This window comes from Anolis sagrei, chromosome 2, assembly GCF_037176765.1.
Source record: "Anolis sagrei isolate rAnoSag1 chromosome 2, rAnoSag1.mat, whole genome shotgun sequence".
Lineage (NCBI taxonomy): Eukaryota > Metazoa > Chordata > Lepidosauria > Squamata > Dactyloidae > Anolis > Anolis sagrei.
The window spans coordinates 90,440,325-90,584,503 of NC_090022.1; the positions used below are offsets into that span (position 1 = coordinate 90,440,325).

Here is a 144,179-nt window from a genome sequence, read left to right on the forward strand (position 1 = left end):
TTTATATATGTGTACCCATTGTAACTCAATGAGGTCTCCATTGTAAAGTAAAAGAGATCCCAAACAGTAAAAACTGTCATTTAAAACCTACAATATATAAATATTAAAATAGAATTAAGTATACTGTCATTAGAACAAGTAAATTGAAACCACATTACACAAGTAAAAACTGTTAAAATGATTAAAACATTATATAGCTTGTTCTTTAAAAAGTTCTACGTTTGAAATAGAGTAACTGGCTGAAAAAAGAAAAGTGAATATTTGTAGTAGGAAGAAAATGAAACTCAAATCCCAAGAAATCAAAAGCAGGCCCAGCTTGATTTCCATATGATTTTTCAAATGATACCACACAGACCACATTCTACTGATATATTTGAATAAGCTTAATACATTTTAGTAGGTTGTAGTGTTTAATCCTATTTTATTGTTTGTATGTTTTTAGGTTTTAAATTGTTCATTGTATTGTTTGGAGTGTTAGCCACTTCGGACTCTTTTAAGAGAGATAAAGTGGGATGTAAATAATAGTGATGCAGGGTAAAGAAGGCAACACAGTCAATATTAAGTGTACAATATTAGGTGTTGTTTTCTTTAAATCTATTGGCTTTTTTGCCTCTTCATTTCTTGAAAAATATTGGTGTAGACAATGTCTTTTCTACCAATTCCTCCAGCTTCAAGGACTTCATTCTCACCCCAATTTCTTAAAGGTGCCATTTTAGAACACAGCAGGCAACAACCAGAGAGAAAGCTTTAGGCAAAACAGTGCAAAGACGCCATTTTGAGGTGTTACTACATAAGTGTCCAGACCAATTGGTCAAATGCCCTAAGATGATTCTACATTATAGCTCATGCCTTACTCTCCCATGCCTTCTGTGTGCCCAGTTCTAATTAACTGACACTTTGCAATATTTTCCAACATAAACTTGTCTCCTTGCATTTCTTTCTTTGGTATTGCCTTTGCTTTGGGAACTGGCAGTTCAAATAGGTCATCCTCTTAGTTCATTGAGGCTAGTATCAATTAACTCCCCAAGATTCATATCCTTAAGCCATTCCCCATTCACACTCCTCCCAGACTCCACAATGTCTTTCATAATACAGTGCTACCTTGAGTCAAGAATTTAATTTGAGACCAAGGTCTTCTCAAATTGCTCTTATAAATACTGTAAATAAATGAATAAATTATCTCAAAGTGAATTGATCCCTTTGTTTGAAACCTTATGTTTGTGGCTGTGTATATGAGACTGTGCTTAAAGGGGGGGGGGGTAGATTTGGTTCTGTGCTCAAGAGGAGGAGCAACTGTCATGCCTTCAAGGGGTGGAGCTTCAGCTAGGTCATCTGACCTTTCTGGAGACAGAGCTAGCTCCAGTAACCAAAAAAGAAGGAAGCAAGGAGCCATCTTAACCACTATGTTTCCTTGGGAAAATACAGTGAAGAAGAGAACTGAGGGATTTTGAGAGGGAGGACCACAGTTCAGTAAAAATATTTTTTTGGTAACCTGAGTCACCTGGATATGGAGTGGGGGCAAGCTGTTCCAGTCACATGCAGGGATTGTGGGTGTTCATCTTGACAGAACATCTAGTGAGCTACATATGCAGCAAATGCAAACAGCTGACTTGAATGGAAGAGAAGATCCAACAACTAGAGACCTGTATCAAGACACTTCAGGGCATTAAGGAACTTGAATTTTTCTTAGACACAGCCCAGGAGACCATTCTAGATACACAACTCACATCAGTTCTACATTCAGGGCAGGGGTATGGGGATGTCACATCAAATGTGGAGAACACTTATGCTTGGAAAAAAATGTACATTTTGAAAGAGAAAGAAGACCAGGCAACGTCCTGTGGATCCTTCTATTAATCTGGAGTTACACAATCGATTTCAATTTCTCTCACCAGTAACAGATGGTGAGGAAATACGACACCTTGGGGAGGATGAGAGGTTCATAGCTACAACTGAGTGGACCGTCTTTGATCAGTGCATGGGAGATGTATCTGGGGAGGAGGACAGTTCACAATTTGCAGTCACAGAATGAAGCAGGTGCTCTTTCCCCAATCATAGATGAGGCAGAGCAAGAACACACTAAGAGAATGAGGGGGTCTTGGACATATCAGACTGTATTATCCTTGATGAATGCAGGGGGGGGGGGGTGCCTCTGAGGAGGAGGCCAGTTTAGAGCTACACAATTCAGTTCAGCAACAGGGTCAGTTTTCAGGAGATCTGCAGAACACCTTACGGGAAAGGAATCCTGACAATTCTCAATGGAGATGGGTGTTGTTCATAGGTGACTCCCTCCTGAAAGGAACAGAAGCAGTGATTTGCAAACCTGATAGGATGTTTAGAGAAATAGGCTGCCTCCCTGAGGCAAAAATCCACCTCATAACTCAGTGGCTGACAAGACTCATCAAGCCCACTGACCCTCCCCCCTTCATGTCGGTTCATGTAGGAACCAATGATACTGCAAGACATAGTCTTTAAATGATCAGAAAGGATTTTGAAGCTCTCGAAAGAAAGCTAAAAGATCTTAATGTCCAGGTAGTCTTTTAATCTCTCCTCCCCATTGTATGATGGGGCCCAGGAAGAGCAAGAAAAACAGTAGAGGTGACTAGCTAGCTCCACAGATGGTGTCAGGAAGAACACTTTGGCTTCCTGAACCATGGCCTCCTTTTCCAGGAAGATGGCCTAATGGCATGGGATGGGTGGCACCTCAATAAGTAGGAAGTTTTTTCTCAGTGACTGGCAATCCTGATCAGGCGGATTTCAAACTAGGTAGTGTGGGGGAGTGTGACATAATCAGTGGGAACAGTAGTTTATCAAAGCCTGGAGTTAACGGACAAAAGACTAAAGAGAGAGTTGGAAAAACACAAGTACCAAGCAATGAGGGGACAATAATTTCAAGCAATCAACTAAGGGGAATGTCCCACGGGCAATTAAGGATTTCAGGGAAATTTCAGGGCTCACAATTAATTTTGGAAAATCAGAAATCCTCCACAAGAATCGAATATGGAAAGAACTAAAAACCACCCCAAACATAGGCATGTGATTGGGAAAAAGGAAGCTAAACTATCTAGGGAGTAGAAATTCCAAAAAAATTAAACATTATTCAAACAAACTTCAATTGCTCATGAAAAAACACAAGCAAATTACTTAACACCTGGGGGAAGAAATTTCGGGACATCACTACAAAATTAAAAATGTATGAGTTGGAAGATCCTATCCAGATTTTTATACTTAGTTCAGACTCTGCTGGTAAATAACCCCATCAAACTATTCAGGAAGTGGGACAACTCCATTAAAAAAAGTAGCAAGTGAAAATAAAATTAGAATCTCTAACTTTATATTTTATGGCATCCAAGAAATGGGTGGATAGGGAGCCCCCTCCCTAGAATTGTACTACAAGACATATCAATTTGCTAGACTGATAGAACTGGAAATGGAAAGGACAAAAATGGGTGTAAATAGAGGAAGAACTAAACGACTGGATCGTTATGGAGAAAAATTTGATAATTTTTCTCCATAAAATTTTTTTTATGGATAAAGAACTTTGCTGGCCCCCTACTCCCAGCATTGTACATCTGGAAGTAATGGCAAAATTAATTACAAATAAATAAAATAGGTCCCTTTCCATTAGAACCCTAAAAAACAAAGACAAAACATTTAGAAACTTAATAAAGACCCTGAAAGATAACAGTGTAAATATGGTTGGAGACATATTAGAACCCACTGAAAAACTAAAAAAAAAAATGGGATAAGATAAAGGACAAATGTGGAGTAAAGAACTAGATACAGATTTTGCACTTGATGTAGAGTCTTCATAGCTAATAGTGTAGCTTCATGAATTTAGGTTTCTTTTTGATGCCATAATAGCAGGCCTATACAGCAGCTGAATTCATCCATTTCTTACAAGGTATTTGCTTCTTTTTTTGCCTCTTTGGGAGCACTTTCAGAAGCATTAGGAACTATGCTTTAGACCTACATCCACAAGTTTTGCATTTCTATGGCTATTAACCCACCCAGTCTATATAAATGGTCTGTTTCTAGGCACTTCACTTTATATATCTGAAGAATGGATCCACTTTCAATCCACTTTCAATCTGCTTGCTGCCTCATGTAGAATTCTGGGGTTTGTAGTTTAGGGAGGAACCTTTAACAGCTTCACTAAACTACAAGCCCCAGAATTCTGCAAGAGGCAGAAACTGGATTTAAAATGGATTCATTCTCTAGTGTGATGAAGTAGTTAGTGTCAAAAGCTTATTCCACCAGCATTGTTCTTTCAGTTAGTCTCTAAGGTGCTACTTTGTAGACAGAGTCACAAAAATCACCAAACGTACATTTCCATATTATCATAGTGTAAAAATATGTACTTGTAGCATGGATAATATCCATAGATCAAGATGCTTATTGCAAAATATTTACTCCAAACCCAGCACTTTATCAGGTATAACATTGGTAGCAAAAGACAACTACAATAACCATGGATCCTATATATTACTCTACCACCATGGCACAAAAAATGGATTCAAGTACTGGGTTATCACAGATCCATGCGAATGTTATCCACATGTGATTCACAACCTACATAATTTAACATATATTTGAAGCCACAAATAGAAACAAAAGTATCATGGATCCTCTACATCCACTATGTGATTGTGACAGAAAGCATGAGCCCAAAGTGTGAATTAGGTCTCTTTTTCAGACAAAAAATGTATGAAAAATCAGACTTCTAGTAATACTGAGGACTAAAAAATTATTCACAATATTGTCCATCTGAATCTCCATATAAAATATGCTAGCCAGAAAGTAGAAGACGAAAGGTGATATCTTCTGCAAACTTTATGAACTAATGAGATGAAACTGGCACAAAAACACTTAACAAAACACCAGTAGATATATGTTTACAACAAGAAAGGACATTAGCTTTGAAAAGATGGTAATTTCAAGCTGGAAACTGATCTCAGATAGATAACTAATCAAACTAGGACTGAAGCAGTAATTTGAGACAGGAGTTTCACATTCTGGATATATCACACTCCAGTGTTTCACAGATGAAAATCGGCAACATGAAGCTGAACAGCATCCAAGTGTGTGGCTTAAAAAGGGTAAACAAATTCCAAGTTGCTTTTTAAAAATTATCCATATAATCATGAGTATTGGTTCAGTAAATTATTTGTTTTAATTCCCCAATTAATATAATCCTGAAATATTTAAAACCAGAGAAACTGCTTTCTATTTTAGTACTGTTTTGGTGGTTAATTTGATATATATGTAAGTACATAATTTTGGCTTTTTAGTGCTCATTTTAAACTGTATAAATCTGAATATTAATTCAGATTTGTTAGAGGGCTAGGACTGATTTTTTGGGGTCAAATTATAATAGTTTATATGAATTTAATCTAAATTGTTTTTAATACTAATGTATTTAATATTTGTATATATTAAATTGTATTGTAATGCTTTTATCTTTAGCCACTTTGAGACTCCTTATGGAGTAAAAAAGCTGGATATAAATAATAATAATAATAATAATAATAATAACAACAATAACAACAACAACAATAATAACAATAATAATAATAATAAATACCATCACCAAAAAAGTTGATATTATGATTTTGCTTTCCAGACTCCACACTTAGATCCTTTCTTCTTGGCTCTATTGCAAAATCAAAGAGCCGAGGAAATATATTTTTAGGTTTTAAATTATATTGTATTTCCTTTATTGTAAGCTGTTCTGAGTATCTTTTTTAGAGGAAAAAAGAATGCAAACAACAACAATATATCGTTGAAGGCTTTCATGGCTGTAATCACTGGGTTGTTGTTGGTTCTTTGGGCTGTAACAACAATAGGTTCTGAGATCTTTTCTATTAAAATGGGGGTGGAAATGTTGGGAAGCCATGATTAGCTCGTCTAACAGAATAAAGGCCAGGTCTTCTGTAGGCTATATTTCAGAGTAAGGACTGGCAAAACAACATCTGCCTAAGGGCCCTTCTACACATGCTGTGAAATCTAGAAATAACCAGTTTAAATGTGTGGGTGTGTGGAAGAGATTGGGTTAAGAGGAAAACGCATGTGTTAAAAAGGTGCGCCTAGAACCCTATTCTGGCTGAAAAGTGTGCACTTTTGCATGACTATTTCCCTGCAGACATGCAATTGTGCTTTTCTTCCTTCTCCCCTGTGTAGACTGCTCCAGTGCAGGCGCACTCCTGAAACAACTGATCAGGCTGTCAAATGGACACACAGATGGTTCAAAGAAAGCAAAAATGGAGAGCAAATAGAAATCTATGAAACTCTTTCTTTTACACTTTTTATTTTAAACAGAGGTTGAATTAACAACTGGGGGAAGAGAGAGATCTGACAGAGCTTTTTTTTTTTAAATCCCTCTGTTATTCACTGGACCTCATACGTCTGCATGTGAATCTACTTATATTTATATTAAGGTATTCACATGTGTGTATATGTAGTCCAGCACATAACAGAGTAATTTTTTAAAAAAGCAAAACAAACTTCCGCTTGATGTCCTCTGTCTGCCCTCCATCTTGATTCATTTCCAAAGAAGACTGTGAATACAGCAGGGGACGAAATCCCAGGACTGACAAGTCTGTGCCTGTCAATCCTGCTGCCAGGTCCCGGGATTTTTAAACCCACTTTTAAAACGCAGATTTTAGTGCTGACTGGAAGCACTCTAAGAAAACTATGAAGTTTATAGAGTCACCCTATGTTGACTGGTTAGAAGACCCAGATGTGATAAACAAATAGTGTTTCCTTTAGATTTTCTGCTGTCTCCTTTATACTACAGGTGGATTGCCACACTCAAGGAAGCCACAACCTTGAGTTGCAGGGTGATTGTTGACCAAAACTTTGGCTGGTTGGAAAACCATTCTGTTGCTTTTGTTTCTACTTATTGAGTAGCCTGATGTAATTGTTAACATCAGTACTACTTGGTATAGTTCTGTCTGTCATCAAATCTCATTTCATTTCAAATGACATATGGTTTTATAGTTGTTATTGCAGTGTTTTATATGTTTTAATGCTCTTAATCTCATTTAAATTTTTAATTAAAATGTTTATTTAATTGTATATTGGATGTATATTGTTTTAAAGGCATTGAATTATTGCCTATGCTGTAAGCTGCCTTGAGTCCCCGTCGGGGTCGAGAAAAGCGGGATATAAATATAGTAAATAAATACTTAGACACTATGTCTGGATACAGCTGTGTGTGAAATTTCCTTTGCTCCAATTACCTGTTGCCGCTGCTGAGTCCATCAAAGAGAGAGGAAACAGTAGCTTTGTGTTATGCATGGATCAGTCTCCCATGACCTGCTGAACCTTGTAACTGAGAAACTGGTTCCTGGGTTTCCTTCCTTCCCTCACATTCTGCTCCCTATCTGTTGCTCTTGCTTCTGTGTTATAGTTTTCAGATTGCAATCCCAAAAGGGTGTTGCTTTGTCTTTAATCTTTATTAACTGCTCTGGGAGGTTTTTGGCAGAGGAATGGCCTCGAATGGTTTACACAAATGATCAGCACTTGTATCCGTCTTGACATAAGATCATCTATTGAATAACTTGGGGATAGTGGTAAGATATGGAATTCCTCCCCAAAGGTCAGGTTGGCACCAATGCCAATCAAAGCAGGGGTTTTTAATCAATGCTTTTCAGGCCTAATTATCTCTTTTGCACTCATGCTATAGTTTGTATTATTTTAAATTGTTTTCACTGGTTTTGCATTGTCTTTTTAAAAGTCTGCTTATAGACTTCAGAGTTATTGTTCTAAATTAATTTTATTGCACACTGACTTGTGATCCTTGAACATAGATTGGGATATACATATATAGAGAACCAAGAGGGTTTTATGGTTTGATGGTTTGAGCATTGAACCATGATTCTGGGAGTCTCTGTGAAGCCGAGCAGCCCCCCCCCCCAACAAGGGATGGTGACTTATAGTTCTGCAAAGGACAAAGGTACCAGACTGCACAATAGGGGTTAAGTCTTGGTCAATTTGTCAAGGCCTTAACAACAATGAGGACCCCATGAAACTTTGGGAATAGCTAGATCTTGGGGTCTCTGCCTCTCTCTCTCTCTCTCTCTCTCTCGAGAGAGAGAGCTGTAGTTTTCCAAGGACCATGGGACCGGCCTCCATCCCAGCGCTGCAGGGCTTTGCGTCTTGACCCAGTGGAATTCCATAGACTCCCTTTGGTGGCTTTTTGAATTCTGCTACATTCCTGGACTTCACTCTCTTCAAGGACTCGCTCTCTACCCATGAACTTTCTTCACGACCACTTATGAATTCATGCTGTGTCCTGATATCGTCTGCTTTTTATAATTGGTATTATTAATCTCTCTCTGGGGTTCTGGATGGGAAAATAGCTGCATATGATTTCCCTGTGTATAATTTCTATATGGTTTTTATGTTTCCTTGTATTCCCGACCCTTTTGCCCCTTCTCCCTTCAAAGAAATATGTAAGGGAACCACCTGGCCTAAACAATTGTTTGACAAAGGTTTCTGTAAGATAAGGGGAACCTTCCCCTCTGCTTTTTGTTTACTTCCCATTGATAGCATAAACCCCAGGCATTGTTCCTCTGTCTCACAGCCAGGAAGGACACATGTTGATTCACAACACTCAAAGCAGCCCTGTATGGGCTCTTTGTCTCACAAAGCACATGGCATTCCTTTGTTTAAAGATTCCTTCCCAGATTCCTTCCATCATCCCGCCTCCATCTCTCCTGATTGGCTGTCGCCACCAGGTGGCAGAGGTCTCCCCATTGGATCCTACGGACCACTGGAGCTTCCTGATTGGTCCAGAGGTGCCGGGGGCGGGAGGGCCGCCTCCCAGGTGTCCGTCCATCACCCAATCACAGCAGGGAACAACAGGGAAGCCGTGGCGGGGAGTTTGAACTCTGCAAATTTGAATTTACTATAAATATGACTGCATTGGTGTAATCTCCTCATGCTTAGCTTGGTGAATGATTGCAGCTTTGCATCCGGTTTCAGCTGAATTGCATTAAACTTCGATGGCTCTTCTTCAACTGGTGAGACTTTTCTTTGGGAAATCAGGGAAAAATATGGGATGCTTCTCTGTCTCGCCAGGGAAAAAAGAACTCTTTGATGAGTCTAATTGGTCTCTGCCTCCTGGCAAAGACCCCTAAATTTTAGCTCTATAACATCTACTCAATCATGGAAAATCACTGATTCACCTTGAGCAAACCATATTCATTCAGTTTCAGACAACCGTTCACTGAACAGTATTTTTCCCAGAAAACCTTAGGATAGTTTGCCTTAAGGCCACTATAACTTGGAAATGAATTGAAGTTGCACAGCAATACATGAATAAATAATCTGGAAATGCTAAAATAGAAACATTATAATCCGTGGTTAAAGGAATTTTGGCATCTATTTGGCAAATTCATCCTATGCCCATTATTAATCATTTGGGATTAGAGTTGTTTTAAACATTGTTTATTTCTACACTGATTAAACTAATGCCCATACTCAGAAGCCTTTTTACACACACCCTTGCATCCTTTCCCTTTCTTCAATGAGAATCCATACAGCCCCTTCAAGTTGCCTGTTGACTTATAGTGGCCCCATCAATTTCATAGAGGTTTCTTAGGTAAGGAAGTGGTTTTGCCAGTTCCTTCTTCTAAAATCTAACCTACAGTTCCTACTTTTTATTAGTGGTCTCACGTTCAAATACTTTGCTAACCAGGGCATAACCTGCTTACCTTCCAAGATTAGCCTTCATTCAGGCTAGGCTATAGCAATCAATAGACAAAATTACATGATATTATGCTAACCCACAAAGACGTTTTAGGCTGGTATTCATTTCTTTAAACATTGAAATGTTTTTTTTAATGGTTATGACTTTTAGCTTATAATGAGATGGAATTATCAAGGAGGTAGAAGTCATGAGAGCATTAATACCTCCAAAGTAGGTTAGTATGTCAAGATTCAAGAAGGATACCTAGTAGCTTGATTAGTCATAAATAGATTTCAAGGTCATGTGTAAGCAGTGGTTTTTAGAGCAGGAGTGATTTTGTCAATCTAGTTTTATCTTATTTTTAGAAAGACAATTTGTTTCTTTTAAAATTGAATCTGCAAACTCAAAAATTGGATACAGTTTAGATTTAGATTTCCCAACCAGTAATGCCATGGTCTAACCTTTAAATGCAATCAATTTTCTATTTGATTCGACTCAAATAGACAAATAGTGTGTGTGTGTGTGTGTGTGTGTGTGTTTTAATATCAGTTGAATAAATAAAACACTTGCTTAATCATGCAGTCTGTTCTTTCCTTTGCTTAAAATAAACAGAGTGGACAACCTGACACTTAATACAGAGAAGACAATAGAAGACAGATCAGGAATAGGGATTCAGCCTGTATTGGGTGGCAAAATAGATAGGATTATAGCTTGGGTGCTCTCCTCAACTCAGACCTGAACCTGGAGGCTCATGTGTTTGCTGTGATCAGGAGTGTGTTTGCACAGTTAGAACTAGCCTGCCAGCTGCAGGTATCCCTTGGGAATTCAAATCTGGTTACAGTGTCTCTTACATCCCTTTTGGATTGTTGCAATACATTCTATCTACATTTAATAGATAGAATGTATTGCAACATCTACACTACTCATTTAATGCAAGGAGGGCTTTACTTTGCCATCATTTGAGTCTCAGACTGTGTGACTTTGGATTTCCATGGCTGAGGGGAGAATTGAACTTTGATTTTTAGAGTAATAAATGTTCAAACCACTATACTATGTTCAAACCACTATACTATGCTGGCTACTCACCCCAATCCCCCCCCCCCCGGTGGTGTCTCAAATGTTCATTTCTTCTATTGAAAAAGTTAAGATATGCATGTCTTGCCCCAAAATTAAGATGGATTCCTCTGGCCAAAAGTTTGCAGAGGAAAGTTAATCTTTGAATATGATTCCCTGCTTCTTGGAAGGGGCTTGGACTGGATGGCCCATGAGGTCTCTTCATAGAATCATAGAATCAAAGAGTTGGAAGAGACCTCATGGGCCATCCAGTCCAACCCCCTGCAAAGAAGCAGGAAGATTGCATTCAAATCACCCCTGACAGCTGGCCATCCAGCCTCTGTTTAAAAGCCTCCAAAGAAGGAGCCTCCACCACACTCCGGGGCAGAGAGTTGTTCAGATAGAATCTCCTTTCTTGTAGTTTGAAGCCATTGTTCCTTGTCCTAATCTCCATGGAAGCAGAAAACAAGCTTGCTCCCTCCTCCCTGTGGCTTCCTCTCACATATTTATACATGGCTATCATATCTCCTCTCAGCCTTCTCTTCTTCAGGCTAAACATGCCCAGCTCCTTAAGCAGCTCCTCATAGGGTTTGTTCTCCAGACCCTTGATCATTTTAGTTGCCCTCCTCTGGACACATTCCAGCTTGTCAATATCTCTCTTGAATTGTGGTGCCCAGAATTGGACACAATATTCCAGGTGTGGTCTAACCAAAGCAGAATAGAGGGGTAGCATTACTTCCCTAGATCTAGACACTATGCTCCTATTGATGCAGGCCAAAATCCCATTGGCTTTTTTTGCCGCCACATCACATTGTTGGCTCATGTTTAACTTGTTGTCCACGAGAACTCCAAAATCTTTTTCACACGTATTGCTCTCGAGCCAGGCATTGTCTGTATCTTTGCATTTCACATTTCATTTTTCCATTTTGGGGTTTCATGCATACAGTGAGAACATCAAGTGGAGTATCTTGCATTTGTCACTGTTGAACTTCATTTTGTTAGTTTTGGCCCATCTCTCTAATCTGTCAAGATCGTTTTGAATTCTGCTCCTGTCCTCTGGAGTATTGGCTATCCCTCCCAATTGGAGTATTGGCTATCCCTCCCTTCCAACTCTATGATTCTGTGATTATCCTACTCTTGGACATCATATGCTTGTGCTTGAGTGATGTAGAGTTGGTGTATATTACAATTGAAATATTTCATCCAAAATGATCTTTCAGTATTTAAGGATCAGCAATTCTGCTATAAGCCAGAAGAGGGCACTATCACATTATTGATGTATATGAGTCTTTCGGAGCTAGTAAGAAAACATGTAGTAAAACATATATATAGAGAGAGAGAGTGCACCTCTGAAACATGACTGCAAAAATGTGCTTACTTAAGCATAAGTTTCTTTTTCAATTCTGACATTATTCATTAGTCTGACAACGAGTGAAATCAATTCTTCTTTGATTGTTCATTTATTAACGTAAAACCATTTTTCAGAGAAAGAGGGGAGTTAAATAAAATATGTAGAACGGCTGTTGAATTGTAATTACTTTGTCCAAGATGAAGATGTTGTGCCATTTGATATACAGGAGATGTTGGTGTGTCTAGTAGGATGCATCTTTGGTTGGACTAGGAAATGAGGTCTCTCATAATTCATCAGCTCTTTCTTCACCAAAAAGCACACATTACCTCTTAGTCTTACAAAGCCAGAAGAAATTCTTCTGCTAATGAATGTCAGGAACGAAGTAGGATAGTTATGGCATTTTTCAGTAATGTCTGATGCTATTTTTTCTCATTTCATTTTTCAATTCATTAACTTCCTTCACTCTGTTTCAAACTATGTCTCGTATTCTGTGATGGGATCTATACTCATATCTTATGGCATCTCTGCCCCACTCCAGGTGTTTTGGTCTACAACTCTCAGAAATCCCAGCCAGTTTACCAGCTGTTAGGATTTCTGGGAGTTGAAGGCCAAAAACATCTGGGGACCCCAGGTTGAGAACCACTGACCTAAAGCTTCAGAGAGCTTCTGTTAAACCACTCCCTGCTTGAGTGGTGATGGCATGATCGTCAGCATAGATGAAGCTCTCTGTCCCTTCTGGCAGTGGCTGTTCATTTGTGTAAATGTTAAACATTGATGGAGCAAATCCCAGGGCTCTGTAGCTTTGAGTTATGGCAGAAGGGGGGGGGGGGGAGGGTTTTAGACAGCGGTAAAGTTCGTGCCAACCTGCGTTTAAAAAACCCGGGTCAGGGTGGACTGTAGTCCACACAGCAGTCTGGAAGATGTGAGCTTGGCTGCCATTAGAGTGGTTCTGGAGCCCTCCTGGTGCGTAGGAATGACACACCAGGAGAAGGGGAGCAGGAACAATTTTCCTCCCCCCCCCCCTTCTCCTGGCACGTTATTCCTACACACCAGGAGAGGAGCACTGTAATGGCGGCCAGGAAAATTCTTTCATTTTTTAAATGTTTGGGGGGGGGGTTAGGGAGGGGGTTAGAGCCGAGACTGCTGTGTGGGCGGCCCTCTCAGAAGTCCCAGGATTTCTGAGGGGCCATTTCAGACTCCACCCACAGCAGGAAAGGCGCGGGTATTTCAAGAAGACCCACCTCTTTCCCTCTAACAAAAAATCTGACACAAAGCAGAGTTTTCCTGCTTTGTGCTGAATGCACTTGCTTTTCTGTATGCTGTCATCTGGATGCCCTGCTTGAAGAAGCTGGAGGGCGTTCGTTTTAGGACCTGTCTGGATGGGCCCTCAATGGTGTCGAACAGCATTGATTCTACAGTGTAGATGCACCCTAAGTTGGAGAATTTCTTTTTCTTAATTTTTATTTTTTTATTAAATTTACAGCCGTCAGTTAAAATTTCACCACACTAAAACAGTGGATGTGGCTCTTAATGAGACATGCCGCATTATCACGGGGTGTCTGCGCCCTCCACCACTGGAGAAATTACACTGCTTAGCCGGTATTGCACCACCTGACATCCGCCGGGAAGTTGCAGCCAATAGTGAAAGGACCAAGGCAGAGACATCTCCAGCTCATCCCCCGTTTGGGTATCAGCCAGCACGTCAACGACTTAAATCTAGAAATAGTTTTCTAAGATCTACAGAGACACTCGCTGGAACACCTCAGCAAGCGAGAGTCCAAAAGTGGCAGGCTCAATCCCAGAACCTCAACCAATGGCTGATACCAAATGAGAGACTCCCCCCTGGGCACACAGAGGACTGGGCGACTTGGAAGGCACTGAACAGATTGTGCTCTGGCACCACGAGATGCAGAGCCAACCTTCAGAAATGGGGCTACCAAGTGGAATCCCCGACATGTGAGTGTGGAGAGGAGCAAACCACTGACCACCTGTTGCAATGCAACCTGAGCCCTGCCACATGCACAATGGAGGACCTTCTTGCAGCAACACCAGAAGCACTCCAAGTGGCCAGATACTGGTCAAAGGACATTTAATCAACTACCAAATTTTGTATTCTGTATTTTGTATTTTGTCTGTTTGTTTGCTTTGTTCTGTTAGAAATGTAATATAATTGACTGGTTGCTGATGACTCTATAAATAAAAAAATAAATAAAAGTTAAAATTTCATCATGAAGCTAATTACAGAATTAAATTACTAATAGGAATCCTCTCAAATGATATCACACTACTTCTGCTGGCATTCTGGCACAGAAACAGAAGGGACCCATCACACTGTAGTAGGTAGTGGGAATATAGCAGGAGAGGGAGCGATTGTTAGATGCTCTATTTAAACTCTTCCATGGTTTAGGTCCAGGTTTCTTTCAAGATCACCTGTCCTGTATAATCTGCCCCATATACTCACTTCCTCTGGAGGACATTTACTTCAGTGACCTAGGACTAGGCAGACAACTGTCATTCAAAATATTTTTTATCAGATTCCTTCAAATTGTGGAATGACCTACCAGAAAAAAAATTGACAGCAGAATATGCTGCCTGAGCTGAAAACAGCTTTAAAAACTAACCTATATATTCATACATAAGTCTAGAAAATTTAATTAAAAAATCAATCCCAAAAACTGGGGAGAATGGCTCAATGTGACTACTGTCTCATTGAATCGTAATTGCACAGAACAGAGTGGTGAAAAGCAAGAGTTTGGTCCATCCTGGGAGAACCTAATAGAAGCACTGACTCTCTCTGTTCTCTTTGCCATTGTGCTGCTTCTGGCCTTTTACTAATATTATGTTCTTTTAAGTGGTTATGTATATTAATTGGCCATCTGTGTTTTAGCTGATATCTATCTTTTACTTTATTTTAATTGGTTGTTCCTCATCTTGAATAATAGAAAGAGACAGCTAAGAAGGAAAACCTTGTTAAACTATAACTCCCACAATTCTATAATATTGAGCGATGGTAGTTAAAATGTTCTCAAACTGCATCAATTATACCCTTAATGATAACTTTACTGATATAGTTAGGTCTTATTCTCCCTTTAATTGCTATTATGCTGACAAAAGATCCAGTTTGACTTGATTCTCTGATGTTTTATGTCTGGGTTATGCTTCCACATGAATACCTGCTCCTGCTGCTCCCCTTAAACTCACAATTGGCACTGTTTCTGTAAATGCTGAGCACATAAAGCACCTACGCCTTGGATGCATTCCAAATTATCCCTAGAAATTTGCCAAATTGCATATTGTTTTGAAAGCACAGTGCTTGATCAGAAGAAAGATATATTCCCTTCTGTAAGAGACGAAAACACCTCCAGGGGACTCACAGAAGTCAAGCTAACAGTCCACTTGTAAAAATGAAATATGAATTTTCCTCCTCTCTCATTTTGCTCACAGCAAAAGAATGCATAAATAATTCAGTGTCATAGAAAATTTTGGTAACAGAAAGAAACTTTCCATTCACCAAAAAGGTCTTTATTCCAAATAGTTCTAGTTCAATTGAAGTCATTCATTTAAAAAATTCACCCACTAGGAGAGGGAGTACAAAAGAGGGAGAAATGCAGATCAGTTATGCCATATAATAATTGCTTAAGACTCCAGCAAAATCTTACTCTAAACAAATTCTAAAACAAGAAAGAACATTCCATCTCCCCACTGATTTAATACCCGGCCTTTCTTCTCAATGTACATCCAATCATCCATCCCCGCCATGTCCCGACCCCTGTTATACCATTTAAGTGTCCTGGGTAAACTAGATAACAAGATATATTCAAACAATCCCTCCCTGTAAATTTGATGTACAGTGTTCATGGAGATTTAAATCTGGAGATCTTGCATGAAGTGCCTAACTAAAGACAACCAGCACTGAAAATACTTGAAAGGATGGACATGGAGCCAATCTGTTTTCTGCTGCTCTAGAGACTAGAACATGAAACAATGAATTCACGCTCAGGGGCGGCTCAAGCCATTACGCAAAGTAAGCACTTGCAGTATAGTTTATTTTGCCCAGGGGCGCTCTTGAGGCACTCTTGGGGGAAAATAGACCTTGACATATGCAAGTTGTAGTTACTGGGATGTATAGTTCACCTACAATCAAAGAGCATTCTGCACTCCACCAATGATGGAATTGAATCAGATATGGCACATAGAACTCCCACAACGAACAAAAAATATATATCAGTGATTGGTTGGGGGGGGGGGGGCAAAATACTGTTTGCTTACCGTTGAAAACTACCTAGGTCCGCCTCTGTTCACGCTACAGGAAAGGAAATGCCACCTAAACATCTGGAAGAACATTTTTATGGTAAGAGTTGTTTAAAAGTGGAATTACCACCTCAGAACATGGTAGAGTCTCCACTGGAGGTTTTTAAACAGAAGCTGAATGACCATCTGTTGGGAGTGCTATGATTTGTGTACTTGCATAGTGGAATGGGGTTGGATTGGATGATACTTACAGTCTCTTCCAACTATATGCTTCTATGATTCTGTAGGATTGTTGAAAGGGAATGAAGCAGGCATAGATTATTATTTGAAACACCACACCACAGCCGGCAGATGGTAATCTTGTCAGTGCCAATTGTGTTAAGTGCAGGCCAAGGTCTTTAGGCACTGCAACCAGTGTGCCAATCACCACTGGAGCCACCTTTACTGGTTTGTGCCAGAGTCTTTGCTGTTCAATCTTTAAATCCTCATATCGTGTTATCTTTTCCAGTTGTTTCTCTTCAATCCTGCTGTCACCTGGGATTGCAACATTGACAATCCATACTTTGTTTTTTAACATAATTGTGAGGTCAGGAGTATTGTGCCCAAAACTCTGTCTGTCTGAATCTGGAAGTCCCAGAGTATCTTGACGTGTTCATTTTTTGTAACTTTTTCCAGCTTGTGATCCCACCAGTTCTTTGTCACAGGCAGATGGTATTTGTGGCACAAGTTTCAATGAATCATCTGAGCAACGGTGTTATGCCTCTGCTTGTAGTCTGTCTGTGCGATCTTCTTGCAGCAGTTGAGAATGTGATTTATTGTTTCATTTGCTTCCTTGCAGAGTCTACACTCTGCTTCCAGAATCAGGCCCTCTGTCTCCTTTTTCAAAGTTCCATTTATGAGCCACAGCCATGTTTTTTCTTTGTCAATTTGGATTATTATTATTATTATTATTACTATTATTATTTTATGACACAAAAACACAGTATGACACAGTATGACACAGCAAACAAGATATATATGCTGGATTTCGTATCACAAAATCACAAGCCAGACACTTCCCAAGCATTTGGGATTGTGTGATTTATTATTATTATTATTATTATTATTATTATTATTATTGCTTATCTAGTTAAAAGTTTTCTCTATTGCTTTTTTGTGTATGTATGTATGTATGTATGTATGTATGTGTGAGGATACCAAGCACCAATATTTTGTTTCCAGAAATATGTTGTTCTATAGTACTCATCTTTTTGTTGCCAGCTGTTGCACATTTGGTCTGGGTGGAGTTCTGTAGATTTAAAGTCTTAATTATTATATCCACTTTTGAGTGCAAAAATTATCAGGTGATTTTGTAAAGTTGGTTTCTCATGATGTGTGTGTGTGTCTGTATAAATGCCATCATGTTATAGAACATTTAATGAATCCACTGCATCCAGGCCCCAGGGCTTCTCTTTCTGAGTGTGGGAAAAGCCCCTCCAGAATCCTGCAGGCAGCCGCGAGATTGTAAGCAGACACAGACTCTAAATATTATTTTGGGGGGGGGGGGGGGGTCCTTTCAATTTCTGGAAGATTTGTTGTCCTAATACTTTGGTTCTTAAAGAAGCAATTCTAAGCAGATAAGCTTTGGAGAATTTAGTCCGCATAATTTCTTCCACCCACCATGACATTAGGTGTAGATCACATTGCTTCAAGAGAGCACTCTGAACACCACCGATGACAGATCTGTACCACACTTGGCACACAGAACCCCCATGACCAACAAAAAATACTGCAGGGGTTTGAGGGGAGTGACCCACTGTGGCGGGAGTTGTAATTTACCCCAAATCTAAACTGCACCAATGACAGAGAGCAGTGTGAACCCAAATGGTGATGGATCTGGACCAAACCTGGAACACATACTTCACATGCACTTCTTCGAAAACTGGTGGGGTTTGGAGGGAACTGACCTTTAATTTAGGGAGTTATAGTTCACTCCCATCCAAAGAAAGCTGTGAACTCCAATGATAATAGATCTGGACCAAATTTGGCACACAGCTCAACATGACCAGCTTTGAATATGGACAAGGTTGAAACAATGACAGATGACGATGAGAGTTGTAGTTTACCCATATTCATTTGAATTTTCTAATGGGTCCATTCTTAAATTCCAAAATCCAACAGAGAATATTTTGTATGTTTAGTGTTATAAAAGGCCTAACCCGGGCATCAGTAGTTTCCTGAGCTAGTAATTGAATAAAACACATTTTTAAAAGTCACAGGAAAGTCTGATTTCAACCAAAAATGTGCTGTAGCAAGTGCCGATTTAGTCCAGATCCATGCTGAAATCAGCTCTACAAAATTCAGAGCTCCTTGTAGGCACCCATGCCTGCTGAAGTGCAATAAAGAGTCTCATATGGGGGAGCTGCTGAAAAATGCCCCAAGGGAATGGATGGACAGCAGCGAGGGATAACTGACCCCCTGGGAGGGGTAATTGATTCTCTCCACTCCACCTGCCTCTATCCTTTTTTGGAGCCCTGTATATCTCCAGTGTGCTGATGCACATCTTGCCCAGAAATTTGCCCGGGGGGTGGGGGAACTGGATGGGGACTTGAAGCCAGGTTCTGTGTTCAATATAATAAGCTTTCCAAACTCGAATTAGTTCCAGATCTGTCAATCTGATTCCCCGGGGCAGCAAAACCAGGAGCTCCCAAATCAGTCCCAAACTGGATTATAGTGTGATGCAAGAATTTTTAGAAATAACCTAAACCAGAAACTATTTATTTTAGGATTACTGAACAAATAAATTAAAGACTTGAACAAATTAAAGACTTGAGTAGTAATCTTTGCAGTTGTAACTGCGATATTACTTTATGCACAATAATGGAAGAATGTAGATTTACTTACAAGGGAAAATTCGATTTTGCAGATATTTGAAATCAACAAACTATCTAATTTAAACAACTTCTCAAGAGATTGGCAGACCTTTAATATATAAAAAGGAAAACATGAAGATGCTTGAAGGATTTGAGGATTGTCAAACAATAAAATTATAAGGTAAAAATTAAGGTTATAAATATATTACACAATAGCAAGAAGATGACTTTTTCACATAGATGTTTTTGGACTGAAGAATGAGAAATCCATTTTTTCTTTTTTATATGTAGGAGAAATGAGAGATAGAGTTGTGTAGTGTAGTTTGAGAGTTTAGTTTTGAGAATATTAAGAGGATATTAAATTAGTTTAAAATATTTCTAATTGACTATTTCTGTTTCACTGTATTATTGCATTCATTTTGTAACTTTTTTAAAAAAAAGTCCATATCAGTGTTTTAGAAAACTTTCAATTGGCTTATTTTTTTTAGAATGCACATTAATTCAGTAACTTGGATCAACTCAGCATCCTTAACAATCCTTTCTTCTACTGTTGGTGCATCACTTCATTTCCAAATTTGAGCAAAAAATATACTTGCCATTATCATGTTTCAAACAAATAATCCTTATTTACTATCCAATTCTTCATCCATAATGTCCAATAGAAACGCCTCTGGTTACATTACAAAATTCACCTTTAAGATTTTTTTTATTAACATAAATTTTAGATCAGTCATTTTTCACAGAAATATAATAAATAACATCAGTTTAGCACTGATTATGTAAGTGGTTCCTTTCCAGATATGAAAGGTAGTTTTGTGCTTCTTGTAAAAATTCTGCCATGTTCCCAAATGCGGCATTTTCACACACTGCATTACTGGTATTATTCTGTGGAAGAAAAAAAATTATAAACCAAACTCATATGAAGTCTCATATGATTTCAAATAAAAATTCAAATTTCCTTGTAGATTAGTGAATTTGACATAAATAGTGCATAAATAGTGATGAAGAAGATATCATTTTCTCCTTACCTTTGACTCTTTATCAGTGAGCATAGTCATAAATAGTGACAGTGCAAAACCCGGATCAAAAGCTAGGAGGAAATATGTGTCAATAATTCAGCTCCCTCATCATCTACAGCAAATTCAGGCCTCTTAGGGTTCACTTAATATTTCATAGGTATCCTGCCATAGATGTAACTCCACTACACTGTGCTTTATAGTGTTCTCTTGTGGGAAATTTTCTAAAATGTGTTGGATATTTTTAATTTTTTTGTGCACTTAGAACTGTTTTTTTCTTCTAGGTTTCTTAAATTCCAATAGTTTAATCAATTATAAAACTGCATTGTATAAAGATGTGAGCAGACAACCAGCTACAAGACTAACTTTGCCTTATCCTAGCTCAGTGGTTCACAACCTGGGCTCCCCAGATGTTTTTGGCCTACAACTCCCAGAAATCCCAGTCAGTTTACCAGCTTTTAGGATTTCTGGGGAGCCCAGGTTGAGAACCATTGTCCTAGCTGAATAAGAGAAACAATCTCTTCAATGAAACAAACAATGAAAAGATATTGAAAGATAATTAGTAGTTATTTGCCATTGTGATACAAATATATCGGAAGGGAGAAACATGCCAAGAGGAAGGCATGTCAGGTCAACCCTGTCCAAGACTGTCTTCCACCTGGAAACTGATGTTCTCACTGTGGAAGAACCTGAGGATCAAGAACTGGGCTCCACAGCCACCTATGGACCCACTGCCAAGAGGACCATCATACTCGGGCTACAAGGAATCGCCTAAGTAAATAAATATATCCCCTTTAATTCAAGCAGATGAACCCCTGATTAATATGAATTTAATTCAATTTATATACCCTTCCCCTACAATCTCTGATTAGAGTTTTGCACTGTCACTATTTATGACTATGCTCACTGATACAGGGTCAAAGGTAAGGAGGAAATGATAACTTCCTCCTTTGGTTTGACTACTCATCACACTTTAATGCTTTTAATCATAAAGAATCAGTGAGTGACATTATTTGTAATCCTGAAAGGTTCTGTGGTTCAAAACATGCATTACATTCATTAAATGTTTACCTGAAAACTTACCAGGCATTTGTTTAATCCTTTAATCCTGACATTGATTGACTTGATTGTCTTAGCACAGCTGATGTCTGGCTGATTTCCGATATCTTCAAATCCTTTCCGGAGGCATGGCCATTTACAAGTAGGCTGAGGAATAATAAATGCTTTATTAATCCACTTGTAGATATGGTTGCAGTGGTAGTTATAAAGCACGCAAAACATAACCATCCTAATAGCAGAATCCTGCCTCCCAAGAAAGATGTCTTGCATTTTTTAAACATTAGAAATTGACTTCATCCTATTGGTTATTTTTATTTTTACACTGTTCTAAATGGATTCGGCTAATTTTATTGTATTGTATGCCACCCTGAACTCTTGAATTAGAGGGCGGCATGGGATACAAATGTCTTAACAAATAAAATAAATAATCCTTGGTTTAAATATTTTGAAATTGTTTGCATATAGGATTAAACCTATCCATTCTTTTGAATGTTCTATGTTATATCAACTCTTGAATTTTCAGTGTATGTCTGCATAAGCCTGGATGATCTTGGCCTGGGATTGTTCCTCTACACCAGAGCTTTTCAAACATTTCAGGTTGGTGACACACTTTTTAGACATACATCATTTTGTGGCACGCTAATTCAGTTTTACTTGCAAACTGGAAGTTAAAGCAACCCCTTTAAAGAGATACGGACATTCATAAATTTGAATAATGAAATGTATATTTCATGAAAAGCATATTTCATGAAAAGCTTTAATTTATATTTTAAAAAATACATGATTTATTAACATTGCTGGATAATTTATATTGAATATTAACTTTCAGGTTTGTGATTATAGATGCAAATCATCCCAGAGCAGGGTTTATAGGGTAGTGTAGAGAGTTAACTCTTTTGGTCCTATTTTGTATATGGTTCTGGTTGCTAGATGTTGGTTCTATTTAAAAATAAGGACCCTGATTAGCTTGATCAGTGTAAAACAAAATACCTCTTTAACTGCATCATGAACAATATATGAAAACAGAATTGAGTTTTATTTTTAAAAGTTGGAACCCTGCACATGCTCAGTTGGTAGTAAATTATCCTGAATGCAGTGAAACACACTTCCAGATACCTACATACAGGATAATGCTGAGTATCTAATGAATGAAACTGCCAAGGCATAAGGAAATATGCCTAAAGATCAGTTCTGTTTTTGGAAATTTAACACAGACAGAAAACCTAGGCTAATTAAAAAGGGGCCTTCTCTATTCCCATTGTTTAACAATTTCATTTCAGAAATATATCCAAATGGAGAAATATGTTAGTTTACTTTAACATAAGATATAGAGGAATCCAGTAGTACTTTTGAGATTACAGTGTTCCCTCGCTACGTCATGGTTCATGTTTAACGGACTGGCTGTTTCACAGATTTCAAAAAATATTAATGTATATATATAGGTATTTTCACTGTTTTCTGGGTTTTTGCTGCCACCGCTCTCCGAGGTGCTTTACCTCCTCCCTCCAGCCTCCTCCCTCCTCCCTCCAGAGATAGTAAAAGTGTCTTTCCTTCCTTTCCTCCACTTTATTTTAAGTGTATAAAGACTTACAATAGTGTATACCTACTAAAATAATGTATACATATTAAAATAAATAGAGCATCCCTACTTTGTGGTTTTTCACTTATTGCAGGAGGTCCTGGAACGTAACTCCTGCAATAAGTGAGGGCACACTGTATCAAGAAAAAAGAAATCCACTTGTAGACTCCGAAAGCTTATCTTTCCTGGTTAGTCGATGTCTCTAGTCTGCTTTGTCTTTGTTTCAATTTAGCATTAATTTTAATGAGAGAAAATTTTGAGAGATAGTAAAATCCAAAATTTTGAGAGATAGTAAAATCTTCACTGAAATGAAATATGGCAGTTTATATTGGATTTGAAGTAGCCAAATAAAAGCCAAAATATTCTTCTAATGTTTATTTTGAGAGCCAGCATGGTCTAGTGGTTTGATTATTTGACTATAACTTTGGGGACCAGGTCTCAAATCCTCATTCGGCCATGGAAACCCAGTGGATCACCTTGATCAGATCACACTGTTTCAGCCTCAAAGGGAGGCAAAAATAACCCCTCTCTGGACAAAACTTGTCAAGAAAACTCCATGGTAGGTTCACTTTAGGAAATGACTTGAAGGCTCCAAATAACAACAAACAGCAATTTCATTTGAAAATGCTGCTCTAATCCATTTTCATAGAGTTCCAATAAAATATGTTACTTATAGATATATATAATCAGCACTGTTTTAATACTTTCAGTAATTTGCTAAATCCTTAAATTGTACTAATATGCCTCAAAAAGCACCCAGAGTTAAACTTTTAAATGTTTCAGTAAAAGAGTATTGCCTCTGAAGATGCCAGCCACAGATGCAGGTAAAAAGACAGGAGAAAATACTGCTAGTGCATGGCCAAACAGTCCAGAAACCATACAACACTCCAGTGATTCCAGCCGTGAAAGCCTTTGACAATAGTATTGCCTTTAATTTCAACCAAATTTTAAAAGTTTAGGGTTTTTTCCCCTCTAAACTATTTCTTATATACTCACTTTTATATATATTCCATAGTTTAGTAGTGTTAAGTTTTTATGCTGAGACCACAATACCATTAGCCCACATGTGGCTTTCAAGCACTTTTTAATGTCACCCTTGAGTTTATGGTAATATCCAGATAAATCAGTATTTGTGATATGAGTAGATTTCATGATTTTTTAAAATCCCTTCTTACAATTTTAATTTAACAGTCCCAAAATCTATTTTAACCCTACCCAATTCAATTGCTAATTCCAACTTGTCTGATAAATACATTGTTATGTGACATACCAACACTTGGATAGATCCCATTGATTCAATGGGTGTATTGTGGTGACTGACGAATACCATAATCCATTCTCCTCCCTCCCTGAAAGCAGCTGGAATATTTGCTTACCCATTCAGTAGGTAATCTCAAATTTGCCTGAAAAGAAACAAAACAAAAATAAAACACATGTAAACTCAGTATAACTATTTAAGTTGTTTGTATGTAGAAACACATGTTAAAAGAGAGTAGTTCACTTACTGTGTCTCCAATAATGCATCTGGTGTTCTTACGCTAAAATGATAACATTGGAAGAATTGTATAACAATGATCAGTTAGTTTAAAAACAGTTTTAAAAATAAAAACAAAATCTAAACATGTTTATACTTACAAGATTATTTACTTTTATATTGAGTTCTCTGGTAAGGCATTGTCCTTTGACCTGTGCTAAGATGAAACAGCAGAAGGTGAGGTAACCCAGCATCATGGTGTTCGAGAGCTACTTACTTTGATACTGAAAAAAATTGCTCGGCGGACTCCTTTAAATTGAGAAATCTACAGAATTATCTTGATCATGGGAAGGGGAAAAAGCTAGTCACAGTATCAATACTAAGTGCCCACTATTTTTCTCTCTTCCAAAGTTGGAGTTCATTTTAGTGCTAGGAAATGCAGAGGTGCCCCATCTATGTTGTGGTTTTCCTCGAGATTAAAATTCATAAATGTTTTACCAAGGCAATTAATTTAACCATTACTGAGTGAAACCACAATAGGAAACGGATCAGTGTATACTTTTCTATGAGGGCACGGCTGTTTTTGCAATCTTGGTTAATTCTTTCAGATAAAACTTTCCCTACATTCAGAGAATTCAGTGTATTTGTACAGTCACATCCTGAAGATACAGATTTCCCCTTGATTCCCATATGTACACCAAACATCATGGGATTTTCTTTGGAACACAAGTTTGGAAAATATGTCTATGTTGATGATTCCACTTGGCAGAAGTGCACTTTGAGAATTAATGTATCTGAAACTTGCAAGTGCTGTCTTGAAAAAGGTGGAACAGATATTTTGTTCCTCTTATCTCTTCATTTATACCAATGTGAATATCTAGGTGAAATCAATGTACATTATGAGCCTGAAGGCAGGGAATTGTTTGTTGTTCTTTGGCTTGTATGGCGCCATGTGCAGTGATGATGGTATATAAACCAACAGTGAGGATGATGAGCTATCAGGTTCACATTATAAGAGTTTTATTCAGACAGTCCACCTCCTTTAGTAATAAAGTAGGGAAGTAAACATGAGCCGGTGGTAGATTCATAAGAATGTAGTGGTTCTCCCTGCCTTTCAACCAACATGTCTGAGCTATCCAAATTATTCTTTTCAGTTATAAACATAAATTGAACTTATCAAGTTTACAGGATTATACAAATATTGAGTGAAAAATCAATTAATCAAATTTAAAATCATTTTTTTCCACAGGAGGAAGACAATTGCTCAGACTATTCACTAATTCCTTTAAGAATAAAATTAGTGAAGATTTATAGCCTTTTGGAGTGGTGCCAGTTAAATTGAGAATACGGCAATTCAGATTGTGCTGAATCTAAATTCCTCTCAGATTAGAGGTGTTGAAAATGACTTCAGGACAAATCCATTGTTGTTTGCATACTGGTGCATTATACATTCACACAGATCACACAGATCAGAGTCACTAAGGCCATTTCAGTGTCAAATTTTGACTTGAAACCAGGCTCAGTCTGTCAAAATGATCTATTTCCTCGAAGACATGATTTTTTTTCAAGTTCTATGCCATTTTGACATCAATTCTAATAATCACTGTCCTGAACAATTTCAGACCTAGGACCTTATCACACTTGGGGCTTTTGCCCCCTTACTACTCTTCAGAGATGGGGCTTGCCGAGAACAATCACACAACGCTGGCTTGCCCCCACTCCACCCCATAACTCCCCAAAGTGGCAAGGAAATGTTGCAAGATGCTTCCTCACCAACGACACAAGGTAAATCGTGTTTTGGGTATTTCTGAGTGAGCTACCCGCACTTTTCTCCCCCTTTCCCCATCTGATGAGGACAGGGCGCCAACGTGCATTGTCCAGTTCTCCCCATGTGATAGGGAAGGAGGAGGGTGCACGGGACATTGCGATTGTCAGCAAAACAGGGGAGGACTCATATGAATTATGACATCCTAAAAGAAGAGCACTGAAGCATGCAATAAATAACACCAAGTTACTTTTTCAACAGCAGTGGGTTATTCATACACTGTAACAAGTAACATACATTAATTACTTCCAAAAAGTTACTAACCAGCTAACTCAGAACCGAGGTATGTTACTATGGGATTCTGAGCCTCGATGTCTCTAAAATGTATATTTTCCAAGACTAAATCCACATGAGGGCTGCATCCTAGCTCCAGTGCAGAGTGTCCTGCCCTGGTTAATATCATGCAGAAATCAGAATTGGAACTCAAATTAGTCTCGAAAGGCATAGAGTTCCCACATTCTGAAGTCATGTTGGCACATAAGACCATTTCTACCATTATCATGTGTTCACTGTATTGTGCTGACATGACTGCACTGGCTGTGTTTTTAAATTCCCAGCATACTTGGAAATATACATATATACACAATTTTTCCTATTCATATAAGCCAATAGTCTTTCATGTTTTCTTGTAATTCTTATTACCCACCAACACACTCGTTAGTTAGTTTTGACAGTTTGCTGCTCTCTACAATCTGCTGTCCCCAAAGCCTGCAGCCCAAAGTGACAGTATGCTGCCCCATTTTTCTTTGCTGGGGTACTTTATCCAACACATGTAGAAACCATTCCTCTGTACATGCATGGAGGTACAAACGGGTGAGGCCAGCCCCAGCCATTTTAGTGCCCAAGATCAAGGAGAAAGTAATGGTTATACTTCCATGAATAGAAAGCCACTGGAGTGACAAACGATGCCTGCTTCAACACTAATGGTGGAATGATATCCAGTCCTGCACCTGAGAGCAGAAGGCTAGCTTAAGGGGCATAGGGAAACTGGCTACATGGCAAACTGAGCCTTATCGTTTAACCCCACACTGCCACTCTCTGCACCACAACATCACTGGCTTTTCCTTGCTCTCCCAACAATAAGCCTTGCCTTGCTTCTGTGAATCAAATTTCAAACAATTCTAAGAAAAAAGGAAGGAATTTTGAAAGATTATTGATGTAATAATGCACAACAGTTTACAAAATCACACTACTTCTTTATTCAAATTTGAAGGGTAGTATTATCCTGACATCTTTTGGGTTTTTGGGTTTGGGTTTGCTGGCTGAAGGAGGGGACTTGCCTAATGGATGAGAAACACCGAGGCCAACAGCATAAGGTCTTTGCTTACATTCATCATGGAAGAGATGAGATTTCAAAAAGAAAACCATGTTGAGGGGAAAATCTCTGCAGAGTAAAGCTATGAAAATTTTTGCATGCTTTTATCATACATCATTATCAAGATAATGTGGAGAAGTAACCACAAGGAAGAGATGATTATGCTGGAGATGTAGCAGAAAATAACCACAAAACGTAGAGAATTGAGCTGTTTAGTTTTTTTTATGACTTGATAGTTTTTCATTTTCTAGAGATAAAGCTTTCTGGCTCACAAGAAGAAAACTTAAGTCACACATTTTGTTGTAGGAATAAAAGAAAAACAGCTAAAGGAAACCATTTGATCCTCCACATCTGCACCATCACTGCTGAAGTGCATAGAGTTTAGCTTTATTTAGTTGCACAGCCAGCCCTCCAAATTTACAGGTTTCACTTTTGGATGTGATAAATATATTTTCTATAGGAAGTTGGTCTATAGAGGACCTAAAAATTCCAAGAGAGAACATTTTTCTAGGCATTTGTAAGTCATCCAGTACAATTCTTTGGTCAGCCTCTAGAATTGTGTTGAGGGGTCTAGGAATTCCAAGAAAAGTGTTTTCTCAGATAAAAATAGCCCCCCCCCATTTTGCAGTAATCTAGTGAGTCTAATCCTAGTAAATGTGGAGGACTGACAGTATTTCATAGATCTGTGAATATAAATACTTGACTGCGTTGATCAGTGCAGGGGCAGCAATGAATATAAAAGCACAATTATTAAGGTGTCACTGAAATCTGCATATTATTTCTTTTTTATTTCTTCACATCTCTGTATCCCGATAGCTTATGCTCACAAAATATTACAAAGTTTGAAATGTTATCCTATACCACTCTGTATATCAGGCTTTCTCAACCTGGCGCCCTGTGGATTATAGAATATACCAGGTATGGAAGGTATTTTGGCAAGGATCCAAAGTGTCATATACATTAGGTTCTTGTGGGTTTTTTCGGGCTATAGGGCCATGTTCTAGAGGCATTTCTCCTGACGTTTCGCCTGCATCTATGGCAAGCATCCTCAGAGGTAGTGAGGTCATCCAGTACAATTCTTTGGTCAGCCTCTAGAATTGTGTTGAGGGTGCTTGCCATAGATGCAGGCGAAACGTCAGGAGAAATGCCTCTAGAACATGGCCCTATAGCCCGAAAAAACCCACAAGAACATAGTGATTCCAGCCATGAAAGCCTTCGACAATACATTGTCATATACATTCCTCCTTCCTTGCATAAAAGCATTTCAGTTTCTTACCACTGAGAAAAATGTTTGAGAAAAGAAGCCTAATGAAACATTAAAGGTGCCAGAAAAAATGGCTATCAGATAAAAGCTACTCCGAATACTTCACACTTGCTGCACCATTCAGAAGCAGCACAAATGGTCATCAGTTTACAGCACGGGTTGGCAACATGTGGTATTTCAGATTTTGTTAGACTTAAACTTCCATCAGTCTTATCTACCATAACAATTGGTGAGAAGTGAGGGCAATTACAATTCAAATGTATTCAGAGGGCCATGATGTACTCAGCCCGAGTTTAAGAAGAAAGCTTTTAGACACACATACTGATGGCACAAGCCGTATTGAAGAGACCATTCTACTAAATGTGCCATAAACTTCAGGGACTTTCTAAGTCAGGATTTGACAAAATGCAGCTTACACGTTGGATGTGGCACCACAAGGCTGGGTTTGTTTTGGGTCTTTTTTCTCAAATATATATGCAAATATAAATAAATAAATAAATATCTGTGTTTATCTTGTAATTAAGGTGTGTAGATAGCTTTTTTTGCCACGTTTTAGTCCTCTTCGGCCCTGCAGGGATCAAAAAAGAGGGGGGGGGGGTTTGGGGGGGGAATTACATTATTTGCCCTAAAATACTCCAAATAATTCACAAGTTATTGTCGAAGGCTTTCATGGCCTGAATCACTGGGTTATTGTAGGTTTTTTTGGGCTATGTGGCCATGTTCTAGAGGCATTCTCTCCTGACATTTCGCCTGCTTCTATGACAAGCATCCTCACTACCTCTGAGGATGCTTGCCATAGATGCAGGCAAAACATCAGGAGAGAATGCCTCTAGAACATGGCCGTATAGCCTGAAAAAACCTACAAAAACCCAATTCACAAATTACATTTCCCTCCACAGGGCCCCTGGAGCATTTTGGCACAGAGGAGGCTGGGGGGGGGGGGGGGGGGAAGAGAGAATCTCAAAGCACAGTGGAAATGCTCCAATATCTACTGGAGCACTGCTTCTTAAAATGAGGATCCGGAACCCAAATTAAGTCCCCTTGGCTTAATGTTGGGGTTTTGAAAAATTTGGCCACCTATTTACACAAATCTGTTAGCAGCAACATGCTGTGTTTACAGTGGACTCTGCAGAAAATGCTTCAGCTATGCTCCACAGTAAATGTTTGATTTGTGTACTGATTTTATATACCCTGAGTTGTGCAAAATTTTCTTAGGCAGGTGGAAAAGGATCACATAAGTTTTCTTGTGCAGAAAGGGGTTGTAAGTGAAAAAGATTTAAGAAGCCCTGCACTAGAGGTGTCTGAAGGCAATATTTTTGTAGGTTCTTGTGGGTTTTTTCAGGCTATAGGGCCATGTTCTAGAGGCATGGCCCTATAGCCCGAAAAAACCCACAAGAACCTAGTGATTCCAGCCATGAAAGCCTTCGACAATACAATATTTTTTGTCTTTATTTCTGTGGAGGCTGGCATGACCCCTCATGATTTGCTATAGGCTAATGCAGTGGTTCTCAAAGTGATCTGTGGAGCCCTTGGGGGTCCATGAAGCACACTGAGGGGTTCTGTGCTTTTCTCCTCCTCCAAACTTTCCCTCTTTCCTGCCCCTTCCCCTGCCTCCCTCACCAAAAAGCCTTTTCAACCTGTAACTGGACATAGAATAACAGCTTAATTGGGATTTTTAGATCAGTAGCCTCATCTCCACCTACAGATCTGACCAGTTAAAGCAAAGTAAGCCATCCATGAGATTGTTAACATCTCTTTAAGAAATTTCTGCTTTCTAGAAATGTGTGATTTCTCTATATGCCCACACCCCCCCCCCCACCCACTTGTTCTCCCTTGAAAGTTCAGTAATGCCAAAAAGAACAGAAGGATTACAGTAGAGCAATCACTCGCTTTTTAAAAAGATAAACTTAAGCAACTTACAAGATGGAAATACCAGTTGCTAGGGAGAGTACATATTTGTAAGAGAGAGAAAATTCCACCTGGCTGCATCACAGAATCATAGAGCTGGAAGACACCACAAGAGTTATCCAATCCATCTCAGTTTTGCCATGCAGGAATACAGAATCAAAGCACTTCACTGTGTGTGTGTGAAGCGATCAGGCAGCTTCATAACTGGAAGTGCAGTCTGATTGGCTGATAAAATTTGAGGGAGTTGCAACTGGAGATGGGTGGAGCCAAAGAGAAAGGAAGGAGCTAAGGCAGCCATCATTGTCAGTTTGGAGTTGGTGTGTAAAGAGTTAGTTAGGAGTCTTGAAGGGGAAGGAAGGAAACGTTTTGGGAACTGTTGTTAAAAGATACCTCTTTAAGGAAAATAGTTAATGCCTTCAGGAAAAAGGAGTAAGAAATATAGTTAGGCCTCTATAGTGTTAGAGTGCTGGTGTGGAAAGAGGATTCAAAAGGTTTATCTCTACGTGGGGTTGCCTTTGAAGACGGCTCGGAAGCTCCAACTAGTCCAACGGGCGGCAGCCATGGTACTAACAGGAGCAGGGCGCAGGGAGCATACAACTCCTCTGCTGTACCAGCTCCACTGGCTGCCGATTAGCTACCGGGCCCAATTCAAAGTGCTGGCATTGGCCTTTAAAGCCCTAAACGGTTCTGGCCCAACATATCTATCCGAAGGTATCTCGGCCTATCAGCCCACCAGGACCCTAAGATCTTCGGGAGAGGCCCTTCTCTCCATCCCGCCTGCTTCACAGGTGCGGCTGGCGGGAACGAGAGACAGGGCCTTTTCTGTGGTGGCCCCGCGGCTTTGGAATGCCCTCCCTATAGAGATAAGATCAGCCTCCTCGCTGATAGTATTTCAGAAAAAACTCAAGACATGGATGTTTGAGCAAGCATTCGGCTAATCCGATGCGATGAAATCTCTGATCAAGGACTGGCAATCACAGACAACGAAATTGGATTATGATTTTAATTTAAGAGATGCATTGGTCTGTATTGGTGGCCCAATACTGTGTATTGTATATGTATGTGTTTTATATTTTTAATTGGAATATTGTTGTTTTTAAATGTTGTAAACCGCAATGAGTCGCCGTTTTAGGCTGAGATATTAGCGGTATACAAGTGTACTAAAATAAATAATAAACAGTGTTTCCCTATCTTCCTAATGCCACGACCCCTTAATACAGTTCCTCATGTTGTGGTGATCCCCAACTACAAAATTATTTTCGCTACTTCATAACTAATTTTGTTACTGTTATGAATCGTCATAACAGTATCTGATATGCAGGATGTATTTTCATTCACTGGACCAAATTTGACACAAATACACCCAAATTTGAATACTGGTGGGGTTGGGGGGGGGATTGATTTTGTTATTTGGGAGTTGTAGTTGCTGGGATTTATAGTTCATCTACAATCAAAGAGCATTCTGAATCCCAACAATGATAGAATTGGCCCAAACTTCCCACACAGCACTCTCATGACCAACAGAAAATACTGAGTTTTCTAATGGTCTTTGAGACTCTTCTGACACACCCTCAGGGGTCCAACCCCCAGGTTGAGAAACACTGGTTTAGAATAACCTGTTTGTATTTCTGTGTGTTGAACTTTGAAACTCAAGTTATAGAACCTTTTTCTGTAAAAGTAAAGCCTGACAATTTAGTGAAACCCCTACACGTCTTCACTGTTTAAAAACAAAATAAACAACATATTCTTGTTTTATTTCACCTGAGGAGTTTGTGTGTCTTCTTAAACATTCTGGCAAGGAGGTGGCCTATGAAACAATGGAAGGGGGCAGCAAAAAAAAAAAAACCCCTTTATTAAGTATTTGGTGGCAGCAAAGAAAAATATAGAGTGATAGCATCCCACTGTCCTGCCTGGTGTGTGAAGGTGTGTATATCTCTTGTTCCTCACGGCCTCGTCTACTAATACTACTAGTAGTAAGCCGCTTTATTGCAGTTGCCCTTCTCTGGATGCATTCCAGCTTGTCAATATCCTTATTGAATTGTGGTACCTTGAACTGCACATAGTTAAAGCAATGGTATTTCCCATAGTAACCTATGGATGCGAGAGCTGGACCATAGGGAAGGCTGAGCGAAGGAAGATTGACGCTTTTGAACTGTGGTACTGGAGGAAAATTTTGAGAGTGCCTTGGACAGCGAAAAGATCCAACCAGTCCATACTTCATGAAATAAAGCCCGACTGCTCATTGGAGGGAAGGGTATTAGAGGCAAAGATGAAATACTTTGGCCACATAATGAGAAAACAGGAAAACTTAGAGAAGACAATGATGCTGGGTAAAATGGAAGGGAAAAGGAATAGAGGCCAACCATGGACAAGATAGATGGATGTTTCCTTGAAGTGACTGGCTTGACTCTGAAGGAGCTGGGGTAACGACAGCCAATAGGGAGCTCTGGCATGATATTGTGCAAAAAGTCAAGCAGCTGATATTGCTATGATTGATGGACACTTAAGGGCTTCATTGAAGGATTACTGTTGATCAACAAGAACCAGTTTGGTATCCATTTCACCCAACTCAAAATGGTTCTTTAGATTTCTTGCTGTGCTTGCACTGTTGGACTAAACCATAAAAATAGTGGCCTAAGCTGATTCTTATAAAACTAAGGTTGCAGAATTAATGCAGTTCAACTTCACTTAAAGTGAAGTGCCATGGCTCAGTGCTGTGGAAGCTTGAGAGATGCACAAAGTCCTTAGCCTTCTCTGCCAAGGAGTGCTGGTGCCTACAAATCCCAGGATGCCATAGCATTGAGCCATGGGAATTAAATTGGTATCAAATTGCATTCACTCTACAGTATATATAAACCCTATTTGCTATTTTCTGAGAAGAGCCAAATAAGTGTTGGGAATATCTGGAGACCTGTGACCACATAGATTGCTTATAAATAATTATTTTCCTTTATTAATTTACAGATATCTTCTTACATTTTGTTTATCATTCAGTGTAACAAGCCATTCTCCATTAAAAACATGCATACATTGAATTAGGAAATAGCAACTGTGTGGGGGAAAAACAATGATACATTGGGATACACTTGTGATATGCAAAAATCAATAGATTAAACTGCCATTTAAGCACTTGATGCCTTGAAGACATTATACAGTTCGTTCTTGTATTCCAATTCACAAGACATCTAATCATAAAAACAAGGGACGAGAAGATGGTTGCAATGTATTAGAAGCTATTTCCTTGTGTTGTTCTAGGTACAGGACCCCAATTAACAACTTATAGATGATGATAGAAAGTGAGTGTCTCGTCCTCAGGTTGTACAGTTGAAAAGTTTGGAGGAATTTTTTGATTGCAGCCTTTACCTCAGAATTGAATTGATTTGCCAACACTTCAGTCTTTCATATGTTGGATCAGCCATTACTGTTCACAAATAGAAAATTCTCTGGCATGATGGGGTTTTTTCAAGGCAGTTTCCACATTCTGCATTGATTGGGAAATTGGCTCAGGAAGTAGTAATGATAAGGAGCAGACGACTCCTTAGGAAGAAAACAGAAATACCTAAGAAATGCAATGTTACAAACTGCATACAGACAAAAGGATTTTAGCAATTGCTGTACTATAAAATGTTTCATATCTATGGCACACAGTATCTTTTCGGCACCTTAGCACCAGTCAGAGGTTTTGCGATATTATTAAGGCTATTCCTATGAATACTCAAAACTTTATTCCAGAATTGTAGCTATTAATAAACAGCAGCCCCCTGCTGAGCCAGCTTCTCCCAGCACTAAATGACCAGAATAGTTTTAGAAAATATGTAACTTTTTCAAATATACACAATTAACAATGTCATGTACCTCTTTAAAAAGAACATTGCGCAAAGTTAGTTATTTTCACCATACAAGTTCATAGATTTTGTCATCTACGAGTGGGCACTCAAGTATGATCAAGAGAGGAACAAATGAGCACCACCATTTCCCATGGAAATTAGTAGCAATGTTCATTTTTCTTCCAGTGGGAACAGTCAAATGCAGATAATGAATGCAATCCCTGTATCAGGACACTGATACTCATGGTTTCACTTACAAAAGTCTGAAAAAAATATGTTTTCTCCAGGCATTTTCTAGGCCCCCAACACGACTCTATGGCATCATTTTTGCTGGAAGCTGAACTGGAGGATCTATAAATGATGGAGAAATGTTCTCTCTATTCGTATTCTAGGTCCTCCGGTGAAATTCCATAGTATGCATCCACTGGAAGTCATTTATTTCAATAGGGGTTGTTATTTTCCATGGCTTCATGTTTCCTTAACAAATCACAACCTTGATTGATTTCAATGAGCATATGAGCACCTCTGTGCTGAGCTGGCCCATTATGCTAAATAATGTTCTGCTACTTTCGGTGTAAGTTTTCTTTAGGTGAATGTTTTTGAGATCACTGTCTGTTTTGATGTTATGATAATTGCCTAGATTTATAGAGGGAGACATTACGGAATCACTCAACATAGTTATGAAACTGACCTGGCAGTCAAGGATTTGCCTCTGCTTGCTCTCGGAGGGCTCTGAGTGAAAGTTCATATCCAAGAAACATGGCCGCACTCATTGGGAATCCACGCACAGCATTCACTGTAAAGCCTCTGAAAAAGACCTGGTCAGAACAAGAGAGAAAAGGTGAGCCTGAAAGAACTTAGCAAATATTTCATTACAGTTGCAGGAAATAATGAATGAGACCTCAGGCTTTTCACATCCCTTTTCTATGAGGGCCTTAAGTGAACTCAGTTCAGTAATTTCCCTCAGCTCACTGCAAGTTGTGAAAGATAATAAAGTACTTAACAAAATGTCACCATTTTGCTCAAGGCACCTGGTCACTAAGGAAAACAGCTGTAAAGAATCTTGGAAAACTTGAGTAGGAGCAATATAATAAGTCAAAGAAGGGAAGAAATGTAAAAACAGTAGGTCCATGCTATATCCTATAGAATTTATTGTTATGGCTTGGATAATGAAGTTCTATTTATCGATTTTTATTTGTCCACAGGATAACATCTTGGGATATAAAAGTAAATACAGACTATTCTTTATCCCAAATACTTGGGATCAGAAGGGTTTTGGATTTTAACCTTACAACCTCTGAGGGTGCTTGCCATAAATGCAAGTGAAACGTCAGGAGAGAATGTTGCTAGAACATGGCCATATAACCCGAAAAACCTACAACAACCCAATGATTCCAGCCTTGGAAGCCTTCGACAATACACTGTTTTGGATTTTGATTTTTGAATTCTTTTTGAATACTTGCATATATATAAAATGAGATATCTTGAAGATACAAAAATACGAAATGAAGCAATATTTCATATATTCCCAGCCTAAATGTAAATTTTAATGATTTTGTGCTTGTCTGCATTGTACCACCAGGGAGCAAAGATGTCACACAGCATCCATGTGGATAGTTTTGGATTTTGATGTATATCTGACTTCAAAATCCCATACAATGGATATTTAACCTGCAGTGTCCATATCAATACCTTGTAGTACACATAATATGAATCAAAATAAACTAAGAGAGCAGGGTTTGCTGAAGGCTGCCCAGGATTTTTTTTACAGTATGTTCTGGTATTTATAACTGTAGTTTTTAGGATTGCAACAAGATGATATTTTTGTTGTCCCAGACTATTGTTGCCAGTTCCTGGTGCCAGCAAAAACATTTCATTCCAACCAAGCTATATCACAGGTCATAGATGGTTTCTGGGCTATGTTTCCTCCTAAAAGCTGTGGCAAAGGTGGTGGTTGTGACAGGGAGCAGGAAAGGTTTTGGTAGCAGATAGTCACCATTCCCCTGTTCTAACAAACTGTAGGTGGGAAAGAGGCAATTACAAGCCCCTCTGTCTTCTTCTCCATGCTGGCGTCCTAGCTAGAGCAAAGCCTTGCAGAACTGGATTGTTCTGGCTGTAGGTGGGTGAGGAATCAGTAATAGACAGACATGCAAGCAGCTCTGTTGTGGGTGATTACTCCTTATTTGAAAATATGTATACTTCTATATATGTACATCATGAGGTATCTTGAAGATGGGACCCAAGTCTAAACATGAAATACATGTATTTTACATGTGCACATAGCTCAAGGGTAATTTTAAACAATATTTTAATACTTTTGTGTATGAAGCAAAGTTTATGTGCATTGAATCATTGGGGGAAAAGATGTCACTGTCTCAGTCACCCCAGTGAACAGTTTTGGATTTCAGAATTCTAGATATGAGATGCTCAATCTTTGTCCTTTTCTTTCCTGTCTATCAAGGGGCTTTTTGCTCGTGTGTGATTCACTGTATGAATACTTAAACATTAAGTCAGTGTTGAATGTTTTCCACCCTCTCCAGTGAGCTGGGTTTTCAATGTTGCAGATGAATGCGGGGAGGTGCTCAATTAAATGCTAAAGCTGTATTATTTTAGACAAATAACCCATCATGTACTGAACTGGGATTTAGCTTGGGGGCCAATGGCAATTTTCCATTAAGACCTGGAATGAAATGCATTGACACAGCTGTCAGTGGCTGTAGGCAAATAGAAGTTGGAAACATTTGTAGTTGCTTGATAAGATCAAGGCAACTGAGATAAAAGGGTGATCATTTAGATAAATGTGACTTAAAACATACAACTGAAATTGCCTTTAAGTAAGGGATGTTGTACATCAAATCTCAAAATGTATACTTGGCACACACAAAGTTAGGGTATAATAAATCCAATTCAGGACAAAGGTGTAGGGAACAAATGTAGGAACTCTGCAGATTTCAAGAGACAGCTTTAAATTGAAGAAGTTGGAATGGCAGAGAAAAACAAGCTGAATAAATTTCTCCCATTTCTAATTTTGAAGCTAGACTTCAAGCTAGTATTTTCCATGGGAACAACACAAAAACATCTTCTGAATGAAATTTCAACTCAGAATTCTATAGTTGGTTTTCAAGTAAAGAGGAGCAGTTCTTTACTTGATAAAATTCATCTGAGTAACATGTACTACACTGCTGAAATGCTTCCATGGCCTGTTAATTCCAATTAGTTATCCTGGATCATAGGTAATTATAAAATTACCTACCTGGTTTCAGTAATCATCATTCTTTAAGACATACCACCCCAGTGGCAAAATCTGTGTTATAATACTAAATTATTCTGTTGAAATTATCCATCTACATTTGCAACTGTGACATTTGACAACTATATTATTCTATTGTTTAAGGAAAACTAAGAAAGTCCTGTGGCATCTTTGAAGACTAACAAGTTTCTTGTGGCCCATATTTTTGTGGACTACTGCTTCTTCCTTCAGATACATGAACTGTTATTCAGAATTTCAGGAGTTTACACATACGCATGCACACATAACACACCAAACATATGTTGGAGTCGGTTGTAGGCAACAAAGTAGAAAGGAAATCATACTAGTTCATGTTTATTAAGTGAATTAGTTATTTGTATTGAGAAGATAGTATTTTGGTAGTGCTTACTTTTAGACCCTCATTGTGGTAGCTTTGAGAGATACAGTCAATGACTCCTCTATATTTGTTTAAATAAACCCCATCTGCTTGAAGTCGACTCTTCACAACATCCATAGGAGTAGCAGTTCCCCAAGATATTGCTCCTAGGAAATAAAAGGAACATAGTTTTGGTGCATGTGTGGATGGGTGGATGTGTAAGAAGATAGAAGGGTGCAAAACAATCTTCTGAATTCATGCATTAAAGAGAACAAGAGAAGGCTTAAGGTATCAAGTAGGCCTGGGTAACAACGGAAAAATTTGTTTCTAAAATCGATTTGTTTTTTGGGGGTTTTTGCATTTCGTTATTTAAAATAATTACAAAATTTTCCTTTTAAAAAGTTCGATATTTACGAAATTTCATAAATGTGAAAAAAATTACAAAACATTAACGAATCGATTTCCGAAACAATAACGAATCGATTCGTTAATGGCGGACGCGACCGCGAAATACGCTAAAAAACCTCCAAAAACTTCTGAAGCTTCCCTCTCCCTCTGTTGTTGACTGTTGGTGTGATATTATAATTTTTTTCACTAATTAAACAAAAAACAACCATAAAACTTGCCCCAGACATGTGGAAATAATAACAAAACGACCTCAAAACAATAACGAAACGAATACAATAACGAAATACAAAGCATTTACAAAACTATTTAAAAATTCATTTTTAAAAAAAATTGCTCCAGAATGGTTCGTTATCGTTTTGTAATTAAAAAAATTAACGAATTATTAACGAATTACGAATTAACGAAACGAAACCGCCCAGCCCTAGTATCAAGCTATTAAAGGTTAACAGAAGCTAAAGAACAAATAGGCAATGTTTTAATATTCGGTTCAATGGAATTTAGTCACTAGCTACTTGGATTGTTTGCAGAGCAACACATTGTTTAGATTTTCCAGTTTAACCTACAGCACCTTATAACATTCAAAGGATGAATGATAAGCTGGAGTAATAAATCACAAACAAATCCCTTCTGAAACAGCTCCAACTTGCCATTTGATGTCACCTCATCTGCTTGAGGCAAGCTTGTTGAAAGCTAAAGTGGGGCAAGCATAACAATATAGTAGCTATATATTAGACTTTTCTTTGAACAGTAGTTTCTCCATCTCCTCCTCTGCACTGAAAGTACATTTGAAATTCAAATGCTTAAAAGTGAGTGATACCCCAGTTAACAAAGTGCCTACTAGAGATACTTCTTTTTACAAAGTACTTTTATGTCCATAAAGAAGGATGCTTTAAGATGGGGCAGCTGAGAGGTGGACAACAAACCAGGGAAAAAATGATAGGAGGAAGGAGGGAGGGAGGATATAGAAGCTAGAACACAAGAAAGAAAACTGGGAAGAGAAAGGGGGTAGAAAAAGCAAAGGTATACTAATGAACAGAAGAAAGAAAAAGGAGGCAGCAGGGTCAGGGAGAGTGAGTGTTCCACAAAAAGAAGGTTGACTACAGAAAAGAGTTTTATAGGAAAGATATTAGTGAATTAACCAAAATATAATATAAAACCAACTCTAAAACAAAGCAAGAAGTAAAGCATGCACCATTCATGAGACTTCTTCCTGTATGTGCCCTGGAGGCAGCAGCATCAGGCCTTAAAAATTCTCCCTGACATGTGTGCTGTAGGCAAGACCACACAATTGTGACACCACGTGGAAATGGTAGAAACCACTTTGAATACAGGCTGCATTTTGCTGCCTGACCAGTCATTAAAATAGTTTCCTGCCCTTTACTCTTGGTTGTCATGCTTCCTGTTTTTCTTCTTCTTTAAGTTTTATTCATATTCTGGGCCCATTTATCCTGATCCATCATGTCCATTTCCATAGTTAGATGATCCAGGAAATGGTCTGACATGCCACATTTTGGTGATATTACCCCTGGTTGACACACACCTTGATTCCAGATGTTGACATCTCAGGGAATGGGATGCTGTAGTAATGGCAGCTGTAATTTCCAAGTAATTAAGTAATAGCATTCATATTTCATTGAATATGTACTTACTTCTATTCAACAAAAATACAAGTTAACATTTAAGGCGTTGGATCTTAGATATTTTTATTTATTTTTTTGCTGCTGTTGCTGTTATTGTTATTATTGTTCCAGAGCATCATCAGATCTTTTGCCATGGGCTCTGTTCAGTTTACAGAAAGGGGGAAGAAATCTTGTAGAGAGAACGGCCTTGAAAAGCTTCTGTATGCATATTGCCCATTTGTTGCATGTGGTGTTATTGATTTGAGTGGCACAATCTGAACAACTGTGGTTGATACTTAATATATCACCCTTATCAAGGGCTTCTTTTTGTAAAACCCACTCTGTAACATCACCTGGTCAGTCCTCTGTGACATCACAAGGCTTTTATTATCAGGTTTGGATCATGAAATATCAGGGCCAGGAATAGTTCTGATATGGCAACATTACATAAGTATGGTTTGTTCGTTACACTTGAATTTCTGACATTTCTCATTAGTCTTTGTGTTTACTTAGCTTAGAGGAATACATTAAGGATGATCCCAGTGATACGAAATTCTAGAGGACCTATTCATGCTAAATAGTAACTACTGTATTTTGTTTTCAAGAGCATCTGTGCAAACTTGCCAAAATCATTGCTCGATTAAGCTGTCTGTCTTAACAGGACTTTTGCCCTTCATTAATAGTAAACCAACAGTGAGAAAGGTTAAGAGAAAATACCTTTGTTTTATGAACTTAGGTACCATTCAACTGATTTCCAGAAAAAGATACACACTTTCAGCTCCAGAAAACTCCACTATAGGTTTGCCTTAGGGTTGCTATAAGTCAAAAATTATTTAAAGGTACATAACATGTAGCTGTCACATGGCAGCACTATCCAAAGAATTCTAGGGGCATACAAGCATTCATGAATAAGGCAAATAAAATATACATCACTCTTCTGTAATCGAAGGACACCAGCAAGAATCACAGAATGAATTGAAGCTGGAGTCCAAGGTAAATAGATCTAGGGATTAGGACAGCAACTGTCTTTCCTTGCCCAATGCAGAGTGGCTGGTGGATCCACCACTGTCTTTCTGGGACCCTGAGTGGCTTACAATATTAATTAAAACAGATATATGAACTAAAACGTAATCATGCAAAGTTTTAAAAACACAGAAAGTACCATACTAAAACAGCAATACTTTTAAGACATTATGAAATCATTTTCAGTGTCTGACAAAACATTGCATATTCACCACACATACCCCATTGAAGATTTTTCTGCATAGTTCCTAAATTTGACCTGGATGCCAGATGCATACTCACTTTACCTATCAGTAACTGGAGAACAGGGAAGGGGCGGATTTTTGTGTGACAAAGAGCTTTACAACCTCGGAACAGCTAAGGGTCTCTTTTGTGTCCTCACCAACCATATCTGGTGGACTGGGACCAAGAGAAATCCCCCTTTCCAAAATCTTGAGCAGGCTCACATAGTGAGAAAGGGACTCTTGATTTTTACCACAGCTGGTCTGAGATCCTATTCCTTCAGAGGTTTGCCTCTGGAATCATTTGGATGGGTTGTTGTAGGTTTTTTCGGGCTATATGGCCATGGTCTAGAGCAGGGGTCCTCAAACTAAGGCCCGGGGGCCAAATGCGGCCCTCCAAGGTCATTTACCTGGCCCTCGCTCAGGGTCAACCTAAGTCTGAAACAACTTGAAAGCACACAATAACAACAACAATCCTATGTCATCAGCCAAAAGTAGGCCCACATTTCCCAATGAAATACTAATAAGTTTGTATGTGTTAAAATTGTTCTTCATTTTAATTATAGTATTGTTTTTAAGTGTCTTTTGCACTACAAATAAAATATGTGCAGTGTGCATAGGAATACATTCATGCTTTTTTTCAAATTATAATCCGGCCCTCCAACAGCTTGAGGGACTGTGGTCTGGCCCTCTGTTCAAAAAGCTTGAGGACCCCTGGTCTAGAGGCATTCTCCTGACATTTCACCTGCATCTATGACAAGCATCCTCAGAAGTAGTGAGGTCTGTTGGAACTAGGCAAAAGGATTTATATATCTGTGGAATAACCAGGGTGAGACAAAGGACTCTTGTCTGCTGGAGCTAGGTGTGAATGTTTCAATTGACCATCTTGATTAGCATACAATGGCCTGACTGTGCCTGGGGCAAACTTTTGTTGAGAGGTAATTAGATGTCCCTGCCTGCTTCCTCTCTGTTGTTGTGCTGTTGTAATTTTAGAGTTTTTTTTAATACTGGTAGCCAGATTTTGTTCATTTTAATGGTTTCCTCCTTTCTGTTGAAATTGTCCACATGCTTGTGTATTTCAATGGCTTCTCTGTGTAGTCTGACATGGTGGTTGTGAGAGTGATCCAGCATTTCTGTGTTCTCAGATAAAATGCTGTGTCCAGGTTGGTTCATCAGGTGCTCTGTCCCAGGCACAGTCAGGTCGTTGTATGCTAATTAAGGTAGTCAGTTGAAACATTCACACCTAGCTCCAGCAGACAAGAGTCCTTTGTCTCACCCTGGTCATTCCACAGATATATAAACCCATTTTCCTAGTTCCAACAGACCTCACTACCTCTGAGGATGCTTGCCATAGATGCAGGCGAAACGTCAGGAGAGAATGCCTCTAGACTATGGCCATATAGCCCGAAAAAAACCTAGAACAACCCAGTGATTCCAGCCATGAAAGCCTTCGACAATATCATTTGGATGGGATACAGAAGGAGAAGTAGTAAAATCAAGCATGGATTTTACAGGCACATCAAATCACCTCTCAACAAAAGATTCCCCCAGGCACTTCCAAGCTATTAAATGCTAATCAAGGTGGTCAGTTGAAACATTCACACCTAGCTCCAGCAGACAAAAGTCCTTGGTCCCACCCTGGTCTTTCAACAGATATATAAACCCATTTTCCTACTTCCAACAGACCTCACTACCTCTGAGGATGATTGCCATAGATGCAAGTGAAACGTCAGGAGAAAATGCCTTTAGAACATGGCCCTATAGCCTGGAAAACCTACAACAACCCAGTGATTCCAGCCATGAAAGCCTTCGACAATACATCAAGCATAGATTTGCCATCCCCGCACCAATGGACCCGTTAACTGTCCCTGGTATGAGAGAGCCATAATATGGTGTGCTAAGGTTAAATTTGCCTGCTGTGGACCCCTGCCAATTACTATTAAAATTTATGGGAAGACATCTAGAAAGTTCTGCCATTATTTTCTTGCAAAAAAAAAGCTGTTCCTGAGATTAGACTGAAACTCAATAATTTGTTAAAGAAATCCATGAAACTAAAATACTGTTTTGGAACTAGTGAGATGTTCTATGTTGTCAATAGATTGCCTTTTTATTCCCTTTCAGTGATGTAAAATACAGTCAGTTTTTTTCCTTTTGGAGCGGAATCATTCATACACACACATAAATACAGGTGCAATGGAATTCACGTTAATGGAGCCTTGTAAGCATGTGCAGCTTGGCAACATTGATATGTGACTTGAACTCCACCTACTGATTAACCTGATCAACCCATTTAGGAATAAAATAAAAATCTGAACATAATGCCATTGCTGTGATTTGTGATTTCTCTTGCAGCCATTTCATTCAATGCCTCATGAAGATGTTACAAGTGGTACGGGGTATGTTGTTAAAATAATCTGATTTTGTTTCACAACTTGAACAATTAAAATGAACACCCTCCTGTCCATTTAAGCTTTACATATAACCCAGGAATATATGGGGTATTTTTAAATTTCTTTCCAAGTAAAGAATATGATAAAAGTAGGGGTCTCCAGCAAAGTATCGCCGCCTTGTTGTGGCGCTGGAGCTTGAGCACCTCAATGATGTCATGAGCGAAACCGTGAAGGGCCACCCAAGACGGGACGGTCGTGGCAGAGAGGTCAGACCAAGCGTGATCCCTGGGGAAGGCATTGGCAAACCACCCCAGTATCCTTGCCAAGAAAACTAAATGGATCAGTACAACCAGAGATATGTCGGTATGCCATTGGAAGATGGGACTCCCAGGTCGGAAGATGGCCAAAATGCTACTGGGGAGGAGCAGAGGATAAGTTCAACTAGCCCCAGATGTGATGATGCAGCTAGCTCAAAGCCGAAAGGAAGGCTAGCGGCCGACGGTACTGGAGGTGAACGACGAATCCGATGCTCTAAAGATCAACACACCATAGGAACCTGGAATGTAAGATCTATGAGCCAGGGCAAATTGGATGTTGTTATCAGTGAGATGTCAAGACTAAAGATAGACATTCTGGGGGTCAGCGAACTGAAATGGACTGGAATGGGCCACTTCACATCAGATGACCACCAGATCTACTACTGCAGACAAGAGGAACATCGAAGAAATGGAGTAGCCTTCATAATTAATAAGAAATTCGCTAAAGCAGTGCTAGGATACAACCCAAAAATGACAGAATGATCTCAATTCGAGTGCAAGGCAAGCCTTTCAACATCACAGTGATCCAAATATACGCCCCAACCACAGCTGCTGAAGAAGCAGAAGTAGATCAGTTCTATGAGGATCTGCAGGACCTACTGGATAATACACCAAAAAGAGACATTATTTTCATTACAGGAGACTGGAATGCCAAGGTGGGAAGTCAAATGACAACTGGGATCACAGGCAAGCATGGTCTGGGAGAACAAAATGAAGCGGGACACAGGCTGATAGAATTTTGCCAGGAAAACTTGCTGTGTATAACAAATACTCTCTTCCAACAACCTAAAAGACGGCTTTATACATGGACCTCACCAGATGGTCAACACCGAAATCAAATTGACTACATCCTTTGCAGCCAAAGGTGGCGGACATCCATCCAGTCGGTGAAAACAAGACCTGGGGCTGACTGTAGCTCAGATCACGAACTTCTTATTGCCCAATTTAGAATAAAACTAAAGAGATCAGGGAAAATACACAGACCAGTTAGATATGATCTCACTAACATTCCTAGCGAATACGCAGTGGAAGTGAAGAACAGATTTAAAGGACTAGATTTAGTAAATAGAGTCCCAGAAGAACTATGGACAGAAGTCCGAGACATTGTTCAGGAGGCGGCAACAAAGTACGTCCCAAAGAAAAAGAAAACCAAGAAGGCAAAATGGTTGTCTGCTGAGACACTGGAAGTAGCCCAAGAAAGGAGGAAAGCAAAAGGAAACAGGGATAAGGGGAGATATGCCCAGTTAAATGCGCAATTCCAGAGGTTAGCCAGGAGAGATAAGGAACTATTTTTAAATAAGCAATGCATGGAAGTGGAAGAAGACAACAGAGTAGGAAGGACAAGAGACCTCTTCCAGAAAATTAGAAACATTGGAGGTAAATTTCAGGCAAAAATTGGTATGATAAGAAACAAAGATGGCAGGGACCTAACAGAAGCTGAAGAGATCAAGAGAAGGTGGCGAGACTATACAGAAGATCTGTATAGGAAGGATAATAATATTGAGGATAGCTTTGACGGTGTGGTGAATGAATTAGAACCAGACATCCTGAGGAGTGAGGTTGAATGGGCCTTAAGAAGCATTGCTAACAACAAGGCAGCAGGAGACGACGAGATCCCAGCTGAACTGTTTAAAATCTTAAAAGATGATGCTGTCAAGGTGATGCATGCCATATGCCAGCAAATATGGAAAACACAAGAATGGCCATCAGACTGGAAAAAATCAACTTATATCCCCATACCAAAAAAGGGAAATGCGAAGGACTGCTCCAACTTCCGTACAGTGGCCCTTATTTCTCATGCCAGTAAGGTAATGCTCAAGATCCTGCAAGGAAGACTCCAGCAATACATGGAGCGAGAGTTGCCAGATGTTCAAGCTGGGTTTAGAAAAGGCAGAGGAACGAGAGACCAGATTGCCAATATCCGCTGGATAATGGAGAAAGGCAGGGAGTTTCAGAAAAACATCTATTTCTGCTTCATTGACTACTCTAAAGCCTTTGACTGTGTGGATCATAATAAACTGTGGCAAGTCCTTGGTGGGATGGGCATCCCAAGCCACCTTGTCTCTCTTCTGAGGAATCTGTACAAGGAGCAAGTAGCAACAGTCAGAACTGACCATGGAACAACAGACTGGTTCAAGATTGGGAAAGGCGTACGACAAGGCTGCATCCTCTCACCCAACCTTTTTAACTTGTATGCAGAATACATCATGCGATGTGCGGGGCTTGATGAATGCAAAGCTGGGGTGAAAATTGCTGGAAGAAACATTAACAACCTCAGATATGCAGATGACACCACTCTGATGGCCGAAAGCGAGGAGGAGCTGAGGAGCCTTCTAATCAAGGTGAAAGAAGAAAGCGCAAAAGCTGGGTTGCAGCTAAACATAAAAAAAAACCAAGATTATGGCAACAAGAATGATTGACAACTGGGAAATAGAGGGAGAAAACGTGGAGGCCGTGACAGACTTTGTATTTCTAGGCACAAAGATTACTGCAGATGCAGACTGTGGCCAGGAAATCAGAAGACGCTTACTTCTTGGGAGGAGAGCAATGTCCAGTCTCTATAAAATAATAAAGAGTAGAGACATCAGACTAGCAACAAAGATCCGCCTAGTCAAAGCCATGGTATTCCCTGTAGTAACCTACGGATGTGAGAGCTGGACCTTAGGGAAGGCTGAGCGAAGGAAGATCGATGCTTTTGAGCTGTGGTGCTGGAGGAAAGTGCTGAGAGTGCCTTGGACTGCGAGAAGATCCAACCAGTCCATCCTCCAGGAAATAAAGCCCGGCTGCTCACTGGAGGGAAGGATACTAGAGACAAAGTTGAAGTACTTTGGCCACATCATGAGGAGACAGGAAAGCCTCATGACTTTCCCCAGAATTATGCTGGGGAAAGTAGAAGGAAAAAGGAAGAGGGGCCGACCAAGGGCAAGATGGATGGATGGCATCCTTGAAGTGACTGGACTGACCTTGAAGGAGCTGGGGGTGGTGACGGCCGACAGGGAGCTCTGGCGTGGACTGGTCCATGAGGTCACGAAGAGTCGGAGACGACTGAACGAATGAACAACAGGGGTCCTTACCCATTAGTGCAGACTAAAACAACTTTTGAAAGGTTACAAGCTAAATGCCTTAATACGCTTTGACTACAATCAAATTGCTGGTCAACTTGGTTGGAGTTTATAGAAATTGGGGGTTCCATTTGGGGTGAAGACTCTGAATTTATAAAGGTCCATACAATGAGACTCATTAAAGAGAAAAATACAATCAACTGAGAACGTCTTTATACTCTATGTTATCTTTGGAAGTACAGTATGGGGAAAATTCTCAGCTGAAGAAAAGCAAAACTGGTTTGCACTTTTTAAAGTATAATTTAGCTACATTAAGCAATTGCAAAATTATATTGTAGGAAATTTTCCAGTCACTTCAAAGAACATTTTCAGGCTGGTTCACACATGCTACTAGAAGATAAAAGTAAGGGAAGGGTAGATGCCAAATATGTAAATCAGAGTCAGGTCAAAGCAACCATTTGTGGTATTCTGTGTGCATTATTGCCAAAACTGAACTCTGCTTTTGAAATTTTGCCTATTTTTGCCTCAAGCATGTAGGATGCCCTTTAAAAGTGGAGAAAACCCCAGCTCCTGAGCTACCCAACCGGTATAGCTCAAGAAAGCCCTCGGGACTTTGAATAAAGAGCAGAATGTATGCAATCCCAGTGTTTGCTTGACCAAACCTGAACTGAGTTGAGCTAAAGTTAGGCAACCTTTCCTAAGATTCCTGTATATTCTGAAACGTGCCTTAAGGAATTGTTTATGAACTTATTTACTGATGCTTTGTTCTGATCTATGCAGCTCACATTCCAGAGGTGAACAGCTTCTGACCTCCCAGTATTCTACAGTTTATTTCCCTTTCCTTTCTTCTTGGCTTACAGGCAAAAACTGAGAAGAGTTAAAAGATATATTTGTACGAAAGTTAAAAACCAACTAAATAGTTAGGTTAAGAACACAAAATTATAAAACTATCTAAGCCACAATTGAAACATAGCAAAGCTCCGCTGAAAGTCCTATCTGCCACATAAATTATAAGCCCAAGGGCTGCCTGAATAAAAAGAGGAACATGGAGGGGGCCAGTTGAACCTACTGGGAGAAATATTTCTACAACCTGAGACAGCCACTGGAAAGGCTCTCTCCTTTGTCCTTGCTTAAAATGCCTGGGGTGGTGGTAGGACTGAGAAAAAGTCTTCTCTCAAATATCTTAAATTTTGAGCAGGCTCATACAGGGAGGTATGACCTTTCAGATAGTTTGGATTCAAGCTTTGCAGATCTTTATGGGTCACTTTGAATTGTGCCCAGAAATGGACCAGGATGTGAGGGGTTTATATGATCCCTGTAACCAGTCCCAGTCAGTAGCCTGAGCAATGTTTTGAATGAGGTTTTCAATTAAAATCATAACTGTTTTGTTCAGTTTCCTTTCTTTCATATATTTTCAAAGATCAGACAAAAGGATGCTTTGAGATGGGGCAGTTGAGAGTTGGACAACAAGAAATGATAGGTGGGAGGGAGGATATGGAAATGAAAAAAGAGAAAGAAAACTGGGATGAGTAGAGGGATAAAAAAATCAAAGAAAAGCTAATGAACAGAAGAAAGTAAAAGGAGGCAGCAGAGTCAGGGAGAGTATATATATAAAAAAGAAGGCTGACTACAAAAAAAAAAAAGAGCTTTACAGGCCAATGGATACTCCACCTCAGACATCAGAAGAGCTGCAAGACTGAGAACAAGCCACGAGAGTCAAGACAAAGATCCACCCAGAGAAAAAGTGTTCTTGCCATACATCAAGGAACCACTGACCACATAGGGAAGCTGATGAGGAAACACAACATACAAACTATCTACAGACCCACCAAGAAAATCCAACAAATGCTACATTCAGCAAAGGACAAGAGGGAACCTCTCACTTCTGCAGGAGTCTACCGTGTACCATGCAGCTGTGGACAAGCCTACATTGGGATCACCAAACGCAGCATTGCCCAAACACGAATCAAGGAACATGAAAGGCACTGCAGACTACTTCAACCAGAGAAGACAGCCATAGCAGAGCACCTGATGAACCAACCTGGACACAGCATATTATTTGAGAACACAGAAATGCTGGACCACTCTAACAACCACCATGTCAGACTACACAGAGAAGCCACTGAAATCCACAAGCATGTGGACAATTTCAACAGAAAGGAGGAAACCATGAAAATGAACAAAATCTGGCTACCAGTATTTAAAAACTCTAAAATTACATCAGCAAAACAACAGAAGGCAAACAATGAGGGACATCTAATCACCTCTCAACAAAAGATTGCCCCAGGCACTACCAGGCCATCAAATGCTAATAAAGGTGGTCAGTTGAAACATTCACACCTAGCTGCAACAGAGAAGAGTTCTTTGTCCCACCCTGGTCATGCCACAGATATATAAACCCATTTTCCTAGTTCCAACAGACCTCACTACCTCTGAGAATGCTTGCGATAGATGCAGGCAAAACGTCAGGAGAGAATGCCTCTAGAACATGGCCATATAGCCCAAAAAACCTACAACAACCCAGTGATTGTGGCCATGAAAGCCTTCGACAATACAGAAAAAAGCGAGTTTTATAGGAAGAATATGGTTGAAGTAGCTGAAATGTAATATAAAAGCAGCTCTTTCTAGTGAAGGAGAGCTGTGACCTCATTACATTACCTTAATTCCTCTTCATAGGACACTTCTTCTATACAGCTAGCACAGAGCCCACCCCTATTTCATCCCTATTTCCAGCGGGGCTCCACGCTGGCTGCATTGAAGAAGCATGGTAAGAGAGGGAAACCTGAACATGAGAGACTCCACATATTCAGATTAGGAATCATTGGGACAAGGTGGGATCATGCAGGAAAGCATAGTGATTGGCAAGCAGGTGGTACGGCCAATGTGGGGTGCCAGGTGAAGATTCGCCCCACTGACCTACCCCCTCCCCTGCTGCCCCTTGTGTCAAGGACCCTAATGTGATTAGGTCCTTGGTCATACCTGCAATGCCTCCAGCCATCCATACAGAAAAGGGACTAGGAGAATGGCATCCCTCTGGCGTGATCCATCCACAAAGAAATGTGTAAGGGATGAAGTAAAGGCAATATCCAGGAATGTCACGCAGAATCATTGCAGAAGAACCTCGGTATAATCCCGCTAAACCCTCTTGTCGGAGGATAGAGCCAACACAGTGAACTGGACCTCTGTAGGCAGTCTGTACTGAGAATCCCGTTGTCCTCTGCTTCAACCCTAGGTTGGCTGTAGAATAATAATAAAAAAACAAGCTCAAAATTCAGATTCCAAGAATAATTTAAAATCCTTTAAAATGTTACTGTCTCTGTGTTTTTCATTTGTGGGTACTGAGTAATATGAAATGGAAAACATGTCTAGTCATGTTCACTGAAATCCTTCTTTTTTCCTTTCATCATCTCTGTTTTATCACAACTTTGGAAAGTGGTTGACATGGGTCCTGGATTATGAATATTAGATGCAAGTGCCCCCTATAAGCATCAGCAAGTATGGAGATTTCCTTAAACTACTCAGGGGTGTTTGCCAAAGAAGAATCTGGCTTGGCTTGGGGGATGTACAACACTTGGTTCCCTCTGATGATGGTGGATGAGTATGGAGGGACATCTGCCCACATGGTTTTTCTCCTGCCATCTCAAAGGTGGGCCTGAATATTGGTTCATTATGGATATCACATGGAGGCCCTTGGTGCAGGGGACAGCGGGGGAATCCGTAGGCCAGTGAGGCAAATTGTGGAGCCCATCACCTTTCTGGCTTGCTCCTGTGCCGTCCCCAGCATTTTTTATCTCAAGATCAGTAGTCTCCCATGTTCAGAGTTCTCTGCCACAGAACATTTCACTTACACAGCCATTATGGAGCCCCACTAGAAGTAGCTGTGTGTCATGTAATGAGATCCAGCAGGTTCCATGCTGACTGCATCAGCAATGTGTTCTATGACGGGGAAATTTGCTATCGTGATGAGGTCATACGTTGAACAGATTCACCCATAACCAATAATTTAGGGGGGGGGGGGTATACCAAGAACTGCTGGAAATGTATTGCATTTTAAATTAATTGGTATGATTTTGGCTATAAGGTTCTATATTACCCAATTAAAACACTTATTTTTGTTTTTACAGTAGCATACTATTTGGTCAATATGAAGAAAAAGTGGCAGAATTACATGAATATAGACAAGCACAGTTCTATTTATGTTCTTATGTGGTATCACCGTGGGCTCAAAATTTGTTGGCTTAAATATTGTTTAACATTGTCATTAAATATTGTTAAATATTGTTTTGATTAAAAGGCTGAATGTTTATATAAAACCGTGTTTCAAAATGACGTACAATCTAGATCAAATATGGGAGTTCTCAAATAGATTGTGATAACTATGTTAAAATGTGTGTGCTTGTGCTGCTTTTGAATAAAGGGCTAACAGTCAAATAAATGAATTCCCTGATGGATAATTGTAACTGTGTTGGTCTGCTTTTACATAATAACTATACTTTTTGGCATAATCATCAAAATTTAATGCTTGCAGAAGTGGATATGTATAACCGTATGGAAACGAGTTAAGATAGTTCAGACTACTAAAGACAGAATATGAGTTTTCAAATATATGCTAAATGGGCATTCCTAAAAGAGGGGTACAAAAGTGAGTGGGAAGCTACAAAGGTTAGGGCTCTTACCTTGATTTCTTCCATTGAAAAATCATACATTGAATCACGCACAATTGACACAGATCTCAGGCTACATATAGGCAGCTACCAGATTGTGCATTTGTGTAATTTTTTTCTCTAAGAAGCCATATTCCTACCCACAAAATGAGAATTATCATGATCTCTATCATTATTATTTGTGAAAACATTGCAAAGCTGTTTAAATATGAACGTTACATTCATTTTAAAAGCTTTTTTGTCCCCATCTCTAGAAAGTCTAAAATCTTTGGAGAAACACAGTCTCCTCAAAGCAGGATAGCAATGTGTCTTCTGCCATAATTAATAAGTTAATGCTCTGTCACAATTAAATCATTCCAAAAACTTCAAAACAGTATCATAGTTCTATCACAGTGGTTCTCAACCTGTGGGTCCCCAGGTGTTTCGGCCTTCAATTCCCAGAAAATCCAGTCAGTTTACCAGCTGTTAGGATTTCTAGGAGTTGAAGGCCAAAACATCTGGGGACCAACAGGTTGAGAACCACTATTCTACCAAGATGAAACTTTATTTTTCTTCCTTCAATAATTGGCATGAGGTAAGGTTGGCTACATTATTTAGAGGTTAGCTATCTCTAGATGTTCATTGTTAGAAGAAAGAAGAGGCCTTCAAGGATACAAACAAGGGTTGTGATTGACACACAAACTATTTTTAGCAAAACAAACTAGCACACACACAAAACAAACAAAGCTCCTCCAAAACAAGGCACGTTAGTAATAACCTTGTAAATGGAAATATCCATTGTATTTGTTGGAGGATATAGGGCCTGTATTTTTTGTGGCAATATGCCAACTATTATGTACAGAGCTATGTGTGGGTTAATCACATATCTCAGCATTACCATGATGGCATTATGTAACTGTCTACAGAAACAGAAAAACAAAATAAGACTCAGAAGCATCAATGCGGGTTGCGACCTATGAAGGCTTGTGCTGATTTCTTTCTTTCTTTCTTTCTTTCTTTCTTTCTTTCTTTCTTTCTTTCTCTTTTTAGATTGAAACAGATTAAAACAGTTACCTTGACAGAAATGGTAGAATCTTACCTGCAAGAAATGTTTGAGTCTGCATCTGTAGTCTTATCTTTACCAAGTCAACTGGTCCACCAATTCCTACTGAAACTGCTCCAGTTGCCATGCTTGCTAAAGCCAGGTCTGCAAGTGCTGGTGGATGATTAGGATTTGCATAGCGATATTGGCTAATGAGCCTTTGGATATTGCTGAAGACGCCAAATACCACTGAATTGTAGATAGCAATGCTAACTAGTGGGAAAGACATTCCTTTGAAGAACCCAGTAATCTACAAATGTGATAGATTAAATTAGTAATAAAAATGGGTTGGAAGAAGGTGATGTAATCACACTCTGTGACTGTTTTCATATTTTAATCTTACATTTTCAGGTACATTTATGTTCAGTACACTACATTTCTCACACATATTTATTAGAACACATTTTTCTCACAGTCCTTGAATGGAAAAAATGTTTGTCTCTCTAAGGTTGTAGTCATAATAAATTAGCAAAATAGAAGGAAAGTGGTGATTGGTTGGGGCACATACTTTGTTTAAAACCAGGTAATTCATTCACCAGGTAATAACTGCACATACACTTTTTTGACTTCCTTTTTCCACCCATGGCTTCCCTTTCCTTCTGAAGAGATACGTGAGTAAAGATGCTCTGGTGGTTGGGAAGGGAAGAAAGGAAATAGAATAGCTGACCTCTAACAATATGGTACTGTCAGAATGGCCTTTGACAACTATATAGGTATCACAAATGGAAGGCTTACGGATTCTGAGAAGTATCCGATGTTCCTACCACAAAATGTATCAGGTATTTTTTTTTTACTTTCCATTGCATTACATGCATACTTACAGAATGCCTCTGGGGGCCCTTCTACACTGCCATATTAAATCTAGATTCTCTTATTTGATCTGGATTATATGGCAGTGTGAATTCATATAATCCAGTTCAAAGCAAATCATGTGGATTATCTGATTTGATAATCTGGATTATATGGCAGTGTAGAAGGGGCCTGAATATACAGGCCAATTTTTATTCTAATAGAAGTTCAAGCCTGCCTAAAACCAGAATATTACACTGGTAGCATTTTATTGCAAGGAAATCCAATCATTTCAGAGTTCTAATGCTTGATTCTATGTTTTGAAAATGGGAGCCCCTAGTGGTGCAGTGGGTTAAACCACTGAGCTGCTGAACTTGTTGACCGAAAGGTCGCAGGTTCAAATCTGGGAAGTGGTGTGAGCTCCTGCTGTTAGTCCGAGCTTCTGCCAACCTAGCAGTTCGAAAACATGCAAATGTGAGTAGATCAATAGGTACCACTTCGGCAGGAAGGTAATGGCGCTATTCAGTCATGCCAGCAACATGACCTTGGAGGAGTCTTATGGACAATGCCAGCTCTTTGGCTTAGAAATGGAGATGAGCACCACACCCCAGAATCAGACACAACTAGACTTAATGTCAGGGGAAAACCTTTACCTTTACTATGTTTTGAAAAACCTTATTTCAAAATCCCAGATATGAAGATGCCTGGAATTGCCAAATGGTGAGAGAAATTCAGTTTGTAACTTCTGTGTCTAAGTTGATATGATGTAATTGATAAAGTATAAAACTGGAACTAAGGAAAAGCAGGTCTACTACTGCTCCATTTTACTGAGTATTTTATGTAAACTAGAAGGGTTTATATGCTATATATGTAAATTGGCATTGTTATATGTATTGTACTGTACCTTGTGTATTTTGGTGCACTACTACATGCTTTTGTAAGCCGTCCCGAGTCCCTTTTGGGAGAGGGCGGCGGGATACAAATAAAGTGGTGTTGTTGTTGTTGTTGTTGTTGTTCTTCACTCAATCATAAAGCTAATGATTTATGTTTTTGTTGAGAATTCAAATAAGATTGTTCTTTCAACCAGAGGTGTATTTTCTTGAATGCAATCAACATCTTGTGCCAAGGCACAAACCAACTTGCAATTGCAAACTTTTCCAAAACCAGCACATACCTGATACTGTTTGTTAGTGTATACACCTCAAATATCTTTTAAAAAAAGATGACATAGGGGCCCTTCCACATAGTTGTATAAAAGCCACATTGAACTGGATTATATAGCAGTATGGACTCAGATAACACAGTTCAAAGCAGATATTGTGGATTCTATACCTCGATGTTCTGGGTTATATGGCTGTATAGAAGAGCCCTAGAAGTGTTCATACAAAACTTTGCTAGTTTAAAGGAATCCCACATCCAATTCAAAACTACTTAATGACAAAATACGAAAGCTAGCTAATCAGTGCTCATATTTAAATCTTTCTTTTTTTCTGTCTTGGTTTTCTGTCAGACAAAATAATGTACTTACAGATTCATTTTTGTACACAGTGAGGACGCAGTTAAAGGTGGTGCCATAGCCTTGTCCAGCTTGTAAACGAGTCTGCAGAAAAACACAATTATGAAATGTAATTGAAACTGTATGTTTCCAATGGAACAAGAGCCCATGCTTTACAAACAATGCATACTTTTATTTTATTATAATTCTTGCTTTGTTCTTTAAAAAATGTTCAAGGCAAGAGGACAAAAGAAATATTGTACATTCCTTTCTGTGTTTGGATTGCCAGAGACAGATCTGAACGACACTACAGTTTTGAAAACTTTCTAAAGCGTAAAACATCAATATGTTTTACATATAGAAAATAAGATAATTCTGCAGGATGGTGGGTTAGACCAGTAGCTTCTGATTCCCTTTTGAAATCCTATGAACTAAATCCAAAGTAATTCTGTCAAGATTTATGAAATGAGCAGAATTTTTCATTATCTTCTAAATTAATCTCACTGAGTCCAATGGCACTGTTTTTAAGATTTACACACAGTGGTTTAATAAATGTTAATGTTTTTATTATTTAAAGTTTCAACTTTATAAATTATTCAGTTGCTTTTTAAATAACTATACTTTTATTAGTGATTTCATAGAGCTTTGGCTTTGTATTGTTTTTCAACATAACTGAGCTCCCATTGTTAGGAGAAAGATGAAATAGAAATAAGCAAATCAAATATTGTCTTGATGTAATCTAGGTTTCTACTAATAAGCCAAATTGACCAAGAGCCAAAAAACTCTTTGCAGAAGCAAGAGACATTGTCAGGGAGAAAAATGAAAAGGCATTATCTGAAGCCAAAAAAGAAATCTCAATAGATGACAGATGAAAATAAAAAGTAAAAGGTGATAAACATAGATTCAGAACCTGGAATGCAACTGTCCAATAACTTGTGCACAGGTAAAAAGTTAACTACAATAATAATCAAAGCAGATAAATTAAAGAAGACAACAAAAAAGGAAGAACAAGAGAGCTATTCCACAAAAAACAGAGAAATCAAAAAGAAATTTAAATCGAGAGTGAGTTGCTATACAAAAATCAGCAGAACACTGTACATGACAAAATACAAAAAGGAAATAATAGAAACAATCCACTGGTGGAACTGAATAAAGGAGAAGAAAGAATGACCATTTTAGAAAATGAGGGAGAAGCTGCACTCAGGGCACTTGGGAAAAATAAAACATCAGGAACAAATGCTATACCAACAGAGCTCTTGCAAACACCTGAAACAGAATCTACTCTGCTTTTAATTAAAATCTGTCAACAAATATGAAAAGCAAAAGAATGACTCACAGATTGAAAATGCTCAATATACATTCAAATCATGAAAAAGGGGAGCACCAGGGATTACGATAACCATAGGATCATTGCAGTAATCTGCCATTCAACATGCTGGCAAAATAATGCTGAAATGGGTTGTTGTAGGTTTTTCCGGGCTATATGGCCATGTTCTGGAGGCAATTTTTCTCCTGACGTTTCGCCTGCATCTATGGCCCGGAAAAACCTACAACAACCCATGGATTCCGGCCATGAAAGCCTTTGACAATACATTAATGCTGAAATCTCTACAGCATTTTTCTTAATCATATATGGGAGCAAAAAATGTCAGATGCCCAAGCTGGGTTGAGGAAAGAAAGAGCCACCAGGAATCATATTGCAGACATACATTGGATAATGGTGTACATCAAATAATTTCAGAAAAAAGCAGCCTGTTCTTTATAGGTTGCAGCAGTGATTTGACAGTATAGATCCTGTAAAATATGGATTACTCTTAAAGAAATATCTGTGCCACAATACTTGATTGTCCTGATGCATAACCTATAGGATAAGAGACTACAGTCAGAACAGAATAAAAAGAAACATAATAACTTCCAATTGGTAAAAGGATCAGGTAAGGCTGCATGTTATCAGCCTATTTGTTTAACTTCTATGCAGAACATTTCATATGCAAAGCAGGATTAGACTTGGAGTGAGGAGCTGTGAACATTGGAAAAAGGAATATCAACAATTTAAAATATGCAAATGACAAACGCTACACTACACAAGTTGATAAAGTTGTTGTCCTTCCAGTTATTTTGTATGCCTACAAAACATGGACCATCTACAAACATCAGTCTCGACTTCTGGAAAGATTCCATCAGCATTGCATCTGAAAAATCCTGCAAATCTCTTGGGAAGACAGGCAGACAAACATCAGCATTCTGAAAAAATCAAAAGACCACCAGCACTGAAGCAATGATTCTCCACCATCAACTTCGCTGGACTGGCCACATTATCTGAATGCCCAATTCCTGTATCCCAAATCAGTAACTTTAATTTCATCTCAATAATGAAAAATGGCATGTTGATGGACAGCAAAAGATAGTCTTAAAGCAAACCTAAAAATGTGAAATAAACACCGAGACCTGGGAAGCCCTAGCCCTAGAGTGTTCTAACTGGAGGTCAGCTGTTGCCAACAGTGCTATGGTTTTTGAAAAGGCATGAATAGAGGGAGAAAGGGAGAAACATGCCAAGAGAAAGGTGGATCACGCAAGCTCCTGTCGGGACCACCTTCCATCTGGAAATATATGTCCTCATTTTAATGTCCATGCCAATCCAGAATACAGTCACTTAGAGGCCCATTACTGCAGTCACTTAGAGACCCATTGCCAAGACTTTACTCTTGGAAGAATATCATACTTGGCCCTGAATGATTGCATATGATAAAGTAAAGGTAAAGTGTTTCCCTTGACATTAAGTCTAGTCAAGTCTGACTGTGGGGGAGGGGGTCCTCATCTCCATTTCTACGCCAAAGAGCTGACATTGTCTGCAAATGTCTCCTAGGTCATGTGGCTGGCATAACTTCATCGAGCACCGTTACCTTCCCGACAAAGTGGTACCTATTGATCTATCCACATTTGCATATTTTCAAACTGTTAGGTTGGTGGAAGCTGCAGCTAGCAACAGGAGCTCACCCTGTCCTGTAGATTCGAACCTCTGGCCTTCTGGTCAGCAAGTTTTGCAACTTAGTGGTTTAACTCACTGCACTACCATGGCCACTACATGGGGAATAGAAAATATCAAAAACTTGACAGTTAAACATTAATGATTTCAGCCAATTTACATAACTTTACAACAAACAATGAAGACATTAAATTGTTCAAGATTTTCCATGCCTTGGTTCAGTCATTCATTAGAATGGCATCAAGAAATCAGAAGATGACTCAGACTAGACTAGGACTGGAATGGTAATTATGAAGGAATGTCCTGAAGTCTCACGACATATCATTTGCTACTAAATTTAGGATTGTCCACACCATCTGATTTCTAAATTCTATTATTTAGAACGGTGGAAGATGGACATTGAAGAAAGCAGAAAGGAAGAAAATAAACTACTTTGAAAGAGAAGAGTTGTTTGGATATTGTGGTTTGCAGAAAGGACAAACATATGACTCCTTGAGCAAATAAAGCCTGAACCCGCCCTAGAAACCAAGATGTCTAAACTGAGATTGTCATAGTTTGGACATATAACAAGAAGACATGACTCACTAGAAAAGACAACATTGCATGGTAAGGTGGAAGGCAATAGGAAAGGAGAAAGACCACATTACAAATGGATAGAGTCACTCAAGGAAGCCACAGTCCCGAGTCTATAAGACCTGAACAGGGCTGTTGACGATAGGGTGACTTGGATTTCTTTCACTCACAGGGTCACCATAAGTCAAATTTGAATTGGTGGCAATTAACCACAATAACTTTAGGAAGAGATAACATGGGACTTACAGTGCTCCATACTGCCACCATACTTATAAGACTTAAGCAGACCTACTACCAAGTATCAATTTAGGCAATTCCTGTACTATTTCTGTTACTGTAGAAGCCAGTCAGTTTTACGGGATTTGAGGAATCAAAGGATTTATTTCTGTTTACCATTTTACACTAGTAGCTAATTATATTAGGTATTTACTTCAACAGAAATGTATTTACTTTTGTTGTAATGTAAGCAAATGAGAGTTTGAGTGGAAACCTATGTGATTACTATACATGGATTTCATATATCATTGTGTCATCTTCAGAAATGTCGTCTCCACTCTAGTCTACATTCCCTCATGTTTACCTCAAACAAATAATTATTATATTACATTAACATAACTTCAAAGTACTCAAGCCGTCAGTAATGTCAGAAATTACCATTTTACCTCTGTGTCAATCTTTGCCTCCAGCCTTCATGTAACCAGTCATTCAGCAAATTACTTTATGAGTTGTTGGAAGGTCAGGATAAATATCACATCGTTTTTCAAGAAGAATCATGTATATTTATGCTAAGTGTTATGTGAAAGCCTATGGTTAAACATCCACGGATGTAAACCATAACAGTAATCTAGTTCAGCTACATTAAAATCCAGGACATGTTTACGTCACCTTTCAAATTCCTCTTGCTCACTGACCATCATATTACTGTTTCACTCACCGAAATCGGCACTGACAGAACTCTTGCTGGGCTCAAAGTTTGCAAAGTGACTGAAGTACACAATTTAAGCATGGCTTACATGGTTTACTTGTTGGTTTGAAGAAACCTGCTGTACTGGAACAGAATTCACCAACAATACGATCAGCTATTCAGCACTGTTCCCCATTCTTACTCCCTTATTCCTCAGGATGCGCTTTTACTATGTTCATCAGTAAGTACTGAATAACTGTATGACTCCACTTCTTAATGCACTGCTTGAGACCTTTCCCCCTTCCCCCTACTGATTTGGACATGTAACAAAGCTGCCTGGTTGCTATTCCCCCGCTGTCTCCAGGTCCAAGGGCAAAGAAAGTGCCAGCTTGACAGTTGTCTTTTAAGTACTGAAAGATGTGTCGCCCGTTTCTTGGCAGTGCTCAGGCAAATGTAGAAAACGTAGCAAAAATGTTCCCAGAAGATCCATTGTTGCCGCATAGCACGCACCACCAGCAATGACAGTAAAACTATCCATTTGCCAGAACTGAGAGGCACATATTCCTTTGGTGCTTCCAGAGAAATTCACGGACAGCACAGAAAATTCTAAATACACAAATGCGATTAGTACTCTGGCACAGTTATACAGGAAGAAGATGCATTCAACCAAACACTGTACTTGGGTGTTTCTTTTAACTTTAAGATCACTAGGTACCCACGGCCACATCCCAGTTCATGGGAACCCAGAAAGTGTTATACTGGATCAGTCTTCTGCCATATCCTGCCTCTGACAATAGGCAACAGCTTACACACTGCAGGAGACACAATGCCAAAACTAAGGGCTTATTTCATGGAGCACAAGTGTACTAGCTTGATATCCCTCTGACTGCAGTGGCTGTATTCAACGAATCCTGAGATTTGTAGTTTAGTGAGGCACTAGAGCTCTCAGGCAGAGAATTCAGAATACACCAAAAACCATAAAATCAAAGGACTCGCTGAAATAGATAGTCAAGTGGCATCAAAGTGTTATAACTGTGTAGAGAGAGATAAAAGACTCCAAAGTGACTTTTGGGGACTTTTTCTAAATCTGGAACTAGATTTAGGTATTTTTTTGCTCTTTCCTTCAATGTGCCCTGAAACTCATCAAAATGAGAACTCCTCATTTTAGTAGGACTTCAGTATGGCTAACCTGACCTAAGTACATTTTAAATGACTCAAGCAACATACAGACATTTTTCAAGTCATCTCCATCTAGATCAGTAGTTCCCAACAGGTTGGCTATGGCCCACTGGTGGGCCACGAGACCTAAAACAAGGTCCGTGGCTCTAGATTATTAAATATGGTTTTCTGTCGGTGAGCAGATGGTGACTACTGGATGGCATATGTTCTGTATCAGAAACTAAAGCTGATGTGATCTGTATAATGCAAGTTTCTGAATCAGCACCCCAAATATCCAAACCGAATTTAAAGTTGACCAAAAACTGATTCGTAACACTTTTGGTGCTAATGTTGGAGAGTGGTCCCTGGTCGAAGTGGTCCCTGGTCAAAAAAAGTTTGGGAACCACTGATCTAGATCTACATAATTTCATCAATGTTGTGATCTTATGTGTGTTTTTGGAGATGCTTAAATAGATGTGGATCAATGACAGCAAATCACCTAAGAATGTCAATAATATAAAACTGTAATAAATTTTAAAGTGAGATCCCAGTTATAAAAAGTAAGAAGTAATATATATTTCTCTTTACATCATAAGTATACTATATTAGTATCCCATGTTATATTAGGATATACTAAGTAATACACTAATTGTTCTGTGTAGTGGTTTGATGGACTAAGGACCTCATCATATTGATGAGGTCCAGCATTCCGATTTGCCAGCCTCCGTAGTGAATTGGGGACAGTGGGGCAATCCTTGTGCCCTGTGCTCTACCTCAAAGGGAAAGGCTAAGAAAACCCTGTGGTGTGGTCATCATAACCTGGAAATGACTTGAAGGCAACAATCATTACAACTGCTCTTTACAACAGGCACTAATATTCATTTCTCCTTATAGCAGGTCTCTTTTATCATTTATTACTTTTTAAATGTCTATTTCCTGCAGATGTTTTAAAATGATAAAGGGCAAAGTTGGTACCTACAATAGCAAAATGGAGCAGATTGTGTAAAGTCCACTGCTGTTTTTATAACCCTTAGGAGATATGGGGGACAGGTGACAAAAGCTGCAAAAACCTTCCATACAATTTATTAATAGGTAGTTTCAAAATCACTTCCAAGTAACTCTAAATAACAGATAGTGTAAAACTATCACTTCCCTGTTCCCTTAACTTTAAACTGTGATGACTCTCCTGTTAGGCCAGATGTGAGCAAAGTATGGTCCCCCAGATGTCATCAGACTGTAACTCTAAAGCATTTATCATTATGGGTTATGTTAGCTAGGGCTGGTAGCAATATCTCAAGGGCCACTTTTGCAAAATCCTATGATATGCCAAAGATTAATCTCAGGGATATTTTAATATCCACTTAAATGTCACTAGACTAAGACTGATTTTTTTCTGGGCTCCATCAGAAAAGTATGCAAAATATATTTCAGTATAACTAGTCCAATGGATATTTCAGTATAACTAGTCCAATGGAATGCTATAGAAACAAACTGTGTTATTAATATTTGTATATATTGAACCAAAATTCTTATATATAATATTATTTACCTTTACTGTATCCAGAGGATGTCCCACAATTACAGCTGCAGCTCCTGAAGATTAAAATAAATTCACTGCATAAAAGCAAAAAATTCCAAAATAAAATATTTTGTTCCTAATTTCATGGGAAATCTGCCATCTCAGCTAACCACATCTCTGGCAAAATAGAGGAAATAGTGTGACTCAGGGCCTGTCCAAACAGGACCTTTATTGCGGTATCTACCGCAATAAAGGAGGGGCTGTCCAGACAACATTATGAACAGTCCCAAATTAATTTGCTGGTTTGTATTGAATTAATTTGATAGTGAATTTATTCCACGCTTTCTTAGAAGACGTGGGATAAATCCACTATTTCCGGTTCTGGACTGCAGAATACTGCAGTTCAGACAGTATTCCCACAGTTTAATGGGCTAAATAAGCCCGGTAAGCTGTGGGAATACTCACCTCTCCCCCCAAACTCACAGACCCTTAGAAAAATAATAAAAACTTACCCAGTCCCCATTGCAAGCTTCAGATGGCCCTCTCAGCATGTAGAAATGATGCGCCAGGAGAGCGGGAGGGGGGAGAGGGAGGAAAATCACCCCCCCCCCCCCCCCACACACACACACACTCCCCTGGTCCTTCATTTCCGCAAGCCGGGAGAGCTGGCTGAGGCTTGCAATAGAGGACACATAAGGGTTTGGTTTTTTTTTTACTTTTCTAAGGGGTCTGGGGGCTTAGAGGAAGGGCCTCCAAATGTTATCTCAGGCTTATCCCAAGAGAAGTCTGGACACTCACCCCAGAAAGTGTGTGCTTTCTACAATAGGTGTGGACAGGCCCCCAGGAAAATCTGTGTTTTTAAAAATGCACATTCTCCTGGGATAAAGGTTTGTCTGGATCTGGCCTCATGCTCCTTCCACACAACTGAATAAAACCCCACATTTATCTCCTTTGAACTGGGATACAGTATATGGCCGTGTGGGCTCAAATAACCCAGTTCAAAGCAGATATTGTGGGTTATTCTGCCTTGATATTTGGGTTATATGGCTGTGTAGAAGGGCCCTCAGAAATGTATTGCTACACAATGGGATTGCATTTCAACACAAAACAGTTGTTTCTGTAGACTCTGTCATGAAGATGAAGGATGGAAAAGATTATATTCCCTTGGGAGCTTCAGATATTGTTGGACCCCAATTACATCAGGCCAACTGGCATGGGCTATGATCAGGAGCAATGTAAGGCTTCATTTCAACAGTAGGTTCCACATACTGATACAGACCAAGGATTCAGAAAGAAGCCTGGAACTGTTTTTCAGTTTGGGGCCTCACATTGGTAATTTTGGCTATATTTAAGTCTTCTTAGCAGGAGACAAATTACCCACCATTGTTGAAGCATCCTTAAAATTTCTTAGAATGACAATATGTATGTGTTCAGTATAGCTTACTCTCAAGTAAATGTGGACTGAATTAAAGTCTGTATTTATTATTCCTTGGAGGCTGAACAACAATAATTATCTTAATATTTATTTGTGTTTCTAATTAATAATTCCTGTGGAATACAAGGCTCTCACTGGTCCAATTTTGCCAGATCAACCCCATCCCAGTCTCAGGATGGGATGGGGAATCAAGCCACCCTGGCATCCAGGGATTTAAGAAAGAATTGTCAATCAGCCTGTACTGAGCTCTCAAGAACAATTTTAGAAAAATAACATATAACATATAATGTTAGCTAAGTGGTTACAGAAGCATATGTTTCTGATAGCTATGCTGTTTAGAAATATATACAGATACAGTAGGTTCCTCATATTCATGGAACAGTGCCCATGGTTTAAGTTACCCAAGTCTGAAAAAATGTAATCTCTAGGCTTTTCTGGGTCCTCAAGTACAATTCCACCTGAGGCAGACCATACAATTGTGCTGGAGAGCTTCGAAATACTAGAGAGGCATTCTCTCTAGATATTTCTGTGGTCCTCCAGTGCAATTCTATGGTATTCTTCCATCTGGTGTGGTTCATTTCAATAGAGTTCATTAATATCAGCTGTTTTATGTTTTTATATTGAGTTCAGAAATCTATTCCCCACAAAGAAGGGGTTCGTGTTGTAGAAACCCATTGTCTCAGCTTTTCTTTCTTCCTGAAGAATAAATAATACTGAGCTCCTGGGTGGATTTTATCTCAGATTTCCTCCCAAACACTACATTCTAGTGTGAAAATAAATATAATCTCTGAGACCTGCCTCCCCTGCTGCCAAAAGCCTTTCCCCCACCTCCTTCAAGGTCAAAAGCCTTTCCTCCACCTCTCTCACTGCCAAAAGCATTTTTCCTTGCCTCCCTCATTGCCCAGATTCTTTCCTCTTTGCCTTGCTTGATTCCAAAACCCTATTTCCCTCACACTGCCCAGGAGGTGCTTTGATTGTGCCCGTCCTGCATTATAGAATTGGATGGCCTCTGGTGTTTCTTCTTCTTCTTCTTCTATTATTATTATTATTATTATCATTATTATTATTATTATTATTATTACAAAGGCTGGGTGGCCATCTGTTGGGAGGGGGTGCTTTAATTGTGCTTTTAATGCATGGCAAAGGGGGTTGGACTGGATGGCCCCTGGGGTTGCTCCTATTCTTATTATTCTTAATACTACAAAGGCTGGATGGCAATCTGTTGGAGGTGCATTGATTGTGCTTTTCCTGCATGGCAAATTGTTTTTTTTTTTTAAGTTAGTTCACAAAAATTATTATTATTGTTATTATTAGTATTAGTAGTATTAGTATTAACCTCGTGATTTTTATTCTCCACCTTTCTCCCTGTGGGGACTCAAGGCAGCTAACACTCCACATTAGAAAAGTATAAAAGATGCAGTACCAAAATTAAAAACAATTTAATACTCACATTGTGGTGAAACAAAATTAAAATACAGTAAATACACTAAAATGGCCTGTAAAACTCATATTCCCCCAACCCCACCCACATCACCCCCTGAATTAAAAACCAAAATACCCACTGAACCAATCTTGAAAACTTTCTTCTTTTAAACCCTGTTTAGCCTGCTGCTGGAAAGGAAGCAGAGAGGGGCTATTCTGGCTTCCCTGGGAAGAAGGAAGTTCCAGAGTCCAGAGGCAGCCATTGAAAAGGAAGGCCCACTCTCTCGTTCCCACCAACTGAACTTGAGATGGAGGTGGGACCGAGAGAAGGGCCTCTCCTGAAGGTCTCATGGCCCAGGCAGGTTTGTACAAGGGGATGTGGTCAGCTAACAAACATTCTCCACTCATCTGTCACTGGCCCGCAATGCATGAAAAAGTTTGCCCATGCCTGAGATATATACTTTACATATAATATATTATAATATATAATTTTTTCTTGGGACTCCATGAGCAACTTTTGCTTCAAAAATGTCTCAGTGGCTAAAAATGTTTGAGAACCACTGCATTAAAGTGAAGGAAGCATTTGATTTTGGATATCCCCCCCCCCCCCCACCACCACCACCACCATCCTCCTTCTTCATTTTTTTTAATCTGAAATTTCTCAGTGATTATTTTTAAATTAAAAAAATGTCGCTTATTTTTCATTTTTCTTCCTTTTCTTTATAGGTTGGTAGAGAAATAAATTGATTGAATTAGCAACACTGAGGACGATCCATTAGAGGGTATAGATTGATTAAGTGGGTAAAGATCAGGCAGTTGTCTGACAACAATTAATCATCCTTAAAACTAGCATGTTCTTCAGATAAATCTTACATCATGACCCATTCAGGTCATAAGTTTGACAATAAACTAGATCAATCTTACTGGCTTGTAATTTTCTGGCCAGGTTCTGCCCTGTTTTCTTAAAAATTAAATCCTTAAACTCACTTGTTTACAAGAGTGAACTAGCATTCAAATTAAACCATGATTCAAGTTTTGTTCATCTTGGGAAAATCAGAACTTTGGCTCATTGTAAGCTCCGCTGATGGACTGGAAGGGGACTTGAAAATCGTTGCTCTTTCCATGGCATTTTCAAGAGCTGTCCAAACCGCAGAGAAAAAATATAGAGACACAAGGAAAAGGTAGAAATCACTCCTAATGGAAGTATTCCATTAGAATTCATAATTAAATCTCATTTCTCATTCTAATTTATGTTTAATTTCCCTATTGAACTATTGGATACCTATAAATGATTTGGCCTATGTATCTTATAAACATTTACCATGATTTACAGTTTTAAACCAAAATAATTATTGTATTTATTGTACTATTCATAATTTTATCTACTCATGGGCCAACTGTTGTAATTAGATCTGGGTCAAGAATATTTCTTTTCACCCCAAAGATAGAAATAAAAATTAAATGTGAAATATGTGATTCCTGTGTGGTCGAAGGGTGTGTCTGCATTGGAGAATTAACTGCCATGTGGAATCATGAGAGTTGCAGTTTGATAAGGTACCAGCACTCTGGCAGAGAAGGCTAAAGTTGACATAAAACTACAACTCCCATGAATCTAAAGCAGTGACCCACAACAGTTAAACTGTATTAATTATACAATATAAATGCATCCTGTGGTGTTTCATTAGAAATTCTCAGAAAACAAATGATAATTTCTGGAAAATGTGATGAAAAGATTTGTGAAAATTGAGCTCTATCATTGTATAATATAGTATAATTCCACCATAAGTCAGAAGGCCATTTGAAGACATACACATAAAGCAGCAGTTAGAAAAAGAAAAGAGGCAAATATTCCTATCCTCTTTCCATTTGTGAGAAGTGAGAGCACCCTGCTCCGTGACCAAATTTGACAGGATGAGCTGTCTGAACATACGCAAGATGGTAAAATCAATGAAGAGAGCTGGCAGTGATCCATAGTTCCTTATCAGGCTCTTGTTCATGAAGGGAGTGGCTGGATCGTGCATTTTGACTGGCCAGTGTAATGTTCCAGCTGTCTAAACATCTGGGCTTGTCTCCATAATGAAAGTTTCTGGGGAGTTTTTAAAAAACTAAATCACAATATGGAGACATGGGGGAAAATTGTAGAATAACATGAGTAATCTTAGTTAATACATTTCCCTGCCTGAACTAACTGTTTCCTGGACTACAGTATCTTTGATATCCACAAGAGCAAGGAGACCTAATGTTATGCAGTTGCAATTATGGCTTAATTTTGAATAAACTATTTCCATATTACACACATGATACACACACAGGGTTGAGGAATGCATAGGATGTCCTGTGTGCTGTCAGCTAAGATCATAAACCTATATTCCATTCTACATGTATCTCTTTTATAAGTACTCTTCTGCTTTCCTTGCAACCTACCCAGCAAGGGTTACTTACCTCCTACCCATCCAGCTACAAAATCATCCAACTGAAGGCTGCCCATATTATTGTGATTGCTATTGTTATTTCAAGCAGTTCTTTATTCTTGGGCAGGTTGCAGATCACATTCAGCTCCTTCAGCACCAAGCAAAGCAACACAAGAGAATCTGAATTTGTCTCTTTCACTCTGTTTTTTCCACATCCCACAGTGTCCCAGAGTGACTGCAGAGTAGTAGTTTGCTTCTTTGACAACTTTCAAAAGCTTCAAAACTGAAACAGCTCTTGCACCTTCTCTCTCTCTCTCTCTCTTTCAAAAGTGCCTTCAAAACTCATAATGACATCATGCTCACAGAGCTTAAAGGAACAGTGCAATGAGAACCCATGGGTGCTGGCATAGTCCTGGTATGTTACAAATTAATACAAATAGCTAATTTAGTCTACTTGAACAACAGCTTCCCCCCCCCCCCCTCTCTCTCTCTGCAGAAAGGGAGGCTGATAGGTGATCAAAGTGCAGTGTCTATGTGTGTTTGGTCAGCAACTAAAAAGTAAAAATGTATATATAGAAATAGATTTGACCTGACAAGAGTGCAAGCATCCTGTACAGTCATTAATATTTTTTTGGGGGGGGGGGTGCTTAGGGGTGGGAAAAACTAGATTTGTAGAGCAGTAGTCTCAGCTCTTCAGAATATTTATTCTTGGGATGAAGATTATTAAACTATGAGAAAATGTGAGAGATCTTACTCTTAAAAGTGCTTGGCAGGTTGTCACTCTTCTGACAAAGTGATTGTCTGGATAGAGCTGACAAGAAGAGATTTTTGGTTAAATAGCGAGAAGGTGGATCTAAATTTATTTATTTATTTATTTTGCTATATTTGAATACTGCCTTTCTCAATCCCGAAGGGGACTCACAGTGATTGCAGTAAATGGATTTCATTCCCAATGAAATCAATGTTATAGTTACAGCTAACTTTTCACATTGATTTTTTTGTGTGTGACCCCGTCATTTCTATCTTATGGCAACTCTAAGGCAGCCCTATCACTTGGCAAGATTTTTTCAGAGTGAATTTATTGCTGTCTTCATCTGAGGCTGAGAGAATGTGATTTGCCGAAGGTCAACCAGAGGATTTCCATTGCTTAGCAGGGATTTGAATCCTGGTCTCCCAGAATCCAAGTCCAGCACTCAAATCAACACACCACATTGACTTTCCACAAATAGATCTTAATAGAATTTAAGTTACGTTTGCCTTCATCTGGACTTAATGCATTGCATCACGAACACATGTGTTTTCTTCTTAATTCTCAATTAAACAAAAGTCAATTTATACAGATAAAAAATAACCATGCAAAAATTGTTACATTTTGGTTATTAAAATTTAAAATTATGTATACAACCACTTACATTGTCTTCTTCTTCTGTTACTACAGTGGAATAAAGTAGAGATGTTGTGCCATAATTACCCTTCACCCTGACACAGATCTTTTTTGTTTTGTTGCAACAGCTCAATACATGTATTTCTAGAAATACATGTTTTAAATCAGGGCAGATGACTGCATGAAGTATATGGGTCAGTCTTTGCCCCCAAGATACCCCTGCTAGATGAACTGGTGCATCCTGAATGATAGTATGTGACTTCCACTTTCACTTTTCAGTTGAAAAACAACCATTTTCTGATTTTGGGCAGGGGGCTTGGAAGTGGTAGTGGAGAGAGCCCAAATGATCATTTTTCCTCAATGGATTTATAATGATTTGAGACATTAGTTGATTTTCATTTTCTGTATTTTATTTTTGGATACTTTGAGGCCAAAACTGGCCCTGTGTAGCCCAACCCTTGCACTAAGTAATTAATAATACATTAATTTAACATCCTATTTTAGTGCAGTATTATTCTTGTTGTGTGTCCCTTGGTTGCAGGGAGGAGGGAAAGTGTCTGAATGGCTCTCCAGGAACTCATCTGTTACCTGGAATTTTGGGACTGAGGGAGTAAGACTAAGTATCGAGATTGAATTGGTGCTAGTGGTGCTCATTTCTTCCAACTAGGGGACATCTCCTGGAGTTCAGGTTCCAGTCTTCAATTATGGTTTGGGACCATCTTACCTGCGTGACCGCATCTCCGTGTACGAACCCACGCATTCACTTCGTTCATCCGGAGAGGCCCTACTCGTGATTCCGCCTGCATCGCAGGCGTGTTTGGTGGGGACACGAGACAGGGCCTTCTCTGTGGTGGCCCCCCAACTCTGGAACACTCTCCCCAAAGATCTTAGACAGGCCCCTACGTTGGCAATCTTTAGAAAGAACTTGAAGACCTGGCTGTTCCGATGTGCCTTTCCAGAATAGGAAAACTCCAATAACAAGTCCCAGAAGCACTTTATTAGAATTAAGATTGCCGCACACCGCACACTGCACTTACCCTATAATCCTTACATATCACCTGTCACATCAGCACTTTTAATCCTGTACCCATTACTCTGGCCCGGCCCAGTTTTATTGTGTCTTGGTGTATTGTTTATTGCTCGTTGTTTAATTTCGCTTTAACTGTTTTATTTTTTTAATTGTTTTAGGTTGTGTATTGTTATGTTGTTGTTTGAGACCTTGGTCTTTGTAAGCTGCATCGAGTCCTTCGGGAGATGCTAACGGGGTACAAATAAAGTTAATAATAATAATAATAATAATAATAATAATAAGTCATTTAATTGCAGCTTAATGGTCAGCTTGGCAATCTACTGGTCCAATACTGCTCTCAATTTCTTGACTAGAGCAATTTCCTTGAAGTGCTGCAACATTCTATACATCCACTCACTGTTTACAATGCAATCAAACTGAGGGGCCCTTCCATACAACCACACAATGTGACGGGAACTGGCATAAAAATGTCAGTTCTAAGCTGCTTGGTATCCACACTAAGCTCCTTCGAATTTTTGCTAAATTATATTTCATAGTCCTTCAAGAAATTTATATAAAAAGGATTAATGCTGAATGCTTAAACTAAATTATATCTGAATAGTTCTTTAAGTTTGCATTAATAGGGTTAATGCCAAATTATTATTTTTTGTGTGAAAAGACTTGGACCGTGTATGTGTATGTTCTGAATGTGAGATGGAGTTCCAGACCAAAGGTTACAACCTGATTTGCTGCTGATCCCAAACCAGTAGAAATGTACTGAGTTAAACATGCCTAGCAACACCCATTTAAATTTGCTGGCTCTTCACTCTTGTAAAAAATGGAGTACAATTACATACACGGAGCAAAATAGTTGACAAGCTATATAGTCTGTATCTAAAATTAAAATGCAGGGGTTTGGTGTTTGCTGTCCAATGGCAGCACAGATGACATTCAGGAAATATCTGAGAGGAGGAAAAGTGCCAAGGGATAATACTCAGCAATGAGATTATTTTATTACATCAACAGAGTTACAGTTTTTTCTGCATCTTCTAGAAATAGCTGGTGGAGCAAGTTAAATGAGTTTACTCTTTTTGGACCTCTTCTTCCCCATGTACAAACAGAAAAATCAAGTATTTAAAAGTAAAAATGCTACACATTTGTCTGGCAATAAATCTTACTGCTTCTGAGTATGATTTATCATTAAATGTATTCTTGCATTATTTATCAATACTCCGATGTTCTCTGTAGAAGCTTTTTGAAATGTATCTCACATTTTCACTAACATTTCTGAAAAATTTATTATACTTTTTAACAGCATTCAGTTTTATAAGAACATCACCTGTTTTGTAGAAAATAGAAACTAAAAACAAAACCCTGCTTCCCTGAGAGAAAGTGTAACTCTTCAACCCTTTGTATCTGTCTGTCACTTCACTTCAAAGATGACACCCAGGAAAAGAAATCTTACCTTTAACGCTACAAACTTGTGTTTGGCACTTTTAAGTTTGACTTTTAAAAAAAGATTAATGCAATTACATGCTGAAACCACCAGTAACTGAGCTGTGCTCAAGAACTTTTCTGGGATCCAAAAGTTTCTGCATGTGTTAATTCTTAAAGGTAGCCTTCTAAATTATGCCATCATTATGGGTTTTGAAGAATTTGTCAGCATTCTTAAAATATTAATCTATACACTTCCGATCTGTTATGTTTGTTGACTTGATCAGCCACTCAAGTAAAATAATAAGAATGGAAACACTGCTAGTGGACTGCCACCTGCTGACTGAAATACCAACTCAGTCTTGTTTTCTTTCCTCTTTTATGAACACCAACAGTGTTTTCAAAGCTAAGATAATGCCTATTCCAGTTGCCATTTTGAAGGAGACGTGGAAAGCTAATAATATATCGGGGAAAGGTTTATGTGTGTGTGTGTGTGTGTGTGTATGTTTGCACACATTTTATAGGGCTTTGAGCGCAATTTAGAGTAATTTTCACCCTCCAAACTGCACTGCGAATCTTTTAGTTTAGAGCAGAAGTTCTCAAAGTGTGCTCCACGGGGCCCTTGGGCACCACAAAGCATACTGATGGGCTCTGTGGTTCCGCCTCCTTCTCCCTCCACCCTCTCTCATCCAAGCTTTCTCTCCTCTTTCCTACTCCCCCACCTCCCCCACTTCCCTTGCTACCAAAAGCCTTTTTTGCCTTGCCTTTCTTGCTTTCAAAACCCTATTTTCCTCACACCATTCATTGATGCATTAGTTGTTTATTTTTCCTGCATGGCAGAAGGGGGCGGGGGGGTTGGACCGGCTGGCCTCTGGGGTTTCAGCAGTTGTTGTAGTTGCAGTTGTGGTTGTTGTTACAAAGCCTGGGTGGCGGTCGGTTGGGGGTGCTTTGATTGTGCGTTTCTTGCATGGAATAAGGGGGTAGGACTGGATGGTTCCTGAGGTCTTTCACTGAAATACCGTTAAATTTAAAGTTGGTTTAAATTGTTGTTCATTTTAAATATTGTATTATTCTTTCTTTCTTTCCTTTTTTTGCACTACAAATGAGGTATGTGCAATGTGCATAGGAATTTGTTCATTTCTTCCCCAATTAGTTCACACAAATACTCTCTATCCAACTGCTACTGGCCCATCCCATGTATCAAATTTTAAAACACAATGTGTCAAAAAGTTTGCCCATATACATACGTTATGTGTGTGTGTGTGTATATATATATATATATATATATATATATATATATATATATATATTTGTAGCAAAAGTTTCTTGTGGAGTCCCAAACAATACAATATGTAAACATTTTTTGGGACTCCACAAGAAACTTTTGCTACAAAAAGGGCTCTGCAGCTGAAAATGTCTGAGAATGCCTGGTTTACAGACTTCCTTGGGGGGAGGGGGGTCATCAGAATATTCCCACTCCAGCTACAAAAGGATGTTTGCTGAATAAGATGCTCCGGACCTTCTTATCATAATATAACATATCATGACAAACCATAGCACTCAAAATAGATAGATGGGACTCAAATTCTTCACTCAACTCAACTGCTATCATTTCCTGATAGGAAAAACAGAGCCAAAGTACAATTAATTGTAGGTTTTCTCTTCCCCATCTTAATTTGATATAACAGTAACTGGGAAGGAGGAACAATTCAATAAGTAAATGGTATGTGAAGAAAAGCTAAATAGGGCATGTACTTTCTGTCAATGCTTCTGCTACCTTCAAAACAGTTGTAACAAAGTTTCACTATCATATCAGTTCATGCATGAATCTGGCTATTTCTCCAGTACTGACTTGTTAAAATTTCAGAGGTGAAACAAAGTATCACATCACTAGTATAAAGACTGTAACCCCTCCAACTCCATATTTGTAATAACATAGGATGTAATAATATAGGATGGTAGGTATAAAGGATGGTAGGGATACAGCGTAATGTCGAAGGCTTTCATGGCCGTAATCACTGGGTTGTTGTAGGGTTTTTTGGGCTATATGGCCATGTTCTAGAGGCATTCTCTCCTGACGTTTTGCCTGCATCTGTGGCAGGCATCCTCAGAGGGTAGGGATACAGTCTTTGACAGTTATGGCTGAAGGAACATCCTAAATAGGTTACATAGGATTTGCACAATACTATTGCTTTTACACGAAGGAACAAGAAGAACAGAATATTCAGGTGGTGTCAAAATTATTGGGGGTGTTTTGTCTTCCCTTGATATCAGCTTTAGCCTCTCTCTACTAAGCAGTAGGCCCACTGACATTCTCTGAGGCAAGGCAATGGAAATTTACTCTGTCTACAATGTGAACTTGCTGGATAGCACCTTTAAAGCTCAAATTAAAACATGGACCAAATTAAGTACCCAAGTGACATGGGAGCCTTGAACTGGTCTGTTGGTAATTGCTGGGCAACAGCTCCCTCAAAACCCATGTTGTTGGCCTTCCAGATGCAGCACCCATCATCTCCCATCATTACCTATACTTGCTTGTGTTGCTGGGAATTGCAATCCAGCAACAACTGATGGCTACAAATTTCTCTTTCAAGACCCCTTCATACTACACAGTTATAGTGCTATAATTGCACACTAACTGCCATGACAACACTCAATGGAATTCTGAGATTTACAGTTTAAGGAAAGGAGTATAACATTCTCATCTAGAAAGGTCTTCTATTTCCTCAGACCAGACTACAAATCCCAGAATTCCATATGTTCCCATGGCAATTGAAATGGAATATAGTGCCAAATTCAAAACTGGCTAGGTTAAGTTGTGATGTACTGTCCAAGAAAGTGTCTTCTTGTAGCAGTCTGGATTATGAGAGACTAGACTAGTGCAAGAGCTTTAGCAGCCGGGTAAGCTACAGGCCTACAGTTTTACTCTTGCTTTGAACACAAGGCATTTACTTTCATTCCTAATTCTTGCACTTCAGTGGAGCAGATGTTCTGGAAAAAAATCAAGTCAGTCACCCACTGAGAATACTGAAGGATCTGGAGATGGAGGACAGGGAAAGACATCTGAATGCCATCAAAAGCTCCAGGCCACTTATGTCTGAATAATTCATGTGTGCACCTGCTTTAATGCAACAAAACTATTTGACTCCCATAGAAATATTCACTAGCTTCATAGCATTCTTCCATTAAAAGGGTCAGGTATCTTTCATGCTGTAACATCTGGGTAGAGTTTCCTTCCCTGTATATACAGACTTCACATACAAATAGCACATAGTTTTTGTCCCAAGTGTAATTCTGAGGCATTTTTCTTTCTAATAAGAAACACAGTGATAAAAAAGAGAGATACAGAATTAGCACATTCTCATTTCTGAGGCTTTAGCACATAATACTGTAATGTTACCCAACATCAAAGGAAAGGTTGCTTTCCAAAGTATTTGCAAAATGTGTAGTTTAGCTTGTATGTCCAAGACATTACGTTTTGCTCTAATCCCAAGTATTCTGTGTAGGAAGATAAACATGTGTAGTTTATTGAGCAAAATCCTAATGATTGGATGCAGGCTGTATAGAATTGCATTATGGTACAGTGGAGTGGTTTCACCTTTATTTGCACATACAGAATGGAAATGTTCAAAACCTAGTGCTTTGCTTACATGCTAGGAAACTATATATGAGGTTCGCTGTGAGAATGCTTAAGTTATTGACTGGAGCAGAGCTGGGCAGAAATTGCCACTCCTACAATAATCCCACAGTCTTCACTGGCACACCCAGACACACTTAGATGGGATGCTACAGTGATGCCAAGGCACCATCTTGGAATGGATTTCAGAGTTGGTGGAGGACAAACTTAACCACTGTATCTCCTGATAGTTTTTTTAAAAAACAATGGAAAACTTATGGGAAAATGGCCTACAGATTTTTTTAAAAAAATTAGGGGGCTTGGGCTGCTTCAGGATTTCCTCTTTGGCTTTCAGAAAATATAAAAGTGCAATATGAGGACTGTATGTGGACATTCTCTACCCTGGTTGTATTAATATGTTGCTGCTGCTGCTGCTTCTTCTTCTTCTTCTTCTTCTTCTTCTTCTTCTTCTTCTTCTTCTTTATTGACTTCATTGATATCTTGCCCTACTCCCCATGGGGATTCTTCTGTCAGTTTATTCTGGCTCCTCTAGAATGTGAGCTTTTGTAGTAGTAGTAGTAGTAGTAGTAGTCATCATCATCATCATCGTCATCATCTTTATTTCTAGACTGCCCTCTCTCCCCAAAAGGACTCAGGGTGGTTTATACATTTGAAAGGGCAAACATTCAATGCCTTGAAATGGGTACAAACACATCAAAATAATACAGAATAATGGATGGTAACAGCAGAAAACTTGCAACAAAGGAATTAAGCATTAAAGTAAAATAAAACAAGAACAATCGATTAAGACATACAAACTAAAACATAAGTAAATATTACAATGTACACCAAAAAGCAAATTAAGAGACATTACATTTACATTGTTTGATGTGCTTATTTATGTTGTTTTTTGTATTTTTATTTTCATATTTTATTGTCATAGAATCATAGAATCATAGAATCATAGAATCAAAGAGTTGGAAGAGACCTCATGGGCCATCCAGTCCAACCCCCTGCCAAGAAGCAGGAATATTGCATTCAAATCACCCCTGACAAATGGCCATCCAGCCTCTGCTTAAAAGCTTCCAAAGAAGGAGCCTCCACCACACTCCGGGGCAGAGAGTTCCACTGCTGAACGGCTCTCACAGTCAGGAAGTTCTTCCTAATGTTCAGATGGAATCTCCTCTCTTGTAGTTTGAAGCCATTGTTCCGCGTCCTAGTCTCCAAGGAAGCAGAGAACAAGCTTGCTCCCTCCTCCCTGTGGCTTCCTCTCACATATTTATACATGGCTATCATATCTCCTCTCAGCCTTCTCTTCTTCAGGCTAAACATGCCCAGTTCCCTAAGCCGCTCCTCATAGGGCTTGTTCTCCAGACCCTTGATCATTTTAGTCGCCCTCCTCTGGACACATTCCAGCTTGTCAATATCTCTCTTGAATTGTGGTGCCCAGAATTGGACACAATATTCCAGATGTGGTCTAACCAAAGCAGAATAGAGGGGTAGCATTACTTCCTTAGATCTAGACACTATGCTCCTATTGATGCTCCTATTGTCGTTGCATGTTGTTTATTTGCATTGCTGTATTGTTTGGCTTGGCCTCTGTAAGCTGCCCCAAGTCCCCTTGGGAAGATGGTGGTGGGGTATGAATAAAGTTTATTATTATTATTACATTAAAAATGGCTGACACCGGTGCTTCATTTAAGATGTATCATAACAGCCATATACTACAAGTGGGTTAGCCCACTTGGTAATCAGTTAGTCTGCAGGGGTTTCAGGTGTCTTTCCCTTGGGTCACTATACAATGAGCAGACTAATGCACAATGTCTTCTGCCTGACACTGACTACAAATACATAGTCTGTTTTCCCATAGTACATTATGGTAGCGAACATCTAACACTGTGGTTGGCATTACTTCAAATAGCAGCTCAGTCAAGGCAATGGAGGATAGGAAAAGAGATTCAAAGATGGGCTTAAAGTCAACCTTAAAAACTCTGGCATAGATACTGAGAACTGGGAAACATTGGCGCTTGAGCACTCCAGTTGGAGGCCAGCAGCGCTGTAGAATTTGAAGAGGCATGAATGGAGGGCGAAAGAGAGAAACGTGCCAAGAAGAAGGCACATCAAGCCAGCCCCGACCAGAACCGCCTTCCACCTGGAAACCGATGCCCTCACTGTGGGAGAAGATGCAGATCAAGCATAGGGCTCCACAGTCACCTATGGACCCACTGCCAGGACACTACACTTGAAGGACCATCATCCTCGGACTACAAGGGATTGCCTAAGAAGTCTGCTTTCCCATGGGACATTATGGTAGCGACCATCTAACACTGTGGTTGGCATTACTTGAAATTGCATCTCAGTTAAGGCAATTCTTAAGGAAGGTGGTTTGAGCTTGTTTTAGTGTGTCTCAGAATTAAAAAGAAACCCACTTGAAGTAAAAATGTTTCAGCTGGTGCTGGGAATCAATAGAAATCAGCCTGGCAAAGCAGATATGATGTTTGGATATATCTGGGGTGTGGGTGGGGGACTACAGCAAGAAATATCTTCATCACTCCCACATTAAACTTCAGCAATCTTCTGTCACATTTGCCCCATCTGGGTAAATCCTCTCTCTGTACCACTCATGATTTGTTAACTCCAATGGGAACTAATAAATGTTGAGTTCTGTCTCTCAATTTGACAAAGCTAGATAGCTAAATATAGCTTTGCCTATGTGCCAGGCATTCTTCCACCCTTCTTGTTCTGTTATTTACTTTCTTTGGATGCAATTGTTCTAATGCCAACATTTGGCTCAGTGGCAGTCTGATTGGTCGTGGGTTACAAAAGAGAAACAGTCTTGTTTTAAAACCAAATATCTTTGTTTACCCATAGATACATTGTTAAGCAATAATTGGAGGTGGGGGAGCAAAGTGGTATAAAGACATTGCAAATGAATTAGGAGGGATATTTCCAAACTGCTCATGGGCCGGCCTAATTGGAGCTGGTCAATTTTAGTGGACAAAGAAAATTTAGGAGTAAATAGAGGGCATTTCTGTTGGGGGATGAATGCCTATATTATTTTGTTCTTATTTATTTTCTCATATATGACCCCAATTCTACCCTCTATATTCTGTTTCAATCCATTAAAATCCCCTTACTTCTCAAAGGAAAGGCCGCACACATTCCACTGTTTCCTAGATCTACAATTTTAAATTTTGTATAAAGAGGTTTTGTAAAAAGAGGCATTTAGGGCAAATAATTGCTGACCAGATAGTTTTGGCAGTATTTTAAAAACTGATATTACATTCATTCATATCATTGGTCATTTTTCTCCCTGAGGTCATGAGCAGTGTTCACAACCATATTAGTAAAAATTGCAGGGAGATAAACATAAGAAGATACTATTTTTTCTGAGGAGTTGGCTGTAATCAGACAGTTTGTGACAGAATTAAACCTCTCTTTGTTCACACTATGCCTTCCATGCTCAGTCAGGTGGAAATCAGAGAATACAGAAAATATGAGAGTGAGAGAGTGCGAACTGTTGTTAGAGACAGTTGTGATAAGCAGCATCCATGTCAGTGCTGTGGATAATCCATTCTGGGCTTTAGTCTGAACTTTTAAAAATTGTCCTGTCCTGAACCTGTTTTGTGGATATGGCTCAACATCTTGGAAAATTCTGTTAAAATTGTTTTTTTCTTTAGTAGCATTCATGGCCTGGTGCCTTTTCCTGTGGCTGGGATGGTGAGAGTAGTGATCCAATCTAGAGAGTACCAGGTCTGCATTAATTCCTTATTGGAGAGGTTACATGAGGTTGCAAATCCACTCTCTGATGGGTGATGGTTGCTTTCTTGCCTCTACCCTATGTGTATGCTTACAAACAGGAGATAGCATGATGTAGTGCACATGTGTCAGACTGGGGTTGAATGCTTTAAAAGGGCCTGCCCATGTCTGGCCCATTCCTCTCCTAGCTTTGCTGGAACACCACTCTCTGTGTTGCACAAATTAGGAAGCGGATTTTGAAGGAAGTCATCTCCCCCTACATTGCTTTTTCTCACAGTGGGTCTGGGAATACATGAGGTTTGCACTGGCCTTGGTAATCAGTGGGTGACTTTCATGTGGAAGGTGTTTCAGGCGTTTAGTACAAGAGCAACAGTTTCATTATTTATTTATTTATTTATTTATTTATATAGTCCCATGTATTATGTTTCCAATGCTGAGGCAACATAGTGACATTTGTACAGTCTTAAATTATGAACAGCACTTTGGAGGCAACAACAAGTCTGATGTGGCCCTTGGAGAAAATGAGTTTGACATCTGTGGTGTAGTGGTTTGAGAACTGGACTCAGTGCCAGATTTAGGACAAACGAGGCCCTATGCTCTTAAATTATGAGGTCCCTTACTTGGGCCCTGAAGAAGTTGGCCTGGTAGGCCTACACTGCCCGCTTTGTAACACACTCCCATAGACTATTAACTCTATTCTTATGTCTGGAATCACTCCAAACCAGAACACCTTAAAACCGGAAATTGCACCACAGAAGCAAAATCCATCTTTTAAAAACTGGGGCAGGAAAATGCCCCACCCCCACCCCCCCATGGCCAACGGGATTCTGTGTTTAAACAAACCTAAGAACAATGGTAAATCTAGTACTGGTTGCACTATGTCTCTAGAGAGTAGAGTTTGAATCCTCACTTGACCGGGAAACCCATTGGGCAAGTCATAGTATTCCAGCCTCATAGGAAGGCAATGGCAAACCTCTTGAACAAAACATGCCAAGAAAACCCCCATGGCATTGTTGCCTTAGGGTCATCATATGTTGGCCACAACTTGAAGGCTAATGTTCCATTGGAAGAGGGCTGGTTGATAAAGCTTTATAACCTTGCATAAATTTATAAGCTGATGATTTTGATTAAAGATAAAACATTATCAGATTTTTAAAAAGACTGGGAGTTAATAATTGCTTATCTGAAACAATTTGAGGAGGTTTGCACTATTAGAATTTGAAGAATAGTAGGCTCTGTTATTAATGTAGAAGTTAATTAAAACTTTTAGTGGGGCTGATCAAATTGATAACTGGAACGATCAGTTACAAATTTGGAAGTCATTTGTTGTCCTTTGTATTAGTAGTTTGCTAGATTTTATTTTAGATTTGTTATTGTAATAGTATAACAACAAGTATTACTATTACTATTGTTATTCTCTTGTATTTTCTGGGTTTTTTGTTTGACTAACTATTATCTTGAATTTTTGTAGCTTTCTAATTTTTTAGTTTGCAGCATTTTCCCTATGTGTTGTTCTATATAGATAATGTGTTAGTAAATATTTTTAAAAATTCAGTTTGTAACAAACTTCAGTTTTCCATTCATAACCATCAGTTGTACAGCTCTTTGAATCAGTTTTAAGACTGTCACTGTAATTTTTTGATCAACAAAGTGTAATTTTTCACAGTAACCAAAAATATGCAAGTTTAGAATTGAAACTGCTATGCTTAAATCCCTTTGACTCAGTGTATCTTACTGAAATGAGTCTTAATTTCATCTTTGTGATTTAAATGTTGTAATTTCCCAATCCTGAAAGATTAACAAAAAGGAAGAAGTAGTTACAAAACTACAAAAGAACAATGTTTTAGGTAAAGAACAAGAGTAATACAACTTTATAGCTCTTCAGTATAGTGGCTTATTTAATTAAAGAATGACTTAATCAAAATGAATTTTGGAGAAATGTTTATCTTGACATTCCAATGAAAGTCAACCACTTTATTTAAAATAGAAATTGCATTAAGTTGATCTTTTTAGGACTTCATCAGACGGGTGTGGGGAAAAGCAGGGGAAAGCAAAAGGAACCATCTTATCCTATTCCATCTTTTCCTTTTTTCTGGAATGGCTAGCTATCCCATGCCCTTTCTGTACCATTTCCAATTTTTCCCTGTTTTTCCTTGTTTTCTCCAGTTTTGAATTGGGCTACACTCAATTCTTGAAGATGGTCTTTGGGCTCCTTTTTGATTTCCATGGAGTCCCACCAAAAGTGCCCTTACATTACGTGATGGTCTCAGTGGAACTCCCATGAAGCAACATTTCTTAAACATATGGAAACAGAGCCCGAAGACCATCTGATGAAGACCTAAGTTAGTATACTCACAATTTAATCCATAACTTAATTTATATTGATTATTTAATTCCTATAAATGTGCTGATTAGCAAGATCATGTGAAATAATGTAATGCAATGGAAAGATTGTTGTTCATGTTTTTGTAGTTTGGGAACCACTGAGTCATTGTGGGTTTCTAAAACATAATCACTATCATCCCAGCCTACTGGGAACCAGCTGCTGTGCTTGATGAAGGTCTGTTTCCCTGCTATTTGGAAAGCAGCTAGGGACTTCATCCCATGCAGTAAACTCAGCATTTCTACACATTTAAGAAATAGCAACCCACGGTGCCCTTCACATGACACAAGCTTCAACTGTGAGGTTGTGGTATTTAGCTATTTCGAAAATGTTGGTTTCCCCAATGATTCCTAAGCTGGTTGACAATCAACTTATTTTTAAATTTCCCACTAGAGACAGGCAAAATGGCCATCTTACCCATGTAATGCATTTCAATGCCTTTCAAAGGGGAAATTTACTTTGACATTCAAATAAATTGAGTTACAACCTTGGCCACAGAATGAATTAAACTCATATGTCAAGGTACTACCATAGTTACGAATACTCTAGGTTATATATTTGTAAACCTCCAACAGGATTTCATCTACGTTTGTTGATTTTGTTATTATTTTAGAGCTTGAGGGAAAATCAAAGCAGATCTGATCTTATTACTTCATATTAAGGGCAAAGCATATTTAAAGCATTAATTGGAAACAATGATGACTTTAAAAAATACCTTGCTTCATATTAAGGTATAATGTTGACTCTATGCAATTGTAAAGTTGATGTCAATTTGCAAATTCAATGTCATCAAAATCTGCTTTCAATAATAATACGTTATCACTGTTTTGCCACTTTGTTTATGATGTTCTAAGCTCAGATTGTTTTGTCCTGCCTCGTTCTAATCATTCCTCATACATCCTTTAGGCAGCAGTATGCGCTTAAATTCAGTCATGTTTTAAAAAACAACTTATTTGTCTGCTTTTCTGAACTGATAGTGTGGCTGAGGAAGAGATCATTTGAAACACAAAATCTCCAACATTTCATAGATGAAACCGCCTTGAGTTGCCAAAAGGCCGAGAAAGGCGGTATACAAATACAGTAAATAAATAAATAAACTGTGTGACAAAATAGCACTGAGGTGTGGTTGTGTAGCAAGGCAACAAGAGGGTAAAATTATGAATGAGGAAGAACAACCAAACTATTATTACCATTTTAAACAGAGAAACTCTAAAAAAGAAAAAAAGAAATCTAATATAGTACTTTCTCTGTGTGCATGTATGTGCTCAGCATTCTTAATGAGCAATATAACACTCAATTTGCAACAGCTAAAGTAAGCCAAATACCAAGGTAAAAATGAGAAGTAGAAAAAGAAACTAGGAAACATTAAAAGCAGGTGACAAAGCAGGAACACAGAGCATTATCCGGGGCCATTCCTGCCCAACTATGGAGGGTTTGGAGGCAGACATTCAGGCTGCTAGAGTCATCAAACAAACAAAACTGGTTGCTGTATCCTCAATTACATTTTTTTTTGTAGTTGCATAAAAATAGCTTCCATAGACTGGCTGACCTAACAGCTGTTAAAAGATTCCCTAGTGTTCTTCCTTCTCTCTTTTATCCACTTCATCCTAATCAGGCACTGCTAGTTCATTTTGGTTAAATCTTGCTGTCCAATAATGTAACAGGAAAGATTATGGTTCCAACAACCTACATATACCATGATGCAGTCAATGTGCCCCTGTCCAAACCTTCTCAGTCTTTTTAGGGTAGACCTGAAAATCCGAGCCTTTCCAATGTGGCATATGTTGGATTGGCCCAGGTATTGTTCACATAGGGACTCTGCTACGGAGAGCAGGAGGGAGCCCCAACCACCAAGTGGCACCAAACATGGGTTGACACCAGTAGATGGCCACCCTCCCATCTTCTGTATCATGGCAGTCTTTGGCTGTAACACAATTTCTACCTGTCCACTCCTGCCTCCAGTGGAGTAAGGAGGAAGGGGGAGAGCATCCCATTACCCTGACCAATGTCATTGCAGGCAATGGCAGAGGGCAGGAGGGATCTGGGATTGCCATCTCATGTCCCTGGGCCAGAATTTGGATTATCCTCTGACTTCAGTTAACAAAGAGCAAGGCTGTCTTGCCTAGCATTACCCTTCATCAGCTCTGTGTGGTGTCTGGCCAGCACAAAACTGACCCAGCCTTCACCAACCTAAGTGAATAATGTAGATGTGCCATCAGAGTGCTGTTGACTTTGAACCTTACAATTTTGTCTTTGTTGGGTACAACTAATGAGAGTTGAAGCCTAACGCCATCTGAAAGGACACATGCTCCTTAAACCCTACTGTCTTTACTGTGTAGGAAAACAACAACACAGTCTTTACTGTGTAGGAAAACAACACTAAAAAGCATTGAAAGGCTAGTACTGTGGCTAGGGATGAGAATATTCCCTCTTTCAAAACAAAATCAAGTAATACACTTCACCATGTGTCAGAACTGTCTTTGGGCACCTGCCCTACTCAAAATGCTCAGAGAATCACTTATTAATCACTGTAAAACTTTACTTTTCCGGCAAGCTTTTGACGGGTGAACAACCCGAACTATGCCTGTTCTCGCCGCCTATTGTTTTGTTATTGTTATTTTTAAAGCTAATTGTATTGTTTTAATCTGCTTCTGTAAACCGCTCTGAGCCAAATTGGGGGGTAGCGGTATAAAAGTTAAATAAATAAATAAATAAATAAATAAATAAATAAATATTAGGGAGAAAAAGAATCTGTAGTATTTCAGACTTTGTTGGGCTATAACTATTACCCATCTCAACAAGCATGGGCAATGGTTAGAGAATATAAAAACTCTCTGGATAATCTTTTTCATTCCAGGAACAATATCTGCAGAGGGGTGGGCTTTCTACCCCAGCTAAGAATATAATTTGCATGCCACCCAATGGGATCATGACAGATTCAATTACAAATGGAATTGAGGTCCTTAGACTGCATCTTCTTTGGAGAAATTTATTTTTATTGACATCAATGAGGAATTACTCCAAAGCATATAGCAAATGCAGAAATAAATTATTGCTCAGGGCTGTTATATGTGAAGAGAAGATTATTTATTTTATTCCACCACACCAATATTCATTAAAAAGGAACAATTTTAGATGCAAATATGACATTTCACTTCACATATAACTTCACCTTCCCTGTAAGCTGCCACCAGGTCTTTCATATTGCTTCTTTAGATTTGGTCAGGAGAGGGCACTGCATTTCAATCTGAGTCTAGCATAATTTTTATAGCTTCTACTCTTGCAAAATGGTTTGGCCTTTTGAGAAATTCAACATCAGCTGTTCATTGTGCATTTAGGAGGTGGGTTGTTCTGAAGCAGAATAGTAATAAACAAGTGGGGTATAATATTTGTAGGCCACTTTTTCTCTGCCAAAGGATAATCAAATAATATAGATGATATTTTAATAGATGTTATGTTCTTTTAAAAATAATCAACTTAAAGTTCTTCATGAAACCCTATTTAACTGCTTCATTGTGGCATGGAGCTGACTTCCCCAGGGATATAGCAGCAGAGCACAATCTCTGGAAGAGTCTACCAGTCTAGTAAGGTTTCTTGTATAGCCCTGAAAACAGATTTCATGTCTGCCATCTAAGAACATGCCTAGCAAAGAACAGATGCATGGTCATAACTAGAAGTTTGGCTACTAAGTATGAACTGAAATGTCACCCTTGTACAGGTGCCATACTAAGCTTTGCTGTATCATTCCAATTTTAGTATGGGTGTCCCTGAAGCAAGCACTACAAAGTACTAACTGACCAATGGGATTTAGAAACACAATGACAATATAAGATAGTTGTGACCTTCATCGGTGGAGGGAATCCACATAATTAATGAAACAGTTGATTTTTGCAAAACCAATTCTCTCTTTGAATGCCTGTATCCATGAAGAAATATATTTTGTTAGAAGTGTGAGAGTGAAACAGTCATTCAATGGAAGGAGGAAAAGGAATGTAGGTTGGAGTTATGTCTTGTGGCTACCTCAGATCCTTGACCAGGGTGAAGATATTGGGGTGAGGAGACAAAGTGAAGGTGATACCACACTATCCTCAGTCCTCTTCAGCATTCCGTTGTTACTCCTAAACTCTAAGAAACCTGTCTGTACAGAGAAACCATAATCACTTAGAGCCCTTCCACACAGCCCTGTATCCTGGAATATCAAGGCAGAAAATCCCACAATATCTGCTTTGAACTGGGTTATCTGAGTCCATACACAGATAATGTGGGATTTTCTGCCTTGATATTCTGGGATAGAGGGCTGTGTGGAAGGGCCCTCAGAAAGTTAGAACAGAGATGCCGAAGGACAGTAAGAAGTCAAGTGATAGGATAGTTTTATGGTGATATTAAAATGCATCTAATTATATAGAGGGATCCTTTGTTAGTAATTTTAATTCTATTTAATTTGCCTCTTTAACAATACTTTTGAGGCATAAATTGTTTTGTCATAATCGTGCCATACCTGACATATTTTGCTCATGTTTGATTCTATAGATTCTAAGTAAACTTGGGTTTTCCATGTGTGAAGTTTATCCATTTTAGTCAGATAAGCTTAGACCATTCCAAAGTCAGAAAGATGTAGTTTAACATAAATAGAATTTCTCCAAATTTCAGCTATAACTGTTAGAAATGGTCACAGCGGTTACTGAAGAAGCATTATTCTTTTAGGCAACAAGATTCTTTTTATTAAAGTTCACACGAATAGTGGTGGTGATTATGTTATTTTTTTTTAAAAAAAAACAAGAATATCTTATACAATGTGTTTTAAGAACATAGGAAGCTGCTTTATATTGAATCAGCCAATTACTTCATCTCACTCAGAGTTATGATCAGCTGGTATCCATAATTTGAACTGGTGGAGTTTCATGTTTAAACTTGTGCTGCAAGGCAGGACTGTATCACTCATCCTACCAAAGAGTGTTCACAAGTCCTCAACTTGCATCAGTTGTGAAGACATTTGGGAAGACAGTGATACTTTCTGATGCTCCATGCAAACATTGCAGTCCCCTCCTCCTCAAAGGTATGGTTGCTGTAATGTACATGTATATGTATGACTTAATGTGTGTAAAAGCAATCCCTAAGGTCTTTGCACCCCCATAACTAGACAACTCACAGTTGTGCTGGAAGCAGGATGGTGTTTTCCAGCATTTGTGGTAGCCATACATGCAATTGCTCAATATATTTGTCCCACTTTCTTTTATTTTCCAGTGTACAAATCAAGGGAATTTGTTTGATAGAAACCTGGCAGGGAGGGGCACAGCAGAAGTTTATGGAGGTCTATGTTTATTTGAAACTATGCAGAGGAGCAAGGATTGTAGCTGCCCTTGCCGTATCATTTTCTGTGCTTAAATTCTCTCCCTCCCTCCATTCCTCTCTTTTAAATAGGGTAATAATGTTATGAAGACATAAACACTGTTTAGTGTAAGAAGTTGAGATGGGCCTCCCAGATGATTTTTCCTTCACAGTGGTTCAGATAAAAACAGTGTGTTTTTGATTATTTAAACATGAAGAAGAAGCTTATGAGGATAACTTTATACTCTGCCTCTCAGGAACTAAAAAGAGCAGAATGCAGATATACCAGAATTTAAATTCCTTGATTGCAAATTGCATGATTTCCCATCGTGCTTTAAGAAAGTTCTGGACGACGGACTTCCGGGTGGACAGCATGGTGGCAGGACGGGCACTCTGAGGGCTCTCGAGTGTCATTGCCTTCGCGACCGGGTAGAGCCTCCATAGGCTCCCTCCGCCAGGTGGGAAAGACCTGGCGGACTGCTAAACCCACAGGGCACCATCCGACGGTCTAGGAGACCCCCTCCCCTCAAGGGCGAGGGTCCACAGACCCGGGAATATTGGTGTCCGCAGGGCAAGCGGGTCGCTGAAGAGACAAGCACCGGCAATACAGCCGGCTAACTGCCGACCCATCCACTTTCAAATGGAAAAGAAATTTACAGTGCAAAAGTAAGTACTCTGGAAATAAGAATCTCTATTTGAAGATCACCTAGCTTCCTGGGAACTGTGAAAGGAAAGAAATATCTGCCCCAATAGGGGAGAAGAAATTAATAACTTAAGAGATTGGGAAAAGACCCTGAACTGAACAAAATAATCTCTCCGGAGAAAAAAGGAGAAAGAAAGGAATAGAAATATACCAAGTAAGAAGCAAAATAAAATAGCAGATTTGTTAAAAAGACTTGTACTAAATAAGGGGGGAGAAAGACAAGAAAGACAAGGCGCCATTTCGGAAAAGTACTGACCTTGATCGAAGATTTGTTGTGTCTACACTCCCCTCCTTCTCAAAACAAACTCACAATAGATTACATGTGGCTAGAGAGTCGCCAAACAAAATGGTGACAGGAAACAGGAAGCAGTAACAGAAGAGGCTTGATCATAGAGAACAGAACAGGAAGCAGGAAATAAGAAGATAGAGGGACCAAACCAGAGAGCTGATGCCTAGACAGTACTCAACTTGGAAAATAAAGAAATATAACAAAAATTAAAATAACAATCAATTGCAGAAATAAAAAATAAACAAAGCCACATCAATAATCACTATAAATAAAGATAGAATCGAGAAGATAGACGGAGGCAACAACCTAACGCGGAGAAGAAAGACGAAGGCAGTGAGAGACGGAGGGAGACGGTGGGAGGCAGCGAGATCGGCGGAGAAGAAGGACAGTGACAACGGGAGACGGAGAAGAAGGACGGTGACAGCGGGAGATGGAGAAGAAGGACGGCGACAGCGGGAGACGGAGAAGAAGGACGGTGACAGCGGGAGACGAAGAGAGACAGCAAGATCGGCGGAGTGGACGGAGTGGAGCGGACGACGAGGACGGCGAGGGACGAGGGACGAGGAGAGACGGGGAACAGGAAGGAGCTCAAAATTAGACAACGAAGCGGAGAAAATAACAGGATAAGCAGATAGCTAATAATTGAAGCAGAAGATTGGCACATCAGAAGAAGAAAAAGAAGGAAAGGAGGGGAAAAGTGAAAATAGAGCAAACAAACGGACATATAGACCTCAATTAGACTCTGGGGCATATTTAATGAATGGAGTATTTGATAAATTTGATGAATTGAAAAATCGATGTCCACACCCAACCATTAATTAAGAATCTGATTAGGAAGATCAGAAGAACGACAAAAATAAATTACTAGATCATATAGAAAGAAGTAAATATAAACAAGACAAATATTGATTCTACTGAAAGATTCATTTTTACTGCAACAAAATTAAAATAAATTGACCAAATACATTAGAGAATTAATGAATTAAATTGAATACCACTGCACTTCATCAAATTCAAGAGATTATATACATAAATTAAATAATATATATTAAATATATATTAAATATATATTCAATAAAAAAGTCATTAATTGAGTTCATACCATACAAAACAAAATGACGACACCAAAAGCAAAACCAGAAAAAGAAAAGGAAGAACCAAAATTACCACAAAGAAGAAACTCCCTCCCTGATAATCCAAATTTAAAAGACATATTAAAGGAAATATTAAGAATTTCTGAAAGCCAAAAAGCCGCCCAGGAAAATCAAACAAAATTTCAAGAAAAAATGCTGGAAATGAAGAACGAAATTACAACAGAATTAAGTGAGATTAAAAAAAATTATAACTCTCTTCAACAGGACATCAGTGTGGTTAAACAAGAAGAACAAAAATTAAAACAAAAACAGGATACGCTGCAGACAAAAATAGAGAGTTTGGAGGCAACTTGCAGTAAATTGGAAGCAAAGCAGGAAAGGCTAGAACAAAAGGAGACAGAATTCCAACTACGATTCAGAAACATAGATGAAGAACCAAAAGAGAATACAAGAAGTAAAATATGCAAGATACTGGCTGAATTACTCGGAGCTACGGAAGAGGAGATATCGGATGACGTCGAGAAATCCTACAGAATAACGACAAGTTATGCTAAAAAACACAAAGTAGCTCGGGATATTATAGTGCATCTTGCTAGAAGAAGCCTGAGAGAAGAAATTTTGAGAGAAAATAACAAAAAACCCCAACTCTATAATGGGAAAAAGATTCTCATCCTAAAAGAATACCCAGTAAGCACCCTGATGAAGAGAAAGAAATATATGTTTCTGGCTGAAGAATTAAAGAAAAATCAGATCCGCTTCAGATGGGAAAGAGCAGAAGGGATGATGATCACATATAAAGAAGAAAGAATCTGGGCAACATCAGAAGAAAAAGCTAAAACTTTTTACAAAAGATTGATGAGAGACCTGAAGAGAGACATGTCACCAGATGATCCGAATGACAGAGATACGAAGAGAGCAAGATTCCTGTCTCCGACTCTGACGATGACCTTGACCCCGAACCCCCCCAAGTTGGACTTGGACCGATTGGCTGAGACTAAATAAAATAAAAAATAAATGATGCAACTGAAGTGTTGGAGTCTTAATGTTAATGGATTGAACTCCCCACAAAAACGAAAAAAAAGCCTACAACCAAATAAGAAAAGGGAAATTTGATTTAGTGGCATTACAGGAAACTCATATAAATCAGAAACAAGTTTCACACCTAACCCAAAAAAATATAGGGATAGAATTCTACTCTTCTGCAAAAGAGAAGAAAAGAGGAGTTGTAACTTATGCCAACCCAAGATTAGATCCTAAATTAGCCTTCAAGGATGAGGAGGGAAGAATGGTTGGAATAAATATAAAAGAAAATGGTCAAACTATATTATTTTGCAACATATACGCACCTAATGGCCCCAAAACAAAATTCATCAAGGATTTAAGAGAAAATCTTCTCAAACAGAACTTTGATAGTCTAATTATAGCTGGCGATTTCAATGGGGTAATGGAAACGAAATTGGATAAATCTAAAAAGAAAAAGAAGAGTCAAGGGAATAAAATGAACCAGCTGCCCCAAAAATTTCTAGACCTGAAACAAGAATTTGACCTGATTGATCTCTGGAGAAAAATACATCCAAAAGAATTAGACTATACTTATTTCTCAAATCGTCATCAATCATGGTCTAGAATTGACATGATATGGGCATCAAAAACAATATCCACAAAAACAGTAAAAATTAAAATCCAACCGAGAACATTATCAGACCATTGCCCCATGGAATTAGTATTTAATGAATTAAAGAGAACTTATAGATGGAGATTAAATGACAGTCTCATAAAATCAGAAGGAGATATAAATAAAAATAAAGAAATATTAAAGGAATACTTTCAACTTAATACCTCTCAAGAAGTGCCACTACAAACAATCTGGGACGCCAGCAAGGCGGTAATGAGAGGGCATCTTATCCAACAAAATGCGCATAGACAGAGACTTAAGAGACAAAAAATGGAAAAGATAACCCAACAGATTGCCATATTAGAAGGAAGTCTAAAACAGAATCCAACGGACAAAAAAATGCAACAAGACCTAAAAATTTGGCAAACCCAAAGAGAGAAATTAGAAACAGAACAATTAGCTAAGCAACTAAAATATATGAAACAAAGAGACTTCCAACATGCAAACAAACCGGGACGCTGGCTTTCCAGGAAAATACAACAGAGAAAACAGAGACAAATAATAACTGAAATAGTAGCAGAGGGCAAGCAATATACAAATAACCAAGATATTATGAAGCAATTTCATAAATATTACCAAAAACTCTATGCTAAAGACAAAATAAAAAGAGAGGAGGTCATGTCCTATCTGGGCAAACAAAATCTATCAAAAATAACAGAGCAACAAAGATTAAATTTAAACAAAGATATAACGGAAGAAGAAATTAAAAAGGCAATAATGAGAATGGATAGTAATAAAGCACCGGGCCCGGATGGCTTCACAGCCGCTTATTACAAAGTCATGAAAGATGAATTGACCCCACACCTACGAAAATTGATGAATGGAATTATAAATAATCAAAATAAAATACCAGAATCATGGAAAGTAGCACATATCACAATGATACATAAAGAAAATCAAGACCCACGAGATGTTAAAAACTACAGACCCATTTCACTCTTAAACATCGATTACAAAATTTTTACGAGTATCCTCGCAGAAAGATTGAAGACTTTCTTAAGTGAATGGGTGAAAGAAGAACAGTCAGGCTTCCTCCCAAATAGGCAGATCAAAGACAATGTAAGAATTATACTAAACACAATTGAATATTTCGAAAAACATAATCAGGAAGAATTAGCCCTACTAAGTCTAGATGCCGAAAAAGCATTCGACAATCTGAACTGGGACTATTTCAAATTATTAATGAAAGAAATGGATTTCGGATATCAATTTATCAATGCTATAGATGCAATATACGATATACAAGAAGCCAAAATGTTAATAAATCTACAAGAGTCAAAAAGTATTACAATAAGTAAGGGAACAAGACAGGGATGTCCCCTTTCACCTCTGCTATTTATAATGGCTATAGAAACTTTATTAAATAGTATAAGGAATGATCCGGAATTAAGAGGCATCAAAATTCACAAAGAAAATTACAAAGTAAGGGCATATGCAGACGACATAATCTGTATTGTCAATAATCCAACAGAAAATATATTAAAGTGGCTAGAAAAAATTGATCAATATGGGAGGGTAGCAGGTTTAATAATAAATAAGAAAAAAACAATGCTCTTGACAAAAAATCTTCCAAAAAAGAAAAAAGAGGAACTCGCAAGCTTAACGGAATTTCAAATAGTAGAGAAGATAAAATATCTGGGTATAACATTAACAGCAAAAAACTCTCAACTAATGAAAAATAATTACGAACAAAAATGGAAAGAAATAAAAAAAGATCTGGAAAATTGGAAAAACCTAAGACTATCATTATTAGGCCGAATTTCAATAATTAAAATGAACATTCTTCCAAAAATGCTATTTCTTTTTCAATCTTTACCAATAATAAGAAATATGAGTATCTTTAGTACATGGAACAAGGACATTTCTAAATTTATATGGCAGGGGAAAAAACCAAGGATAAAAAGACTAATCCTAATAGATGAAAGAAAAAGAGGCGGCCTTGGACTACCAGATCTCAGAACATATTATGAAGCTTGTTGCCTTAGTTGGATCAAAGACTGGACTACTTTAAAAAAGAGGAAGGCGCTAACACTGGAAGGAGCAGACTTAAGACGAGGGTGGCATGCCTATTTATGGTACGACAAAATTAAGATTGAAAAAAACTTTACAAATCATTACATTAGAGCTGGTTTGATAAAAATTTGGGAAAAATATAAAAAAAGATTCTACAATAGCACACCAATATGGCTGTCACCCTTGGAAGCATTTCAAAGAAGAGAGCTTGGCTGGGAAGCATGGCCCACCTATAAAGATGTAATTAGATTTGAAAAGGGGACATTTACATTGAAAGAAGAAAAGGAAATCAAAGAAACTTTCACTACTCTATCTTGGTTGAACTATAGACAAATACTGGATTGTTATAAAACTGACGAAGAATTAAACTTTGGAAATGAGGAGGGATTTTGGGATACTATCATGAAGACGAATAATAAAATAATAACAAAAATCTACAAAAAAATACTAGAATGGACAACAGAAACGGAACACATAAAAGAATCTATGATAAAATGGGCACAAAATATAGGCCATCAAATCCGTTTGGAACAATGGGAGAAGATTTGGAACCAGAAAATGAAATACACCTACTCCTATAATTTAAAAGAAAACCAAATTAAAATGATACACAGGTGGTATATCACACCACAAAAAATTTCAAAGTTTGACAAGAAGGCACCTGACAAATGCTGGAAATGTGATCAACACATAGGGTCCTTCTATCATATGTGGTGGTCGTGCCCAAAAGCAAAAATTTTTTGGAATATAATTCATAATAATATACAAAGTATACTCGATATAAAAATAAGGAAAGAACCAGAGTTCTTCCTACTTGGAATGTACGATATAATAGGAGATAAAAACAAAGATATTATTTTCAATTACCTGACTATAGCAGCCAGGATTGCATATGCCAAAAGATGGAGACAGAGTGAAATACCACAAATTGAAGAGTGGCAATGTAAGATACTAGAAATAATGAATATGGATGAACTAACGTTCTGGCTGACACCGATTGATGGTAAACCGAAAAAACAGACAAATTGGGACTCGGTGAGAAGCTACCTAAAACAGCAAAATATAGAGGTCGTTCCTTGAAAATTACCAATATAGAATAAAAATAACTGTACCACAGGAAAGCATATTGAACTATCTGAAAAGAAAGTTTTTCGTTTTTCTACTACAAATTATTCATAGACTATGGATTTGGATGTCACTTCCCTTTCCATTTTTATTATTTTTCTCAACATAAATATAGATCTTCAAAGAACAGATGGAAGTCCACCAATTTTTGGTTTTTAGCCCCTCCCCCCCCCTTTTTTTTTTTTTGCTTTTTGTTATGATTTTTGCTTTTTCTTTTTGTTTTTTGTTGCTATCTCGTTTGTGTGTAGGCCTTTTTCCTACACAACACTCTATATCTATCATTATTTCCTACTTTACTATCTCCTTCACAATTATTCCCCCACTTTCCTTGTAATTACACTAAAATGCAATAAAAAATATTTTTTTAAAAAAAAAAAAAGAAAGTTCTGGACAATAGCCAGCACAGTTTATTTAGAGAATAATTCATTATATACTTGTAGACAATTGCAAAGTTATAAAATGTGAGGTTAAATAGATATCAAATCATGTTTTTCATTAGACTTTTATATAAAAAGATAAATTTTATCCAAAATGAGTGCAATATTGTTGCCAATTAGGTCTCCATGGGGAGGACATTCTGCAATTGGGGTGCCAGCTCTAAGAAAGCATCCCCCCAGGTCACACATAGAAGAGCCCCTCCAGCAGACCTCAGTCCTCAGTTAGGCATCAATGTAACTGATTTAGTAGGATAATGCTTTAGAACCCAGAAGCAAAAGAGGGGAATGAAGAAAATCACATAAGAACTACCTAGCATCTGACACACTGACTCTTATCGGAAGATATAGTGCTATCTTAATTAATTTCATTGACTTGTGTATTGTTAGTCAAAGGCCTGAAGTGTTGTTCACACCTTAAAAGGAACTTGAATTCATAAACTTAAATTCATACTAATGGAAATTGTTATCATTTTATCATAATATGGTTTGTTTATTTGTTTTTTTTATTCCTAATAGAAATTATTGGGACTTGGACCAAACCTAAACAGATTTGTTTGAAGAATGGTTGAAACATGGAAATTGCTCTTTCCAAAAGGAACCACAACATTTATCGTGACTGTTCCCCTGAAAAGATGGAAAGAATCTGGGCAAATAAGATATGAAATAAGTTACAAGCACACCCAATGTATGTGCAATAGGGCTGGGCGGTTTCGTTTCGTTAATTCGTAATTCGTTAATAATTCGTTAATTTTTTAAATTACAAAACGATAACGAACCATTCTGGAGCAATTTTTTTAAAAAAACGAATTTTTAAACACGTTTTGTAAATGCTTTGTATTTTGTTATTGTATTCGTTTCGTTATTGTTCTGAGGTCGTTTCGTTATTATTTCCGCATGTCTGGGGCAAGTTTTTTGTTTAATTAGTGAAAAAAAATTATAATATCACACCAACAGTCAACAACAGAGGGAGAGGGAAGCTCCAGAAGTTTTTGGAGGTTTTTTAGCGTATTTCGCGGTCGCGTCCGCCATTAACGAATCGATTCGTTATTGTTTCGGAAATCGATTCGTTAATGTTTTGTAATTTTTTTCACATTTACGAAATTTCGTAAATATCGAACTTTTTAAAAGGAAAATTTTGTAATTATTTTAAATAACGAAACGCAAAATCCCCCAAAAAAGAATCGATTTTAGAAACAAATTTTTCCGTTGTTACCCAGGCCTAATGTGCAACACTTAAATGAGAGTTCAAAATACCTTCATGAATAAAGTAGAGAAATGCACCGGATGTAGCCGTTTTTGTATTGAACATTGAAAGCAACACCAGGTCAAGGTACTGTGCTTAAAACCATCACAACTACAAAGACATTTCTAAATAGGGACAGAGCCACTTCCTCATACTGCATCATTTCCATTTTTCTAGAAAATGGAAGTGAAAAAAATCCTATAAGCCTCTTTTGTTGAATGGCAAGTTCTGTTGCTCTCTGATAAGCATGATGTGCCAAAAGCTTAGTTTCTAATGAGAGTTCAAAGCTAAACAGTTAAGTCATATCCACAGGGAGGGGCAAGAGCTCAGACCATATTCTCTGGGTTTTTTTTTCCAGTCTATTAACGTAGTCAACAAAACTGCCTTAAGAGATGCCCTGTTAGTTATTAACATTGTCTTCTGTGGCTGTTTACTTTGTGTTTTCATTTTTCAAAGTCTGGAACTTCAATAAAGCTCACTCCAACAATGGAGAAAGCACAACTGGTTGGTAGAATAGAAACAGTAGAGGTCTATACAGTTGTTTAGCTAGCCACCTGCAGCCATCCTGTGTCTGTTGGTAAGGTCAATTTTGCCTTTGGGGGAAGTGATTATAAGAGTCCCGTGTGAACAAAAATTTTGGAAGCATTTTAATAACATTTGAGCAAATGTTATTGCACTTTGTTTGATATGCTCTTGTATACGTTTTCCAGGTTGACTTCTGCAGATTTGGTTATTTGCAAATTTGATTAAAATGTTCTCCCTAGGAATTTCTACATCCTTCAGTGTGAGTCAATGGTCAACTTTAACCAGAACTCTATGGACAAACCTGGAGTCATGCTGAAGGATCTAGATCAGTGGTTCTCAACTGTGGGTCCTCAAGTGTTTTGGCCTACAACTCCCAGAAATCCCAGCCAATTTACCAGCTGTTAGGATTTCTGGGATTTGAAGGCCAAAACATCTGGGGACTCACAGGTTGAGAACCACTGATCTAGAGCTTCCTAGAAAAGTGTTCTCTCTGATAAAAAAAATACCTTTTTTAAATTTCTGGTTTTTTCATTTTCATGGGGATCCTGCAACACTAACTGCAGTGAAAATGAAAGTAAGCCCCATTTTCCTAGTTTCCAAAAGACCTCACAACCTCTGAGGATGCCTGCCATAGATGCAGGTAAAATGACGGGAGAGAATGCTTCTGGAATATGGCCATACAGCCCGAAAAACTTACAAGAACCCACTGATTCCAGCCATGAAAGCCTTTGACAATACATAAAACCTTGCTTGTACTAGCAAGACTATTGCTCCTAAATGTTGATGAATCAATTACTTGAAATGCAATTCCAATGTAGTAGATACTTCCTATTGCCTCTTGTACACAAAGCAGAGAGTGATGTGTTGCATTACGCTCCTTAAAATAACTTGGCATGACTTACAATGTTTGAAGTAAATCAAGTACAAGCTACTTCCTGGCCATTTTTTCAGATTTTGCACAGATTATTCCCAATCTGACTAGTCTTTGGAAACAGTGCTGTTTAAAAAAAACTTTCTTGCAGCAAGAAGTAAAACAGCTTGCTTTTTCAAGAAGAAAATCACTGAAAGACTGTCTTCCATTGTGAAATGCTTGCATTAGGTTCAAGACTGCAGAAACAGAATTACACATTTGGTGCCACTGCACACAAGCCTGCTAATAAATGTCCATATTCTGTTGTCCATTCACTGTACAACATTGTGATTCGACACAGAGATCGTGCATTTTTGTATTGGTCAGCATGTTCAATATGCTGAGGTTCACTTTGCACCATTTTAGTGTTGGTTCCTAACCATGGTCTTTTTACCCAAATAGGGAAACAAAAAATAAAACCTCGGATAAATAATGCATTTATAGTATTCTCTCTCTCCCTCTGCAGGGTATCAATGTCTAACTTTTTCTTTAAAAAAACCACTTCAGGTAGGACTGACAGACTGATAATCCTTAAGACAAAATTACTTGTTAACACAAAACAAAATACAATGGACATCATACATATGGCTAGAGCATCATCATAATTTTGAAAGAAGGATGAATTTGAAATGACAAACATGTTAATTTGGTTGAAATGAAGCCTGCTCCATCCCAGTCTCTTGTGAGTAATGGCTGAGGATCCCCCAATACCCCACTCCACAATTTCACTATTAAGAAAGAACATTTTTACCAAGACTTGTTTTTAAGAATTAACTTTAAGAATTCATGAGATTAAAGGATTATATGAGATGAATGAAAACTACATACTGTGTTCCCAAGTAATTGTGGATTGTTTTGAAGACTTGAAAGGACTGCTAATAATATTGAAATACTGAGGTCTCAGAGCAATAATTAGGGTTTTTGAAGTAGAAAGATAAAAGTGAATGCATTCCCCACTGACAAGCCTTTTTACTGAAATATTTGCCATTCCCAAATGAGCCATTTTCCTGGATGAAGATGTTAGCGAAACCTGGGAAAGAGATATTGACTGTGATTTTTATGAAGAGTCTTTTGGAGTTGAAAGGTTGGCTTTGCAAGCTATGCACTCAAATAGGCGAGAGGAGAGAGTTCACTGATGGGAAGACAAAAGGTGGAGAAATACCTGTAAGAGTATGTAAACATATACTCCAATATGTAAACTTTTGAAATCTTTCTCTATCTCTTTTCTCCCATCAGTCCCCCCTCTGCTCTTCCCTAGAATGAAGCTAGTTTATTTTTTTTAAGCAATATATTTTAGTTGATAACTTTAATATTACACGTATGTGGTTATGTTGCATTTGTTCCTTGCGGTTGTAATTTTATTGAGATTGTTTTATACTTATATATATATATATATATATATATATTATGTGGGGCACTCTAGAGTGCTTTTATGAGCAGCCCAGTTACCTTCAGGGAGATGGTGGCGGGGTATAAAGTTGTTTATTATTATTATTATTATTATTATTATTATTATTATTATTATTTAAATTACTAGAAGCAACAGACAGGCAATACACAATACTTTGTGTGTGTGATCCATAGAAGACAAAAGACAAAGGCAATACACAATACAGTGTTCCTATTCCCACTCTTCTTAGACTGCTCTGTTAAATTATAAACAATATTCCTCTCTGAACCACATTTTATATTACCTATCTTTCTTCTCTATGTATCAAAACCTATGACATCTATGTCTCCCCTCTTTACACTGTCTGTAAAAGGTTGCCAGAATTTTAGATATATTTTATTGTTTACTTTTTATATGTATGTCCATTCATCTCATTCAGCAAAATCCATTTTTTTCATAATGTTTTCAATATTTTGAGGTTCATTATTTCTCTGGTATTACTCATATACCAAACCGGCAACTGTTACCATATAACATGTTAACTTTCTATATTCTCTTCAAGTCTAATGGAGAATGGAACTAGTTTAGATTAGCTCTCTTAATAACTTTGGAATTCCTATAATAAAAAAGTATATTTCCTTTGTTTCTCTAAGCCAGGGGTCCTCAAACTTTTTAAACAGAGGGCCAGGCCACAGTTCCTCAAACTGTTGGAGGGCCGGATTATAATTTGAAAAAAACATGAATGAATTCCTATGCACACTGCACATCTCTTATTTGTAGTGCAAAAACACCTAAAAACAATACAATAATTATAATGAAGAATAATTTTAACCAATATAAACTTATTGGTATTTCAGTGGGAAGTGTGGGCCTGCTTTTGGCTAATGAGATAGGATTGTTGTTGTTGTGTGCTTTCAAGTCATTTCAAACTTAGGTTGACCCTGAGCAAGAGCCTGGTAAATGACCTTGGAGGGCCGTATCCGGCCCCCAGGCCTTAGTTTGAGGACCCCTGCTCTAAGCCATTGGAGTGTTTGCTCCTTAATCAGGTTCTCTAAAACCATACAGTAAAGACTTTCTGTATATATTTCAGATTTCAATATTAATGTCAAAAATACGTAGTATGATTTTACATAGGATTTGTGCTACATTAGAACAGTCAAGACAAATATCACTTAAGTAAAATGAACATTAAATATTAAATAACTAGAAAAATAAAATAAGGTGTAAACACTAAACTAAAACCATACACTATCTTATCAGAAGACATCCATCCTACCCTTTCAAAAGCAAAGCTTCAATAGGCAGAAGGTTCGGGGGAAATGTCTGTAAACTGTAGAATAACAGTCCAGAGAAAGGGGGAGTGGAGTTGGAGAAGATATACCATACCCAAGAAAACGGTATATTTTATTTTTTTCCTCAGCATTTCTCATCTGCATTTATACAGCTGTATGGAAAATATATTAAAATAACATTCCATATAATAATGTGAATCACAGCCCTTAATTATTTTGCTTCAGACTTGTTCTTCTAATCCAGAAGGCCTGTAATACACTTATCTCCAAAATCCTTGATTTCTCAGATTTTTGTTCACATAAATCAGGCAGAATAGTCAGTGCAGAGGAGCTAATTTTAGACATAATTCAAAGCTAGAAAAGAGGGCTTTATTTCATCCCATACATGTTCGGAAATGCAAAATAATTAAGCTTCAGGATAATCTTCATATTTGTGGTACAGCTCTATAGCATCATTTCTTTTAACAGCAAACTGGAGGTTGAGTGCTGACAGAGCCGGAGTCAAAATGAAGCAATAAGTCAAAATAGTGTGGCGTGGTGATCCCAGATGTTTTCAGAGGTGCAAAATATTTTTAAAAGCAGAAAAAGAAAAACTAGTCCACTGAGGAGTCAACATCCCCAGAAATATCCAGGAGCAACAGGATATTGAACATCAGCTTGATAAGAATATCAGGAACTGAGTTTGGAGGGAATTTACCCTGGCTTCTCTACACTAATAACCCTCCTCCAAACCTGTTCCACACTTGCATTTTCCCAGTCCATAGTAACCCTACTGTGACCCCATTAATGCTACAGATGGAATAACATGCTACAACCCCCCCCCCCCCCCAGCAAATGCATCTTGATATAGGGGGCAGTGCACCTCTCTAGTCCTTCATATTATTTTCAGCTATATGGTCATTTATTTATTTATTTATTTGGGGTTCTTTTACCCCGCCCTTCTCACCCCGAAGGGGACTCAGGGCAGCTTACAAAAGCAAGGTACAATTTGATGCCTGCATCATAAAAACAATCAAACACAAAATTACATCAATACACAGTTAACACCAAATATACATTATAACCATAAAATCAATAAAATCAATAAAACCAAATACAAACCCAGTTTCTCCTCTTACATGGTCAGCGTTCGCTACTCATAGATCTAGTTTTACGTTCCACTTCATCAATCCTGCTGGTCTTATTCGCCTGGTTGTCTGATTTAATTGCCGGAGTGCCCAAAGGCCTGGTCCCATAACCAAGTCTTCACCCTTCTCCTAAAGGCGAGGAGGGATGATGATGCCCTGATTTCCCCCGGGAGTGAGTTCCACAGGTGAGGGGCCACCACTGAAAAAGCCCTGCTCCTCGTCCCCACCAGCCTCACTTGTGACAGTGGTGGAGTCGATAGCAGGGCCTCCCCAGATGATCTCAGACTCCGAGGTGGGACGTAGAGGGAGATACGTTCGGACAGATACACTGGACCGGACAGGGTTTTGTAGGTCAAAACCAGCACCTTGAATTTTGCTCGGAACTGAATCGGCAGCGAGTGGAGCTGGCACAGCAGGGGGGTGGTATGCTCCCTGTATGTCGCTCCGGTGAGCAATCTGGCTGCCGCTCACTGGACTAGTTGAAGTTTCCGAACAGTCTTCAAGGGCAACCACACGTAGAGCGCATTGCAGTAGTCTATTCGGGATGTAACAAGAGCGTGGACCACTGTGGCCATATCAGACTTCCCAAGGTACGGGCGCAACTGGTGCACAAGTTTTAATTGCGCAAAAGCTCTCCCGGCCACCGCTGAGACCTGGGGTTCCAGGCTCAGCGATGAGTCCAGGATCACTCCCAAGCTGCGAGCCTGCGTCTTCAGGGGGAGTGTAACCCCGTCCAGCACAGGCTGTAACCCTATACCCTGTTCGGCCTTACGACTGACCAGTAGGACCTCTGTCTTGTCTGGATTCAATTTCAATTTGTTAGCTCTCATCCAGTCCGACACAGCAGCTAGACACCGATTCAAGGTCTGGACAGCCTCCTTGGTGACAGGTGAGAAGGAGTGACAGATCTGGACATCATCTGCATAGAGATAACATCTCAGTCCAAAACTCCGAATGATCTCCCCCAGCGGCTTCATGTAGATGTTAAATAACATTGGGGGCAGAATCGAACCCTGTGGGACTCCACACAACAACGGTTGTGGGGCCAAACAGGTGTCACCCAGTAACACCTTCTGGGACCGTCCCTCAAGTAATGACTGGAGCCACTGCAAAGCAGTACCCCCAAGACCCATGTCCATGAGGCGTCCCAGAAGGATACCGTGATCGATGGTATCGAAGGCCGCTGAGAGGTCCAGCAGAACTAACAGGGACACACTCCCCCTGTCCAGCTCCCTGCGAAGATCATCTACCAAGGCGACCAAGGCTGTTTCCGTTCCATGTCCCGGTCTAAAGCCAGACTGTGCCGGATCAAGATAATCAGTATCTACCAGAAATCCCTGGAGTTGTGCTGCCACCAAACGTTCCAGGACTTTGCCCAAATAGGGGAGATTGGAAACTGGCTGATAGTTGTCTAATTGAGTGGGGTCCAGTGATGGTTTTTTCAACAGCGGTTTGATAATAGCTTGTTTTAAGCTCGCTGGAATCTTGCCCTCCTGTAAGGAGGCATTAACCACCACCATCACCCACTCTGCCAAACCCCCTCTGGCTTCTTTTATCAGCCAGGATGGACAGGGGTCTAGGATGCATGTGGTGGGTCGCACCTCTCCAAGGATCCTGTCCACATCCTCAAGCTGAACCAATTGAAATGAATCCAACAAAACCTGACAAGTAGATGCTCTCGTTACATTCTCAGAGACTGCAGGTAAAGTGTTGTCAAAAACCAACCGAATCCGCACAATTTTATCTGCGAAAAATCGAGCAAACGCTTCACAGCGAGCTCCAGAGCTGTCAGGGATCTCGCTTTTCAGCGGGTTTAACAGACCCCTGACAACTCGGAAGAGCTCAGCTGGACGATTCTTTGCAGATGCAATATTGGCAGCAAAAGATTTTTTTGTGCTGCCGCTATTGCCACATCGTAGGACCTTAGAAAGGCATTCAAATGTGTTTGGGCTGATTTGGTCGGACTCCTGCACCACACGCACTCTAGCCACCTTTTCTTTCGCTTCATTGCTGCCAGCTGCTCAGTAAACCAAGAGGCCGGGTTAGCTCGGTTACTTGAAAGGGGGCGTTCCGGAGCAATTGTGTCGATTGTCCTAGTCATCTCGGTGTTCCAGTGAGAGATCAAGGCATCGACAGGGTCGCCAGTCAAGGAGGTGGGAAACTCCCCAAGAGCCATCAGGAAACCATTTGGATCCATAAGCCTCCTGGGGCAGACCATTCTAATGGGTCCACCACCCCTGCGGAGGTTAGGAGGTACAGTAAGTCTAAACCTAATCAGGTAGTGATCGGTCCATGACAATGGAGCGATGGTCAGCTCCTCCGCCCCGACACTATCACCCCATCCCTGAGTAAAGACCAAATCCAGTGTGTGTCCAGCAGTATGGGTGGGACCAGATACTAATTGGGACAGGCCCATGGTTGTCATGGTGGCCATAAAGTCCTGAGCTGCACCTGAAAGGGGGGTCTCGGCATGGACGTTGAAAGTCGCTGGGAGCCCAGCGCCATATCCGAGACTACACCTGCTAGCTCAGGTAGGGAGACTGTCGTGCTGCGGGGTGGTCGGTACACTAACAGAATCCCTATCCTGTCCCGGTCACCTAACCTGAAGCCGGCACATTCGAATGATGATGATTGTGCCCCCCCAAACACACATCATGGATATGAATTTCCTGTTAAGTGGGAAATTCACACCAGAAAAGAAATAGTTCCAGGTGATCTCCCACTAACTTGTTGTGCCAACAACTAACGCCTTCCTGACTCATTATCAATGAAATGCTGCCTCAAAGAGCTGATCAAATGCCCCTTGCCTGCAACCTGGTTTTTCTGGAAAACCGTAAGGTAAAAGGCAAAGATTTTGAATTGGATTAAAGGCCAAAGAACCTTATTGTGGGTGAATAGTCAAGAGCATTGTGTGTCTAGATTGTAGTGACTACAAGGTAAGTGCAATTTTTTCACCATTGTAGACAACCCTTATAGCTTGTCATAATATGGAGTCCTTTCTATCATCATTATTGCCTATCACCTGAACTAAGTAGACACCAAAGGAGATCTCTGGCTGAGGATTCAAAATATCACTACTCCTAAACTGCCAATCCCAAGATTCAATAATATGTTGCCATGGAAATTGCAGGGGAGTCACAGTGCTCTCATATTGTAGTGTGAAAAGGCCCAGTTTGAGATTAGTAAAACTACAGAAAACTTAATGTTGATGTCTTATGACCATATCACCTACATAGTAATGAAATTCCCCAAAATTCTGCTCATTTCTGACATACGAGTGTCTTAAAAAAGAGAGAGAAAAGCAACCAGGGTCAAAAAAAGGTAGAAAATTATTTTGCATCTGGGGTACTTTTGGTTTGTTTGTCTCAGCCACTATTTGGGCCAAAAATGTCTTATGCCATTTCTCACCAATAAAAGCTGAAGTCACACAATGTAGCATGGCTTGCACCAGGCGCTAGAAAGAGCAGCACTGAAATTCTCACTGGAGTCAGAAAATACCAGGTGTACTGTACTTTAAACCCTGGCAATGGTATTAACCACCCTGACTCAATTTCCTACTCTGAGAGATATTAATTATTTTGAAAACAATATTGGCACATACATTCGATATGTGACTATTTCAACCAAATGACTTTCTATGAAGGCTAAAGTGCATTGCTAATGGATGTAGCAAAAGGGGGGCTAATCTGATGAGATTTTCACAATTTTCCTGTGCTTATTAACTCAACCACACAATTAGAACTATTATTAAATGCCAAGACAAATGCACCTATATTTTGTAAATAAAGGGACCCAACAACTTAGCAACAACATGAAGAGGGGAAATGGTTTGCCAAGTCTGCGTGGGGCCTTGAAGAGGTGATATATTTGGCAATGGGAAAATATGCTTAAATTCCTTAGTACTCCCAAGACCAATGAAAACTTGCCTAGCTTCTCAAATTGCTGCCATACATATAACCAGACAATTGTTTCTATATCAATGCAATGTCTTAATTTGCAATCTTTACTATTGTCATTGTTTATTGAGCACGGTCATCCAAAAAGAGTACATACTGATCATTTTTGAAGAAACCTGTATAAATTAATTCCAGCAAAATCAAATCCAGGCTTTTTTATTCAACTTCATCAACGCAACAGTCATACTGCCATGGGCTTATCATTAACGGCCTTTATAGTACTCTGTGCACTTGTTCACTACAACACACTGCTTTAAAGTAAGTGCCAGCAGTGCAAAGTCTATCACAGTGAATTAGGGGGAAACTGGCAAATCTTCAATCCTCAAAGCTTGGGTAAGTGAATTTAACCATTTCTTCTGCATAGCATTTCACTCACTACTTACTTCAAACTCTCCAAATGATTTCATGTACAGAAAATCTAGAGAGTTCTCCTCAAATATCTGCATTTTTAGATGAATAAAGATTTGATTTTTAAAAATTCAAATAATTGCAAGAGTGTAGTGTTTTGTTGCTGAAAAATAGAAATTCTTCGCATGATGAAAAGGAATACATAATGTTTATTTATATAACTAGTCTGGTGGCTCTTTGAGAAGCCTGTCAGAACAACTGGGTCAACATTTGAAGGCAATTGAGGGTGCATCTATACTGTAAAATTTATTTATTTGGAACATTTGTACCCCATCCTATCTTGACCTTCAAAGAGGCACTCAGGACAGCTATCAACAGGTAACAATTCAATGTCAAAACAATAAAACACATAATAAAATACAATCAATACATAAAAGATCAATATAAATATAGATTAAAATAAGTTCACCAGGTTAAAAACATCATCCAAATCCATCCAAATTGCGGTCCAGTAAAATCTCATCATTGCCAGTAAAAACAGTCTAATCTGCAAACACTTGCTCCCACAGCCAGGTTTTAAGCTTCTTTCAGAAGGTCAAGAGGGGGGCGGCGATCTAACCTCCTTAGGGTGGGAGTTCCACAGCCGAGGGGTTACCAGGAAGAACACCCTGTCTCTCATCCCCATCAAACGTGACTGTGATGGAGGTGGGACCGAGAGCAGGGCCTCTCTAAAATTACAGTGATACAGTTTGATGCCAATTTAACTACCATGGCTCTGCTATGACATCATGGGGATTGTAGATTTCCAAGGCCTTTAGCCTTCTCTGTCAGACTCCTGATACCTCAGCAAACTACAACTCATAGGATTCCATAGCATTGAGCCATGACAGTTAGAGGATCTCTTCACACAGGACATTTTTGCCCTGTTTTGCCACTTTGTTTCATGGCAAGGATGGGGCCGAGATCCATGCAAGGCCCCACCCACATTCTTCCCAAAGTTGAGGGGAAGTACTGAAAAGCTCTATCAGTGCCAAATACTTATGGTTTCATATAGAGTGGATTATTGATAGCTAAATAAGTAAGTAAGTAAGTAAGTAAGTAAAGTATCTGAACTAAACATAACCCTATCATTTTCATTTTGGACTATATTTTATTCCATGCCCTCATTAAAAAGTTTCATTCCCTTTTGAATATTTGTCTATCCTTTCAGCAAAAGGTCTTCCACCTCAGTTTTTCATAAGCAGAATACTTGTGTGACAAAGAAAAATTAAGTTTCAAACAGGTTTTAAACAGTCACTTATTAACAATAGTGTGTTTAAAATGTGTTGGAGTTATTAGCAATCAGAGGAAGCTTTTGAATAAAATATTTTAGGACCTTGCCCAGTTATTGCAAAGTTATCCTTCAGCATTTGAAAGCTTAGTGCAATTTCCTCTTTGTAGGGTTGGGGTAAAGAAAGTAGAGCTTTTTCATCTTTGCTCTTCCTTTCATTCCTCCAAAGGTGCTCAATTTCTCACAGTTCACTGAACATTTTTCCTAGCCTTTTCATAATATCCCCTTAATATGCATAATAATGTCTCATAAGAAGATTTAAATATAAATGATGACTAGGCTTGTATAATGGTAGGAATTCTTAAACCTCTATTTCAGTCCCAGTGGGTTAACACATTGCACAACCATTACTGTAATCTCTACTTCTCTCCCCAGTGCCACACTCTTTGCCACCATCTCTGCTGCAGAATATATTGCCCAAATTTACAGAATTGAGAAGTAATTTTCTATTTGTGCTATGATACAGAAAATAGCAATTGGAAGAAACTATTTGATTCACATTTAAACTGTCATCTAAAAGATAGGTGTTTGAATCACAGGGCTCAATTAGAGAGCTATGTAATGAGTGGTGAGTTCCAGCAAGCTCAGGACTCCCAAGGCATCAGCTGGTCTCCTAAAGTATGTCATAGTTTTCTTGAAAACTCTGAAAACAAAAAATGACTACAATTGTAAGGGATGTTAAGGAACAACAGTGGACATCCTGATGGCTAGTCCCAGTTAGAATAGATCTATTCAATCAATTGATCAATCAGTTGAGTTAACAAGGAAGTTAAAAAAAAACAAGGAAGTAAATCTCACAGATTCACTGAGTCTACTCTATTCAGGACTAACAATAGGATTCAGCCCAGAGAATAACTCAGGAATGCTTAATTTGGAAAGGATGTTGTGATGAATTGCCTACTTTTTAGGCCAGGGCAAAGTTCAGGAAGTAGGCCCAAGTGTTTTGGCAGCCATCTTGTGAGGTGGTCCATGGAGGCAGCCATCTTAGAGTAGTCATTTCCTAGAGGAGGCGGAGCTTAGGGGCAGCCTGGAGGGAAATGTGGAGAACCCTTGTGATTGGCTGGGAGAAAGTGGGTGGAGCTTAGTTAGAGTGCAGAAAATTGCCTGGAAGGGTGTGTTTTAAAATCTGACAGTTTACTCAGGTTCTGGGTGTTGAAGAAGGTAGTCAGGGTCTGAGTGTTGAAGAAGAAAGTTAGGTTTTGGGAGAGTTAGGAGAAGAGAAGTTAGTAAAACCAAAGTGTTTAGTTAGAGAATACTGATAGCTATTAGGAAGAATAGCTAGTATAGAAAGAAACAGATCTAAGGGAAAGAACTGTTTGATGTATTAGGAATTCTAGTCAGAGGGAAGTCTGCTAGTTTCCTGAGGGAGTGAAGAGTTGTTATTGGAAGGAAGTATTGAACTGTTTAAAAGTAACCAGAAGCTTCATCTCATTATTGCAACCATTACACTTAAATGCCTGTATTTTTGAAATCCACACAAATAAACAGCTTTGTTCTTTGTTAATCAACAACTGTCTCAAGAGTGTGTGTGAAGAAGTTCCATAGAAGTTAGGGGGAAAGAGTTCCCAGATTGGTGGCAGCGATTATTTAAGAGAATCTCATTGTTATTTACCTCAGAATTCTGAGCCCTGAGTGCGAATTCAGCACATTCCAACTTAATTAAACCTCTGGTCAAACAAGAACTGAAAACTCCTTTTAATTTGGGTGCTAGCCAGTTTCCATACTAAAATTTCCTCGGAATACAGTGTATTGGTGGCAAAGACTCTACAGCCTCCAAACATTTAAGTCATTTTAAATAATAATCTTTTACATTTGGTGAGCAGCATTAGGACTGTTAGAATAAATGATTCTTTACAATTGGTAGGCAAGTGGTGAGATGTTTGAATGAAGGGTCCCCCCTGCCAGAAGATCGTTTGAGTTGGAGTCAGCCTCTAAGTCTAATTAATCAATTTTAATTTAGTTAAACAACCCGATTCCTTTACAGATGTCTACTAATCTAGTAGGAAAACAATAAGGGATCGAATTATGGGTTTCTGGTGTATGCAAGCAGGACCCTGTTGTGTCCTTTTCTTTTAAAAGCTATTATTCCTTATAATATTTAAGAAATACTAGATATGAACCAAAAACATCCCTCTATTTTTAAAAAATACAGCAGGTATGTATACTGTCAAGGGAGTAGAGAAAAGGTTAAAAAGCCAGTGCTCATGGCTTTCACAGTTGTCTAAATGGTTCCCTTTCCATAATGTCTTTACTTTTTCTTGATATTTCTTTGCATATGTGCAATTTAGTTAGGCCTGAAGAATTTTTGTCATCCATAAAGCTTTGTATAAACTTTGTACCACATTCAGCAGTTCCAAACTAAGAAGACTGACTACTTTGTTTGTAACACACTATATCTTCATATAGTCCTCCAAAATCATAGTCAGTTTCACTCTCTGATTGATCCACACTATTTCCCTCAACCTCCTCAATTTCTGCTATGTCACTGGGAAGAACTGAATTGCTGAAAAACTCCTCACAAGTTCTGTAATATGGGAAATATCCAGTAGTAAAATTATCTAAGTCATGTAGGGGCTCATCTTCATACTGAAGCTTTAAGGCGCAGCCATTGCTTTGAAGTCCATCTTCTTTTTCTGCATTCTCCTGTTCATCTGGATTTGTACAAGAAGAGATCTCTACAAGGTTTGTGTAGGTTCTATAATAAGGTAAGTACTCAATATGGGACACTGGGTCATTTGTGATTACCAAATCGTTAAAAAAAGTCAGCTCAGTTTTGAATTCCTCAGCACTATCTTCTCTTGATGGTGATAGAGAACGAGAAGTTTCTTGACTAGGTAATGATGGTGAAATTTCATTTTCCTTATTAAAAGGTTGTTGGTCATCCTGGAAGAAATAGGCACAAGGTTAATGAACAGAAACCAGGCACCACTGATCTGTCATCTAATAAAATTTGATTTTCCTCCACTCTCATATTTTTAGAGCTTAGCTGGGCCTTCAACATTCCTGGGAGGATTTATCTAATCATTTACCAAACCTAAAACTGGCTTGGCAGGAAACCCCTCAGGCCAGACAGAGTGAACAGGAAAGGTCTTTCCTTAAGATACAATTAAGAATGAGACCCCAGGGATCCCATTATCTGCTTCATTAGACCAATCTCCCTCTTTCCCCCTCTTCCATGATCAGAAAACTCTGCATAACTGTATTGAAATAACTATTTTTTTTCCAATTTGCAACTGGAGAAGAACCCATAATAAACATATATTTTGTTTATTAATGAACAATTGAAGGAGAGGGCTCACATATATATGCACAAGAACTGAGCTTCCACAGAAACTTGAATTATATAAAATGTGCAAGGGAAATGGTTGGGGGGCTGAATATCCAAGAAGCCAGCCCGATATCCAGCTGAGTTGGAATCCCTCAGGGAAGCAAGGCTCCTTTAGAGATGTAATCACAATACTCGAACATGAGGGATGGCCGATGATTATTCTCTGGTTTCTCTTCAGAATCATAGAGATGTAATCAAGGTATTTCCATAACCTTTGTCTTTTGTCTCTGGCACCTGTTGTAAACCCCATAATCCCATCATAGACTATTTCAGACCATTTCCCAAGACTTGCCCTTTTTCCCCTGGGAGGATCTTCCAAATGGCTTCAGCTTCAAATTGGGCAAATAGCAGCTCTCCATTTTTCCCACTACAAGGGAGACTCCATCCACCTCTGACATCACAAGGAGTCCCCAGCCAATGACAGCTCAGATGCTATCTCAACCATTTGTGAGTCAGTCAGGGGAGGAAGCAGGACTTCTGAATAACTGTCAAGGGGAATAAAATGCTTTGCACTGCATTATATTATGTCAGCTCTTTGGAGCAACTATGGTATTCTGACATCCTTCTGGCCAAATGAATATAACTTCTATTACTGCCTTCAAGCCTGGTCACATTTTCCCTTGCTTTCAAAGTAGCATGGCATACTGTGCAACAAATCTACACTGTCCCCTTGTGACAGATAGCTGATTTCAGTAACAGTGTGATTTCTAGTAAAGTGTAGACTGTACTCTAAAGAAACAACGATAGGAAGGAATGGAATATGAATGTGAAATATCTGGCTGCCATTCTAATAGAGTATATTCTATTAGGGCAGGCGCCTATTCTGCAAAGCAGAATACTGTTGTCTTTCTATCCATCTACACAGACACCAGCACAGAAAGACACACAGAAAAGAACTAGGAATTGTTCTTAAGAGAGAAAAACATGTGAAAGACATCTATGCTGGCTTTGTGGTAGTGAACAGAATTAAAAGATTCAAGCAGAAGTCACAATAGGAATCAACAGCCTAGACTGATTATTAATTGAATGATTGATTATACAGAGAGATGAAAAAAGGAAGACCTTGTATTTCTAATTCTGAACTAGAGTGAGTAGTACCTCATTTACTTCTAACTTCTCTTTAACCTCCACTGTTTCCTTCCATGGACAAATCCCATTTTTTGTTTTCAGTAAATAGCAATACTTTTTTTCTGTATTGTCACTTCCATGCTGAATTACTTGAGTTTCTGTGTTGTTCTCGTTTTCCATCTTCTGCAGCTTTTTGACGGAGACAAAAAAAGTTAAATGGCATGAAAACTCTCTGAATTTTAGACCAAAGTCTAATGTTTTTTAGAGGATGAATGAGATTTTTGATTTAAGGTTTCTTCATCTAAATATTATCTGAATGCTTTCCAGTTAAAAAATGGCTATATAAGAATGAAAGAAGAAGCTCTCAGTTTCACTTGTGATTTTTGAAAATCTCAATCTTTACATGAACCATGAAGCAATCTTCAAATTTTTGAAATTTTATATTTTAAAAAAGCAGATTTACAACATTATCAGCTATCCTTAAGTGTCTGCCTTGCACAGGAATGTAATGTCCAAAGTAAGGCACATTCAATACTTGAAACTCTTTCCGAAAATATCTATCATCTATCTCTCCAACTATCTAATATTCTGCCCTTGTCCTAATATTGTGCCCAAGATGCTTTACAATATAAGGTAAAGCAGAATTCAATTAAAACAAGACGTAATGCATAATTTGAAATATTAAATAAACAATTATTTTTAAAACATTATTTAACAATTTAAAAAGTACTCAAAATTTCATGATCAAAAGTACCGCACAATATAGTAAACAGACTTTCTGCACCAGACAGGTACTCTCTAATGCCCAGGATAATTTTTTAAAAAGTGTTTGCTTACTGGCAGAAAAAAGTAGAGCTGGAGGCAACCTAGTCTTATGAATCAATTCCACAGCCTGGGAGTCGTCATCAAGAGGACCTTCACCCTGATCTCACTTAGTGTGTCTGAGATGAAGATAGGACCAAGAAAAATCCCCTCACCCAGCACTTTGAAATTTGGGCTGGTTCATACTCAAAATACTAGCCAAAAATCTGTTGCTAACTCAGGTTTCCTTAAGTGGACTTGCATCTGCGAGAATTAGAATTGAGCAGTTCTACAACATCCATATCCAGAGAAGGGCTGCTGTTACATTGCCATGTACGGGGTCAGCAAATTGACTGATATGCACTGGGACCAGCATGTATAATACTGGTTATCACTTGTATCATAGAGTATGTTATGTAATCATATGGCCTGAGCTCAGACTATTAGAAAGGCTGTGGCCCAAATCTTTTGTCACAGAGTATATTATGTAATTAAATGTACACATCATTACATAGCACAAGCACTAAGAAACTCTGTTAGTGAATGTCAACGATGTGCAATGGGACACCAGCAAAAGAGTCCCATTGTATATCAGCCCTGTTTTTTATAGGGACACTTAGAAGTGCTGGTGCATATTGGGGCACTCATTCTGGTATCCTGCCATGCATCTTTGCAATTCACTTTCTTGTCACCTCTGCTACTTATAAAAATAAGATTATGTTATGTATAAAACTAACACCAATATATGTTGAATACATTGACTACAACCGCCCCCCCCCCCCTCCTTTAATCCTATAATCAGTAATGGCACCCACAGGAACAGGCTTCATTTGACAGAGGGGACATATTTTAGCAGTCTATATACCTAGTTTTCCAAGAAAGTCATTTTTTAAAAAAAATGGAATGAGCATACATAAAACCACGCAAGAAGATCAGATGATATACGTTGCTTCAGAGTAGACTGATCCATGATCCATTGTCTCCTGCCTATGTCATTGGTTGGGAGCCCCCTCCTCCCCCCAACCCCAACTGCTTCTCTGGTCCAGAGTGAAAGGGGGGGGGGGGCAGAAGACAGTTCCATCTTGTCTCCTGTGCTTTACAAATAATGTAATTTAATATATCGTATATACATATAATATTTATAATATTATAATGTAATACAATATAATACTAATAATAATACAATATTATAATTATATATTTTATATTATATGAAATGTTACTAATAATATTACAATATAATGGCACAGTACAATATAGTAATATACGAGGGGTATTTTTTAAGTAAGGTCCATTTTGTTGTAGACACTAGTAGTTCACACGCATACCACAACGAGCGTGTGCATTGTGTACCAGCATGCCTTGGAAACAACTATGCTCAGTTTCCGCTCTGTAGCTAACCTGTACGGTTCTGTTCTGTACTTTAAAAATGTTTAAGACTATCAACTCACCCTCCACATGTGAGGTTCGCTGAGTTATACGGTTTTTGTCAGCAAGGAACCTGCCTGCTGCAGAAATTCATCGACAGATTTGTGAAGTGTACGGTGATACTGTTATGAGTGAAGGCAAAGTGCATAAGTGGGTACGACAATTCAAAGATGGCCATGACAACGTCCATGATGAGGACCGCTCTAGTCGCCCTTCTTTGATTACAGTGAACTCTTGGTTATCGGAGCAGGTGACAAGTTTTTATGAAGAGGGTATTTTAAAATTGGTTCAGAGGTATGATAAGTGTTTGAACAAACTTGGCAACTATGTCGAAAAATAGAGTGAAGTATGTACTTTCTGAAAATAAATTTACTTTTTTGAAATAAACTTTCATTGTGTACTTCTGTTCAAATGGACCTTACTTAAAAAATACCCCTTGTATAATACTGATATTATACTATGCTAATAATATAATATATTGTATGTATATATATCTTGTAAGCCGCTCTGAGTCCCCTTCGGGGTGAGAAGGGGACCCAGTAAATAAATAAATAAATGTAGAAACATAGGTATGTTTGTGAAATTGACTAAACTCACACCTTGAGCATGTGCTTCATCCTCTTGGTGAAACTGGTGAGGCTTAAATGTACCTAATTTTATTTGAATTGTGCCAGGTGAATATGATAATTTATTCTAGTGATGAGAAGTTTGTGCTCCTCCAACTCTATAATTCCACCTTCCACCAACCTCAGCCAGCATGGCCAGGGCTCAGGGAAGATCGGGATTGTAGTCCAGTAACATCTGAAAAGCCCCACCCTGACCTGTAAAATATGAAAGGAAAATGTGTATAGTACTGAACATACATGTAATTGATATATAGTCCTAATGAACATTTCTTTTATTTTATATTCTCTTTCAGTTCCTAACAACTACAATGAATGCCCTTCCTATTGAGTTGTAATAGTATTTGAAATAAGGCATAAGCAATCAATGGTTCTAAATGGTTCTAAAGTACTTACAAAACTAGGGGATGCTGGTACTTTCCTTCTACAGTGTTCCTAAAGTTCTGGTGGTGAAATTTTCAGAATTCTAACAAAACTTTCAAAATGTTGATATAAATGGCAGTTCCTAATTGGTTCTGTCATAAAAACTGTATTTTGTATTTTAGGAAGACATCTGTAAGACACTATAACCTTATACATCAAGCATTGCTGCAGCAAGGAAAGACAATGAGTAGGAACAGATAGACATCCGGTAGAGTAATGCAGCCAGTCCTCAACTCGGTACCTTCCAGAACCGTTGGGCAATATCTCCTATTATCCCCAGTTACATGACCATTGGTCACTGGCCATGTGACTTGGGGATTATGTGGACATTTGCCCACAACCTTTGGAAGGCATCAAGTTAGAGAGTGCCTTTTCTTCAAATTTTATTTTATAATGAAATTTTGAAAGTTTTGTTAGTTAGAAATTTTCTCCACCAGAACTTCAGCAACACTGTAGAAGCAAAGCACCAAAGTACTTAGTTAAGTACTTTAGAACCATTTAGAACCATTGATTGCCCATGCCTAGTTGGAATCTACCAGTGCTTTTAAAAGAAATATAAAGAAATATTTTCTTGAGGATGGTGTTTGAATCATCTAATGTCTAAAGATTATTCACCTCAGTGCATGGATTTGTTGTCTTTTTCCAGTTAAAGGCTATTTTCCAAGCAAAATTTTTTTGAAGACTGCTTCAAGGTATCTTATAAAGATTTAAGTGTATCAAAAACCCACACATTATGTGGGAAGCTAGAATCAGTGCTTGGGGTGAAGATGGTGGAGTCATTTTAAGTCATTTTGAAAGGGCTCTGTTCATACAGCTTCCTTTCAGTTCTTTAGACAATCCCCAATTCTTTCTATAAAGTTTGTGAGACAGGGAAGAGGAGGGAGAGCTTGTCAAAAAATCTGAATGTAAGTTCAGCTTTCTTTTTCCTTGACTTTTGCAGTTGTGGTGACCCTAAAGGACCCAACCTACCACCTGCCTTACCTTCTGTCAAGCAGCACACCCTGTGAATAGTACAAAGATTCAAGCATGGCCTCAAATAGGCAATTTGCTTTTTCTCTTTGATGAGGTCATAAATAAGATTCCAAGAGAGTTCTGACATAACCGGCTGCCATGAGCCTCAGATAAAGATCAGAACGTTGACCTTCTTTCTTGTCTCACTGCTTCCCACATTACCATCAATATAAAAAGTGCCCTCTGGGTCATTTGTCGAACTTCCTATGTTACAGTTTTCTTCTGGAACTATTAGCTCTTGCCGTACTGTTTAAGAGAGAAGATTTTGCAGGAACTGTGATTTCCTGTGAAATCTTCTCTCTTGACACATATGGCAATACTTGAAGGGGAGATCCCCAGAGAATACCAGATGTGTAGTCCATATTTTAGAGGAAGGCAATGGCAAATAAATTCTGAGTAGTCTTGTCTTAGAAAACCGTATGTCATCACTGTGCATCAGAAATCACATACATACACAAATGTACATGTGAACTTTCTTGATCTAATGTGCATATAGTTTGTGGTAGCTAGTTGCTCCCATGTCATTGGAATGGTGATTCTATTTTGAATGCTACTGTAAACTATGTGGGGCTTGTTCTATTCAGTGGTTGACCCCAGTATTCCCTTCCCAGAGACAATATTGGCACCCTCCCCTCTTTTTTATTCTGGTAGGTATTTAGAGTTTTATTTATTTAAAGGAGATCTTGTATATGCTGTGCTGGACATTGTTATTATTTTGGATGCTTTTAGCTTACACTGATTTTAACTTTATAATAGTTTAATTATCTTTTAACATTTATATCATATAAATTATTTACTATGTTGGTTTTAATTATATTTGATAGGCAGTTTTACTCTTCAGTGCAACACATCAACAAAATGTAGGTAGGCAAAAAAGGGGGAAAGAAAAGAAAGGAAGCAGGCTTATAGTACAGCAAACCCTTTTCTTTTGAACTGTGGATGAGATTTAAAGATTGAGAAAGGTGTGCTTAGGTGAAATGCAGTGGCAGTAAGTGACTTTTCATTATTTCCTTTCTATTGCCTGTTTTAGCTTGAATGATTTTCCCATGGTGATAAAAATGGCAAAAGTTAATCACAAAAGGAAAATGACGCTAGTAAAATCAGAGTGGAAACTACAATCACGAATTCAGAAAAAGAATGGAATTTAAAAGGACATCTATGAAGGAACTAGACAAGATCTGGATGGGTAAAAAATATTACTGATTCCTAAATATGGTCCATGTCATTGTATTTGCCATTACAATGTATGGTTGTGAAAGCTGGAGAGCGAGAAAAGCTGATGGGAAGAAATTCAGTTCATATGGGATTTAGGATGCTGGAGAAAAGTTTGGCATATACTGGGAATTGCTAAACAACAAATTAATGGATCCTAGAGAAAATCAAACCTGAACTCTCCACAGAAGCTAAGATAATGAAATTGAGACTATTGTATTTTGGCCATCTCATGAGAGGAAATTAATCAGTAGAAAAGCTGATAATGCCCGGAAAAGTGCAAGGCAATAGAAAAAGTGGAAAACCACATTCCAAATGTCTAGTTTCCGTAAGAGAAGCCATGTCCATGAGGCTGCAAGATTTGAACAAGGTAGTTGGAGAGAGAGTGACTTGGATGTCTGTCATTCATAAGGTTGCCATAGATCAATGTTGACTTAAAGGCAGTTGAAAGAACAAAAAAATATGAACGAGGCATGATACTTGCCCAACCAGCCTCTCTCAAAACTGTTCAGGATATTAGGAGAAGGCCTTATTTGTATCCTCTGATCTAACATAGAAATTGAGATGGCTGTGTGGCTCATTTCTGCCTTTTTTGCAAGAGCTATGCCATTCTTTCTTGAGAAAGGCACAGAAATAATTGCTCCTAACACCCAGAAAACTGGACCTTTTTAGACAGCTTACTCCTACTGGATTGGAATTTGTAAAGAAGTGTGTGGTGAATGCCTTCACAGAATGAAAATTTCCATATAAGATTGAAAAACCCCAGGCTCCGTGTAGGGGTTTTCATGTGAAGCAGCCTGCAGGGTAAACATTAAAAATGTTTTAATGTTATCCCAGTCAGTAATGCAGTCTTGGCTTGTTGTGTGTTTTGTTTTTGTTTTCAATCAGTGTAACTGCCAGATTTATGTTTGGAAATAAATTTCAAACTATTCCATGTGTGTTTGCAGCTGGCTCAATAATTTATCCCATTGACTAGAACCAGGTGTTAGATTGAGCTAAAACAACGTAATTCCAACAAAAAATGTACATATGACACTTTAAAAAGATCCATCGAGTAGAAATAAATTACCAAAGGTATCAAGCCATATCAGAGTGAAATAAAATAAATTTCCTCCTTAAAATTCATAGAAAAATAATCACTAGACATGTGTCTGTGTGTTTGCATGTATGTGTATCAACTTAATTGAGCAAAGAAGTAGCAGCTCATATGATTTTTAAAAATAAGTGTCAACACTAATTATTTTGGTGTGGATCAAAGTTTGCATTCTGTTACTTTTTCCTTCTGTGTGGAGTCCTTTGTGTAAGTCAGTGAAGATGAGCCCACACATAAAGGCAGTAGCAATGAATGTGAGAGAACACAATGTGATTCTGTTTTGTAGTCAACACTGTGCCCTTTATTCTAAACCCCGGAATATCATTGTAGGCACTTCAAACAAAGCTAAATCACTTTGACGAAATGTCAGGGCTACTGGGAAATGAATGGCAAGTTTTCTCCAAGCATCTAGAGATAAATAGATTTTGCAATACCCAAGGAGCACCACAGAAGAGCTTTGACTCGTTTTGATGGCTAATCCATGGAAGGAAACATCTGGAAGAAAATTTGGCTTTGGATCTGAGGCAGTTTTACAAAAATTATTGATGAGTGGGAATTGTCTGGAAAAGGTCTTATGTATGGAACCCTCAATTACTATCTCGGCTACAAGCTGTTAACAGCAACTCAGATGGCAATCCTTCTAGAGTGGGTTGGGCAACTTTTGCAGGTTGTGCATGGAATTCCCTCTTTCATTGTGGACTACACTACCAATTCCATTCAAAACTAGAGTAATCAGACATGCACTTCCAACTTTTAGAAAGACCAGTACTGTTTTTTAAAAGGAAAACAAAGGTCTAATCTATACTACCATTTATTTATTTATCATGTCAGAAGTGAATTGAGAATTCTGTTGTAATGTATTAAAACTCATAAACAAAATAAAAAACTTGGCATTATACTAAATTTTCTTTGACCAGAAGCTGGCCACTTGGTGTGCCTCTGAAGTCGCTGTGAGAAGGTCCTCCTTTGTGAATTGTCAGACCGCATTGTAGTAAGTGGTCTGTGGTTTGCTCTTCTCCACACTCATAAGTTGTGGACTCCACTTTATAGCTCCATTTCTTAAGGTTAGCTCTGGATCTCATGGTATCAGAGCGCAGTCTGTTCAGCACCTTTCAAGTTGCCCAGTTTTCTATGTGCCCAGGGAGGGAGTTTCTCATCCGGTCTCAGTCACTGATTGAGGTTCTGGGTTTTAGCCTGCCCTTTTTGGACTCTTGCTTGCTATGGTGTTCCTGTGATTATCTCTATATGTCTTAGGAAGCTATTTCTTGATTTAGGGCATTGGTGTTCTGGCTGATATCCAAACAGAAAATGGGCTGGAGATGACAATGCCTTGGACCTTTCATTACAGGCTGCTTCTTCCCATTGGATGCCAGGTGGTACAATACCGGCTAAACAGTATAATTTCTCTATTGGTGTAGGGTGTAGACATCCCGTGATAATGTGGTATGTCTCATTAAGAGCCACATACACTAGTATATAACGCAGTGTAGCAATTGTATTAGTTGGTGCATCCACACAAAGACTAATGTAATTGAACCAGGGGTAAATCACTTAATCTGGCTAGACCCTGGGTTAAAACAACACTAGGGCAAGATCTGGACCTTTCCCAGTGTTGGGTCAATGAGGACTGCTACAGTCTAGACCACTGCCAGTGTTGGGGTAGATGCTAGCCCAGCTCCCAATGTCGGATCCACAGCCATCCTGCACTCTCTGGGCTTAGACAGCCCAGGAAGGCAAGATGGCAGTGCCTTCCTGCCCCCAGTGCCTTCACCCCCCCCCCCCATGTCAGAAAACTCCCCTTACTAGTGCTACCTGCTCTGTACTTCCTGATGGTTTGTTATTCAGCCAACAAAGCAGCTTCGGAGAGGGGGAGGGGTGGTGGCTCCAGTAATGGTGTAAAACTGAGCCCATCCCAGCCCTGGTTTCTGGCTTCAGCACGACTGGGCCATCGAGCCAGTGTTCTGCCTTGGGGGGTGATTCATGGTGCCTTCTGTGGCTTCCATTTGGTTCAAAATTGCCAATTTTTTTTTTTTTTGCTAATTCCAAGTCACATTTTATGCCTTTGTGGAAGGGTTCAAAGTATGGGTGGGACACATATCTTGGTTTTAAAAGAGTCTCACCTCCTGGAAGTTGCCAGGAGTATTAGTATTAGAATTTTCACAATGTTATTGCTTCTTTTCACTTTAAAAAAATGCAAAACATTTTCCGCATGATACAGGTTTGTGGGGTGAAATTCTATTTAAATACCAAATCATAGCTGGAAGTGCAATTTGACATGTTACTTCAACCCCCAGAAGACTCCGTTGTTTTGGCCAATATTCAGAGAATCTGGGAGCTGGAGTCCAAAATACCAGGAAGACCAGAGTTTGGGGAACGCTGTTTGAAGGCAATGTTTTTCAGGGTTCAGAGGTGTGAAGTCCTGGAGCGGTCCAGGGACAGGATGTGTGGGCTTGGTTCTCATTTTCCCTATACCTAAACTATGTGAGAGCTACACTCAGAATATTTAAAAATTTACTTACTACCAGTTACTGGACATAATTTACTTACTTGTTGGGCATAATCTCCTAGTGGTACCTAAAATTTCAAAGTTTTATAGTGGTTTGAACTCAAGTTTTTACTGCCATATTGCCATATTGCCTTTAGAGTTACTGCCATATTGCCTTTAGAGTCTACTCTCTGGAACACCTTCCCAATAAGAATGAGAAAAACACATGCTGGAAACTCATTTGTTTCAACAAGTGTTCCTAGAAAAGTAATTTTGTACTTATCATGGCAATGCAACTGTCACTTCTAAGTTGGTGTACTGTATTTTATTACACTTTTATTATGTATTCATTATATATTGCTTAGAAGTTTTAGAATATGATCATTCTCTAAATACTGGCAGCTGATAAACTAAATAAAGAAATATATTTAGAAGAATACTGTGCTAGAATGCCACTGATTACTTAGAATTATTTCAAGCTGGTTTCAGATATCATTTGGTGACAGAAAGAAACTTGTCATCCTATATATGTTTTATTATTATTATTATTAATTATTTATTTCTTACCTGCCTGTACTCATGAATAAAGACAAGAAACAACAGCTGATTAAAACACAACAGATAACATTAGTAAAAACACATACAAATCACTTAAAATACACATCAGAAACAAGTTAAAACACATAAAATATTAGTTTAAAAACCAATTAAGACAAAATATAGACAAAATTTTAAGATTATCTGGATGGGCCTGCCAGAAGAGATTGGTCTTCAATCATGTTTTCAATTAAAATAGTGTTTGAATTTCAGTAGGTCGTCTGTAGTCCAAGGGCAGCTGAAGAAAAAAAATCCTCTGGTGAGGATTTCCAGCTTAGTTCAGGTTGACCAGAGTAGATGTTCCCTAAAGGACTTGAGTGTACAGGGTGGATGATATGGGAGGAGGTGATCCCATAGGTAACCTGGAACCAAGCTCTGATGAACTTTAAAATACATGAGAATTTAAAGGTAAGTACCGAAGTAAGACAATGATATGCCTAGAAACAGATTGGGAGATGTATCCTTTTTGCTTGTCTTGAATCTCAGTCCTTTTTGATACCATCAACCAATTAAGCAGCCACAGTGGTGACCAAGCAGTAAGATTTCATAATAGCCATGACTACCACATAGAATCTTAGGTGTGTTCATTCATATCCATTATGAGACATATCTGTTGTATTCTAGCCCCCACTGCTGTGGTTTTATAATCTTCAAAAACTCAGAATGCCAAGGAAGTGGTGTGGTTGTGCAATTGTGTTTACCATGTTTGGATGTCACCATTTTGTTATTCCAGGTCTTTGGAAGCACAGACCGAGACCTTGGCAAAATTGCCTGGTATGCATGCAGAAAAATCTATAGCCAAGAAATCACTCTCTGTGATGGAACTCCTCTATGTGGCAAAGGGTTTTTGGATGTGTCCTAAAATATCCTTACTTCACAACATAGGAGTGATGCCAACAAGTTCGCAGGGACAACATTATCTTGCAATAGGAGGAGGTGCCCAATAGTCCTGTTGACACGGGTGGGAATCACTGAGTCTCCCTGATGTTGCTGGACTTGAACACCAACATGTATGCATAATTCATGTATCATTCATGTGATCAGAGCACTGGACTACAATTCTGGAGACCAGGGTTCGAAATTTCCTTTGTCCATGAAATCCCACTGGCCCTGGACAAATCACACTCCCCCAGCATCCGAGAAAGGTGATGGCAAATCTCTGATGAATAAATCGTGCCAAGAAAACCCTATGATACATTCACTTTAGGGTAGCCAAAGGTTTTGACTTGAAGGTGCACAACAATAATACATGTATCTATTTTTAAATAAAGAAAATGAAGAAAAAGGAGGTAAAACCCACTGAACCATTAATATTTATTATGCATAAAACACCATCTGTTTATAATAAAAATACATCAGTTATCTTTTTAAAAAAAATTCCAGCTGGTGTCTTTTGGGATTATAGTATCACTATGTAACAAAGAAAGCAAAACAAATGCCTGTCATGGAATAGAGCACCTACTGAAATATTTCAAGTGCCCGCTTATATCCTCCAAAACATGGTTGTCATTAATAATCTTTCTAATTCCAGCACTTTTTCCTAAAGACAGAAACATAGGTGTAATCTCTCTATTGCAGCTGTGACAATTTTTTTGGCTTACGCCCTTTGTTTTAAACAAAGCTTTCTATTAACATTTCAAAATATATGGATGTGTGCTTGCATTTTCTACACACAACTCAGGTCGTGCCATAACATCTGTTTCATTTTATTGACTCTTGTATAAATCTCAGTTTGAAAAAAGATCATTCATTTTCTTCAATGTACAATCCATAATTCAAGCCTCTCACAACTTGCAGAAATGAAGAATGAAGATTGTTCTTGTACCGAAATATTGTTTCATCTGACTCGACAGCTATTCCAACATGTGTACAGATGGCAAGCGGGCCACCCCAAAGCACACACTGTAATTGAAACATCATTTGTACATAAATGCCACACAAAGCATATCCTGCTCGCTAGGAGATTCTGTAGTCCAAAAGCTAACTTTTCCAAAATCTGGGCTTATTTTCCTTGTGAAAAGATTTATATAAATCAAGTCACTGTTGTTGAAAGATAATGCAAAGCATTTAATCTTTCAAAGTTTCTTTCCTGGAAGAAATGAAAAACAGACTGTACAGGGAATTAAAGTAGCAAAACACATGAAAAACACGCTAGCAGCCTCCATCAGCAGTGTTAATAGTTCATTATTTCTAGCATCTATTGTCTTTCAGCACATCAGAAAGGTATCGAGACAGTGGTTTAAGCACCATGACATCCTCCTGGTTACACCAACAGAAGCCCAAGAAAATGGGTTCCCACTACAATTAATTCTTTTTTTAATCTGAACCATATGTTGCCGCTAATGTTTTGCACAAAATGTAACAATCTGTTGTAGATTATAAGTAAATGCTCCCCCCTTCCTACGTAATACTTTGATTTTCATGAAAAGCAATGTACTTGGTTGTTTCAAATAAGTTATTGGAGCTGGGAGGTACATGGCAATGACAACTAGAAATATGACAACTCATAAGGAACCATGTGCTCTCATATGCAGAGCTGTTTATTTTTAAGAAGGGAGTTATCAAAAGGTATCTCCACATGGGGAAATAGGCTCAGGAAGTCCCAGAGTCTCTTTTTGAATAAGCCAATTTTTAATTTATTTATTTATTTATTTATTTATTTATTTATTATTTGCACTTGTTAACCGCCACTCTCAAGCCCGAAGGCGACTCGTGGCGGTGTACAGAACATAGAACACAAAGGACAACAGGTTACAATAAATCAGGACCACAACACACATCTTACTAATACACAGCTACTTAACTAAAAATCCGCTTCGTCTTGTTTAGGGTCATAATCAATCTCGTAGTCATGGTCCATTCCGGTGGTCATTCCAAAAACATAGCACTTAGTTGAAGGCCTTCTCAAAGAGCCAGGTTTTCAGGCCCTTGCGGAAGGCCATGAGGGAAGGCGCCTGTCTGATTTCAGCAGGGAGGGAGTTCCACAGCCGGGGGGCCACCACCGAGAAGGCCCGCTCTCTTGTCCCCGCCAGGCGTGCCTGTGAGGCAGGCGGGACCGAGAGAAGGGCCTCCCCGGATGATCTTAAGGTCCTCATGGGCTCGTAGGCCGAGATGCGGTTCTCAAGGTATTTTGGGCCGGAACCGTTTAGGGCTTTGTAGGATAACACCAGCACCTTAAATTGGGCCCGGTAGCTAATCGGCAGCCAGTGGAGCTGGGACAGCAAGGGCGTTGTGTGCTCCCTGCGTCCCGCTCCGGTTAACAACATGGCTGCCGCACGCTGGACTAGCTGGAGCTTCCGGGCCGTCTTCAAGGGCAGCCCCACGTAGAGAGCGTTGCAGTAGTCGAGGCGGGATGTGACCAAAGCGTGTACCACCGTGGCCAAGTCAGACTTCCCAAGATACGGGCGCAGCTGGCGCACGAGCCGAAGCTGTGCAAATGCTCCCCTGGTCACCGCCGAAACCTGGGGATCGAGGCTCAGTGATGAGTCCAGGGTCACACCCAAGCTGCGAACCTGTGCCTTCAAGGGGAGTGCGACCCCGTCCAGCACGGGCTGTAACCCTATACCCTGTTCGGCCTTGCGACTGACCAGGAGTACCTCTGTCTTGTCTGGATTTAATTTCAGTTTGTTCGCCCTCATCCAGACCGTCACAGCGGCCAGGCACCGGTTCAGGACTTCGACAGCCTCCTTAGTAGCAGGTGGAAAGGAGTGACAGAGTTGGACGTCATCTGCGTACAGATGACACCGCACCCCGAAACTCCGGATGATCTCACCCAGCGGCTTCATGTAGATGTTAAACAGCATGGGGGACAGTATGGAGCCCTGAGGAACACCACAGGTCAACGGCTGTGGTGTTGAACAGGAGTCCCCCAATAACACCTTCTGGGTACGACCCTCCAGAAATGACTGGAGCCACCGCAAAGCGGTGCCTCCAAGGCCCATCTCTGCAAGGCGTCCCAGAAGAATACCGTGGTCGACGGTATCGAAGGCCGCTGAGAGGTCCAGGAGCACCAACAGGGACACACTCCCCCTGTCTAGCTCCCGGCGGAGATCATCCACTAAGGCGACCAAGACCGTCTCGGTACCATGTCCCGGTCTGAAGCCAGACTGTGCCGGATCCAGATAATCCGTGTCTCTCAAGAATACCTGGAGTTGTGAGGCCACCACGCTTTCCATGACTTTGCCCAAGAAGGGAAGATTGGAAACAGGCCGAAAGTTGTCAAATTTGGTGGGGTCCAGTGATGGTTTCTTCAACAGCGGCTTTATAATAGCCTGTTTTAGGCTCGCTGGAATCGTGCGTTCCCGAAGGGAGGCATTAACCACCACCGTTACCCACTCAGCCAATCCCCCTCTGGCCTCTTTCAGAAGCCAGGATGGGCAGGGGTCTAGGATGGACGTGGTAGGCCTCATTCCTCCAAGTATCTTGTCCACATTCTCGGGTTTCACAAACTGAAAAGAATCCATCAAAATAGGACAAGCAGGTGCTTGTGTCACATCCACGGAGACTGCATTTAATGTGGCGTCCAGCCCAGAACGGATCAAAGCGACTTTGTCTGCGAAGAACCGAGCAAATGCTTCACAGCGCGTGGCCGAGTTGTCAGGGCTCCCACCTGAGGTAGGGGGAGTTAAAAGACCTCTGACAATCCGAAACAACTCCGCCGGACGGTTTTTTGCAGACGCAATAGTGGCCGCAAAGAAAGTTTTCTTTGCGGCTTTTATTGCCGCGGCATATGCCCTTAGAAAGGACACAAACCGTGCTCAATTTGGCTCGCTTGGGTCCGAGCGCCACACGCTCTCTAGTTCCCTCTTCCTTCGCTTCATCACTGCCAGCTCCTCAGTGAACCAAGTAGCTGGTTTAGCTCGGTTACTTGAGAGGGGACGTTCCGGAGCGATCCTGTCAATTGCCCTGGTCATCTCCCCATTCCAGAGAGCGACCAAGGCCTCGACATGGTCACCTACCGAGGTAGCGGGGAACTCCCCAAGAGCCATCAGGAATCCGTTCGGATCCATAAGCCTCCTGGGGCGGACCATCTTAATGGGTCCTCCACCTTTGCGGAGGTTAGGGGGCGCAGTGAGCCTAAATCTGATCAGGAAGTGGTCGGTCCATGGCAACGGAGAGATAGACAGCTCCTCCACACCGCCACCTTGCTCCCATCCCTGGCAGAAGACCAAGTCCAATGTGTGTCCAGCACAGTGGGTGGGGCCAGTTATTTGTTGGGACAGCCCCATGGTTGCCATGGCAGACATGAAGTCCTGAGCCACACCTGTGAGGGTTGCCTCGGCATGGATGTTGAAGTCCCCCAGCACAAGAAGCCGTTGGGACTCCACCACCAGGCTCGAGACCACCCCCGCTAGCTCAGGCAGGGAGACTGTAGTGCAGCGAGGTGGACGGTACACTACAAGAATCCCTATTCTGTCCCGGTCACCCACCCTCAGGTGGACGCATTCGAAATTTGTGGACTGCAGGATGGGACTCCTGGTCAGATGGATGGAATCTCTATAGACCACTGCGACCCCGCCTCCCCGTCCTCCGGCTCTTGGTTGGTGTTGCACGGAGAAACCTGGAGGACAAAGCTGGGAGAGATTTACGCCCCCCGCTTCATCCAGCCAGGTCTCCGTGATGCACGCCAGATCTGCCCGCTCCTCCAGGATTAAATCCTGGATCCAGGTCGTTTTTCCGTTGACAGATCTGGCGTTCAACAACACCACCTTCAAACCGGAGGGCCCGCTCACCTGGTTACACCAATTTACCTTAGGAGACCGGTTGGGGGTTGTTAATGTGGATAAGCGGTCCGAATTAGGCCGAATTCGAGGTCTCCTTTTCCCGCATCTCCTCCTTCCCACCACGACCTCTATGGGGGCCCCTCGGCTAATGGAACACCTCCCCCCCTCGATGCCGCAATCTAAAGACAAGATCTTGCTTTCTGCTTTGTTCGTTGTTTGATTTTTCGGTCCTTGGCCATATCCTTTCTTCCCCTCTACCCCCCTCCCCACCTCATTTTTATTTACAGGGTCCAACCCACCTCCTCTCTTGTCCCTTACACTATACAATAGTAACAAGGATAGTACACAAAGGGGGATGGGGGACCACATGGATAACAGCTATACAGGTGGTGTTCGATGTTCCGGCCACACCAATCGAATAGTTCATAAAGTGCACAAGTAAAGTGCTAGGTCTAAAGTGCAATAAGTGCCCTATATTGATTGGACGGTAGCTACAGTAGCTAAAATGCGGCACGGAGGGACAGGGAAGGGGCGAAAGTGCTAGTGCAGTTGGCGGCAAGGCAGGCGCCTTAAAGTGCTTTCTTACGTAAAGTGCTATATTTCGTATTTATATCACATTATCAACCGATATAAGCCCAGGAATGTGCAAGCTGATGGTATATAATCACCCTCCTATGGGGCTGAGAGATGGCAAGTTAGCTCAAAGCTGTTGTGACCCAGATGGAGTCTCTAGACGGTTGGAATGAAGCGGATGGGGGCTTCCAGGGGTGGCAACTCGGCAGTGGGACAGCACTGTTGGTCGATTACAGTAATTACAGTAATTACACACTCTGTACTAACACAGAGAGGGCCGGCCCAAGGTCTACACAAGGCCAGCGCTAAAGGTCTACACAGAGGTCTACCCAAAAGGTCTGCACCGAGGTCTACACAGAGAAGGCCAACACAATATAAGGTCTACACAATATAAGGTCTACACAAAAAGGTCGGCACAAAATGTCTACCCAGGGGTCCGCACAGGGACAGTCAGACCCTCCGCAGTCTCGTCGCTGCGTCCAGATGGAAGAGTGGGACGGCCGTTCAGATGGTCTAGGCGGTGGTGTGGTGGTTTTTAAGAGACCCTTTCCCTGTTTTCCTTCTTTTGAAGCATTTCCTGGGAGCCCCTGGCATCACCAAAGATTTTTCATTCTCATTCATAGAAACATAAAAGCATAAAATTGGAAAGGACCACAAGGGCCACCCAGTCCAACCCATTCTGCCCCTCCTATATGAAGGTTGGCTTATTTTCCTATCTCTCTATTAGTTCTCCCTTACAATTAGTTCTGCCTCCTTATCTCACCCGGAGTTTTTAAATCATTTTATGTACATGCGGCCCACCCTTTGTCTTTCTGTCATTATGCTTAGTTCCTATGTTTTGTGTATATTGTTTTTTATATCCTTTGATGTTTTATATTTTAATGTTATGTTGTTTATTTTGTTGCAATTTGTATTGTTATATTGTAATTCTTGTTCGGGCTTGGCCCCATGTAAGCCATTCTGAGTCCCCTTTGGGGAGATGGTGGCGGGGTATAAATAAAGATTATTATTATTATTATTAAGGTTGGTTTAAATAACCCCGGAACTTTCTGAAATGAAATGCATCAGTACCTGCACATGCATTCCTGCTGTCTTGGAAGCAGTAAAGATGACCACCATAAAGTAAATAAAAGTATTGTTTCCAGGATGCAAGATTCGACAGAGATCAAGCAAGGGGGAAAGAACTGTTAGCATGAAAACAAAGTGATCCTAATGCTTAATTGGTGCTATATTTCTAAAGTGTTCTGTAGTTTGACTACAAATCCTGGATGATGATGATGATGATGATGATGATGATGGCAGTGGTTCAAAGGAAATTGGTGAGAGACTAGATTTGACACATAATCAATGGGATGGAGAGGGAGAAGGAAGGATAGGATACAAATTCACAAATAAGTGAGCACATGAAGCCTCATTGCTGTACTTTGTCCACTCTTACATTAGAAGAATACTCATAAATATTTACATTGTTTCCCACTTCAAGAATCAAGAATACCAACCAGAATGTGTCCATGTGATTCAATCTACAACTGGCCAACTGAGCTCACTTTAATTGTTATGGCAATTGCTGTGAATTGGTGCAGGAAACCATATTCCAAGGTCTAAAAGCATGAACTGTTTTTGTATGTGTTTTGGACAATCCCACTTTCTCACCATATAAATCATATAACAATGGAGACTGTTAAGTACATCTATCTGCATTTCAGATAGACAGTTCCAGATTTTGCGGCTGGATTCTATAAAGTTATCATAAAGTTAACATTGGTCATTCTGAAAATTTTATTAATCCTTTGAGTCCTGAAAGATTTCATTGCAGACTGATGTTATTTTCAACTCTAGCCTGCAAATGTTGCTTTGGTGTTTGAGATCATCCATGTTACAATGAATTTCAGAAATGTTTTCCACACTAGAGCATGAGCTATGTGAATGGCCTCATTGAAGTGTGTGAAAATCACATTGGCAAAGAATGGGATGCTACACCTGGATGAAGGGCTTTGTTGTTGCTGTTGCTGTTGTATTCTACACTGCATTAGAAGTAGTTTCTTTGACCATGCATCTACTGTATTTCACAGAATTTCTTTTAAAGATAGAATATTTATGCTGAAACCAGTTCCAAAATATTGTCAAAGGCTTTCATGGCCGGAATCACTGGGTTGTTGTAGGTTTTTTTCGGGCTATATGGCCATGTTCTAGAGGCATTCTCTCCTGATGTTTCGCCTGCATCTATGGCAAGCATCCTCAGAGGTAGTGAAGTCTGTTGGAACTAGGAAAACAGACTTCACTACCTCTGAGGATGCTTGCCATTTACCTTCCAAATCTTTCTATATTGAACATTGGTTGTTATCGATTTTGTTTGGTAGCATTAGGGACTCCCTAATCTTTAAATCCTCATGACTAGCTCTAAAGAAACTAACTCCAAGTTCACTATTCACTGTGAAATCAATGAGAATGCCTAGAAGGCACTTGAGTTTGCATTTTGCAATGTGTCTGGTATCCACGAACATTATGGCATATACACTGCCTTTCAATTCTATTAAAATAACAATAAAATAAAGATAAATTAATTACCACAGTATTGCCAAAAATTACAAATATAATTAGGTGTTTGAAATGACAAGCATGCTATTCACCAATCAAACAGCCAGGAACACCCCCCTTTCCTAAAATGTCAGAGACCAATGACACAGAGCTAAAATCAGCAGCATGCACCAGTTTACCCCAGGTCACCTACAGAGCCTGCTGGCTCCCATCAGATGACACCAGTGTGGTTCTATGGGTGAAGGAGGTAGGAGCTGACACATTATTATTATTATTATTATTATTATTATTATTATTATCTTTATTTGTACCCCGCTAACATCTCCCGAAGGACTCAGTGCAGTTTACAAAGGCCAAGGCCCTCAATAAAACAACAGCATAAGAAATACAACAATAAAACTCATAAAGCAAACCAATAAACATTAAAGCAATAACAGTAAAACATCAAAAACAATAGATCATGACACAGTTAAAACTAGGGTAGGGCCAAATGTAATGAATAAATTAAAAATGCTGGACATGACAGGTGACATGTAAGGATTTTAGGGTAGGTGCGATGTGCAGGCAATCTTAAATTGCAGGCAATCTTAAATGCCGACCCCACTGCAACACGAGAGGCCTCCCGGGTTGCCACTGCAATCCATGGGGGGGGGGGGGGGGGAGCTGCATCCTCCAACCATGTTTCATGCTTCCCATAATGTGATCACACACACACACACACACACACACACCCCCAGTTGGAGCTGGACTATGTGCGGCATGGAGCGCCGGATTCCCCATGCCCCTTGATAAAGCGGAGCACTTCTGGCACCTGTCTTTAGTATTGCTATCCTTTGCTTCTTCTCCTGAGGTGAAGAATGGCAGTAAAGAAGATTTCTGCAGCAGTGTCACTATCCCAGGAGGTTGGGAATTGAAGCCTGGAGAGCAACAATGTAAGGGCAGTAGAGGCAGCCTGGGAACAAGGCAGAGATTTTTGCAGTAGCATAGTTTGTAGTATGAGTGGCTGGGGGTTAAAATGTGTTGTTTTTTTCCACTTTTGTGTGCATCCTTCACTTCTAACCACCCAATGAAAGTTGAGTTCCAATTGCACATGTCAACTATGTCAAAAATACATGAATAGGTTATTTCTCTGTACCCCACTTTGTAGAAATTCCCCATTGGTACTCACTTGGCTCTTAGTTGACCATGGCTTTCTGCTTAATGTGAAGAGTGACTCTGAGACTAGGCCAAGGAGTTTCATGCTGAGGCCAGCTGACTTGCTGTTAATTCCTCTGTGGTTTTAGAAGGAAGGTGTTTTGAGAATCGAAGTACTTACTTCATCCTGTATTTGCTTTGGCTGCCTTTACAACCAGTGAAGCTTCAGCCAAAAGAACCCATCTGTTGTACTTTTCTTCCCTAATAGTTTCTCATCCTGTATCTATATAGTGGCTTGCTCTCTGCTTTAGCATTTCCTGTTGTGGAGACCTACCATTGTTACGTTGCTTCCTGATAGAAATTATTATTTTTGGCACGCACTTCCTACTCTTCCACTCTGTCTCTTTCTTTTTCTCTCTCTTTTCTGGAATACTGAGATCCATCTACTGTCTACAGTTACACAGCCCAAATATTTACACAAAGTCTTAATCGGATTGGAAAACAGTGTGACAGAGCCGCCAATTCGCCTGATGCTCTTTTCCGCAGCTGCTGTACCATGTCAACAACCACACATTGAAACAAGAGAATCAGGTAGTTGCATATGTGTGTATAGAAAACCACCACATTTTCAAAAGAATGTGTCCCTTAAATCCTTGTTTCTTTAGCTGATATCATTCTAATATCTTTATCTTATTTGTGGGAGAAAAAGGATTGTACTGCCAATACCTCTCAGTTTAAGACTCATCTGGCATACAAATTATGTTAAATAGCAAGCCTTTGCTTCAGATGGCTCTATATGGAATTTAGGTCATAAATCCAATTGCTAATTCCAAGAAGAGATCTTGATTATTATTAGTTGATTCAACAGAACTACTCTGCTGTAGCTAGCAAATAGATTTCAGCTCTATTGAATTCATGTGTTACATAGCAATAATAAATATACATTTCTCATAACTTCAATAGAACTATGCAAGTAGACATACATCTTTATTTTGTGTAATACTGTAGCATTGTGCTTCTTAAGCTATTTAGTGTTGGAGACCACATAGGTTTTTTTTCTCCTTATGCCAGGAACTGGCTTTATATTTATGCCCATTGGCTATATCCCTTCCTCCCTCCCTCTCTCTCTTGCTTGCTTGCTTGGAAATTCTCTAGGGGCTAGCAATTAATAACTTATGAACCATAACAAGTCCATTAACCACTATGGACCAGCTCTGTCCTGTTTCTCCACACTATTTGGAACTGCTGAGAGAGGTCACCTAGAGATTCAGAGCAGAATTCCATCAATATGTGGACAACATCCCATTCTACTACACCATTCCATTCCAATCCAAGGAAGCTATCCTGGTCCTAAACGAGTGTCTGATCAATTGAAAGGCAGATCATAAAAGGATGATACAGCCTTCGTTAGATAGGGATACTTTCCCTTTGAAGACACAGACTGACAATTTGAGTTCACCCCTGGACTTAGCTTTGAACATGAAGGCTCTGGCTTCTTGTGTGGCCAGGAAACCCCTTATTTTTAGCCCCAGCACCCCTGCAAGCATGATTGGTGGGAACACAAAGGGGCCTTCTTGGTGGTTTCCCGAGACTCTGGAACTCCTATTTTGATTTCTTACTGTTGGGCAGCTAAGCCTTTTTAATCTGATAGGCTTATACTAATAGCTTTCTCTGGGTTTTTCCGCAATACCTATGGATGTTTGAATATGAACAGAATATTGCAATGAGGAAAAGACCTCTAATGTAATTATTTTCATTATATGAAAGAATTAAATACCCAAAAGATTACATCCACAGAGTGCTGCAAAGTTTGTGGTTTTTAATGTTCTGAGCTTTGTTCTTACTTCTCAGTTTCACCAGTGTATCCAGTCTCTGAACTTGAACTTCAACTGGTATATTTTTCCACTTATAAAAGTAGCACTGGGGGAGTGGCAGATAAAAACATGTTAAAGAGATGTGTTTCACGTTGTATGCCTTCTTGTATCACTAACATTTAGTTCCTGTCTTATTTTCACCTGTTACCACACAACATGTTATATTAGACAAGAACAAAACTTAGTGAAAGGCAGTCATTCCAAAGAGGCTTGGTAATATATAGAAAATAGAATCACTTTGACAGGGGGAAAATATATGAGCTGTTGCTGTCAAGGAGTGTCATCTACAAGCCCTATCATGTATACATATATACACAACATTTCTGACTGGGGCAGGATGGCGGGTGACAGAGAGTAAGAAAGGAACTGTGTAAAAACAGGTTCCCCCTTTTTTTAAAAAAAAAAATGACATGTAAATGTGAAAAAGATTTATAAATTCCCAGAAGATTTAAAAGAGACATCCTCTTTACTATCTGTTTGTAATGTATCACAGGGTTTCAAACAGTGTAAAGCTGATATTATTTTTATAAGGAAAATGTCCTGGAGATAAAAATGGAAGAGGATGTATCAAAACATTTCTGCTCTTGGACCCAGGCTACCTGTGGGTGGAGCTTCCTATAGGGGATTCTCATATTGGAGGAACCAGTTCCTTCTTTTCCCTGCAGAGCTATGTGCATCACAGTTGTCTTGCTATCTGGTCCCAAGGTAGCAATCTACTCTAGGGCAGGGGTCATCAAACTTTTTAAACAGTGGGCCAGGTCACAGTCCCTCAAACTGTTTGAGGGCCGGATTATAATTTGAAAAAAAAATGAATGAATTCCTATGCACACTGCACATATCTTATTTGTAGTGCAAAAGACACATTAAAACAACACAATAATTAAAAGGAAGAACAATTCTAACAAATATAAACTTATTTGTATTTCAATGGGAAGAGAGGGCCTACTTTTGGCGGATGAGATAGGATTGTTGTTGTTATTGTGTGGTTTCAAGTCATTTCAGATTTAGGTTGACCCTGAGCGAGGGCTGGGTAAATGACCTTGGAGGGGCACATCCGGCCCCCGGGCCTTAGTTTGAGGACTCCTGCTCTAGGGCATGAAAAAAGCTGTCCCTGTCTTATGATGGGTGAAATAAAAGCCAATTATGTAAAATTGCATGGCAAGTCATTCCTTTGTCCTTTGCCTCAAGTAGCAAAATCCTGGGGCTGGGCCAAGGTTAGATGTGTGAGATCACAGATATGTGACATGGTGTCCCTAACCCCCTTAATAAGGAAAACAAGATTGAAATCTAAAAGTGTCTGCTTCTACTCCATTCCTTTTTCTTCATTCCTCTGTGGCCTTATGGTTCCAATTTTGTGCTGTTTTGAGTTGTCCTTTGGGGAACTCTTTGGAGAATATTTCAGATGCCAATGCAGACATCCAATTTGAGGAAAAACAAATGACCCAAACAAAAATACCATCATTATCCTCAAAGACTGGCAGATCTCTGGGTTGTTCAATTCAGTTGTTTTCTGACAGTTTTTCAAGCGGCATAATTTTTTTCATATGATTTAATATCATTCTGAAAAGGTGGCTGTGACCTCTTCATGAGGAAGCAAGTGTCCTCTCCTGGTTTATGGCTGAAAGGTCTGTGGCCATTCAACTGATTTGTAGCAACAAGACATAATGATAATGCCTGCAGCATATAGTCACATCAGCAATAATCAACGTGGTCTAATGTTGCCCATGGAGTTTGTAATTTAAATTTTCCTGCTCCCTTTATGTATAATGTATTGCAAATGACTATGTGACATCAAAATACATAAAGGTAGCATAAAATGTCACAATGCACAAGGGAGCATGTATATATGTGTGTGTGCAGGAAGGGAAACATTTACTGGGGGCTGCACATCCATGGGAGTGCAGCCTAATGGCAGAGTTGAAGCTAAAATGCTTCAAGATAGTTTTGAAACTTACTTCCTCTATTAGCATACCTGTTGTACATATTTTGTGACATTTCTTGGAGCTAATGAAAAGCAGGGTGAGAACAGAATGAGCAGCACCCCCAACAATGACTGTAGGCTCAGCATTTATCTAGATGGAAATATCCTGATTGGGTGTTAAGAAGAGAAGTTTGCTAACCTGTCCCATTCTGTCACTCGCCAACTGGTGAAGAACTTTCTGAAGAGGAGAGCATCTTCTGTCTATGAAGGATCTCTATACTATCCAGAACACTAATTTATAGGCTTGTGCATTTCAGCTGAACCTCGATCCGTTTCTGCTGGCCAGATACCAGTAGACTGCCATATCCGTTTTCATGCGCCTCCTAAAAACGGACACGGAGCTGGATAGTGTTTTAGGACCACAGCCAAAAACTATGACTAGATCCGGCCCATTGGCAGCAACGGGGGGGGGGGGTGTCCCTGGGCTCCCCTTCCTGTCATTTTAGGCAATGGAATTGTTTGTCTTTATATCCTTCATTAGGACCTGGATCAGAGTGAAGATATCGCTCTTTCTGAGATCCTTTCCCTTTGGTCTGTAAAGGAGACCCGGGTTTAAATGCTTCCCTAAAGCTGTTCCCACTCTAGAGGAGCCAGGCACTGCAGACACACAGACTCTCTCCCTGCACACAGCTTTTCAAGGCATTTTAAAGAGACTTCACACTTCCCAGAGAAAGAAGAGCAATGATCTGGAGCGACCATACCCTGGGCTTCCTTTCCTTTCTACTCTAGAGGAGAGGCAACTAGGTGGTAGCAGTTTTCTGAGAATGAGGCTTCTCTTTTTGTTTTTTCTGGGATTACTATTTTTAATAACTATCATTATCTTTCAAAAATATTTTCCAAAGGAGAGGAAGGGAAGGAGAAAAAAGCTAAAAGGGTGACTCTCCAAGCCCCCAAATGTGCATGCCCATCCTACCCACCCATCCTTTACATTTCCATCTCTCTGTCAGTCCCACTAAAGGAAAATCAAAAAGATTCAAGAGAGAGGCCAAGCCAGAACCCAAGATAAAAAATACACTGAAGCTAGGATGCAACTGTGATGCCATATAGGGGAGGAGGAGCCATAATAGGAAAATGGATGGGAAAACATGGTGGCAGGGCCCTTGTTGTTACAGCCATCCAGTAGAACTGAAGAAGTTTGGTCATCCCCCCCCCTCCCCAAAAAAAGAAAGCTAATTACATTGAAATAAAAGAACAGAGTCATCATCCCTTATCCAGAATTCCAAAACAGTTTACATAGTTCTCTGAGAAAGCGATATCCCATTTTCTGATGGTTCAGCATAATTGAAAGTAATTTTGCACAAAATAATTGAAAAATATTGTATAAAACTACCTTCCATTTATGTATAAAAATATAAGTGAATTCTGAGTTTAGACTTGGGCCCCATCTCCAAGATGCTTCATTACGTACACATATGCAAATACAGATATCCCAAAATTCAAAAACATCCAAAATCTATACCACTTCTGGTTCCAAACATTTCAGATAAGAGATATTCAACCTGTATTTTACATATGTAGAATCATAATGTAAACAAAATAACAGTGACTAGCAAACAAAGACATATTGTGCAAGCCATCTCACTGTAATTATTTGAACTTTTGACAAAGTCTAACATACCATGATTTCTGTGCAACCCTACAGAGTAACAGTCCACTTGAAATTCTTTCAGATATGTTGCTTTCAAAAGCCAAGTTGACTAAGGTTGCTTTTCTGCACTTCTGTGGTGTCACTGCATATGTGTCAAAGCTGAAAATGAAAAGGTATAGATGCAACAAACCTGAGCCCTGTAACATGCAGTATGTGCATTCAAGGAAAGGCTTCCTTGTATATATATAATATGTTAGTAAATTGTTGAAGTATTTGTGTTGCAGGATTCTAATGCAGCATTTTCTTTGGTTATCTAAAATTTATTTATTTCTAAATGCTCAACTCCAATGTTAGAAACTTTAGAGGTGAAGGAATATTTCCTGAGGGAGCAGAATTCGGGAAGCTAATGATCTCACCGCCATCCCGTTTTTTATTCCTGTTTACCAGCATACTAAATCCAGCCCAAAAAAAAAATCATTACGTTAATTGGTGAATTTGTTTGCTTTCCCCACTTGGGTATTTTAAATCATTCAAATAGGTCAAGAGGTATGGTGACACTATCATTGCCAGCCAAAATATGGCACTTTCATTGCCAAATAAAACAAGGAGAAAAAGGAGTAGGACTGGGAGACATGCATAACATGGCTGTGAGCTGGCAGGTTTGTTATTCTATTTTGCCTGCTGCCTTATACATTTTAAAAGAAAGAGAACAGAAAATAGAATGGAGGAATGGAAGGAGTGGAGATGATTTGTTTGTTCAGCAGCAGATCATCAAACAACATGGTCCTCTCAGATCATCACACGTTTTATGTATGTTACTATAAACTTTCTGGTTTGTAAGTGAGAGGTGGTGGCACTTGTGAGTCTCTCCAATTCTCCACCATTTTTTGAGTCCATGCAGCCTGATTAAATAGACCAGAAATAAAATATTTCTGATTTTATTTTGGAGATCCATATATATCTTGTTTATTCTAGGGTATAACTCTTTTACTGTTCTATTTTTAAGCAGGCAGAGGAGATTCATTTATTTAGCCACACCAAAGTCCAGTTTCTTCCTCTCTTTCACAAACTCCCTTGAAAGCATACAGAGGAACCCTGCCTTCCCTCTGACAGCAGTGAGACAATAATATCAAAACCCTTCTTAACAATCTTGCCACAAAATCCTTTGAAGACACACAGTAGGCTGACTCTTGTTGGAAGTAACAACTGTGTTGTGCTTCTTAAGCCTTTTTTAACCAGCAAAATGAATGTCCTTCAACTGAAGGGGGGGGGGGGGGGTGAACTGCAAAAAAGTGGGAGACATTTCAGCTTTCCAATATAGACATTTTAAAACCCCATCTTGCATTTTACATTATGTTAATATTTTTCAGATGTTAATTATATTAACATATTCCAAAGGGAAGTAGACCTGGGCAGAACAAGGTTTCACTTGTATAACAGCAGAAATTCTAGCATTTATGGCTTCATTAGTAATGCAATCTGCATTTGGGAACCTTAAAGATAAAATATCCAACTTTTCATTACATGGTTAGGCTGTCAGCCCAGGCCAATGTGAAACAGACAGCCATCTGTGGAAGCCTTCAGGGGAAGGCCACATACTAGAGGCTTCCCAAGATGAACCAACTACATGAATGACTCCAATATTGCATTATACCTTTTCAAAAACTAACATTAGAAATCAGTCTAATTCCAAAAGTTCTAGACTTTTTAACATTATGAACCACTAACTTCTTGGGTCCCTGTGCACCACATAGAGCATGTTGAATTTTTCAGCATATTCAACTGATTTTATGATAAACCAATTTACCAAAAATAGAGGTGGCCATGGTCTCAAATGTGTTTATTTTCTTCTCGGCAGCTTTCATCATTGTACAATTTTCACAACCATACATTAAAAATAGGAAATACGATGATATGGACAATCCATATAATATTTAGTTATATATATTTATACCTCCAGATTGTGTGTAGTTCTTTCATAGCTGCCTTTCTGAATTCTAGCCTTCTTCTGGTTCCTTGATTTTTTTTGAGCAAGTGTTTTAAAAATATTATATATATATATATATATACACACACACACACATACATACACATACACACACACATACATACAATCAAAATATAAGTATTTTCCCCCAATCCCACCACCTTCCCATTCCCTCCTGAGAACCTCTACCCTTGACTTCTCATTACGTAATACAAAGGTACAGGAATACTATTGAATATTCATACCTCCGTATATTAGAGTGTTTAATCATTTTCCCCTGGTTACCATCTTATACATAACCATCTGTCTATGGTTCTCAAAAGTATTCATTTTCTTTTCTTCATCCTGTTTTCCCATTTACATCATTTCCCCTCCTTCTTCCCCCTCCCCCATGGTCACTTGATGGTACCATTGTCTGGAATGCAAAGCTTTTGTAATTATTATTAGTATTATCTCAACCCCTCTAACATCACCAATGTTGGTGTGCATACTCATTGCTGTGTTTGCTCTGACTCTAAAATTTTCAGGTGCAGTTGTGTTTGCCTTAATTCAAACATCTGGTTGTGAAGTTATCATATTATGAAGTCCAGAAATAGCGGGCCACATCTCATTTAACCTCTCTCCAAGGAATCTGTGATAATAGCAAAATCTGAGAATAACCATTATTTTCTTATAATCCCAGAATCGAAAGTGACCCCAAGGGCCATCCAGTCCAAACTCCTGACTTGCAGGAATATATATATTCAAAGCAATTCTGACAAATGTCCATTTGAGCTCTGTTTAAAAACCTCCAAAGAAATAGATTCCACCAATTTCAAGGCAGCAAATTCTACTGTTGAACAGCTCTTACTTTGAGGAAGTTTTTCCTAATATTTAGGTGGAATCTCTTTCTCTGTAATTTGAATCTATTGCTGCATATCCATTGATGACATGATAAAACTGCTGGGCTACTTTTTTTTCCCTGGAGAAACAGCATATTTCACCGTGAAAAATCAAATGGAGTTATTTTATTTAATCAGAAGCAAACCATTTATACTAAATGTCCTTTGACCAGTATCTAGCCACTTGGAGTGCCTCTGGTGTTGCTATAAGAAGGTCCTCCATTGTGCATGTGGCAGGGCTCAGACTGCATTATAATAGGTGGTCTGTGGTTTGCTCTTCTCCACACTTGCATGTCGTGGACTTCACTTTGTGGCCCCATTTCTTAAGGTTGGTTCTTGTGGTGCCAGAGCTCATTCTGTTCAGCACCTTCCAAGTCACCCAGTCTTCTTCTGTGCCCAGCAGGGAGTTTCTCATTTGGTCAAATGGAGTTACAAAGCAGGTATAAGTCCAATTATTACTTTAGTTTAGAGGCAAGTAGAAGGTTAGAATCATCTGAAACAATAACAATGCCATTTAGTCAAATAATAAAAAGTAGCCACATAATTGAATCAAAAACTTTTTCCACATTAGAATTTCAGAATACTGGAGTGAGCTCTGGTTGATTGGTTGAATAATAATTACAATCATGGCTTTTTTAAAGAAATGGGATGGAGTGAAAAGATGAACAAAGAGAGGGAAGAAATACAATAAATATGAACGTGAGTTAGGCATGAACATTAATATAAAACAGCCAGTCTATAAAGATGCTTATTTGAAGTTCACACAAATAAGATTTTTTTCCATGGCTACTTTGGATAGCTGAACCATGTTTATGACTTTTTCATTATTATTTCCAAGCTGTTCCTGGAAATATGGGAGTTTACTATTTTGCTTTGCTTGATAAAAGACGCATACTAAGAACAACGCATAAATTTTCTGTAAAACATCAGAAAAAAGAACAATTTTCCCAAGGTGATGTACTGTTCTTTTAATTTACTGAGCAGGCCTCGGGTTTCTCAGTCAATAGTGTCTCTGTATATTTGGGGGGGGGGGGGGTTCAATGTTCTTCTTTGACATGTACCATTTGTCACAAGTTGGAAAACTTATCAAGAATAATTTGCCTAAGTGAAGAAATTAGGAAGAGAAGCTAGTATGTATTAGAAGTATTTGCCCTTTCCTGATAATTCAAGATACTGAACTCAACATCAAATTTAACTTTGACCTCTTTAGAACATTTGTACTTTGTTATTCAATAGGTAAAGGGAGTTAAAACTAGTTTCATTGTGGATTGCACCCACCTGATTTCAAAGCTTTAAAAGCCTAGCCCCAAAGGATACATATTTAAACATATTTACACAGGTGTCCAGTATGGATATTGTGTATTCAACAAAATGACAGAATGTAAAAAGAAAATGGCATCCTTCCAAAAACAAAACTAAAGAAAGAGGAGTAAGAGGAGAGAAGAAAGAGAGGAGCGAAGGGTGGGATGTTTTGCCATAGGTCATTTCTCTTTTTTGGAAGGAGGACCAAAGGAAGTCTAACTTAAAAAGAATTAACTACCCATCTGATGACACATAGGGAGGAAAAAGTAAAAGAAGACAATTTTCTCTTCTTTTTTTCTTTAGGCATCTGTATTCATGACATGACTGTCATTTTATATTAGGAAACAAAACTTTTTCCCTTGAGGAATAACACATATGGACCCAGCAATTATGGAGTTTCCATAGTAACTGCCTTTCTAAATGACTGTACCTCCTGTATGGGAAACAAATGAGTGTGATCATGTTCGCCTTGGGTCTCCTGGCATTCATAAGACCGCCTTTTCTTGGAGCTACTTTAATTACTATCCACTAAGCTTTAGTTATGCCTTAGACATTAGTCAGTTTTGTTGCCTTTAGCATTTATGTGAACAAAAGTCAGAAAGTACTGCAGTTAAATACTTATCTTGATCTATACCCTCTGCCCATCTGCCTGCTTTATATACATGGAAGAAGGAAACTTGTATAATTAATCCACACAGTGTGCATGAACAAGCACATAATCAGAATATCTGATGTTTCAAATAAAATGCAGAGTTGAGTTATTGTAGTGACCTACATAAAAGCAGTATGTGAATATGAATGTGGAAGTTGAAAGTGGAAGTTAAGTTCAACTGTGAAATCCTGTTTCATTATCTTACAGTACTTGCTGTTGTGGTTGTTGTTTCATTTATTTGTTTGCTTGTTCGTTTTTTGAAGGTTGGTGTATCTAAATCATAGATTCTGTTTATACGGCATCTGTTACCATTTCATTTTCATGTGCTGTTGCAAGATTTAATAATTTCACATATTTTGGACATTTTTTTCCCTCAAAGATGGAGAGTAAATTGCATACATTATGATTTCAGAGGACTTTTAACCTTCATGGAAACTAAAGTCACAGCTCCTGCTTTTCTACGTACAGAATATGGGTGATTTGTTACATGGACATTTTGGAAACAGAACATTCCCAAGATGCCATTCAATCAAGAAAGTGTATTTACTTGGTAATAATAATAATAATAATAATAATAATAATAATAATAATAATTTACTTATATCCCGCCACCATCTCCCAAAAGGGACTCGGGGCCGCTTACAAAGCACATGATAGTGCAGTGGAATATACAAACACAGTAAAGCACAGTAAAACACATAACGCAAATACAGAAAAATACATAACAATTGTGAACAATAACAACATCAATAACATAAAACAGATGTACTTAAAAACAGCATAAAATCTCTATTAATTAAAATACTCAATAAAGTAAAGCAATAGCTGCGGATAAAATGGTTATATCAACTTCAGTCAAATCATTTAAATCAACACAAAAATATTTCAAAAATAATATATAGTCCTTGAAAATATTTTAAACACGCAAAACAGGCATAGTGGGTCTTTGTGGACTAACATCTAAAGTAACCTAAGTTTATGGAAATCCTAATAACACCCATGAATATGAGTTGTTTGGAGCTTTAATTCTGTAAATATTGCTAAAAGCCTTCTTCAATGATAACCAAATTATTCTAATATATGTAATTCAAATTATATGAGCTCACATTATGAGTGAAGTAATGAATGAAATTCTTCAACCATAAGTGGTAAAGTGTATAAAGTGAGAGTTCCAGAATAGCAGAGCAGACATTGTCACATTTCACATTTAACACTAAACTCTGGTGTAATATTATGTGAATTAGAAGGTGTAGATTTAGCTTCATGTGTTTTCTTTTTCCTCTCCTCATCTACAATAGTATGAGGAGGAAACCATTATAACAAGTCAGAATCAACAAGCTACATTTGACTTATTCTAATATACATCATGTTTAAACTAATCACTATTTGCCCAACAGATGTTTGCAACCTCTTTCTTGTAGCTATGCCAGAGAAAAGGAGTGGTTGAAGGAGCCTATAACATGCCCAAAATAGGCAATAGTTTTTGCATTGGCCAATGAAACTCCTATTTGTTTGTTTGTTTGTTTGTTTACGGCATTTATATACCGCACTCCTCACCACGAGGGGGACTCAATACATCAAAAATATTCAGCTCAGTATTTTCAGATAAGAGCCATTGGGAATGTACACATTGCAGTGGGAATTGTGAACCTTCAGAATCATTGAACTGTAGTTCCCAGCATTCTTAGCTAGCTAAGTCAATGGGGAGAAATATTCAGATTTGAACTTCAACAACACATGGATAATCACACATTTCCCACTCCAACTTTAGGACATGCATTTCACAATTGGATGGCCTGTGAGAAATGCTTCCCTCCCCGCCCCATGGGCATGCACATACAAATACACAAGGAAAAAAGAGATAGTTCAGTTGGTTGAGGAAAGTGGAAAACAGCTTTTGATTCTGCACATGATGAGTAACACTTGCTGTCAGGAATACAAACAGGTTTTCCATCTTTGTGCTCAAAGAAGTCATGTTTGGGACGGAATCCTGTTTCTTTGTATATCTATATTGATTCCTGCTAATGCAGAATAATTGCCTACTGTATCAAAGTACTGGTTTAAATCCTCATGAGTCTAGAAATATTAGTCCTAACAATATAGGAATTATAGTGTAGCTGCCTCTTGAAGAAATTTGGTGCAAGGTTGGCATAATCAAAACTCCTAATGAGCTTATGGGACAACTATTTTCCTCTCAAGTTGGAACCATCATGCCACTGAATTTCCCAGTGATGTTAAGGCACCAGAAACAGAGCTGATCATGAAAGCAAAGCAGGGTTAGCTTTGGGAGACAACCAATGGATACCAGGTACTGTAGGCTATATTTCAGAAGAAGCAATTTCCAAAGTCACTTCTAAATATTGCCTAAGAAAATCCCATGAAATTAATGGAGTTGCTGTAAATTGACAGGTGACTTAAAGGGACGATACATATAAATCACGTTTCCTTCAGCACGAGTCAAAACTCATTCTCTGAGGATGGTTCCAGACAGGACTTTAATTCGCACCCAATCGGGTTAAAAAAACCTAATTGGGCCCGCATTAGAGTCCACACACACCTCAGTAATTTTGTTCTTTTCTTAGGGATGTGTGTCCAGATGCCCTGCCAGACCTTCCAGCAAAACACCCAGACACCCCCCCCCCCAAAAAAAAGCCTTTAAAAGAAAAAAAAACTTTCCCAGCCAGAATTTCCCTGCTGCTGCCCCTCTCCTAGCATGTAGAAATTATGCACCAGGAGAAGGGGGAGGAGAAGGAAAATCGCTCTCCCCCCCCCCCCTTTTCCTGGCACGTCATTTCTACTCACCAGGATATGGCCGACAGCAGGGAAATGCCGGCTGGGTAAGTTATTATTTTCTTTTTAAGGCTTTTTAAAAGGGTTTCGGGAGTGGTGGGGGCTGTCTTGGCTCCTTTGGGCTCCAGGAGCACAAACGTCCTGAGACAGTTAAGTGGATTGGGACCGGAAGTTATGCAATGCAATCCCTGAGCCCAATCCACACAGTGCCCACAGCTGGAAAGACCTGGGCCTTTTAAAACACCTGGGACTTCCCAGCTGTCAAATTACTTTGGCACAAAGTAGGTGTTCCTGCATTGTGCCAAAGGAATTAGTTTTTACCTGAGGTGTCATTTGGACACTCCCGGTAAAAATGCGGGAGGGCGTGCATTTTCCACCTTGTGTGGATCGACCCCAAGTAATCTTCACTCATTCCATAGGTTAAGATGTAGCTGTCTGATATATGGGCAGGGAAATGATTGACAAAAAGGTTGAGAATCACTTCAGAAATGTCAGGTAAACAGTAAATTTCTTGGGTGTCATTTAGAGAATCGAAAGAGATTCCAAGAGCCCCATTCCAACCCCATCAGGAAAACAAAATCCAAGCACTCCTTACAAATGGCCATCTAGTTTCTGTTTGAACACCTCCAGAGAAGGAGACTTCTTTGTTCTCTAAAGCAGCATATCAGTTAGAAAGCAATGTATCACTTAGCTTTCCGTACATTAGACCCAAAGGCGATTGCTTGTCACCACTTCTTACTGCACGGAATTATACAGTTTACACAAAGACTGCAACAAGATGAAACCAAACTCTAGTTGTACTGGATTTGAAAACTCTTAATTTATTTCAGTAAACCAAAGTTTTGTTCACTTGCTTAGATTTCTCTGTCACTTAGGAACAATCTCTTCCTCAAATAGCACAACATTTGGTTTTTCCAAAATAAACCATTCTAAACGTCACTGGACTGAATCATCTCCAGAGATATTTAGAGATTGTGTTTGACTAACATTTGCTTAACAAGCTACAGCACATTTTTCACAAGAAGGGCTGAGGAGGGATTGTATGCTCTCTTGTTGCATGCATCACGCCCAAAAGGAAACCTTAAAATAAATACTCTTTTTTGCAGTTTAATTAATTCTTAACATTTGTAGACTTCCGTCTTTTCA

The 144,179-nt window shown here is 39.1% G+C and overlaps 1 protein-coding gene, 1 long non-coding RNA gene and 1 other non-coding gene across 8 annotated transcripts; all 3 read right to left on the minus strand.

Annotated features, from left to right (window-relative positions):
* Nucleotides 1-24,231: 24,231 nt before the first annotated feature.
* Nucleotides 24,232-24,745, minus strand: LOC132766664 (uncharacterized). The gene is made up of 3 exons (XR_009630537.2): nt 24,491-24,745; nt 24,361-24,393; nt 24,232-24,258 (listed from the first exon to the last, which is right to left on the minus strand). It is a non-coding gene; the product is annotated as an uncharacterized lncRNA (long non-coding RNA).
* Nucleotides 24,746-33,573: 8,828 nt separating this feature from the next.
* SLC25A48 (solute carrier family 25 member 48) lies at nt 33,574-87,481 on the minus strand. Of its 6 annotated transcripts, none has more exons than XM_060765314.2 (8): nt 67,603-67,937; nt 62,334-62,377; nt 55,197-55,268; nt 52,877-53,129; nt 50,114-50,371; nt 38,128-38,261; nt 35,160-35,286; nt 33,574-34,175 (listed from the first exon to the last, which is right to left on the minus strand). In XM_060765314.2, the coding sequence occupies exons 1-7, from the start codon at nt 67,646-67,648 to the stop codon at nt 35,167-35,169; spliced, it is 927 nt and encodes a 308-aa protein (XP_060621297.2). In that variant the 5' UTR covers nt 67,649-67,937; the 3' UTR covers nt 33,574-34,175; nt 35,160-35,166. The 6 variants fall into 6 exon arrangements, with proteins under 6 accessions (XP_060621297.2, XP_060621296.2, XP_067319790.1 ...); XM_060765313.2 differs by having other exon boundaries at nt 33,574-34,178; nt 67,603-67,935; XM_067463689.1 differs by lacking the exons at nt 62,334-62,377; nt 67,603-67,937 and adding an exon at nt 87,444-87,481 and having other exon boundaries at nt 33,574-34,178.
* LOC132769542 (U6 spliceosomal RNA) lies at nt 84,829-84,936 on the minus strand. The gene has a single exon (XR_009630869.2). It is a non-coding gene; the product is annotated as a U6 spliceosomal RNA (small nuclear RNA).
* Nucleotides 87,482-144,179: the final 56,698 nt, after the last annotated feature.

Excerpts from the sequence above, each read along its gene's own strand:
- SLC25A48 (XM_060765314.2), bottom strand. The coding sequence starts at position 67,648 with ATGGGCAGCCTTCAGTTGGATGATTTTGTAGCTGGATGGGTAGGAG. Across the intron at positions 50,372-52,876 it reads GACTCAAACATTTCTTGCAG|CCAACCTAGGGTTGAAGCAG; the intron begins GTAAGATTCTAC and ends ATTATTCTACAG. Across the intron at positions 35,287-38,127 it reads ACCACAATGAGGGTCTAAAA|GTCTTTTTCAGAGGCTTTAC; the intron begins GTAAGCACTACC and ends TGTTCTGACCAG.